Source organism: Urtica dioica, chromosome 7 (genome assembly GCF_054948205.1).
Source record: "Urtica dioica subsp. dioica isolate 48M chromosome 7, U.dioica_male_clone48M_v1_H2, whole genome shotgun sequence".
NCBI classification, from domain to species: domain Eukaryota; kingdom Viridiplantae; phylum Streptophyta; class Magnoliopsida; order Rosales; family Urticaceae; genus Urtica; species Urtica dioica.
In genome coordinates, this window is record NC_142762.1 from 26,456,686 (window position 1) to 26,578,235 (window position 121,550).

Sequence of the window (121,550 nt, forward strand, 5' to 3'; positions counted from 1 at the left end):
CTGATTCCTCTGCTCTATTTTGGAATTGAGATGGAGATGCTTCATGGAGATGCTGATCTGTGTGGATTTCTGATGGCATGGTGTCTTGATGAGGGTCATGTAAGAGGTTGATGGTGTCTACGAGGCTGAGAGGGTCATTTTGTGAGGTGATATGTGAGTCTTCATCAGATGAGGTGATTAAAGGATCTCTGATTCCCTCTGAATTGGCAAAGAAAGGTGTAGTCTCATGAAAAGTGACATCATATGATATGTATGTTTTCCGGTTTTGAGGTGAGCAGCATTTATATCCCTTTTGTGTAGAAGAATAGCCAATAAAGATACATTTTATAGATCTCGGATCCAGTTTACTGTGATCATATGTGTGTACAAAAACTGAGTAACCAAATACTTTAGGTGAGATAGTGGATATAAGCCTAGTAGTAGGAAAGGATTCCCTAAGAATTTCACAAGGGGTTTTGGATTTTAGGACTCGTGAGGGCATCCTATTGATGAGGTATGTGGCTGTTAAAATGGCTTCTCCCCAAAGGTATTTAGGTACTTGTGAGGTAAACATGAGTGACCTAGCAACTTCTAGTAGGTGCCTATTTTTTCTTTCAGCTATACCATTTTGTTGTGGTGTTTGAACACATGAACTGAGGTGAACAATACCCTGAGATTGGAAATAATGGTTTAACTGAGAGTTGAAATAATCTTTGGAATTATCTGAGTGTATTATTTGGATGTTTGATGCAAATTGGTTTCTTATCATTTTGTGGAATTGAATGAGAATAGAACTAGCCTCAGTTTTTTCTTTCATTAGGTAAACCCAGCTTACTCTAGTATGATCATCAATGATAGATAAAAACCATCTGGCACCATTTATGTTTTTCACCCTTAAGGGACCCCAAATATCACTATATATGATTGAGAAAGGCTTAGATGGGGAGTATGTCTTAGGGCTATAAGTACTACGAGTATGTTTTGATAATTGACACACATCACACTGAAATAAACTTGTATCTTTATTGCTGAATAAATCAGGGAACATTTTCTTGAGATAAATAAAGTTTGGGATAGGTGTTTCTATTGAGGAGGCAAAGGCATGAGATTGGCCGTATTTCGTCATCTGAGATCGAGTGATTCAACACTGCTCTTATATCATGTAGAATTTAGAGAGTGCTTTGAGAGAATTCTCGATAATTTTATTATGATACTCGAATCATAATATATACAAGAAGATAATTAAACAAATGAGAAAACTAATTAACATAACTAAAGCCTAGCTTAACACATGAGCTACCGGAACTAAACTTACCTAAAGACTAGGTAACGTAACTAACAAGCTAACCAATAGCTAACTAATGAACCCGAATAATTCTATATATATATATATACGCACAATATATATATATATATATATATATATATATATATATCATGCGTAGTGTGTGCACATATATATATATATATATATAAGAAAATATATACATTTGTATATTAGATGTTTATAATTAAACTTGTTGTCTTCATAAATTTGTAAGATTTGTTAACTAGTTTATGATTTTTAGTTTGTATTTTTAGTTTATTTCTTGTTGAATATGCAGCAATATGTAGCATTTGAGAACTATTTTATGATTTGCACTTGGAGACATAATTATTTTGGATATTTTTTAATTATATTTTGTTATGATATCAAATAGTATATTTGTGGGTAAGCGGTATATCAGTATAATACTATGTGAAATTTGTTGTAACTAGCCAAGTTTACTATTCTTATTGAGAGAATTGCCCAAGTTTCATTTTATTACGCAAATAGTCCCTGCCTTGCCTGTGTCTACGCTCGCGTGTGGAGCGCCACGCTCTCTGTTCGTCGGGGAGCGCCACTCTCGGAGACGATCGCGCGGTTCGACATGGTGACCTCTTGAGGTAGCGGGAGTTCCTTGGTACCTAAGAAAGAAATGTTTTGCTGATGGAGAGCCCGTACGTTGTTGTTCTCGGGATCCCCTCCTTCTAGCGCCAAAATGTTAATGCCCGAAAATGGATCAACACGAAAACTGGTCCGCGGTTCGGTCTTGGGCCGGACCCTATGACCGCGCGGTGGTCGAACGGAGAAGTTGCCCCAACACCTGCACCTCCGCCGTGCCGGAAAAGGATTTCCGACGACCCGTCACCTGAGAAAAGAGAAGAGAGTGAGCTAAAGGACCGCAGAGGGGTTTCCTCCGGCGGGCACTCCGACGCTCAACATTAGTCTAGATGTCGTGCTTTGAGTTCTAGAGAGAGAAGTTGAGGTTTTGTAAGTGTGAGCCAAAACTTACCTCCAAAAGGGAAAAATGGAGGTATTTATAGGATTTTGGATGTGAAAAGTTATGGAAACTTTACCGGAGGGATCCTCTGGTTTTGTGAGCTTTACCGGAGGGATCTTCCGGTTTTGTGAGCTTTACCGGAGGGATCCTCTGGTTTTGTGAGCTTGACCGGAGGGATCTTCCGGTTTTGTGAGTCTTACCAGAGGTGTCCTCCGGTTTTGTGAGTTTTACCAGAGGTGTCCTCCGGTTTTGTGGGTACTACTGGAGGGATTGGCCCTTGACAGGGCTGGGATTGCCTTCACAATTTTTGGGTTGGACTTCCTCCTGGAGGTCGAACCTGGCCTGGAGGTCGAGCTCGCCTGGAGGTCGAGCCTGTCTGGAAGTCGAGCTCGCCTTGAGGTCGAGCCTGCTTGGAGGTCGAGCTCGCCTGGAGGTCGATCCTACCTGGAGGTCGAGCTCGCATGGAGGTCGAGCCTGCCTGTACGTCGAGCTCGCCTGGAGGTCGAGCCTGCTTGGAGGTTGATCCTGGCTGGAGGTCTAGCTCGCCTGGAGGTCGATCCTGCCTGGAGGTCGAGCTCGCCTGGAGGTCGAGTCTGCCTGGAGGTCGAGCTCGCCTGGAGGTCGAGCCTGCCTGGAGGTCGAGCTCGTCTGGAGGTCGAGCCTGCTTGGAGGTCGATCCTGCCTGGAGGTCGAGCTCGCCTGGAGGTCGAGCCTGCCTGGAGGTCAAGCCCGCCTGGGGGTCGAGCTTGCCTGGAGGTCTAGCTCGCCTTGAGGTCGAGCCTGCTTGGAGGTCGAGCTCGCCTGGAGGTCGAGCCTGGCCTGGAGGTCGACCCTGGCTGGAGGTCGAGCCTGCGTGGAGGTCGAGCCTGCCTGGAGGTCGAGCTCGCCTGGGGGGTCGAGATCGCCTGGAGGTCGAGCTCGCCTGGAGGTCGAGCCTGGCCTGGAGGTCGACCCTGCATGGAGGTCGAGCTCACCTGGGGGGTCGAGCTCGCCTGGAGGTCGAGCCTGGCCTGGAGGTCGACCCTGCCTGGAGGTCGAGCTCGCCTGGGGGTCGAGCTCGCCTGGGGGTCGAGCCTGGCCTAGAGGTCGACCCCGGCTGGAGGTCGAGCTCGCCTGGAGGTCTAGCCTGCCTGGAGATCGAGCTCGCCTTGTCTTAATCCCGGACTCTACTCTTTGGGCCGGGGTTGCCGTGCATCCTGGCTTGAGTTGGGCCTTGATGTTTTTTGGATGGGGAAAAATCTCACATAACACATAGTTTCTTTACTTGTTATGGTATCAGAGCCAGTACTCGTCTTCTTCATGTGCGATTGATTCTGATTGACTCTTTAATGGCGTCATCAACACCACAAGCAACGCCAACAATCGATCCACAAGTTCAGACTCTGGCGAATCAGATGCAATCATATCAGAGCTACGTTGCACATGTGAATTCACCGAGTTTGAGCCTCGATCGTCATAACTTCCAGTCTTGGAGCTCACAAGTCATGTCAACGACAAGAGCTCATGACCTTGAAGGTTTCTTATTCGGATCAGCTCTGGTTGCGACTCAACTCCTCACCACCACCGGATCTAATGGCGTTACGTCTCGATTGCCAAATCCAGAGTATGTTCTTTGGCTCCGCCATGATCAATTTCTTCTTTCCTAGCTTTTCGCCTCAATCTTTGAAGGAACGCTTGGACACGTCAATCGTTGTCTCTGATTCGCCGATGTATGGTCGAATCTTGGCCAGATCTTCCAAACCATGTCGAAAGTACAACTTCTTCAACTACGTCTCATGCTACAAACGACGAAGAAAGGCAATTTGAGTATCAATGAATTCATTCTCATAATAAAAGGCATTGGAGATAGCCTTAGTTGTTATGGATTGGTGATCAAGGATGATGATCTAATTCTCTACATCCTTGGTGGCCTTGGATCCGAGTATGAATCAGTGGTGGTTAACCCATGAGCAAATCCGACGACCTAAGCCTACTGGAGGTTCAATTCGTACTTCAGTCTCATGAGATGCGCCTAGAAGCTCTCAATTCCACAAGCGCCGATGATAATTTCAGAGCTCTATTGGAAAATTTGTCGATGCGTGGTCGTGGAGGCAACAACTCTGGTGGAAGACGTGGTCGAGGACGCGGTGGTCGTGGCCGTGGAAACAACAACTCGCGTCATGTATGTCAATTATGTGGAAGAGTTGGCCATCTCGTGGTCGAATGCTTTCGCAGGTATGATCTCAATTTCCAAGGCATATCACCACAGCAACATCAAGCATCACCAACATCTCAACAACAACAGAGTCCTCAAGCCTATGCTACAACTCAAGATGAAGAGCATTCACAAGATTTGTACCTGGATAGCGGTGCAACTCATCATGTGACCTCAGGGCTAAGCAACATCACCAACAACTTAGACTACAAGGGCAAGAACAAGCTCATCATCGGTAATGGTAAATCTCTACCTATTCTACATATTGGCAAGTATGAATTAAAATCAATGAAGGCAATCTACTTCTGAAAAACATCTTGCACATACCTAACACTACCAAGAACCTCATTAGTATCTCCAAATTCACAAAAGATAATCATGTACTGATGGAGTTCTATCATGATCATTGCCTGTGAAATTCTGATTAGTCACAAGGACAAGATGTCACACACAATGTATTGACAATGTGTCCGACAACTTGCTTGCACACAGATAATGGATAAACAACAAACAGTGCGATAAAGAAAATACATACGATCACTACTACAAATTCATATTTCTGGTGCGGATAGGTATTAGGTGCGATATGTCGCATCTAAATGTCGCACCTAATCACATATTAGGTGCGACATGTCGCACCAGATAGTCCTCCAAGTGACTAAAAATTTCGCTGATGTTTAGTGGTATCCGGTGCGACTTTGTCGCACCGGATACCAATCTGTCGCACCAGATACTATTGGGTGCGACTTATGTCGCACCTAATACCTTTAGGTGCGACATCTGTCGCACCTAATGGGTTAAAAATTTGAAACGGTCAGAAAATAGTGGTATCCGGTGCGACTTTGTCGCACCGGATACCAATCTGTCGCACCAGATACTATTGGGTGCGACTTATGTCGCACCTAATACCTTTAGGTGCGACATCTGTCGCACCTAATGGGTTAAAAATTTGAAACGGTCAGAAAATCCCCCCCGAATATTTTTGGTTTTGTAATTTCATATTCGGTGCGACATTGTCGCACAGAATATGAGTATTAGGTGCGACACTGTCGCACCTAATAGTTTTAGGGTATTTTAAATACCCGAGCGTCTTCTTCTTCCTTGCCCAAACAGCCTCTCTCTCTCTCCGACGCTCGTTCAACCTCCGCCGTGACCTCCCCCGCTGCCCGTGAACCCTTCATCCTCCTCCTCCAAGGTACGTCTCTCTCTCTCTCTCTCTCTCTCTCTCTCTCTCCCCATCTCTCTTTCAATCACTCATCTCTCTCTCCATTTCTGACCAGCCCGCCGCCCCGCTGACCCACCGCCCCGCCACCAGCGCCGCTGCCCCACGTCAATCCCTGCCGCCTCGCCGCCCCGCTGCCCCACCGACCCTGCTGCCCTGCCCCACGTCCAGCCCCGCCGCCCGTGAATAGGTACGTCTTTCTCTCTCTCTCTCTCTCACCTTTATCGCCATCTCACTATGTCTCTTTGCAGGTTCGTCCCGCTCCCAACGACAAGCCCCGCTCGGCGCCCGTGAACAGCCCGCTCGTCGACACCGACCCCAATCAGCGAGGCCGTCCCCCACCGCCACTGCCCGTCCTCGGCCTAGCCCCGATCCGTCGCCGCTAAACCACCCCCGGCCCTGCCCCGACGTGATCAGTCTTAACCCCGACACCGTGTTACCTCGCCATTGAAGGTTAGTGACAATATTTATATAATATGGTTACCCAGTTCAGTGCAATACACCTACGTCTGGGGGCACTCTGCCAGTGAAAAGGATTTCACTATCTTGTAGTCAATAGTACATGCAAGGTTTATATAGATCACAATCACCAAATCAATAAAACCTAGAGACTATTACCACCAGTGAATACCTAGCCAGGGACTCCCCCTGAATTTGAGCTCCGTCTCAATTCCACCCTTCGAGCAACTGCCTGTGCTTGGATGACTTTCAGTCTTCAACCGTTCGTGAGCCTTCAATCACGAGATCACAAAACCCAACTCTCACAGACACTCAATCTTTGTGGAATAGTGTTTGAGAGAATACACCGCGATTAACAAAACACAAAGCCTCCCAGTCCGCCGGTCTTGCACGTCTAAGAGCTCTAAGTGTTTTTATCAAAAGCGTCGAGGCTGCTAAGGGGGAACGCATGGCTTTTATAGCAGCTGTACAGGCCTGGAAGTGTATCTAGGGTTTCCTTACCCAGCCTCATACGAATATCTCATAATAAAGTCACCAGCGAGGCAATATCTCATAATGAAGTCACCAGCGAGGCAATCTGTCAATACTGGAAACTTGCCTGAAATAAAGTCTGCACACGGGAAGAAGGATGTCTCACCCGAAGTAGAAGCATGACGACCGACATCTTTCCAAAACAACTTGCACTAAAAAATAAAGCCTACATATAACGTAACAACAGCCTGGTTAAGGACATGGCTTCAAAGAGGGTTCTTCGGGTGGCAGGGCTTAAAGATAGTCTTTACCAGCTTCATCTCTTCGTTCTTGCCTCACATCTTAAGCCCAAGTTCCAAGCCTTTGTTTCATCCTTAAGTGGTGCGTTGTTTTCTGATTATAGTGTTAAACCTGTTTTTATCAAGTCAGAGTGTTGTAGTCACGATTTTTTTTTTATTCTGATCAAGTTGTAGAGTGTTTGCTTGTACTGTTGGTGGATCAAGTGGGTATCAGACACGAACAATCGCTCTGATACCACTTGTTGGTGAATCGAGCGCGCATCGAACACGAACGATCGCTCCGATGCGATTCGTTCGAGATGATTCCACCATATAACCATATTAATGCAGAAAAATAATTAATTACGCTAATCATAAGCTAATTAAATTATGGTTATAATTAACAAAATCTAGTTATGTTTAATTAATTTAATTCACGAGAGCATATTTATCAAGCAACCGATTTGAACGAAAAACGAATACTTACAGTTTTTGGCTCACGAACTGAAAGCTTTCACAATCCGTCTTCGTCTTGAGTCGTCTTGATGAAGGACTCGAGGATGACACCTTAGTCTTCCGAAACGTAATCTCCGAGGCGAATAAGAAAGATGAGTGGGCACAATCTTTATCTCACTAGATCACGAAACTAGGTGTTTCAAGATCTCTCTCTTATTTTACTAAGAATGGAAACGAATTTCCGAGGGGATGGAGAGGTTGTTTTGCACGGCCAAGGTAGCCTAGAGTGCACGAAATTATTAGGTCAAAATCCTTAATTTTTGCATTCTCATGAACCCCTATTTATAGTAGTAAAAAGGAGATATTCATGGAATCTTCCAGAATATTTTATTTCCTTTTATTGTGTTCACACTAGAGGATTTAATCTAGGCCCTTGGATCTCAACAAGTGAATCCTACTTTTTCTCTCATCCATCAGATCAATATCTATGGGATAATATTCTCTATTTAAATAGAGAATATTTTATTTAGTGAGAAAATAAAGGAGAATATATTATTCTCCTAAATTTTCTCCTAAATACTTTCCTTTAAATAAGGAGAAAATATAGGACAATATCTTATATTTCTCTCTCTCCCTTATTTAAACAACTAAAGAGAAAAAATTGGTAAATACCAATTATGAAAATTTCGAACTTGATGGCACACGGCCAAGGGGATTTGCGCAAACCCTAGTGCCAAATAGCCAAATTCGAATTTTCCATGTGTGCAAGGCCCAATTGCTTAAAACCCAATTAATCATTTATTTACTTGGTCCAACAATAAACAAATAATTAATAATTGTTTATTTACTTGATCAAACAATAAATAAACAATTCTACCATAAATATTTATTTAATTCTGCGAATACCCGTTTTCCAGAATTAATGCTGTCAATCACAATTACAGCAAGTGAGATTAATAATGATAAACATTATTATACGAAAGTTCTTATCCGCCTTTATCAGAGCCGAATCGGGGACTATGGACCTAGTAATAGAAGCTTAACAAATCCGATGAAAAAGACGAAATAGTCCTTTCTCTTTTTCCATCGATTCGTTTAATCTTGGTCAAATACTCCACCTTGTAAGCCAAGACTGAACTCTCCTTTATACTAGAATTATATTTACTCATCATGACGAGTGTCCACTGATATATCGAGAGAAGTCAATTTTTCCGTTATACTTCTCTTGATACATATCAGCCTTAAGCATTGTTGCTTCCCCAGCGAAAGATTCTTTCGAACGTTACTTACTTCGAAAGTGCTAGCAATCTATCGGTTCTGGAATCAACCCTTAGGTGAGTGAACATTAACCTTCTTTCAGGAAGGCTGGATTCCGTATCTGTAAATCATTTCCCACTCGAATTATGCTCTGAGAAAACTCCCAAGACATAAGCTGTGATTAGCATGAATAGCCTTTTAGCGAATGAGTCAAAGAGCTCAGTACCATAACCAAGTGTCCATGATCACTTCAGGATTTAGATCAAGTCTTACTGTGACCATCATAGTGGCCTCGGTTAGTGTGTCGTAACGGTCCTTAAATGACACATCTACACCAAGACATGTCCAGGTCGTACACTTACCACAAGTGTAGAATGCTCCCACATAGTGATCAGCCTTCACTATGTGTTCCACATATATGACTTTAGATATAGCTTTCCAGGCGTATATCAGTCATCGACCTCGGTTTAGCTCACCGCCCGAACTCAGGTGCCCAGCACGTGACCCAGTTAGATACGGAGGCTATGGAAGATAGTTGTTATTGATTCTAATTGTTTAGAACTCAAACCACTAATCATATAATGCTAATAAAGTAATCTTATTATCAAATTTAGTAATCATTTATTCATTATCTTCAAGTGGGCAATTTTCCCAACAATCTCCCACTTTGACCAGAGAAGATAAGTTTCCTTCAGCCAATTTAATTCTTTGCCATCATTATAGACGGATTAGACTTTGACCCATGATTGAGATTCCCATCATATGGATTCCCACTTTTATCTATACTCTATCATTTATGTCGATCTGACATATGTCCCATTTTCTTATTATTCTAGTTCATGCATTTTTGCAAGTGATCTTTGACTTACCATTTAAGGTCAAGTCAAATTGTTCATAGTAAATAAATTTACTTTAGAACAAATTAACACTTCGCATACCTTTAGATTATACACCAGACTTTATATCTAAAGATAACAAGTCTCCCTATCAAGGTGTACATCCCTTTGGTGCCAAAACAGGTTGCACCATTGCATGGTTTGATCTCATCACCACTTACTATAGTGTGATTTATTGAACCTGTTTAAATAAGAACTTTATTGACCTATTTCCATTACTTGGTTATTTATAGTTTATCCTTTTTTTTCGTGTTCATATTCAATATATACACAGGACTTTAAGGATTTACTATATTTAAATAACTAAGTATCTCACTATTTCCAGAAATTACAGTGTTTACAACACATGTAGTTATTCTCGGAAATACGACATTGTCTAAGGTCTAATTATTAGTCCTTTTAAAGACAATGTTGATAGCCTAAACATTGAGCTCATACCTTATATCAATAAGTATGTTTGAGACATAATGGAACGAGCATGTCGTTTCTGAATTTAATTTTAGAAACAGTTAGCTCAGTCAATTTACTTGTGTCATAATGAGGTCTAGAACTAAAATAGTAATGACTTTATTCATGACACTTGTTTAGGAGCTATACTTATCGATCATTCTCAAAATATCGATTATAACAAACATCCATGTACAATCATGATTAGTTTGTTAGTACTTAGGATCTACCTTTCATATTTCAAAAGGTTTAGTAGTGTAACTACTTCGATCCATGTCTTTATGTTATTGGAACTTCATCCTCAAAGGACAGTTCATCTTCAATTTTGAAGATCCCTAATGAAGTGGTTTGTGGTATCAGAAAGAAGAGTATCATTGATGATAATGTCTCTCCTTAAGGGCTCAATCCCTTACCTTATAGCTTATAAAGTATAAACCATTTCATTAATCCTTTTATAGATCTCTCTTTTCCTTTAAGCTAATAGCTTAACAGGTAGATCTATTAAATATGGGCTAATAACTTTCAGACTAGTTAGTATGATCGAGAGTGATATCTCAAGATCATGTCTTTCCATTTAAGGAAAGTTTATTGTTGATGAGAGTGACAATGATCCATTCTAGGATTCTCCCACTAGGTTATTGATTTTAACAACAAGATAATTCAAAATATCATTCCTTTCAATTCATTGATTTATGTGGCAAGGTAATCATTGATTACTCTTCCACTTTAATTATTGAATAATAGCATATACATTCCGGTCAAGGATGCCATCTTCAATGATGGGTTTAATCCTATGAAGGATGTTTGCTATTTATTGAACAACAAGTGGCTAGATTTCATTAAAGAAAGCTCTCACTCTTTTATTGAACAATAGTGACTAGAATCCAATTAAAGATGCTCTCACTCAATAATATTTGTTATTTAGTGACTAGGTTCCATTTATGGATGCTCCCACTATGTCAATGAATAAGAGTAGCTAGGTTCCAGCTAAGGATGCTTCTACTCGATTATTGAATTATAGACTGGCTAGGTTCCAATTAAGGATGCTCCCACTCAATCAATAAATCTAGAGTGGCTAGGTTCCATTCAAGGATGCTCCCACTCAATCAATACGAATATTAGTGACTAAGTTCCAATTAAGGAAGCTCCCACTAATTTAATTCATCATCAACACTAACTTTTAGTTGTGTCTCCTTTATTACTTATTATTCGCACAAGTCATTGTCGAATAATGGTAATAATTATTTAGACGCATTCAAAGCTCTAAATAGTTCTTAAACAATAAAACATATTCAACATAAGAATTTAATGAAGCAATTAAAGCTAATTAAATTCTAACAGAGATAATAACTTAGAAAATATTTATATTTATTTATTGTGCTTCTATATAGCATATGAATGGAAAAACGTGACCTTCATATTCTATATCTTTTTCATAAGGACATAAGCATTCATGCATATTCAAATATCATAAAAGCAATCAAGGCATTCAATAGAAGGAAATATTTAAAGACAAAACCTTGTGTTCTTATATAATGTAATAAAACATAAAGAAAGAAAGATTCATCCTTTCTGGAATAGCCATAAAGGCTACAATCCAGAAAACCTCGGATTATTAAATGACACATCCCATGTTCAAAAATAAATCCAAAAATGAAAGTAATAAAACTAGCGGGAAATTAGATCTTCAAACGGAGCATGAGCTTCTCTATAATTCGGGCTTGAATCCGACATTGTTCAGCAAGCTCGTCTACACATGTGTGCTCCATCAGATCTGCTCTGCAACAAGAAAAGAAGTATGCTCATGAATAATTATCCTCAAAACATTTTTAGGATATCTTTAATCATGAATTTTAAGGTACCATACCAGCATTCTTCTTGTTTTTCTCAAGCTCCGCCAAGTACAAAGGACAATGCCTCTTCCAATGGCCTTCAGTGTTGCAGTGGTGATATTTACCAATGCTTTCTCGCTTCTTTTCTTTTCCTTTTCCACTTCTCTTGAAGTTCTTCCTTTCCTTCTTAGCGGGACCTTTCCCCTTTGAAGTATTCGGACGTGCCTTAGATGACTCATCACCAGAAGTCAACATCTTCTTGGTTTTAGGCGAAGAACTCTTGTCAGCATAGAGAGCTGACCCTTTGTTCTTCCCATGTCAAGTGATAGACTCGAAAGTCTGTAGTTCATTCAACAGCTGAGACAGTCCATACGTCAACTTGTTCATGATGTAGTTGGACGTAAACTATATGAAGTCACTCGAAAGGGAATTCAGGATTATTCCCACCTGAGTAACCTCATCCATCTGTGCCCCATGGAGTTCAGCTTCGGTGAAGTAGTTAGTCATCTTCATGACATGATCCCTCACCGGAGTTCCCGCAGTCATCCTAGTGCTAGTGCACTTACGGGTGAGCTCAATACGGGCTTGCTCGCTTTGCATCCCAAACATTTGTTGCAACGAGTCAAGGATCTCCACAGCGGTCTCCTTCCCTTCCATCTTAGTTCGCAACGCATCAGATATGCTTGCGAGCATGTAGGCCACCGCCTTGTTATTGGCAGTAGTCCACTTGTCATAGTCCTCCCTCAAGTTCTTGGAGGCACCATGAGCAGGAAGAGGAGGTCTGTCTTCAGTGAGGATAAAACGAATGCTTTCACTCACAAGCACAATGTTGAGATTCGACTTCCACTTAGGGAAGTTATCTCCAGTCAGGACGTCTTTCGACAACAGGGCCATAATAGGGTTCGACATGATTACTAAAAACATAAAAAGCACATTTATTGGCAATATGAAAAGAAACAACTATCAATATAATTTAGGAAATAAAAACTATAATGCAAACATGCACGGGATAAAATACTAAACAAAAGAACCCAGTTTTTATATTCCAAGGTAATTCGACTAATAGCCACAGTCCGTTTCACTCTGGTGACGTAACGGAGTGCACCTAGTGAAAATGAGAACCATTTCAGATTAGTGAGCAATCATAGTACATGCACCTTCATAACTATGCTCACTAACTACCAATTTTATAGGAATCTTTGGCCACATGAGCAACCACCGGTTGGTTCATGCATGAGTCAACCCAACATTTCAGTAACTAGTACACGCAGAGATCAACCCTCCCACCTATCGTCAGAGACACAACCTTGGTATTGGAATCAGAAAAGCCCTTCCGAATGGAACTTACCACCATGTTTAGAAAACCGCCGGTCACGAGGGGATCTTTCATCCTCACGGTGTTGTGTCAATGTTGGAGACCTACGACTCAATATACTTTCAGTATTTTAATTTTCCTAGCATTAACTTTAATCTAGGTGATCCACTCGAGTTAACTAAGTCATATTAAAAACTCGAGTGTTTCTAAGCTACCCTTAAAAACAGATGTTTCGATATAGCTTAGTGATTAGGAATTCGTGACATCTAGTCTTGATTATCCTAAAAGTATTCCATCACGGAAAAGCTCCCAGTTGAGAAGGTGAGACACTAGGTCTTCTTAAGTACCTCTCAGCTTAGCCTCTTATCGGCTTGGTGACAGAGCTCTCCGATCCGTTCAACTCATTCATTAATTAACTATCCTAATCCAATTAGACAATTTTAATGAATGAAAACCCATGACAACCATTAACATACGATACATGATCTAAGTTATAGTATACAAGCATGGCATAGTAATTAAATAAACAAGCAAGAGCATGCAAGAATGGTTTGATTCGGATTGATCGTTTCCTATTTGATTCTATAAAGTAAATCAAGATTAGCCCAATCACATTGGCCCATAGATTCAATTGGGCCCATTCTTATGTCCCTTAGAAAAATAAATCAATATCAAATTATTTAATTTTTCTAATTTTTATCGAAAAAATTAATTAAGTAAGGGCCCATTCCAATGTCTCATTTAAAATAAATCGATATCATAATCATTTATTTTGTAATTTTTTAAATAAAAATCATTAGGGCTCAGCCCATATAATTAATTAAATAAAACATTAAAAAACTTAATTTTTTTTTTCGGTAAATTTTTTTTTTAATGAGTGGGCCCATTAGGGTTTCCGGGCTGAGGCCCGGACGAATCCTCTAATCTTGACCTAGGTCAAGATTAGACTTGAGGCTGCACCGGACCGCCGCCGCCACGAGGGCGCGGCCCGGCACTAAGAGGACGGCCGAGACTTGTCACAAAATTTTGTGACAAGTTTTCTTGTGGCGTAGTCGTGGAGGCTTTCTTCGTCCGTCATGCTTCTTCGTTGTGTGTCCGTCTCTCGCCGATCGTCGTGATCAAGAACGTCGCACCATCGGATTACAACAATAATAATAACAATTACATAAAACCTATACCCTTTGAATTTCGGGTTTACAAAAAATCTAGAAAAGCGAGAATCAAATATTCTACGATCAAACCACGAATCACAATCCACATATCATATATTGAATTGCATCAAATTCACATCCACATATAATTTCATTCAAACCATATTTAAATTAATTACAAGAACGAATCGATTAATTAATCATAACATCTAGCTCTGATACCACTTGTTGGTGGATCAAGTGGGTATCAGACACGGACAATCGCTCTGATACCACTTGTTGGTGAATCGAGCGCGCATCGGACACGAACGATCGCTCCGATGCGACTCGTTCGAGATGATTCCACCATATAACCATATTAATGCGGAAAAATAATTAATTACGCTGATCATAAGCTAATTAAATTATGGTTATAATTAACAAGATCTAGTTATGTTTAATTAATTTAATTCACGAGAGCATATTTATCAAGCAACCGATTTGAACGAAAAACGAATACTTACAGTTTTTGGCTCACGAACTGAAAGATTTCACAATCCGTCTTCGTCTTGAGTCGTCTTGATGAAGGACTCGAGGATGACACCTTAGTCTTCCGAAACGTAATCTCCGAGGCGAATAAGAAAGATGAGTGGGCACAATCTTTATCTCACTAGATCACGAAACTAGGTGTTTCAAGATCTCTCTCTTATTTTACTAAGAATGGAAACGAATTTCCAAGGGGAGGGAGAGGTTGTTTTGCACGGCCAAGGTAGCCTAGAGTGCACGAAATTATTAGGTCAAAATCCTTAATTTTTGCATTCTCATGAACCCCTATTTATAGTAGTAAAAAGGAGATATTCATGTAATCTTCCAGAATATTTTATTTCATTTTATTGTGTTCACACTAGAGGATTTAATCTAGGCCCTTGGATCTCAACAAGTGAATCCTACTTTTTCTCTCATCCATCAGATCAATATCTATGGGATAATATTCTCTATTTAAATAGAGAATATTTTATTTAGTGAGAAAATAAAGGAGAATATATTATTCTCCTAAATTTTCTCCTAAATACTTTCCTTTAAATAAGGAGAAAATATAGGACAATATCTTATATTTCTCTCTCTCCCTTATTTAAACAACTAAAGAGAAAAAATTGGTAAATACCAATTATGAAAATTTCGAACTTGATGGCACACGGCCAAGGGGATTTGCGCAAACCCTAGTGCCAAATAGCCAAATTCGAATTTTCCATGTGTGCAAGGCCCAATTGCTTAAAACCCAATTAATCATTTATTTACTTGGTCCAACAATAAACAAATAATTAATAATTGTTTATTTACTTGATCAAACAATAAATAAACAATTCTACCATAAATATTTATTTAATTCTGCGAATACCCGTTTTCCAGAATTAATGCTGTCAATCACAATTACAGCAAGTGAGATTAATATTGATAAACATTATTATACGAAAGTTCTTATCCGCCTTTATCAGAGCCGAATCGGGGACTATGGACCTAGTAATAGAAGCTTAACAAATCCGATGAAAAAGACGAAATAGTCCTTTCTCTTTTTCCATCGATTCGTTTAATCTTTGTCAAATACTCCACCTTGTAAGCCAAGACTGAACTCTCCTTTATACTAGAATTATATTTACTCATCGTGACGAGTGTCCACTGATATAGTCAGTTCGTGATCAAGATCCTGTTGTCAATGGTGCCCACAAGAAGAGTTGTAATCTTTATATCGTACATTTGATGTAATAAAGTCTCATGAAGACTCTTGCTTGTAATTGCTTATTCATTAATAAAAAGTTGAAACGTTCATTCATTCTTCCGTGTCTGTTTGAAGCTTTATGATAAAACATTAGTCTTTAGTCCATAAACAAACTAAACAACTTACGAAGAGACAAATGTAGATTTGCATGAACAAACTCTTTGTAGTTTGCTTAAACCGATATATTCGCAATCTAAGGGTCAAAAGACTATTGACCTCAGTATGATTGTTAGAAGAATCTATGATGTCTGGTTATGAGGCATTGAGAGTTGGAGACTTTATAGTTCTTCTAGGTATCTTCCGAATGTACTGAATTGACCAGTGCACTTCTAGAGACAATATAAGAACAAACCATTTAACCTGTTATGTCTTGAAGTCACTACGTATGAATTGCATCGTGCTTACCTTAATCCTGAAATGAGACATGTCATTTCACACCTTAGTATTCTCATTTGAGAAAGTCAAAGTTCGGACTCACTATGTGATTCCGAACAAGGCCTATTGGTGAAGTACTAAGTTGTGAGAATGTCATGAGTAACTATGTGAAGTTCTCATAGATATGGAATTCATGTACAGGATTGCTGAAATGCAATGTATATCACCTCATTCTTTGTTCCTTGGAGTGTGAATAAATGAACTGGCCAGTGTCCAAATTGAGTCCCACAAACCGAGGCCACTATGATGGTCACAGTGAGACTTGATCTACGCCTGGAAAACTATATCTAAAGTCATATATGTGGAACGCATGGGTGAAGGCTGATCACTATGTGGGAGCATTCTACACTTGTGGTAAGTGTACGACCCGGACAGGTCTTGGTGTAGATGTGTCGTTTAAGGACCGTTACGACACACTAACCGAGGCCACTATGATGGTCACAGTGAGACTTGATCTAAATCCTGAAGTGATCATGGACACTGGGTTACGTTACTGAGCTCTTTGACTCATTCGCTAAAAGGCTATTCATGCTAATCACAGCTTTTGTCTTGGGAGTTTTCTCAGAGCATAATTCGAGTGGGAAGTGATTTACAGATACGGAATCCAACCTTCCTGAAAGAAGGTTAATGTTCTCTCACCTAAGGGTTGATTCCAGAACCGATAGATTGCTCGCACTTTCGAAGTAAGTAACGTTCGAAAGAATCTTTCGCTGGGGAAGCAACAATGCTTAGGGCTGATATGTATCAAGAGAAGTATAACGGAAAAATTGACTTCTCTCGATACGGGTTCAACCTGGAGGATCTTGATCACGAACTGACTATATCAGTGGACACTCGTCACGATGAGTAAATATAATTCTAGTATAAAGGAGAGTTCAGTCTTGGCTTACAAGGTGGAGTATTTGACCAAGATTAGACGAATCGATGGACAAAAGAGAAAGGACTATTTCGTCTTTTTCATCGGATTTGTTAAGCTTCTATTACTAGGTCCATAGTCCCCGATTCGGCTCTGATAAAGGCGGATAAGAACTTTCGTATAATAATGTTTATCATTATTAATCTCACTTTCTGTAATTGTGATTGACAGCATTAATTCTGGAAAACGGGTATTCGCAGAATTAAATAAATATTTATGGTAGAATTGTTTATTTATTGTTTGATCAAGTAAATAAACAATTATTAATTATTTGTTTATTGTTGGACCAAGTAAATAAATGATTAATTGGGTTTTAAGCAATTGGGCCTTGCACACATGAAAAATCGAATTAGGGTTTCGGCATTAGAAGTTACGCAAATCCCTAGGCCGTGTGCCTCCAAATTCGATTTTCATAATATTGGTATTTACCAATATTTTCTCTTTAATTGTTTAAATAAAGGAGAGAGAATAATATAAGATATTTTCCTATATTTTCTCCTTATTTAAAGGAGAGTATTTAGGAGAATATTTGAGAGAATATTTAGGAGAAAATTTAGGAGAATAATATATTCTCTTTTATTATCTCTCTAAATAAATTATTCTCTATTTAAATATCCCATAGATATTGATCTGATGGATGAGAGAAAAAGTATGATTCACTTGTTGAGATCCAATGGCCTAGATTAAATCCTCTAGTGTGAACACAATAAAAGGAAATAAAATATTCTGGAAGATTCCATGAATATCTCCTTTTTACTACTATAAATAGGGGTTCATGAGAAGGCAAAAATAAAAGTTTTTGACCTAATAATTTCGTGCACTCTAGGCTACCTTAGCCGTGCAAAACAGCCTCTCCCTCCCCTCGGAAATTCGTTTCCATTCTTAGTAAAATAAGTGATAGATCTCGAGACACCTAGTTTCGTGATCTAGTGAGATAAAGACTGTGCCCACTCATCTTTCTTATTCGTCTCGGAGATTACGTTTCGGAAGACTAAGGTGTCATCACATCGAGTCCTTGAAGAAGGAGTTCTTTGTTGGATCGTGTGGAAGCTTGTACGTTCAAGACGAAGACGGATTGTGAAAGCTTTCAGTTCGTGAACCGAAAATCAATGTAAGTACTCGTTCACTCTTATTCGGTTACTTGACTTATATGCTCTCTCATAATATTAGTTAATGTAAATCTAGATCTTGTCATATAATCATTGAATTAATTAGCTCATGATTAGCGTAATCAATCAATTTTCCGCATTTATATGGTTATATGGGGGAATCATCCCCGACATTGTGAACTTTTGAGTCCAAGTGTTTAGCTCAAGCTTTGTTCATTTGGATCCATGAGGTCACTGTCACAAATCATATCGAGTAGGAATAGTTAAACTAGAAGCTAAGTCAAAACAAGAACGAGACAAGTTTTACGAAAATTGTTTAAAGGGTAAATTTGTCTTTTTGGACATAGCATGAAATGAATGTCAATAAATTTTTTGACATGGTCATATGATGGCCTAGATCACATGGCCATGATGTGTTCATTGGGCCTTGTGGATTAATTTCATTTCATAGAATTTTACTTGAAAATTCTCAATGGGCTTTTCTTATGTTGTCATGAACAAGTAAAGAAAAATCTAGAAAGGCTTTCTAGAAGCCCTTTGGCCATCCAACCCAAGAGAATGGGAGACTAATTTCGTGCAGCCCCATAGAGAAAAAGAGAGTTTATTTTGTGCATTGATGTATGAAGATATTTGCCAAAAGAAAAAGAGGAAACAAATTTCCTTTAGAAGGAAAGTGCATTTTCGGCCAACTAAGAGAGAAAGCAAATGAGGAAACAAATCCAAAGGCTTCTAGAAGCTCATTTGGACGTGCAAGAGGTATGAGAAAACTACCTTTTGAAGGTAATTCTCTTCCTATAAATATCCCACCTCATTCCTCTCATTTCATTCATTCCACATAAGTTAGAGATTGAGAGTCTCTCTCTCTAGAACTTGTGGCCGACTCCTCTCTCTCTCTCTCTAGTCAATTTCGTTTTATTGTTTTTGGCACCTAGGTCCTCACTTGACCTAGTGTTTAGCTCTGCGACTTCAAGACTCGTTCTTAAGTCGTAGTGTTTAAAAGTGCCCACTCATTGATTCCTTTTATTTCGAGTGATTTAGTGATAGAAACTTTCGTGGTTGCTCGAGTCGCCGAGGAAAGAAAGAGAGACGTGCTGCGAGGGAGACGAGCGTTGCAACTTTCCAAAAGCTTCTCAAAGTTCAAGATTCAAGAAAGGTTAGTAAACTTCTTAGCTCATAATAGTTTTTATTTATATGTACTTGCTCTTTGTCTAGGTTAGTAAAAAACTGTTTTTACTTGAAAAGAAATTTTTTAAAATTCCGCCGCTTTGCAAAGCGTTAAACTTTTTCTTAAACCCTAGATCAATTCCAACAGATCCTCCAGGTTCAACCCATGTCAAGAGAAGTCAATTTTTCTGTTATACTTCTCTTGATACATATCAGCCCTAAGCATTGTTGCTTCCCCAACGAAAGATTCTTTCGAACGTTACTTACTTCGAAAGTGCTAGCAATCTATCGGTTTTGGAATCAACCCTTAGGTGAGTGAACATTAACCTTCTTTCAGGAAGGCTGGATTCCGTATCTGTAAATCATTTTCCACTCGAATTATGCTCTGAGAAAACTCCCAAGACATAAGCTGTGATTAGCATGAATAGCCTTTTAGCGAATGAGTCAAAGAGCTCAGTAACATAACCCAGTGTCCATGATCACTTCAGGATTTAGATCAAGTCTCACTGTGACCATCATAGTGGCCTCGGTTAGTGTTTCGTAACGGTCCTTAAACGACACATCTACACCAAGACCTGTCCAGGTCGTACACTTACCACAAGTGTAGAATGCTCCCACATAGTGATTAGCCTTCACTATGTGTTCCACATATATGACTTTAGATATAGCTTTCCAGGCGTATATCAGTCATCGCCCTCGTTTTAGCTCACCGCCCGAACTCAGGTGCCCAGCACGTGACCCAGTTAGATACGCATGCTATGGAAGATAGTTGTTATTGATTCTAATTGTTTAGAACTCAACCCACTAATCATATAATGCTAATAAAGTAATCTTATTATCGAATTTAGTAATCATTTATTCATTATCTTCAAGTGGGCAATATTCCCAACATGTACCACACAGTCAAATAAGTCACATACTACAAATGTGAATGTAAGGCATAAATGCCTTTGCAATCTTCTAAAGATGTGCTTAGTCATGTATTAAAGTCGGTTGGAAGTCAAATGTCTATAACAAAACTAAACTTTTGTAATGACTGTAACATTAGCAAAAGCCACCAATTCAATTTCAGTTATGTTCAAACACATACAAGAGCATCTTTTGATTTAATTCATTCTTATTTGTGGGACCCTACACCTGATAATTATGTTGATGTCTTTAGATATTACATTCATTTTGTAGATGATTTCACTCGCTTTAATTGGATTTTCCCATTAAAAATCAAATATGAAACTGTTGCTTGCTTTACACGTTTCAACACATGGGGAAAGAAAATTCAATACTAATACAAAAATTTAGCAATATAAGACACATAAACATAAGTGTTTGCGTTTTAACCAACGTTTTGTAAATTTTTTGTAAATAGCCAAAAACTGTTGGAAATATTTCGTAAATAACCATATTTACTATAAACTTACTCTGTAATTTTTTTTATTTTTATAGCGTAAATAGATTTATGTGGCTATTTACAAAAAATTAACGAAACGTTGGCTATTTCAAAATTCTAACATTTCATATGGTTAGATAGCCACTGGACCCTAAATAACCTTACAAACTGATTGGGGTAGTGATTATAGACCTCTTGCACCAATACTCCAACAACTTGGCATTGTTTTGCAACATCCTTGTCCATACACACACCAGCAATATGGTAGCGCTAAGAGAAAACATTTACACATCACAGAAATAGGTCTTACACTCTTATCACAAGCCAAACTCTCATACAAGTTTTTGTGGGATTCTTTTGTTACCTCTGTGTACACTATAAACAAACTCACATCAGCTACACTCAGTTACAAATATCCTTTTGAAATGTTGTTCAACAGAAAATCATATTATCATTTTTTCAAAGTTTTGGATCTGCTTGTTTTCTTTATCTTAGACTTTACAATCAACATATGTTCAGGTTCAGGTCCTCTATGTGTATGTTCTTGGTTACGGCCCAATACACAAAGGGTATAGATGCTTACATGAAACAGGTGTTGGAATAGATCTAGGATTAAGAGAAAAGATTTATCGCTTATAGCAAGCGGCGGAGTATAAAAAATTTCTTTAAAAACTCGCAAAACGTTTTTACAACCTAGACAAAGTGCATGAACATATAATTTAAAATTTTAAAACTACATTTAGTTTTTACTCGGTACCAACCTTGAATGGAGCTTGAACATTGAGAAGCCTTAGGAAGGTTGAGACGCTCGTCTCCCCACGCAGCTCGCCTCTCGCACTAGTCTTCTTTGAACCTATGAGTAATCACGAAAGTTTCTACCACTAGAGTCTTTGAGTATGGTTAGGATGTAGTAAGTGGGCACTTTTAACCACTATGACTCAAGAACAAGTCTTTGAGCCAAAGAACTAAAACAAAACACTAGGTCTAATGAGAACCTAGGTGCCAAAAAAAGAACAAGAAGAGATAGAGAGAGAGAGGGTGGGCGGCCAACTTAGAGAGAGAAGCTCTCAATCTCTAAAATTGTGTGCTGTGAATTGTGAATGAGGTGAGGTATTTATAGGAGGAGGTTTACCTTCAAAAGATAGTTTCCTCTTTTCTATAGAATATCACATATTCATGAGCAAATCTTATTTCCTCTTTTCTACCCTCATGGATGTCCAATCTTGTCTTCATGACACCTTGGATTTGTTTCCTCATTTGTTTTCTCCCTCCCTTGGTCGTGTGACCTATTTCCTTCTAGATGAAATTTGTTTCCTCTTTTTCTTTTGGCAAGTATCTTCATACATCAATGCACAAAATAATTCCTCTTTTTCCCTTGGGTTGGACGGTTTAGGTCTTCTAGAAGGAGCTTTTAGATGTTTCTTTATTTGTTCATGACAACATAAGAAAAACCCATTAAGAATTTTCAAATAAAATTCCATGAAATGAAATTCAATCCTCAAGGCCCAATTACATTGAAATGGCCGTGTGGTTTAAAGTCCTTATCATCATATGACAATGTCAAAAAAACTTATTTATTGACATTCATACCATCCCTTGTCCAAAAGGACAAAATTACCCTTTAGACAATTTTCGTAAAACTTGTCTAGTTCTTGTTTTGACTTAGCTTCTAGTTTAACTAATCCTACTCTAATGACCTGTGGTAGTGACCTCATGGATCCAAATGAACAAAGCTTGAGCTAGCATACTTGGACTCAAAAGTTCACAAACCTTTTCCAAGTTCTAGCTTAATGTCAGCTGACTCTACTAAAGAGTTGACACTGAAATCTCTCGGTTCAAATGAATATATTTTCTACTCAAGAATTCTACTTAATTTTAATGAGTAGATCCATGAAATATTATCTATGTTTACCCTTCATGAATATCATCAACTAGATGGGATTTACAAAATTACCATTTTACCCTTCTAGTTGTTATTTCCTCAACTCTTTTGTCGCTTGTGAATAAGTTAGAAACAATGTATTGACGATGAGCTAACAAGTCACATTGATTCATCCAAAAGAGTCATAACTAAATTTGGACACTGGTCAGTTCATTTATTCACATTGCAAGGAACAAAGCATGAGGTGACATACATTGCATTTCAATAATCTTGTACATGAATTCCATATATATGAAATCTTCACAAAGTTACTCATGACATCTTCACAACTTAGTACTTCACCAATAGGTACTGTTCAGAATCACATAGTGAATCCGAACTCGGACTTTCTCAAATGAGAATACGTAAGCTATGAAATGACATGTCTCATTTCAAGATTGAGGTAAGCATGATGCAATTCATACGTAGTGACTTCGAGACATAAGAGGTTAAATGGTTTTTTCTTGTTTTGTCTCTAGAAGTGCACTGGTCAATTCTGTACCGTCGGAAGATACCTAGAAGAACTAAAGAGTCTAAAACTCTCAATGTCCTATAACCAGACATCATAGATTCTCCTAACAATCGTACTGAGATCAATAGTCCTTTGATCTGTAGATTGCGAATACATTGTTTTAAGCAAACCATGAAGAGTTTGTTCATCCAAATCTACATTTGTCTCTTCATATGTTGTTAGGTTTGTTTAAGGACTAAAGACTATAGATTATCACAAAGTTTCAAACAGACAAGGAAGAATGAATGAACGTTTCAACTTTTATTAATAATTCAGCAGTTACTAGCAAGAGTCTTCGTGAGACTTTATTACATCAAATGTACATAAATAAAGACTACTACTCTTCTTGTAGGCACCATTGACAACAAACTCCCACTTGACTCAAAGAAGAAGTGAGTAGTCGTTCATGCCTAATCCCTCCCGATGCTGGTCGAAGACCTTGATGGATAAGACCTTGGTGAATGGCTCTGCCAGATTGTCCACCGTTGAGATCTTTTTCACCACCACGTCTCCGCGCTGCACGATCTCTCGAATCAAATGGTATTTCCTCTCAATATGCTTAGAGCGCTTATGGCTTCGAGGTTCCTTTGAGTTAGCGACAACCCCACTATTATCACAATAAAGGGTCATGGGCTCGTCGACGTTTGGAACGACTTCCCAATAATTAAGAAATTTTCTAAGCCACACAGCCTCTTTGGATGTTTCACAAGCAGCCATATATTCTGCTTCCATTGTGGAGTCAGCAATGCAAGATTGCTTGATACTCCTCCAAACCACACCATTAAGGATGAACACAGATCCTGAAGTGGATTTCCTAGAATCCTTATCCGCTTGGAAATCAGAGTCGGTATATCCCGTCATAGTCAGGTTAGTACCTGAATATGTAAGCATCAAGTTTCTAGTTCTCCGAAGATACTTAAGAACATGCTTACCAGCAATTTAGTGCTCGGGTCCAGGGTTAGATTGAAAATGGCTAACTACGCCAACTGCAAGGCAGATATCTGGCCTAGTGCAAAACATAGCATACATGAGACTTCCTACGGCAAAGACGTAAGGATTTTTTTTTATGTCCTCAATCTCTTGTGCAGTCTTGGGAAACTGGTCCTTAGAGATTGAGACTCCATGCCTAAAGGGTGTTTGTGTTGTCAATGGTGCCCACAAGAAGAGTAGTAGTGTCTATTTATGTACATTTGATGTCATATAGTCTTACGAAGACTCTTGCTTGTAATTGCTTATTCATTAATAAAGTTGAAACGTTCATTCATTCTTTCTTTGTTTGAAGCTTTATGATAAAACCTTAGTCTTTTAGTCCATAAACAAACTAAACAACTTACGAAGAGACAAATGTAGATTTGCATGAACAAACTCTTCGTAGTTTGCTTAAAACGATATATTCGCAATCTTAGGGTCAAAGGACTATTGACCTTAGTATGATTGTTAGAAGAATCTATGATGTCTGGTTATGAGGCATTGAGAGTTGGGGACTCTATAGTTCTTCTAGGTATCTTCCGAAGGTACTGAATTGACCAGTGCACTTCTAGAGACAATATAAGAACAAACCATTTAACCTCTTATGTCTCGAAGTCACTATGTATGAATTGCATCATGCTTACCTTAATCCTGAAATGAGACATGCCATTTCACACCTTAGTATTCTCATTTGAGAAAGTCAAAGTTCGGACTCACTATGTGATTTTGAACAAGGCCTATTGGTGAAGTACTAAGTTGTGAGTATGTCATGAGTAACTTTGTGAAGTTCTCATAGATATGGAATTCATGTACAAGATTGCTGAAATGCAATGTATGTCACCTCATGCTTTGTTCCTTGGAGTGTGAATAAATGAACTGGCCAGTGTCCAAATTGAGTCCTGACTCTTTTGGATGAAACAATGTGACTTGTTAGCTCCTCGTCAATACATTCATTGTTTCTAACTTATTCACAAGCGACAAAGGAGTTGAGGAAATAACAGCTAGAAGGGTAAAATGGTAATTTAGTAAATCCCGACTAGCTGATGACATTCATGAAGGGTAAACATAGATAATATTCAGTGGATCCGCTCATCATAATTAGGTCGAATTCTTGAGTAGAAAATAAATTCATTTGAACCGAGAGATTTTCAGTGTCAGCTCTTTAGTGGAGTCAGTTGGCATTAAGCTAAACTTGGAAAAGGTTTGTGAACTTTTGAGTCCAAGTGTTTAGCTCAAGCTTTGTTCATTTGGGTCCATGAGGTCACTGTCACGAATCACATCGATAGGAATAGTTAAACTGGAAGCTAAGTCAAAACAAGAACGAAAATAGTTAAAAGGGTATTTTTGTCTTTTGAGACAAAGGATGAAATGAATGTCAATAAATTTTTTGACAAGGTCATTTGATGACAAATGAAACCTAAAACACTCAGCCATTAATAGTTTATTGGGCCTTGAGGATTAATTTCATTTCATAGAATTTTACTTGAAAATTCTTAATGGGCTTTTCTTATGTTGTCATGAACAAATGAAGAAACATCTAGAAGCTCCTTCTAGAAGCTCAAATTTCGTCCAACCCAAGGAAAATAAGGCTGAATTTCGTTCATGCCATAGTGGGAAAGAGAGTTTATTTTGTGCATTGATGTATGAAGATACTTGCCAAAAGAAAAAGAGGAAACAAATTTCCTTAAGAAGGAAAGTGCATTTTCGGCCAACTAAGAGGAAATCAAATGAGGAAACAAATCCTAAGCCTTCATGAGGCATGTTGGACGTGCAAGGCAATAGGAAAAGAGGAAACTACCTTTTGAAGGTAATCCTCCTCCTATAAATAGGAGCCTCATTCCTCACATTTCATTCATCCAAGTTTAAGAGATTTGAGACACTCTCTCTCTAGAACTTTGGCCGAAAATCCTCTCTCTCTCTCTAGTTTATTTTCGATTTTTCTTGTCTTGGCACCTAGGTCCTCACTCGACCTAGTGTTTAGCTCTGCGACTTCGAGACTCGTTCTTAAGTCGTAGTGTTTAAAAGTGCCCACTCACTGATTCCTTCTTTTCGAGTGATTTAGTGATAGAAACTTTCGTCGTTGCTCGAGGTGTCGAGGAAAGAAAGAGAGACATGCTGCGAGGGGAGACGAGCGTTGCAAACTTTCCAAAAGCTTCTTCAAAGTTCAAGCTTCAAGAAAGGTTAGTAAACTCTTAGCTCATATTGGTTGTTAATTACATGTACTTGCTTCTTTGTCTAGGTTAGTAAAAACTGTTTTTACTTGAAAATAAATTTTTTAAAATTCCGCCGCTTCCCGAAGCGTTTAATCTATTTCTTAAACCCTAGATCAATTCCAACAAATGGTATCAAAGCTATGGTCAAAGATATGCATGTACATGTATTTAAAATTATGAGCTTGAAAATCGTTTTCGAAAGTTTACTAATTTTGTGACAAGTTAGAATTGTTATCTTAGATTTTTTTTTAATTTATTGCTCATGTCTTTAAATTAAAAACCATGTTGTTTTTCTATGATTTTGGGATTTTTTAAAACACATTAGAATCAGTTCTAAAAGTTTTTAATTTTTTATATTGAAAAACGTGTTTTAAAGGTTTGAGATTTTTCGAGTAAAATTTTGTGACTAGTTTTGTTATCTTGCTAGTTTCTTATTTTTACTTGAATCGTTTTATGCGTGTTGTTATTTCTTTTATGTCTTGTTATTACCTTGCTAATAAAACACAAATAAAAGCTTTAACAACCTTCATAAAACGTTCCGTTACACTCGATTCTTTTTCGCACCTAAAAAGGACCAAGCTTTAATTATTTCTTTTTCTTCGAGCTGGAGTAAACCCGCATTAAAAGTGGCATAACTCTCTGCTCAGAAATCGAAATTTAATGATTCTTGAATCAAATTATGTCTGTCCTCTGTCCAATGCCACCGGTTTCGGCTCAAAAGGACATCGGAGCCGCCAGATATGGCGATTTTACTCCGAGGTACGCGGCTGTCTGAAACTCCAGTTTTTTTAGAAATCCGGATTTTCAAACCCCACTACCATGAGTTATAGAACTCTAATGAGAAAATTTTCTTGAGCAAAAATGTTTTTCATATGATTATAAACATGATGTGTAAGATTAAAATGTTTTGATTTTTGAAAGTTTAATTGAAATTGAATTTTTACAAAAGTAGTTTGAATTTTGAAAAACCGTTTTCACTTTCAAACTTGAAAATATTTTGTCATCCAAATCAAATAAATTTTCAAAATGTTTTCAAAACTATATCTATATCACATATGTTCAAAATCTATATGCTCTTGAAAATTTCAGTGGGAGGTCTCCTTGTAGACAAGCCGAAAAATAAAAAGATGTGTAATCTCAAACTTTCAAGTGTTCGAGTGAGTTGAAGTTCACACGTCCCTCACGCACTTTCCCGAAATAGAAAATAGGAAAAGATCGAGTATGTACCTTGTGCCTTTATGCACTAATACTGCTCTGAACATGTCGATCTAGGATTCTCTTCTAGTTGTCCGCTCTGTCGCTCTCTAACTAGGAAATTTGTTTCCGAACTTATAAGAGTCGATGAACCAACTCCAAAGACTAAGTGGGAGGGTTATATTCGTTGTTTGTAACCCACGATCCCCAACACTAATGAAAAGTGCAAGTGTCGCCGGACTAAGAGTCACCCTCGTGGCCCTCTCTTAAATGAGAGTACTCAAGGGCGCTTTGCTCTGATCATTGCTCAATGAGCTACGTCCGAGAGTGAGACGATGATGGCAAGGCCTCCCCTCGGTGGATTGTTTTTCAAAGTCGATCTCTTGGACTAAGTGGTTGGTTACACACTTAAACTCAATCCCTAGTAATCCTCCCTCGAGGCCCTGCGAAAGGATGTGAGTGATCAAACCAATTTACAAGGTGGCTAGTCAATGTTGATGTATTGACATCTTGGCTAAGCATTAATGATGTGTCATTTACTTATAAATGGAGATTTTTTGCGGCCTTCCCTCGAAGGAGTAAATTATCGTTTGGTTTATAACACCTTTGGATTTTATAAAGTCTTAAACAAACTTAAATCCTAAACCAAAGACTAATCATAAACTTGTTTCAACTTTTCTAGGCAATATGTCTCACAACTCTCTCTCTTTCATTCTTTCCTCGAACAAACTCGAAAACGAAAACAACATAGACTCGAAACGTAACCTCGACATAATACCTACTGTTAACAAGCACAAATGGGTACTCACCACCCCATGTCCTCCTCTGACGAATAATGATTCAACTCAAGAGGACAATGACGCCTTAGCGGCCTGGCTTCGATCCGATGAGATTGTGAGGTGCTATATCTTGGCATCTATGAACAATATGCTGAAAGAGCAACATCATGACTTCGAGAATACCACTGACATACTCTACAATCTCCTTGAGATGTTTGGAGGGCAAAGGCGTCAAACAAGGCTACAAGCAGTCCGACAGTTTATGAACTGTCATATGCAGGCTAGGACTCCTATTGGAGACTTTATGATATTGAACATTAGTCATCTGAGTAAAATGGAAATCCTAGGATCTGAGATTGATGGGAAGAATGTCATAGATGTGATCTTAGAAACTCTCCTCGCATCTCTTGATACCTTCAAGATAAACTACTCCATTAACAAACTAGAGTACACTGTTACCAAGCTTATGGAGGAACTTCACACTGCTGTAGGTTTCACTAAGAGAAAGAGGAATCAAGGAGAGGCACATGCTACTGAGCAAAAAGCCTCCGCCTCTGGAACTGTGAAGAGACCTTACAAGGCCGATAAAAGGAACTGTCCTGCCAATCTCAAAGCAAAGGAACATAGTATTGTACTAGTTACCGAAGCATGCTTAGTAGCTGATAATGTATCAACGTGGATTCTTGACTCCGCTGCTACTAACCATATTTGTTGTTCCTTGAATGGTTTCAAGAAAACCAAAAGCTTAGAGGAAGGCGAGTTCTGTTTCAAATGGGGTAATGGGAGCCTGGTGTCTGCAAAGGCTGTGGGATCCGTGACGCTGTCTTTTGAAGACCGCACTTTAAACTTGAATAATGTTTATTTTGTTCCTACCTTTGGGAAGAACTTAATATCCGTTGCTCGTCTTCGTGAGCAAGATTATTGTTTAAAGTTCATTAAGAATGGAATTCGTATTTCGTTTCCTGATAATTCTTTTGTCACTGATGCATGTATGAAGAATGCTCTTTTCTACATCTATCCCACTCAACCTTCTCTTTTAGACACCGAAATAGATAATGATCTAATTAGGGAGCCAAAGAGGATCAAACTTTCTGAATCCTCCGATCTAACAAAATCAACACACCTATGGCACTTAAGACTTGGTCATATCAGTCTAGAAAGGATTAAGAGACTTGTGAGGGATGGTCCACTCCAAACCTCTGCAATAGGTTCACTACCTACTTGTGAATCCTGCATAGAAGGAAAAATGACTAAGCGACCTTTCTCTGATAAAGGTCAAAGAGCCACTGAGTTGCTGGAACTAATACATTCTGATGTATGTGGTCCGCTCAGCCAACAGGCACGTGGAGGATACGAATACTTCGTTACCTTCACTGATGATTACTCACGATATGGGTTTGTCTATTTGCTCAAACACAAATCCGAGACCTTTAACGTATTTAAGGTCTTTAGGGCTTTAGTGGAAAAGCAAACTGGCAAAGTGATCAAAACCCTTCGATCTGATCGAGGTGGTGAGTATATGTCTGGAGAGTTCGATGACTTTCTTAAAGAAGAAGGTATCGCTTCTCAGCTTACCGCACCTGGCACACCTCAACAAAACGGAGTGTCAGAGAGAAGAAACCGAACTCTTATGGAGATGGTTAGATCAATGATGAGTTACTCATCACTCCCGCTTTCCTTTTGGGGATATGCCCTTGAAACAGCCGCCTATATTCTGAACCAAGTTCCGTCCAAAACGGTTCCTGGTACTCCTTATGAACGATGGACTGGCCGTAAAGTGAATCTTGGCCGCATCCGAATTTGGGGTTGCCCTGCACACGTGCTGAGGCAAAAGACTAGCAAGTTGGCTAGTAGGTCAGAATTGTGCCTGTTTGTGGGATATCCAAAGGAAACCAAAGGTTTTACTTTCTATAGTCCCGAGGACGATAAGACTTTCGTTAGCACGAATGCTCGTTTCCTTGAGGAGGACTTTGTGAAGGATGCAAAACCTAGAAGCAAAATTGTGCTTGAAGAAAAGTTGGGTGAGGAAGCTTCTACCTCATCTGTAAGAACTGTTCTTACCCCAACTGAAACACAACCTAACTCATCAGAATCTCGTCAAGTAGTACTTCGACGTAGTGGGAGGGCTGTTCAACAGCCTGACAGGTACATGTCTTATGGAGACTCTCTTGTAGCCGTCTCCGACATGGATGACCCTGTTTCCTATAGCCAAGCGATGGCTTGTTCTGAATCAAACCTTTGGCTTGACGCCATGAAAGTTGAAATGCACTCGATGTATGTCAACAAAGTCTGGAAACTTGTAGACCTTCCTGAAGGGATTAAACCCGTAGGGTGTAAGTGGATATACAAGAAGAAAAAGGGTCCTGATGGGAACGTTGAGACGTTCAAAGCACGACTTGTGGCGAAGGGTTATACCCAACAAGAAGGGATTGACTATGAAGAAACCTTCTCGCCAGTCGCGATGCTTAAATCCATCCGCATACTCCTATCCATATCTGCAGCTCTCGACTATGAGATCCGACAAATGGATGTCAAGACAACCTTTCTGAATGGCAATCTTGACGAGCGCATTTACATGGCTCAACCAGACGGTTTCGTGGATAAAGGTCAAGAGACCAAGGTTTGTGATTTGCTTAAATCCATTTATGGACTAAAGCAAGCATCTAAGTCATGGAATATTAGATTCGATGAAACTGTAAAGAGCTTCGGCTTTGAACAGTCAATAGATGAGCCTTGTGTTTACAAGTTAATACGCGAAGGCAAAGTTGTGTTTCTGGTACTATATGTCGATGATATACTGCTCATTGGTAATGACGTGGGTAAGTTATCTGAGGTTAAGGTCTGGCTGGCAAAGCAATTCGATATGAAGGATCTAGGAGAAGCCGATTACATTCTGGGGATCCAAATCTTTCGAGATAGGAAAAACCGGACCCTGTCGCTCTCTCAAGCATCTTATATTGATAAGGTGATGGATCGCTTCTCGATGCAAGACTGCAAGAGGGGTCAAACACCCTTTAGGCATGGAGTTTCACTCTCTAAGGACCAGTCTCCCAAGACTGCACAAGAGATTGAAGACATGAGGAAGATTCCTTACGCCTCTGCCGTAGGAAGCCTCATATATGCTATGCTTTGCACTAGACCTGACATCTGTTTCGCCGTTGGCGTAGTTAGTCGTTTCCAATCCAACCCTGGACCTGAGCACTGGATTGCTGTTAAGCATGTTCTTAAGTATCTTCGAAGAACTAGGAACTTGATGCTTACATACTCAGGTACTGACCTGACTATGACGGGATATACCGACTCCGATTTTCAAGCGGATAAGGATTCCAGGAAATCCACTTCAGGATCTGTGTTCATCCTTAATGGTGGAGCTGTTGTGTGGAGAAGTATTAAGGAATCTTGCATTGCTGACTCCACAATGGAAGCAGAATATGTGGCTGCTTGTGAAGCATCCAAAGAGGCTGTATGGCTTAGAAAATTCCTTAAGTATTTGGAAGTTGTTCCAAACGTCGACGAGCCCATGACCCTTTATTGTGATAATAGTGGGGCTGTCGCTAACTCAAAGGAACCTCGAAGCCATAAGCACTCTAAGCATATTGAGAGGAAATACCATTTGATTCGAGAGATCGCGCAGCGCGGAGACGTGGAGGTGAAGTAGATCTCTGGCAGATCTATTCACCAAGGCCCTAGCGAACATGGTCTTCGACCAACTTCGAGAGGGATTAGGCATGTAGGACTACTCACATCTTCTTTGAGTCAAGTGGGAGTTTGTTGTCAATGGTGCCCACAAGAAGAGTAGTAGTGTCTATTTATGTACATTTGATGTCATATAGTCTTACGAAGACTCTTGCTTGTAATTGCTTATTCATTAATAAAGTTGAAACGTTCATTCATTCTTTCTTTGTTTGAAGCTTTATGATAAAACCTTAGTCTTTTAGTCCATAAAAAAACTAAACAACTTACGAAGAGACAAATGTAGATTTGCATGAACAAACTCTTCGTAGTTTGCTTAAAACGATATATTCGCAATCTTAGGGTCAAAGGACTATTGACCTTAGTATGATTGTTAGAAGAATCTATGATGTCTGGTTATGAGGCATTGAGAGTTGGGGACTCTATAGTTCTTCTAGGTATCTTCCGAAGGTACTGAATTGACCAGTGCACTTCTAGAGACAATATAAGAACAAACCATTTAACCTCTTATGTCTCGAAGTCACTATGTATGAATTGCATCATGCTTACCTTAATCCTGAAATGAGACATGCCATTTCCTTAAGAAGGAAAGTGCATTTTCGGCCAACTAAGAGGAAATCAAATGAGGAAACAAATCCTAAGCCTTCATGAGGCATGTTGGACGTGCAAGGCAATAGGAAAAGAGGAAACTACCTTTTGAAGGTAATCCTCCTCCTATAAATAGGAGCATCATTCCTCACATTTCATTCATCCAAGTTTAAGAGATTTGAGAGACTCTCTCTCTAGAACTTTGGCCGAAAATCCTCTCTCTCTCTCTCTAGTTTATTTTCGATTTTTCTTGTCTTGGCACCTAGGTCCTCACTCGACCTAGTGTTTAGCTCTGCGACTTCGAGACTCGTTCTTAAGTCGTAGTGTTTAAAAGTGCCCACTCACTGATTCCTTCTTTTCGAGTGATTTAGTGATAGAAACTTTCGTGGTTGCTTGAGGTGTCGAGGAAAGAAAGAGAGACATGCTGCGAGGGGAGACGAGCGTTGCAAACTTTCCAAAAGCTTCTTCAAAGTTCAAGCTTCAAGAAAGGTTAGTAAACTCTTAGCTCATATTGGTTTTTAATTACATGTACTTGCTTCTTTGTCTAGGTTAGTAAAAACTGTTTTTACTTGAAAAGAAATTTTTTAAAATTCCGCCGCTTCCCGAAGCGTTTAATCTATTTCTTAAACCCTAGATCAATTCCAACAGTTTGGCCCTTCTTGGAGTCTTGCATCGATAAGCGATTCATCACCTTATCAATATAAGATGCTTGAGAGAGCGACAAAGTCTGGTTCTTCCAATCTCGAAAGATTCGGATCCCCAGAATGTACGCGGCTTCTCCTAGATCCTTCGTGTCGAATTGTTTTGCTAGCCAGATCTTAACCTCAAATAACTTACCCACATCATTACCTATGAGTAATATATCATCGACATATAGTACTAGAAACACAACTTTGCCTTTGTGTATTAACTTGTAAACACATGGCTCATCTATTGACTGCTCAAAGCCGAAGCTCTTTACAGTCTCATCGAATCTAATATTCCCTGACCTAGATGCTTGCTTTAATCCATAAATGGAGTTAAGCAACTCACAAACCTTGGTCTCTTGACCTTCTTCCACAAAACCGTCTGGTTGAGCCATATAAATGCGCTCGTCAAGATTTCCATTCAGGAAGGCAGTCTTAACATCCATTTGCCAGATCTCATAGTCGAGAGCTGCAGCTATGGATATAAGTATGCGGATGGATTTAAACATTGCAACTACCGAGAAGGTATCCTCATAGTCAATACCTTCATTTTGGGTATAACCCTTAGCGACTGGTCGTGATTTGAACGTCTCGACGTTTCCATCCGGACCCCTTTTCTTCTTGTATATCCACTTACACCGTACGAGTTTAATCCCTTCGGGAAGGTCTACAAGTTTTCAGACTTTGTTGACATACATCGAGAGCATTTCAAATTTCATGGCGTCAAGTACAGTTGTATTCAATGAATAATTTTTTCCGTACAATCATATGTTTTCATCAAAGCCAAATGAGACTATCTCTCTATCACATGGTCGCAGCCGAATGAATTCTATGCTTGTACCACAGGTTCCAACAACACACTTACCTGTCACAACTCAGTCAGTGTCACACACCACCAACTCAGACATGGTCTCACACTCCAGTCAATTCACAACAGTCCCTCCACCACACTTTATACCTGAAACACAAAGCCAAAATAACAACCATACAAATAAGTCTCAAATAAAAACACATGCACCTCAACTTCTTACCCTTTTCCCCACACACCAATCACTCACCATGTAGCATATCATCTCAAAATACCAGTAACTCACTGACCAGAACACTCGCTCCATGGTTACTAGATCCACAGCAGGAGCAACAAAGCCTAAGATTTTTAATATTCAATCTCCATTATCTGATGTAGTAGAGGAACTATCTACTATCTCTGATGCATTATCTAACCCTGGTTAGATGAAAGCCATGGAAGCGGCGTTCAATGCCTTGCAGGAAAACAAGACTTGGTCCTTAGTACCTGCAGCTCAAGCAAAGTTAATTGTCAGCACAAAGTGGATATTCAAGACACAATAAAACGCAAATGGAAGCTTGAATAAGCTCAAGGAAAGACTAGTGGCGCGAGGTTTTTGAACAAACAACAGGGATTGACTTCTTTGAGACTTTTAGTCCAATCATCAAGCCAACTACGCTCAAAGTCATCTTCACTTTAGCTGTGACGTTCAACTGGGATATCAAGCAAGTCGACATCAATAATGCGTTTCTGAATGGAGTATTACATGAAGAAGTCTATGTGTCACAACCCGAGGGCTATGTTGATCCCATTCAACCTCAACATGTGTGCAGATTGCACAAGGCATTGTATGGATTGAAACATGCTTCATGAACCTGGTAGGATCAACTCAACTCTGCCTTGCTCAATTGGGGTTTTCACAATTCCACAAGTGAAAACTCTATTTTCATCCATAAGCAATAAGAAAAATGCATTTTTCTTCTTGATTATGATGATATCCTTGTTACTGTTAATGACCATAAGCTCATCTCCAAAGCCGTCTCTAATCTTGACAATACGTTCACTTTGAAGAGTCCAGGTTCCATTACCTTCTTCCTAGGCTTTGAATCAACTAGAGATGCAAATGGAATGAACTTGACTAAGAAAACGTACTTGATAAACTTATTGATCATGATAAAGATGGCAGACGCAAATTCAAGTCCAACACCCATGTGTCCCAGTCACAAGTTGAAGAAGGAAGATAGCGCACTATTTGAACAAGTTTCTCTCTAAAGAAGTACCATTGGGTGCTGCCAATACTTGACGATGACGCGTCTCGATATTGCTTTTATGTAAATAAGCTAAGCTAATATTTGCAAGCTCCTACAATCAAGTGTTGTGCAGCATGTAAACAACTTCTTCGATATCTAGTGGGAACTCCAAACAATGGTCTTCGCTTCACTATAGCTTCACCTCTACGCCTCACTGCGTATGCAGATATTGACAGGCGATCCACGATTGGGTTGTATGTGTTCTTAGGTAACACGTTCATCACTTGGGCGTCAAAGAAACAAGAAGTCATTGCACGAAGTTCAATGAAGTCCGAATACATGGCCTTTGCCTCAATTTCTGCAGAGCTTGTGTGGCTTCAAGCTCTGTTTGTTGAACTTGGAGTAAAAATTGATCCAAATCCCTTAGTGATCTGGTGTGACAACATGGGAACAGCTTCTCTTGCATCAAACACAATCTTTCATGCTCGAAAAAGACATATTAAAGTCGATGCACATTTTATGCGCGAAAAAGTGGCTAACAATGAGGTTGAAGTCATATACGTACCAACACATGAGCAGGCCACATACATGTTCACAATGCCCATGGCTATCCCTCAGTCCGCGTTTCTAAGATCCAAACTTAACTTGCTAGCACCAATGTAGTTTGAGGGGGTGCATATATTAGACACTCACCGTTATATTAGAATTAGTTAGAGTGTTAGATATGGACGGCTGTGATGTAGCCAATCCTAATTTATTTAAAGTTAGTTATAATCAGTTGAATCATTTGGTCAATCAATCAAACAGTTTACGATCACATCCTTTCTCTCAATTTCTCTATATCACGCATAGTCGCTCTGACACCACTCGTCGGTGAAGCACGTAGGATATCAGACACGAACAATCGCTCTGATACCTCTTGTTGGAGAAACACGAACGGTATCGGACACGAACAATCGCTCCAATACCACTTGTTGTAATTATATGCTCAACTTGATAACCATATAAGTTGCGGAATAAATTAATTACACTAACAAGAGCTAATTAAATGTATGGTTATCTAAAAAGATCTAAATTTACTTTATTAATTAAATAATGAAAGTATTCAAACATGTCAAGCAACCAATAAGAACAAAGAACAAGGTTCATAGAGTACTTACGAATTAGGCTCATGAACAGAAACTTCAAGCTTTCTCAATGCGTCTTCGAACACCTTGATTTCATTCTTCAAGCTTTTAGATCCTCGTCTTCGAACGCCTTGATCTTCTTCTTCAAGCTTTCATATCCTCGTACTCCTCTTGACAACACCGTAGTCTTCTGAAACGTAATCTCTAGACTAATAAAGAAAGACAGCGTGAGACCACACTCTTTAATCTCACACGATCAAGAAACAATGTTGTTTCAAGATCTCACTCTTATTTTCTAAGAATGGAATAGAGAAATTTCAAGGGGTAGAGAGAGAGAGAGAGAGAGAGAGAGAGAGAGAGAGAGAGAATCGACCACACTCTTGTGTTGGATGAATTTTTTTGGACTTCCAAAAGTTTTTTTTTTCTTATCATGAACCCCTATTTATAGTAGTGGAAAAGATATATTATTGGTAGTTTCCAAAATATATTATTTCCTTTTATTGTGTTCACACTAGTGAATCAAAGCTCAACCATTGGATCTCATCTCATGAATCCTACTTTCTCTCTTAACCATCAGATCAATATCTATGAGATTTTATTTTATGTTTAAATAGAGAATATTTAATTATGAGAGAATAAAGGAAATATTTTGTTTCCTTTCAAATATTATTCTTTCTTAATATTCATGAGAGATAATAAATGATAATATCTTATTTCCTTTTAAATATTATTCTCCCTTAATATTCATGAGAGAGAATAAATGACAATATCTTATTTCCTTTTAAATATTATTCTCTCATAATATTCATGAGAGAGAATAAAAGACAATATCTTATTTCCTTTTAAATATTTTTTCTCTCTCCTTTATTTAAACAACTAAAGAGAAAATATTAGTAAGTACCCACATAATAGTGGACGAATTTTATGGCTCTCGGCCAAAGGATTTGCGCGACTCCTTGTTGCCAAATCCTAAAATTTGACTTCCAAGGCCTAATTGCTTAAATCCCAATTAATTATATATTTACTTGGTCCAACAATAAAAAAAAATAAGTAATTGATTAATTATTTACTTGATCAAACAATAAATAAATAATTCTACTATAAATAATTATTTAATTATGCAAATACCCATATTTCAGAATTGATGCTGTCAATCACAATTACAGCTAGTGAGATTATAATAATGAAAACAAATTATTATTAGAGGTTCTTATTCGTCTTATCGAAGCCGAATCGGGGACTATAGACCTAGTAATAGAAGCTTAACAAATCCGATGAAAAGACGAAAAAGTCATTTCTCTTTTCCACATCGATTTGTCTAATCTTGGTCAGACTCCATCTAGGTACGCTAAGACTGAACTCTCCCTTATACTAGAATTATATTTACTCATTTTGGCGACTGTCCACTAATCTAGTCAGTACGTGATCAAGATCCTCCAGGTTCAACCCGTATCGAGAAAGGTCAATTAATCTGTTATACCTTTCTTGATACACACACACACACACATATATATATATATATATATATATATATGTGTGTGTGTGTGTGTATACACCTTAAGCGCTGTTACTTCCAAGCGAAAGATTCTTCCGAACGTACATACTTCAGAAGTGCCGGCAATCTATCGGTTCTGGAATCAAACCTTAGGTGAGTGAACATTGACCTTCTTTCAGGAAGGCTGGATTCCGTATCTTTCAATCACTTCCCACTCGAATCATGCTCCAAAACTCCCAAGACATAAGCTGTGATTAGGATGACAGTAGCCTTTTAGCGAATGAGTCAATGAGCGCGGTAACATGATCCAGTGTCCATGATCACTTCAGGATTTAGATCAAGTCTCACTATGACCATCATAGCGACCCCGGTTAGTGTGTCGTAATGGTACTTAAACGACACATCTACAAACAAAGTCTGTCCGGGTCGTGCACTTACCACAAGTGCAGAATGCTCGCACGCCGTGATCAACCTTCACTAGTGTTCCGCATATATGACTTTAGATACAGCTATCCAGGCATGCATCAGTCATCGATCATGTTTTAGCTCACCACCCGAACTCAGGTGCCCAAGACTTAACTTAGTTTAATACGAAGACTACAGATGATAGTTGCTATTGATTCTGATATTTAGAGCTCAACCCACTAATCATATGATACTAATATATTAAACCATTATTCTATTTAGTAATCATTTATAATATATTCATTATCTCTCGTGGGCAAAAATTCCTAACAACGAGACGTCGCAAAAGATATGAAAACTTAAAATCGAGTATCGTAATTGCCTCATGTTGTCACTGAAATTTGAACAATGATCTAAGACCCAAGGCGGAGGACCCTCGACAACACATTAGGACTTTGAAATCGAGTAATTTGTGCTTAGAAAAAGTTACCTTGAACCCTCCCGGGTTGAAAAGGTTAAGGAAGCTGTCAAATTTATGTATGGGGGTGCACAAAGAGGCATAGCGCACGCGTGGGCGAGTGATCATGTGCGCATGAACCAGGTTTCTTGCGCACCGCACAAGAGGGTAGACGCGGCTCGAGCACGCCCCTTGGTTTGTGAGGTGCGCACATGAAGATTTGACAAGTGCACAAAGGGCATTTCATAGCGCCATATCCTTCGCATGGAGCGCATTGGCGTCCACTTGGCGCATGCTGCTGCTGAGTGTGCATGCATTTTCTCACTCGGTGGTTATTTCTTTTGACCTTATCGCCTTTGTGGGTCCGATTTTGTTTTTTTACGGCTCGGCTCATTAGCCTTTTGACGTGGAGTTCATCCAGGTTGCTAGGAGTTTAATACTTTCGGTTTCGAAAAACAACAGACAACATTAGCCCCCAAGTTCGTCGATGAAGAATTCTGAACAGTGAACTTCAGAATCTTCTCGGTTGTTTGAGGGTTATCGGCTTTCTCGAGTCTTTGTTCATTAGCGATCATGTCATAGTGTGCCATATAGTGTTGGACGACCTTGTTGCTGTTGGAATTGATCTAGGGTTAAGAAAAAGTTTAACGCTTCGAACAAGCGGCGGAATTTAAAAAAAATTCTTTAAAACGAGTAAAATGATTTTACTAACCTAGAAAAATAGCAAGTACATGTAAATAAAAACTATTATGAGCATTAAAGAATTTACTAACCTTTGAGAAGCTTGAACGTTGATGAGTCTTCGGAAGGTTGAAAACGTTCATCTCCCCTCGCAGCATGTCTCTCTTCTTTCCTCGGAAACTTGAGCAACCACGACAGTTTCTATCACTAAAATCACTCGAGAGAAAAGGAATTAGTGAGTGGGCACTTTTAAAGACGACGACTTGAGAACAAGTCTCAAAGTCGAAGAGCTAAAAATACTAGGTCAAATGAGGACCTAGGTGCCAAAACAAAACGAAAGAAAACTTAGAGAGAGAGATAGGGAATGGGCGGCCAAGCTAGAGAGAGAAGCTCTCAATCTCTAAAACTTGGGATGAATGATATGTGAAGAATGTGGGCTCTATTTATAGGAGAGGTTTCACCTTCAATAAGGTAGTTTCCTCTTCTATAGAATATCTCATATTCATGAGCAAATATTCCCTCCTTCTCCACATGAGTCATACGGCCAAATAAGGCTTCTAGAAGCCTTGGATTTGTTTCCTCTTTTGCTTCCCCCTTAGCCTTGGCCGAAATCCCACCTTCATCATAGAGGAAATTTGTTTCCACTTTTTCTTTGGCAAGTATCTTGATACATTTATGCACAAAGTAATCTCCCTTTTTCTCCTTTGGGTTGGGCGGCCAAGAAGGCCTTCTAGAAGGTGTTTCTAGATTTTCTTCACTTGTTCATGACAACATAAGAAAAGCCCATTAAGAATTTTCAAGTAAAATTCTATGAAATGAAATTAATCCACAAGGCCCAATGAACTTGTCATGGCCGAGCATCAATATGTCATCATATGACATTGTCAAAAAATTTATTGACATTCATTTCATCTTATGTCTAAAAAGACAAAAATACCATTTTGACAATTTTTGTAAAACTTGTCTCGTTCTTGTTTTGACTTAGCTTCTAGTTTAACTATTCCTACTCGATATGATTTGTGGCAGTGATCTCATGGATCCAAATGAACAAAGCTTGAGCTAAATACTTGGATTTAAAAGTGCACAAACCTTTTCCAAGTTTAGCTTAATGTCAACTGACTCCACTAAAGAGTTGACACTGAAAATCTCTCGGTTCAAATGAATTTATTTTCTACTCAAGAATTCAACCTAATTGTAATGAGTGAATCCACTGAATATTATCTATGTTTACCCTTCATGAATATCATCAGCTAGTCGAGATTTACAAAATTACCATTTTACCCTTCTAGCTGTTATTTCCTCAACTCATTTGTCGCTTGTGAATAAGTTAGAAACAATGTATTGACGAGAAGCTAACAAGTCACATTGTTTCATCCAAAAGAGTCAAGACTCAATTTGGACACTGGTCAGTTCATTTATTCGCATTCCAAGGAACAAAGCATGAGGTGATATATATTTCATTTAAGCAATCTTGTACATGAATTCCATATCTATGAGAACTTCACAATGTTACTCATGACATCTTCACAACTTAGTACTTCACCAATAGGTCCTGTTCAGAATCGCATAGTGAGTCCGAACTTTGACTTTCTCAAATGAAAATACGTAAGCTGTGAAATGGCATGTCTCATTTCAGGATTAAGGTAAGCATGATGCAATTCATACGTAGTGACTTCGAGACATAAGAGGTTAAATGGTTTGTTCTTATCTTGTCACTAGAAGTGCACTGGTCAATTCAGTACATTCGGAAAGATACCTAGAAGAACTATAGAGTCTCCAACTCTCAATGCCCCATAACCAGACATCATAGATTCTCCTAACAATCGTACTGAGGTCAATAGTCCTTTGACCCTTAGATTGCGAATATATCGTTTTAAGCAAACTACGAAGAGTTTGTTCATGCAAATCTACATTTGTCTCTTCGTAAGTTGTTAAGTTTGTTTATGGACTAAAGACTAAGGTCTTATCATAAAGCTTCAAACAGACAAGGAAGAATGAATGAACGTTTCAACTTTTATTAATAAATAAGCAATTGAAAGCAAGAGTCTTTGAGAGACTATATTACATCAAATATACATAAATAGACACTACTACTCTTCTTGTGGGAACCATTGACAACAGTTGCGCCTTGTAGAGTAATTGTTCTTTTCTTTGTCTTGTAAGGTCTTAATGCAGCTTTTGTTGCTTTGGTCATGCTTTCATCCCGATTGGTAGTAGCTTATCATGGTGAACACGTCTTATCATCATGGTTTGACAAGTCTTCCGTACTTGATGGGCATCGGCTGTTGCTCCTTTAGCAATTGTGTCATTGTTTGGAAACTTTGTTGTATTTGCAAGTTAGGCTTTATGAGTTGTAGTTAGCGAAAATGTGTGCATATGGTCGTTGCCTTTTGCACAAACACGTAATGCAGCTTTGACCTTTATTCCCAAGCAATTGTTGCATTGGCAAACACGTCATGTTAATAGGTCCTGATTCATGAGTTGTGCTCAACTATTAAGTGGACTCACAATATTCACCTCTGGCGTAGAACCATGCGTGGTTTGAATCCTTATTCCCAACTGATCATCTTTCTGTTTGGAAAGCATGTCACAATTTTGGGCTGGGACAAGTTGGCCTCACTTGGCGATCACGGAGTCTGTGGATGTAGCCTTTTTGCATCGAACCATTTTGCAGCTCGAGTCCTTATTCCTAAGTGAGCATGTTGCCTTGGCAAATGTGTCGTGTTTTTGGATTGTGAAGTATGTTCTTGATCGATCATGTCGCATTTTGAGTGTGTCTCGTTTGTCAATACTTTCGGGCGCGCTAGGAATTTTTTAGTACATCGTGTATGACGTCTTTGGTGCGCCATGAATGACGTCTGTGAGTGTGTCGTTAATGGCATCATTGAGTGTAGCGTGAATGGCTTTTTGGTGCGCCGTGTATGGCCTCTTTGGTGTATCCAGGGATGGCTTTGGTGTGTCGAGAGGGACGGATTAGGTGCGTCGCAAGGAACGGCTTTGAGTGTGTCATGTGGGCATCTTAGGTGCGTTGTGAGGAATGGCTTTGAGTGCACCGCATGGTCGTGTTTGGTACACCGTGTTTGGCATCTTTTGTACGTCGTGAACGATGACTTAGTTGGGTCTAAAGGGACAAATTTGTGTGCTCTATGCAGGAGTCTTTGGTGCGTCGTGTTTGGCGTCTTTGGTGCATCATGAGAAATTTAGGTGCAAAGAATGACTTTGAGTATGCCCGCCTGGGTGTCTATGGTGCGTCGTGCATGGCGTGTTTGGTCAGCCGTAAGAGACAGCTTAGGTGCGTCACGAGGAATAGCTTTGAGTACGTTGCGTAGGCGTCTTTTGTGCACTGTGTATGACGTCTCATTTTGTTAGGGTGTGTCTTTTGAATTGCTTGTCGACTATTTCCTCGTTGTTGCGTACCATCTCACTAGCTTGCCGAGCATGATGATTCAAATTTTTAAACTCAAATAGAATTTAAGTGAAAGTTCCTAGACTTTATTGAATTTTGAAATGAAGATGCAAGAATTTGGTTCGCATGCCTTATTGAAATATTAGAGGAAATCGGTAAAAATGGGGGCGTGACTCTGGATCAGAAGTTGTGGTGATGTTGCAGGTGATTCGTATTCTTGCAACTTCACATCAGTCTATGCAAAATTACTTTTGACTCACCGTGTTGTTGATGCCTCACGGGATATTGCCTCCTATTTAGAGACTCGCGCTTATCATTTATCTGGAAGCTTTGTCTTTGAATCCTTGGTCGTAACATACTCTTTCATATGCTTGATCGCCGATCATGGTTCTAATCCTTTCTCGGTTGGTAATGTCACCATGATATGGTAAGTGGGCGTGATATCCTTGAGTCTGTTCAGCGCGGGTCGACCAATTATGGCGTTGTAGGCCGATGGTTGGTCTAATACGAGGAATAAGACCATGTGATAATCTCGATGCCTCCGGAGGTCCCGAAGGTGACGGGCATGCTTATGATGCCTTCAGTCATCACACACTCTCTCCCTCTCTCTAGCAGTCCCGAGGAGTGGCGTTTGGTAGCTCCCTGAGTTTCATCCGGTCTAGAGTGGTCTTGAATAGTATATAAGCTAAGCTGCCTTTGCCGATGATGATTCTCTTCACCAAGTTGTTGGCGACTTAGACCTTAATGATAATCGCGTCGATATGATAGTGAACAATTCGCATCACCTCTTCATTAGTGAAGTACATTGTCTTGTAAGGTATGAACAAAGGTTCCTTGTAAGTGAGGTTGATATGCTCGTCAACGCCCTCTTGTGAGGTGGCCAAGTACTTCTTTGAATGTCAGACTAAGTCACCTAATTTGGCCGCCGAGGCTGGTGTTTTTGACATTGAGCTGAGTATTTGCAGGGTCATCGATCACGGTCATTGTTTTGCTTTCTTGGTTGGACTATGGCCGACTCGATGAGGGATCTAGAGTTTCAATCATGCGCAAGACGATCTCCTTGAGTTCTCCGTAATGGATCAGAGCCTTGATTTGCTTTTTGAGTTGGAATCATTCAGAGGTGAGATGATTGTAATCTTGATGGAACTCACAGTATTTGCTCTTGTCACAAGTTGCAAAATCTTTTTGAGGGTTACGGGGTTGTGAAATTGTCACGAGCCAAGGCCAAGATATGATCCGGCAACGCATTCAATGGAGTGAACATGAAATATTTTATGAAACTACCCACAAGTTGCGACCTTTGATTTATGTGTGGCTGGCCGTTGGCCTGGACACTTTTGTTTATCTTCTTGCGAGAATCAGTGTATTCGTCCTCGTGTTTGTTTTGACGACAAGAATTTTGGTTGTCGCCTTTGCTCTTGTCGAGGTAATCTTCAAATCTTATATAGCTCTTGGCTCGTGCCATGAGTGATGTAGATTTTCCTTAACGTAGAAAAATCCATACAATGCAAGAGTAACTGTCGTCAAGTAGTAATGTACATGAGCATGGATATCGATCCCACGAGGACTTTGGAAATGTTTCGATGTAAACGCTTTAGCTTTTTATTTTTGACTTATAAGAATGTAAGGATGAGAGTTTTTGATGATTTTTAAATTGCAACTACTTGAAATGCAAGTAATAAGTAAATTGACTAAACTTTGAAACTTATAAAGAAAGCAAGGGCATGATTTCATTAACTCGATCATTGATTCATTTGGTTACAAGAACAAGTATAAGAATGGGTTACAGTGAGAAAACTTAGTCTAAACCTCCGTAAAACATCCACTAATCTCTCTCGAGACTTTAGAGATCTAATTATTTGCCGAGCTTACATCTCTCGGCTTGGGTTCTATTAAAACAAATAACTGCAATACACTCGGGATTTCAACCAATTACACTCACCCCCTAGTATTTCTATGGCTCAAGGTAGATTGGTGATGGGACGGGTAGAGCTCGCTCATTTATTACCTCTCGGTCTCTAAACAGGAATAGGGATTCACTAATAAGGTAGCTAATTTAATTAGAGATAAGGCACACCCACATCACAAAGAATCCTACTCTTTAACCTAACATGAAACTCAACTCTATCTTAAGGTGATGAACCAACCAAATTCAACTTGCTAATTACATCATGTCCCTCTAAAGATTTAGCTACTAACAATGTTAAACAAACAACGCATAAGAGCAATAAGCAAAAACAAGAGAACAAGATAGTAAGGACACATGGAATTCAATAACCAAAATCAAATCGAACTATATTCAATAACCAAATCTCAATATTAAAATAAATACAAAAACTAAATCAAGTCCAACATCCAACAATAAAGTAGTCTTCAATGGCAATATTCAACTCAAAGAAAACTAGAATCAACATAAATCAAGACAAGAAAGTAAAGCAAAGGAGAAAGGAAACGAGTAATAAATGGCGTGTTGCCGATGTGGATGAAGGAGATGAACTTCCTTCTTCTTATTCTCCTCATCTTCAAAAACTCAAGTTTTCTCTCTAAAATATGGGACTTAGATCTAAACTATAGAGTATTGTATAATGTATCAAATTAGACCTAGTTAAAAAACTGCTTCAGTGTGCTGACGAGTCGCGTTCGGATGGTCCACGCGTCGCGTCAACTTTAACGTAAATTACACGTGAGACTCTATGTAGCTTGGCGTCATGCGCATGACGCATTCCTGAGTGTACGAGGCATGTCCCCTTTCTCTTCTTGGACGCGTTGCGCTGGCTGGTCAACATGACGCGTTGACTTTAGGATTGACTTTTCTCCATCTTTGACTCTTGATTTTTGACGACCGTAACTTGCTCAATTTAGCTTCGATTTAACTCATTTATGCACCACAACCTTTAATCTCTTATAACTGAAAATATACTAAAAACTACCAAATAACATTATTAAAATCCCCTAAGAACAAGCTTCGATTCTTGTTTAAAAGGTAAAGATAAGTGTGAATGAATCTCACTTATCAATGAGCTAGCGATGCTTGTCGGGACACGACCGATGAGAGACTTCAAGAAGTCGCTAGTGCAAAACCCTTCGATAATTGCGGATATCGTGTCTTCCTCATCGAGCCGGTCGATCACAAGTACTCGCCAATCTCTTGCCTGATAGACCATAACTACATCTTGATTTTCTTTTGGACCTTAGATGTAGCGAAGTGGACTAGGAACTTGTCCTTCCGGTCTTTGCTCTTAAACCCATGAACGATAAGAAGTCTAGTCTGGCGAGTGTGAGGTAGAAAACTTGGAACATAGCTCCAAGGGTCATTCCTTCCATTGACATCCAGGTCTCGTAATGTAAGATACGGTAGGTGGGGTCAGCCCTGTCATCGTAGGGTATAAGGTTAGGGAGTTTGAAATTTTCCGTACATGTCAAGACTAGGATTTGGGTAGTGAAAGGTGAGATAGTATCCTCAATAACCCTATAGGCTTCATAGCCGCCCATGCCTTATTCTAATATGTCACATTTCTATATTCGGATTATGTATCATCGTGACAAAATTGGGGCCGGTGGTCAGAGTAACCCCTTGCTTAGAAGGAGTCACTTGTGCCCTTTCATTCGACCCTTGATCCGTACGGCGATTCCCATGTATGGGAGCCGTATGAGGTGCGTTATGTTGGGAGCTAAAAGGGCTCTTTAAAATCTTCGCAATGCTGCATTGGGCGTTAGGTAATACTCAGGTCCCGGTTCACAACACGGAGACGTAAGCTTTGTCTCAGGCGCTTTGTCCTTCGTGCCCCTTGGTTATCCGCGACACCTTCCTTTTGACAAAGATGATAAGGGGCGGAGCGTTGGGAATTTCCTTCTTGGGAAACAACAGGTGCGTTTTTTTGGCTTGGATAATGTATTTGATGGTCCGGCCTCCTCTATAACAAGGAGTCCCCCGTCTTCAGCAAGAGAAGTTTTGGTGTCCTTGGAATCCTTGAGACCCTCGTAATCGGGATCATCGCCATGATCCTCATTGTTGGGGTTCAGAGGTTCCCTGTTAGGGAGCCCTTCTATTTGCAAAGGTTGTTCTGCGGCCAGGCCGCCATGAAGCCTTGTGTTCACCTTTCTCAACCACCCGATATTCTCCTCTATCTCGTTCATACATGGTGTCCCGTGTATTCAGAGTTGGAGATGGTGAGTGAGTCGAGCTCTCCTCAGGGAGTGACTCTTCGTAACCATGAGCTCTAGAGCTTAATAAGTATTTAGAGCTATCCGCTGCGTTATTGGGGTTATTTCAGCCCTTAGAATGTCCGGGTCGTTGATTGCTCATATTTTCTCAAATTTGAGAAAATCTTATTTTTCAGAAAAAGAAATAAGAAGATTATACAGCAATGATTGTAGGCTTTAAGTCAGTAAATCTCATCCTTCTATCGCCAAAATATTATCGCTGAAATTTAAACAATAATTTAAGGCTTTGGGATGTTCAATCCATGGTCGAACCAAGTGGTCGCGCCCGAGACGGGTATGCAAAACTCAAAAGTCACGATTGTTACTCTTCTAGCTCAAAGACGCTTTTCGTTCGTAGCGGAGACCTCATAGTAAGAAGAAGAAGAAGAAGAAGAAGAAGAAGAAGAAGAAGAAGAAGAAGAAGAAGAAGAAGAAGAAAATAACTAAAAGAGCGTAGAGGTATTGCCTCTGACGTGCTCTTCGATGCCCAATATTAGTCTGATTGGTTTAGTCAAGGTGGCATCAAGATTATTTGAGAATATTTTTTTTTATTGATTCAGAGGAAACCGTATGCAGAGGGTCATCGGCAACGTTTCATGAATTTAGGAATTGAATAATTTGTGTTTAGAAAAAAGCTATCTTGAACCTTTTCTGGGGGATGGGTATTTATAGGTTAAGGAAGCTACTGAAACCATCAATTTCGCGTGTGGGCGTGCACGGAGAGGCCTCGCATGTGCACAAACCTGGTCGCTTGCACGCCACGCATAGGGTAGGCGCGGCGCGCGCGGGAGGATTTCACAAGCACACGTCAAGGTCATTGCATAACGCACCAGCGCGGCATGCCACGTCCTCTACACAGCGCAGCACGCTCTACCGTAGCGCGTGCTATTATTTCTCGTGTGTGACTTGTTTCTTTAGACCTTCTCGCCTTTGCAGGCACAAATTGGGGTTTTTTAGGGCTTGACTCATTGGGCTTTTGACGTAGAATTCGTCGTAGGTCGTGAGGAATTAATACTTATGCTTTTTCGTAAACAACTGACAACACCTCCTTTTATGAAATTTTTTTACGAAAACGTTTTCAACGACAATTAACTTGAAATGGTTTGGAGTATATAAAAATATAAAAAAAAAATTTCTTCCTCGTCAATTCTCATCTTATTTTCTTGAAAACAACAATATAGAGAATATGGAATATAAAAGAGAAAATCTTCAATCTTCGGTGTTGGGTTTTGATAGGTGCGTTTTGTATGCGTTAAACTTTTATTTTTCGGCTTAGATCTCATGCGTTCTCGAGTGACTTTTAGTATGTTTTGTGTGTTTTGAGAGATTTTCAGGTCTATAGAGACAATTTGAGGTTTAGGATGTGTCCGGATTAATATGTGAGGTAACGGCGCAGTCGAGATAGCAAACTTAGCTTTCTATGAGAAGTTACAAGCTTTTCAACATGGGAAATCCGCGGGCGTGCCACACAGGGCTTGGCGTGCCGCGCGAAAGGATAAAATATCGACAGAAGAGTAGGTGTGTCTTGAGCAATCCAATGCGCATGAGGAGCTCGCCGCGCGAAACCCATTGCGCCGCGCAAGGTTAATTCTAGCTCAACAAAAGTTGTGTGTTCTAAGTCGTTCGTTCATATCTAATGGTCCAAAATAGTCTGAAAACATGCCTAAACATGTTATATACGAATTAGAACTCTCGTAATCATAATCTAAGTTTTTATTTTAGTATTAAAGAGCATGTTTGGCTTATTGGGAGAGAAGATGCAAATGGAGAAGAAGATCATTGTTCATCGCCGTTCACCACCGCGATTCAGAGTTTGTCCTTCTATCTTCATTCCTTGAAATTCCAGTTTATCTTTATTAGTTTTAATTTGATTTTTATGGTTTGATTTTATTTATTTTGTGTTTCTGTTACTCTCATCGCCAATAACTAATCTCCAAGAGGGTGATAGTTTAGCGTCTTGAATATGGTTATGGATTTATTTATTGAATAAAGTAATTTTATATTCATCTTCTCTATCACTTGATTTAATTTCTTTCTTAATGCTTATGTGAGATTCGCGAACTTATACATGTTTTCTAGGATTTTTAGTTGCTCGATAGAGAATAAATAATCATGCTATAAAGATTATTTCACCATAGTACAATCTTAAGACCAGAGATAACTAGGCTGCTACGGAGTCGTGTATACACTACCGATTATAATGCTTGTCGTATTTTTAACGTTTGAGATCGAGAGATAAAAACCCGGTATTGACATAGGTTGTTAGATGCTCGTGAGAGATTTAACAATAATATTATGTTTGTGTGATTAGTGAAGAGAGAGAACCAAAAGATCGTGCGTAGTTCTAGGAATCCCGTTCACCCATCGTTTATTTTTTGTTTTATTTATTTATGTACTTTTATTTAATAATCTCCTCCGTTTGCTTTTGAGTTCAATTGGTGGCTAGTTGGTTTAATTATTCGGTTAAATTAGTTCTCTTGGGATCGACTTATTCTAACGAATTTACTACTTGAGCGACTATGTGCAATTGCATACGAAATTATCGCAACATACTTTTTTTTCACAAGTAGATGTCAAGTGATGGATTTGTTTTAAGAGTCATAAGTTCTTCTTCGAAGCAACTTAAAGAAATATCTAAGTAAATCAATTTATCAAAACATTCATTCTTTCTTTGAAGTCCATTATTATTAAGTCTTTTTCTTGAAACAATTAACAACACAAGAAGAGTCAAATTAAGATTTGTATAACAAACTCTTCTAATAGCTTTTTGAAATGAAATCTTCACAATCTTAGGATCAAATGGGCATTTGATCTAGGTATCGATTGTTGGGAGAACCTATGATGTCTTGTTATGAGACATAGAGAATTTGGGACTCTATAGTTCTTCATAGATACCTTAGAAAGATATTGAATATGACCGGTGTTTTTCTACGAATATATATATTAAAGTCATTTATCTCATAAACTGTTAGAATCACTATGTATGAATTCACATGCTTATCTTGAAATGGGACATAGTCACTTATGACTAGTCATGTTCCTTTGATGAGTCAATGATCAGTGTCCTTCTACAAGAACCTCTGATTAGGCAATTAGAGAAAAGTAATGTATGTCACCTGGTGCTTTGTTCTTAAGAATGTGGATAAATTAACTAGGTCGGGTACTCAATTGAGATTACTCATTGAATCAACTTCATATCACTAAGAATGCTCGTGTTTATTAATAAATAACAAAGGAGTTTATGGAAACAATAACCAGCAGGGTAACATTGTTATTTTAATAATTCTCATCTAGTTAACAATATTCATGAAAGGTAAACATGTAAGCTATTCAGTGTATCTGAATGTATTAAGGTGTAGTGTATAAAGTAAAAAAAAAGTAAAACATACGAGACAAGAGATTTTCAGTGTACATTAATTAGAGAAAGTTTGGGAACTTTTGTCCAATGGTTCAATCTTATGCTTTGCTCATGTGGCTCCATAAATCTCTACAACATACTATTGGAAGTATATTAGTTAAATTAACTATTGGAATATGATTCAATAGTTGAATCGAGCTCCTTTTGAGAAATATACTTGTAAATGTCACTTGGAGTGAAAACTAATTTTCCACTTGAGTTTGCAATATTGTCAAGATTTGATTTTGATGTTTAACAAATGATGTTAAACATATAAATACCATAGTTATAAATTTGATTTATATCTATGGAATTAAGAGATTTCTAAGGGTAAAATAATCCTTAATTTTTCACAGGTTATTTTCTTATTATTTCTAGGCTAATTAAAGGAGATTAATGTGATTGAAAAATGTGATTGTTTGTTGAACTAATGATATGAATAATTTTGGCCGTCCCTCTGTAGGGTCTGTAGGGTTGCATATTATATCTATGGAGTAATTTTTAAAAATAGAATAAATGGGTCATAGTAAATTTTTAGATTAATATGAAGTATATTATATCTATCAAGTATATTATACCAATTTTGCTCAAATATAAATATTAGTGTATTGTATATAATCAGAAATTTGGCTAAAGTGAAGCAAAACCTTTTTATATGTAATATAAGTGGAGAAAGATCTTGGCTTTAAAGTATTTCAAATTAGTGATGTAACCTTTGAAGAAAATGACGTGGATTTCTTCTATTTCTTTTAGTTAAAGCTAGTACACTAAAAGAGATGCGCAAAATAGGCCAATTGCGACTGAGATCAGACAATCTACTACTAGACTAGTGTTTGCCTATTTAGTCAAACTGTATCCGAGCTTATATAAGAGGAGGGAAAGAGAAAAACAATCAATTTTTAGACGAAAAAAAAACCTGCGTTATTTTTCTTGGAAAGGTTTCTAGAAAACTAAATAATGAAACACCCAGATTCTAATAATTTTTGCTTTCATTCCAACCCTTTTATCGGATTTCAATTATATTCGTCAGTTGGTATCCCAAAGCAAATTTGATTCAATATCCATGGTAATTTGACACGGTACAAATTTTGATTTTACAAACATATAGTCTCTCCTAGTACAACTTGGTCTGCAAATTGGTTGGTCTGACCAAATGCAAACTGAAACCTAAAGCAGCATTCATGAGTAAACACGCCAAGGCTAAGGATTTCAAACTCAAAGTCAAGTAGCCACTTATTGTAATATATTAAAGACTTGCTTGCTTATACATTCGGTCTAGCACCGCTACCCTCTCGCTCCTATCATGAAGGAGGAAACAGATAAAACCATCTTATTGTGTGAGCAACTTCGAATCACAGGCCACGATTTTGACCCGACCAACATTTTCCTGGGTTTCCTCGTTCTTGAACGTAGCATCCTGTAATATGAAAGTCCAAACGTTGTCGCAGAATCGGTAAGTGTGCAGATGCCCCTGACAAAGAAAACATAGTCAGATTCAGAACATCACATATAATATATAAAAGCAGTCCACTCCACTTGGTATTGAAAAAAAACGTAGTTGATGCATAAAATATGATAAAAGAAACTCAAAACTTAAAATTAGAAAAACTAAGTCAGTACGAAATTTTGAAGCAAATCCAATTGAAACCCCATGTTGTAATGAAAAGTGGAAGTAGACCAGGGCCGATGATAAGACATCATCTAGATCAAAGGAGGAAAAAAAAAAAAAAAAAAAAAAAAACTAGTAGTAGCCTTGCCTCATTACATATCAGGGAAAATTCATTATGCCAACAAAACATGTCATACTATCAAGCAGCCTCTACTAATCCATAACTCATGCTTACAAATTCGTTTTGGAAAGTTAATGGAGTAAAAAAAAAAGGCAGTGATGATATTAAAAATAGTGTGAAACACCCATATTGATGGCAAGGCATTTCTAGATTTACATCTAACTGTTCCAGTATGCAACTTTTGATCTCATAATTTTGATTTTTAAATGTGAAACAACATTTTATAGAAGCAGACATATGGGTTTACATGACTGATTCCTAATTCCAACCATTTGTTAAGAGCAATGAAAGAAATTTAAACATACTTTCTAAGGAAGTATAATACCGGTAACTCATTACTTAATGAGCTATAATGAAATATATAAGGTAATTCCACAGGATCAGTCCTCAGCAATGAAACTAAAAAGAAAGAAATATACCTTAAACCACATAATTTGAGTTCCATTTAAGTTTGCACCTTTCGTAATCCACCAGAATTAGTGAAAACATTTTTTTAAGTAACAGAAAACACTTTATTTTTTTCACAATCTAATGATCGAATTAACAGTCACATTATCCCATATGTTCGGCAACACAATATATTACACCACAGATCCACTGATCGCACATCAACTATAGACATTGAACTATTTTTTTCTTCTGTAGACTTCTTATTCACTTCAATTAACCAATTAATGATAATAGACTTAGTTTCGCAAATACCATACAGCGGACACCAACATTCTTACAAATAAAACAATTCACAGAGGCTACAAGATCAGAAAAAGAAAGGAAAAAAAAAAGGAACGGATTATTACCTTAATTGTGACCTTGCTTTTGACTTGGGTTTCCAGAGCTTCAGTCATAGACTACATAAAGAATCTTAAACAGAACCCATTAGCAAAAAAAAAAAAAAAACACAAGAATTTGAAGTATCAAACTTTAAGAGAAAGAAAATCGGGAAATGCAATGCGGAAAAAACAACCAGCACCTTATCGAACTGAACCAGGACCTGAATCGCGAGCTCGGGACTGAGCGTTCCACTAGAAACCATATCGTCCAAAGTCTCTGTCAGACACATTCCGATCGTCGATCTCCGGTATAGCTCGAAAGTCGCCATTACAAATCCTGATCTGCCAGATAAATGAATCAGAAAGCGTCAATCTTGACCAAAATAAAAAGCGACAAAACTCGACTGTACATCAGCGAACCCGAGGTAAAATTGGACGGAAAATCAAATCGAACAACTCAGAAGAGAGAGGTGAAATTACGAATGGATAGAGTGGTAAGAGTATGTTCGTTCGCGGCAAGCTCTTGATTTTTGTTGGTTTTTGGTCTAACGTTTGCTTGTGTTTGGTTGGAGCAGAGAAATTTGGGGATATATATACCCTAGCGTTTGTAGCTCTGGGTATATATAGTCGCATAACCAACTTGCCTTAAATGGACCATTTCACTGGATAGCAGAGCCCATTGGCCCGGCCCAAGAAAATTGAAGTAGCAAGAAATTCTACAAATATCTTATTTGGCCAATGGTAACACTTAGAATACCTTCCTTAAAAGGATTTTTCCTTTGTTCTAAATAATTTTTTTCCTGGTAAACCACCTGTAAAAGTCCCAACTAAAGATTCCTCTCAAACGTAGTAATTGCCATAATCATGAGAGAAAGGTAATCATTTCACATGACTAGTTGAAGACTAACGTGCTTCGCCACTTGCCAGAATATAACTTAAATTCTGAGCTATAAATAATTCACACTAAAAGAGATTAGTTCAATGTCATAATATGGATTCTCGAATAAGATCACAGGAACAATGACCAACGAAAAGCTACAGTATTCCAAAAATTTGATGAAATCAGCCCGACGACAATTGTTACAATTGACGTGAAAAATCATTTCAAAACAATTTCGACAAATATGATCGTGTTTAATTTAGAGCTGGGCCTCATCATTTTTTAACGAGATTAAATTTGATCCGAAATTAAGAACAAACGAAAAAAAAATGAAATAAAGCGAAAGCAAATAAACGAAAGGTGGTGAAGATTATTTTGATTAATTTATTTTTAATTTTTATTAAGGAAATAAAATGGTATTTACGTGAATTTATTTATTTTATCTATCACGTGACATAATATGCATATTTAACTAACAGATGAAACTTAAGATAAACGGAAAGATTAAAAATATTATAAAAACTGATATTGAGGAAGAAAATGATCGATTTTATAGTAAAAAGAGTGTAGTCTCGTAGAACATTTGAAGCAGTATCTGTGTGGGATAATTTTGGTGCTTATCATATGGAACATGGTATGGGATCAACGGTCCAGTTTTTAGGTTATATAATTTTGGTACTTATCATATGCTTGACACTCTTACTCCATGTTCTTCATTTTTCTTTTTTCTAATAAAACCATGTTCTTCATTTTTATATGGGTGTGTTTTGACACAATATCTGTTAGGCTATTTATTTGTATATTTGACATAATATCTAGTATGGATTTGGATACAATTTTACCTTATTTGGTAATAACGATAATAAACTTAAGGACCGGCTAAAGAACTAGCCAAAATGACACCCCTAGTTTAAAATTATAGCTCAACTATTAACATATTTAGGAAAATAGCCAATTTATCATGACAACATTTCAATATTCCAATTATACCCTTAGGTTAATATTATTAACTATCATAGTAAATAATATCATCCATAACAAAAAAAATTAGTAAATCTAATTAACAATAACAAAAACTACAGTAAATCTTATTTGTCGTAACAAGAATAACAGTAAATCGTATTTACCATAACAAGAACAATAGTAAATCTTATTTACCGTAACAAGAAAACAATAAATATTATTTACCGTAATAAGAACAATAGTAAATCTTATTTATCGTAATAAGAACAAAAGTAAATTTTATTTACCGTAACATTTTGTAGTTAATCTAACAGTAAATACGATTTACTAATTATTTCATATTAACAGTAAATCGTATTAATCATTGAGTAAATCATTCGTTTCTATGGTAAATATAACAATAAATACGATTTAACAAAAAACTACGGTAAATCTAACAATAACAATAACAAAAACTACGGTAAATCTTATTTATCATAACAGTAAATCTTATTTACCGTAACAAGAACAATAGTAAATCTTATTTACCGTAATAAGAAAACAATAAATCATATTTACCGTAAAAAGAACAACAATAAATCTTACTTACTATAGTAAGAACAAAAGTAAATCTTATTTACCGTAACAAAAACAATAGTAAATTGTAACAAGAAAATAATAAATCTTAACAAGAACAATAGTAAATCTTATTTACCGTAACATGAACAATAGTAAATCTTATTTACCATAACAAGAACAACAGTAAATTTTATTTACCATAACAAACAGTAAATATTTTTACGAATCTGATCGATCGTCTATGTTCATAGACTATTTTCATAGTTTCACTCAAGCAATAATTGAAACTGCAGAGCAATTAAATCCAGAGAAACAATGCACGAATATGTACTCTATATTAACACAGCATATTCTTACTCCTATATATTGTCATCAAATAAGGTACATAAGTTAATTCCACGCTCATATACTTAATGCGAAGAACAAAAAAAAATTACATATCAGATCGACTACGCAAGAGACGATCAGATCGGTGGCGAGACTATCAGCGATGGCGAGAGACGATCAGGTCGGAGACGGTGGCAAGACTATCAGCGGTGGCGTCGGCGATGGTGGATTCCGGCTACGAGGTGGAGTGCACGGCGGCGTACGGCTCCGCGAGGAGGAGAGCCTTCAGATCGGCGATGGAGAAAATCGGATACGAGGGCGGGCTCACCGCCGACGAAATTCAGAAGACGCCATGGTACTCCGTGGCGCGCTAGATCGAGGTCTGGATCTGCTCCGCAAGGGCTTGCTCCGGCGAGATCTTCCCGGCGGAGAGGAGGCTCGGGGAGGCGATCCTCCAGGGGAAAAGCTCGGTCGAGGCCGTGGTGCGGTGGTCCACGGCGAGGCTGATCGAGTGTGGGCGACGCTCGAGCCATCACGTGGGTAATTCTCGGGCTGGAAAATTGTTCCCGTGACAGCAACTCACATTTGAAGAATGTTGTCAAAGAGAGGGAACTGGAACAAAAGCTTTGTTGTGCTTAGATGTGGCCACTCGATGGAGTTCTACTTACCTTATGTTGGATACGGCAATAAAGTTCCAAAAGACATTTGATCGTATGGTTGGCGAAGGAAAATATGATAACTATTTTTTTGAAGTTGAGCAACGATCGCCTAGTTTTGAAGATTGGGATCAAGCAAAAGAATACACCGAGTTTTCGAAGGCTTTTTATACGACCACTAAGAAGTTTAGCGGATCCTCATATGCAACATCAAATCTCTTCCTTCCGGAAATATTTGACATATCTCAAAAGTTGGACAAGATGAAAAATCAAGGAGGGAATCTGATGCATGTTATGATGGCTACTAAAATGAAGGAAAAGTTTGATAAGTATTGGGGAGATGCCGAGAAAATTAGTGACGTTTTGTTTATCGCTCATGTTCTTGATCCAAGGTTCAAGCTCAAGCTACTTCGACACTTCTATGGAAGATCCGGAAAGTCAAGTGATTACATTGAAGGTGTGTGCCACAAAGTTGAAAAAATGCTTAAAGATTTATTTATCTTGTACGACAAAGAAAACATTCAATCTTCAAATGCTAAGGAAAAGACACAAAGTGTTCGAATTGATGTCGAGGAACAAGAATCGGACCTTTTTGCAGAGTATAGAGACCCCGACGACTCATCGAGTGAGCATGAAGTTGATAAATACTTGAATGAACGATGTGAAGCATACACTCGACAATTCGATATTCTAAGTTGGTGGAGATTGAATGGTCATAATTACCCGATTTTGTCAAAGATAACACGAGACCTATTAGCCGTCCAAGTTTCTACCGTGTCTTCCGAATCAGCCTTTTCGGGTGGTGGGAGGCTCCTTGACTCATTTCGGAGCTCTTTGATTCCAAGGATGGTTGAGGCATTAATGTGTTTCACGTGATTGGTTGCTAGCAAATCGTCATTCACCCATTATGGATGAGGAGTGCCGAGAAGAGATGAGCAATTTAATGCATTCTCAATCAATCTTGGTTGGTAAAAGTCTAATTTTAATTTTTATTTTTATACTTATTTTATCAATTTGAATACTTAAATATATGTCTAATAATTTTAAAAAATGGAACATGGAGAACGACTACCTTTCACAATTTCCGAAATCGATGAAAATGAAGAACATTCGGATTGATTGTGCTCACTCGAAGTGTACGTTTATTAGTTTTATTTTATTTTATTATGTGTTGATGAACTATGACTATGTGTTTGATTTTGGACTTTGGAAGTCAATATGGACATTTGAAGAATATGGACAGTGTGTGTGATACATTGTGAACCTGAATTGTGAACGTGAATTGTCAACATTTTGGACACTGTGAATGTCAACATTTTGGTATTAGTTTGACAAACATGGATAGTGTAGTGCTCGATTATATTGTATGAACTATTAGTATGGATACTGTGTTGTTGTTTAGTTGTTTTATAAATTTGGTATACTGTTGGTTTTTTTTCCGTTATATTTTTTTTAGTATACAGGTTTGTACTAATTAAGAATGGTTTATAACGGTTTAAAGCGGTCCGGTCTTAAACGGTTTTATACGGTCTAAAACGGTCAGGTTTTCAAACGGTTCAGAACGGTTCACGCTGGTCCGGTCTAAAACGGTTTAAAATCGGACCGGACCGTTTTACTCGGTTTGGTCCGGTCCGGTTTTTCTTCTAATACGGTCCGGTCCGGTTTTTTTTAAAAAAACCGTTTTAGTCCTGTCCGGTTTGATTTTTTGGTCGGTTTTGAACCGGACCGGACCGTGCACAGGCCTATCAAAACCTACCAAAAAAATTTATACGATTTTAAGAATGGTAAGTTAACCCCTCAACGACTTGTCATTATTAATTTTTCTTTTAGAAGGTTATCTTTAGAACGATTTTACAGATTAAAAAAATTAATTAGCAAACTTGTCGTGACTTATTTTGATTAGAACTTCCAAAATCTGGAGAGTACAAAAATTGTAACCGTAAGAGAGTCTTGAGATAGCGTTTCCAAATACTTTCATCTCAAAAACAGTTTTTGAGTTTTTGGGTGGAAAAAATTGAAAACAAAAAGTGAAAGTTATGTTTGGTTTAAGTTTTTGGAAAAAAATTTCAACAAATTTTGAAGTTGTTTTGTAAAAGAGTAAAAAAAACTGAAAACAAATAAAAAGTGTTTTGGAAAAAAATTTCTTCTCTTCTTTCCTCCTTCTCCTCATATTCTCTTTTCATTTTTTCAAAAACAAAAATGAAAACTGTACCAAACACTTTTTTCAGTTTTTTCAATTTTTATCAAAAACAAAAATGAAAACTGTACCAAACAGCTTTTTGAAAACAAATGCAAAATAATTTTTCAGTACAACTACAAAAATTAGAAAATAGAAAACAAAAACTTTTTGAGTTACCTACTAAACACAACCTCGTTTCTTTTGTTTTTCTCCATATTCTTCACTGCTCACCTAATTTTTCATTTATTTTATTTTTATTATCAATAATAAAAGAGGTTGTTAGACCAGCAATGCATTGATTCAATCAATCAACCTCTTCACTATGCCTTTATAAATTTTCGTAAGAAAGGCATCACTTTGAGAAAAGAAATAAAAAAACAAACAATCAATCATTCAAAAGACACCCATCGTTCAAATTACTCCAGGTAGCATCGAAATTTCATTCTTTTAGTTTTGCTTTTCGTGTAATCGGCTTTTCCCAGATCTTTGGTTGACATTCTCTGAAATTCGATTTGCCCTAAAATTGTATTTTTGCGTAGGTTCTTTCGTATCGATCGAGGTCATGTCTGTCGCATCGGAAGAAGCTAAAAGCCTTTGCAGTCACTGGTAAGGATTCGTATACATAGTCGATGTCGTGAGCTTTTTAGGTTTTATGATCGCGTTGTTGTAATTGTGTTAGTCAGCATCTGAAAGCACTCACCTTTGCTTGCAAGCTAGCCATAGTCGATGTTAATTTATAATGTATTAGGTCGATCTTTGACGATCGTCTTAGTTTAAACCATCTGAATATTAGGTATTTAATGGCTTTAACTTATTCTCAATTCGTTCTGCGTTTGGTGTCCAAGTCTATTTCTACTGAATCCGTGTTTAGTATCTAGTTTGTGGAATGGTAATTTGGTGTTAAATACATGTGATTTTTGCTATCCTGTTCTTGTGTAAGTATCGACTTGGAAGTATTGATGTATCACAACTGTGTAGCATGATTCATTAAAGCCAACTTAATGAGTTGAAAGTGGGTTCAATTTTTTGCTTCTGGTGTATGGGTTGGCAATAGCATAATTACTGGCTTTGATTCAGACGCTTTATCGTTAGATAAGCCTCCAGACGTGTTCCATTCCCTACAGTTGATATAGTGCTGGAAATGGTGGAAATAGTGTTGTATCTTATGTGACTTTTAATTTCTTGCTGTGACATACTTTTTTGTTGTCAAGAAAATCCAAAGTGACTGTTCATGAACCGTTGTCTAATTACGAATTATTTTTGGTATTTGCAGTGATAGAGCTATCCCCTCTGCAAATATTGATCTGCATTTTGCTCATTGTTCACGCAACCTAGAAAAATGTAAAGTCTGTGGTGACATGGTTCCTAAAAAGCACGCCGAGGAACACTACTTAAGTACTCATGCCCCAGTAAGTGTATTTTTTAGCATTGAGGCTTGTGTTCTACCTAATTACACTAAAGAAAGAGAATTGGAAATCACAGATTGGGATTGATTGTCAAGTTTATGTATTTAGTTTATCTGGATAATTCTTAATTTACATTCCTTAATTATTTTCCCTCTCTTTTTAAATCCCCAATTTCATGGAGTTAGCTAGGTCAAACTCTTTGCCTCTTATAGGCGTGTATTTTTTTGCGACATTATTACTCTTGAATAAGAAAAGTTTTTAATCTACCTTCCGTGTTCTTAATTAACAACATCTATTATAAAGATTACTTCAAGTTGGTTATGTCTGCATATATACGCAGTCAACTACAATCTCTTAACTTTTCCTTTATGATTATATCCAGCCCTGCATTTTATTTAATCGAGTCTGTTTATGAGTTTTTCTAGATACCTACATAGTTTGGATGCTGGTTAAGTAGTGTAAGCATAAGCGAATTATATGTGATGTTTTCTCTTTTTGCTAGCATAGATCTTGACACGAAGTTAGGTTGAAGAATTTTGTATGGCCTGCCAAATATATATTGATTATGTAGTGCTTTTTTTTTTCTTTCCCTTTTATTAGAAATTTTTCTGACATATGGAAATGCAGGTTTCATGTTCGCTATGCAGTGAGACAATGGAACGTGAAATACTAGCTGTTCATAAAGGTGAAAATTGCCCCCAGAGGATCGCAACATGCGAGTTCTGCGAGTTTCCTCTGCCAGCAATCGATCTAGCTGAGCATCAGGTAGCAAAACTTGGTTTCTCCGATGTGCCAAATCGTTTTTAAATTTACTGATCCGTCTTGTGCTCTGTATTCAGGAAGTATGTGGGAACCGAACTGAACTCTGTCCTCTCTGCAACAAATACATAAGACTCCGTGAAAGATACAATCATGAAATCAGATGCACTGGTGTCACAGATAATACAGTGGGATCTTCGAGGTACATTTCTCATGGTTCATATACTAATATCTTCTCCTTGAAGAGCTTGTTACTTTTTATAAATAAATTACCACGCTTTCTTTCTGAACGGGATTTTCTTTGTATATGAAGGGATGTGAGGGCAGCTGAAAATGAGCAAGGTGCTCCAAGACGGCAGCCGGCGCCGCAGGAGTTTTCACGGAAACGCCTTATTTTCACAATCGCAATCACGGGCATTGCTGTTTTCTTAGGATCCTTTTACTTCCAGAGAAAAACAGAGAATAGGCAAGTGCATTGAGATGCCAAAAGAATAATTGTCCTTTTCTTTGTGTGCTTGCAATTTCTAGTATCATAAACTATGCAAAGACAGAAGATCATTCACTGTAAGTAAAAGCTCAACTAAGCTGATAATACATACTAAGATAATTTGCCACAAGTGTTTGATTCACAATCGCAGCCATTTTTTTTTAGTTTTTTCCTGTGATTCTGAGTAATGAAAGTCTGGTGTTAAAAGATTACCATAAAAAATGAAAATTGTGGTAAAATTGCCCCCAGAGGATCGCAACATATTTGGAACTCGTACACGCTTTACTTTAGTTATTTTTGTTGAAGAAAAATGTTTGCGTCATCATAAAATTGTTGTTTTGAATTTGGGATGGATTTTCAGTGAAGTGAAGGAAAACGAGAAGGCAGCATAAGACTGGTGATAATTAGTTAGTATCAATCGACTTTTATATTTTGGTTTTGCTTTGTAATTTATCTTCATATTATTATCGTGACAGAAACAAAAATCTAAGTTTCTGGCTCCAAAGTATGTTGATTCGTCATCTCGTGAGGAATTGCCAAAACATTTGACCCTTCATCCATTCCAATATAAAAGATCGGTTAATGAAATACTAGATAGTTGGTGATGTGAAAAAATGGAATAAATATAACACTTACATATTTTTTTCATAAATTATTTTAGTATAATATCACATTTTTTCATAAATTATTTTAGTATAATATGATTGTAAGTTTGTATAAATTCCATTAGGGATGTGCTTTCACATTCTTTTGCACAAGGGTATGCATCGAGGTGTGGTGGCGATGAACTGTGGATTTTGAGGAGGGAACAAGGTCCAAGTCTACCGGTCTGTTAGGATGCATCACCAACATACATTATTGCACTTCCACTTGACACCTATCACAATGATAAACGGCTCGTCTCGACGTGATCTTCTCTTGAATTCTCAAAACTTCTGTCGCTCCACCCCCGCAGGGGCATAAAACTCATCGCTATCCTGGTTGTGCTATTAGAGGCTCTGGGGAAGTACTCGACCCGAAAAGCCATGAGGATAGTTCCATTATCCACGAGAACCACTCTGGTGATTATCTTTATATCATTTTTGCGAACAAGAGACTAGAATCACTCTAATTCAATATTAACTTTTGGAGTTACTTAATGATTATCTTCATGGATATATAAAGAACTCATACACGCTTTACTTTAGTTATTTTTATTGAAGAAAAAAATTATTTGCATCATCATAAAAATGTTGTTTTGAATTTGGGATGGATTTTCAGAGAAGTGAAGGAAAAAAGAGAAGGCACATAAGACCAGTGATAACTAGTTAGTGTCACATTTATATTTTGGTTTTGCTTTGTAATTTATCTTCATATTATTATCGTGCGAGATAAACAAAATATAAGTCTCTGGTTCAAAAACATATTGATTCATCCTTCCATCAGGAATTGCCAAAACATTTGACCCTTCATCCATTCTAATATAAAGAACCGGTCAATGAAGTACTAGATAGTTAATATAAAGAACCGGTCAACGAAAAAAATGGAATTAATGTATGCTTCATATTTTTTTCATAAATTATTTTAGTATAATATGATTGTAAGTTTGAATAAATTCATATTAGGGATGTGATTTCACATTCTTTTGCGTAAGGTATGCAATGAGGTTAAGGTATGCAATGAGGTGTGGTAACGATGGACCGTGGATTTTGAGGAATGTATAGTGGGAACGAACCCAACCTGAAAAGCCATGAGGATAGTTCTATTATCCACGAGAACCACTCTCTGGTGATTATTTTTATCATCATTTTTCGAACAAAAGACTACCTTGAATCACTTTAATTCAATATTAACTTTTGGAGTTACTTAATGATTATCTTCATAGACATATTTGGAACTCATACGAGCTTTACTTTAGTTATTTTTATTGAAGAAAAAAAATATGAGAATTATACACAGATATGAGTAAATAAGTTGGTTATTCCACATTAATACTTTTTTTTTTCTTCAAATTAGACAGCTTTATGAGTGTTTAGTTACAATCAAGTAACAAAAAGTGTCAATTTTGCCACTATTAGTTACATGTTTGTAACTAAACACTCTTAGACCTCTCTAATTTGAAAAAAAAAAAAAGCAGTAATGTGGAATCAGCCACTTATATATTCTTACTGGTGTCCAAACTCTTGCGTCATCATATAATTGTTGCTTTGAATTTGGGATGGATTTTCAACAAAGTGAAGGAAAAAGAGAAGGCAGCATAGGACCAAGACCGGTGATAATTATTAGTTAGTATCGATCGACTTTTATATTTTGGTTTTGCTTTGTAATTTATCTTCATCTTTAATGATATCAAGTAGAACAAACACATGCCGTAAGAATGTCCCAAGCAATATGAGCTTTTGAAATGTGTAATGTAATATTATATATACTTTATTCGAAACTGTGACCGTGGTAATTTTTTTTTCAAACAGCGATGACGACATGTAGATTATCAATAGAACAAATAGAGACATCCGGTGCGACGATTGTCGCACCGAATGTCCCAAAAATTGCACCTAATAGTTTATTAGGTGCGACTTTAGGTGTGACAATGTCGCACCTAAACGTTCGTCGCTAAATGTATTCGGTGCAAGGAAAGAGTGAGAGAGTGAGACTTACAGTGACGGGCGAGGTCGAAGACGGGCTGGACTCGCTTCGGGCGGCTGCAAGCGGGGCTGGGCCGAGGGGGACTGGGCCGAGCGTGGCATTGGCGAGGGGGCAAGGACGTCGGGGAGGGCTGGGCGGCGGCCCTGGTCGGAGAGATAGAGTGAGATTGAGAGAGAGGGTGAGAGAGAGATGGTTCACGGCGTGGTTCATGGCCTACCAGAATTGGCCGAGGAGGGCTCGTCGGAGGAGGACGGCGTGGTTCACGGCGGAGGGCTGGGCAGGGGGCTGGAGCTCGCCGAAGAAGGTTCGTCGGAGGAGGACGGCATGGTTCACGGTGTCGGGCGGCTTCGGACGGGGCTGGGCCGAGGTCGAGCTCGCTGGAGAGGGAGTTGTCGAGAGAGACGGAGTTGCAGACAGATAGAGAGGGAGTTGCAGAGCTTAGAGAGAGAGTTGGAGAAATCGGGCGAGGAAGAAGAGGGTTCGGGTATTTATAATACCCTAAGATTATTCTGTGCGACATGTCGCACCGAATATGAAATTACACAGAGAATAAATTTTGGGAGGATTATTCAGACCGTTTTAAATTTTGAAACCTTTAGGTGCAACAGTTGTCGCAATGAAATGTATTAGATACGACTTTTGTCGCACCTAAAGGTATTAGGTGCGACCGAATAATATCAGGTGCGACAGTGTCGCACCGAATACCACCTAACTTCAGCGAAATATTTAGTTATCTGGATGGGTATCTGGTGCGACATGTCGCACCTAATATGTGCTTAGTTGCGACAATTAGGTGCGACATGTCGGACCTAATATCATTTTAGATCAGAAAATTGAATTTGTAGTAGTGAATTATAAGATATTCTCTACTATATTAGTCATTAGATTAATTTTATTGGGTTTATTATTACTAGAGTTTTATCCAAGTAATCTAACAATCTCAAAGTTCAAACAAACTAACTTTTTTTTTACATTGTTTATATGCCACTCTCATGAAACTTATTTTTCAAATATCATATATATTTTTTATTATATACATAAATGTCTTTTCTTCATCAAATTATAATTTTAAATATTTTGACTTTCACAAGTAATGCGTACACCTTTGTAAAAAAAAAAAAAAAAAAAATTGGCACGGCATCAAAACTAATATCTATAAAAAAAAAATAACATACATATAGATAAAATAAGCAAATTTTTAATGCAATTAGCCAATTATCTAAAAAATTTCCAAGATCTAATCAAAGTTTTATTTAATTAAGAAAATAACTCACTAGATTGAAGTTAATTAAATTAATTGAACGATTAATTTAATTAACTTCAGTTTGGTCCACTATTTCTTTAAAAAAAAAAATTATGTTATTTTTTAAAAAGATCGTGGACTATTAAGCTACTAATCCCCCCAAAATAAAAGTATCACTCAATCGCGAGTTTTCTTTACTGCCGCCTTGCCACGGATCAGTTAAAAATAGTAATCATGTCCTAAAATATTTTAAAATTTAGGAAATAAAAGAACGTGCATGTAATATATATGAATATATATATGTCATGAATGAATACAGGTATATTTTATATAATATATAGAGTTATACAGAATATATATCAATCGATCCTTTTGGTTTATACTTTAATTTGATTTTATCATGAATCATGAATCTACTTGCTAATCATTTAATAGTTCTATTTATTTTACATATAACAAAACCATACCATTTAGAGCGTATAGAGAAAATTCGATAAATTCTATATGGCTTCTCTTCATTTTTTTTTTAGTATTCTACCCGTATGTAATGTATGTTTATATAATATATATATATATATATATATATATATTAATCTTATTTATTTATTTATATAAATAACACTGAGTGATTTATATTTATTTAATGGAATAAAAAAAATGACACCTTTTAACTTTTTTTATTATTTAAAATTATACCATACATAAATACGAAAAAAATTATTTCAAATAATACTGTTCGGAATTTTGATAATATATGTGTGATTGTTTTAATTTTTTTTGTTCAAATTTCAGGCTGAGTTTTTGGTCAAATATTTTTTCTGAAATAAATCATAAACATAGAAGCAAATTGGGTATTTTTTTTTTCTTTTTCTTTTTGGTCTTGGAATTTCATCATAAGGAAATTGATAATTTTAGTTTCTTTTTACAAAAATTTAGCGATATAAGTCACGTACACATAAGTGTTTGTGTTTTAGCCAACGTTTTGTAAATTTATTGTAAATAGCAAAAAACTATTGTAAATATTTTGTAAATAGTCGTATTTACTAGAAATTTACTCTACGGTTTTTATTATTTTGATAGCGTAAATAGATTTACGTGGCTATTTACAAAAAATTAATGAAACGTTGGTTATTTCAAAATTTCTAACGTTTCATATGGCTAAATAGCCACTGGCCCCTTCTTTTTACTAAAGTGTTGACTAAGAAGTTATATGGGGCTATTAAAATGTTCTCAAAGTTCATAAGAAACAAAACTTTGAGCATGATATTTCTTGATTTGATCACTAACCAAATACGATCCTGCATTTATATTTTAGATTTGATCACAAAACTTTGATTATGGTATTTCTATGGCAATGAATATTGACACTAGAGTTAGAGTTTTTAGGGTTGGAGCTTCGCTTGAGCATTACTTGTTGTTTAAGGAATTGCTTATTTTGTTTGAGCATTACTTGTTGTCAAGTAATTGCTGAGTTAAGCTGTTAGCGTGTGTTTATTTAAGTTTTATTGTTTTTCCTTTATGTTCTCATTCCTTTGTTTAAGTGAGGATAGTTTAGTCTTTTGTTATTGTTCGGTATTTGGTTAAATATTGTTTCATTATGCGTGTTTTTTTAATCAATCAATTCAAATTCTTTTTTTTTCCCCCAAATTTCATCTTCTTCGCTGAATCTCTTATGAAGCTGATACGTAAAATGGTATCAGAGCGAATTTCGCTTCTCGTCTGATCTTAGCTTCTTTATGGCGAATCTTTCTCACCTCAATTTCATCCTTGATTCCTCGCCGATTCTCTACCAATGGCGAGCCCTGGAATTTCGACGAGAGGTGAATAAGCACAACGATTGCTCAACGAAGATCAGTTGCAAACGAAACCCTAGATCCATTCTATCTTCACCACTCCGACTCCACTGGTATGATTTTTGTCACTCAACCCATGAACGGTGAAGATTGCTCTTGAAATCAAGAACAAGATGGATTTCGTTGACGGATCTATCGAAAAACCTACTGGAGAAGATGTGAATCGTCTTGCATCTTGGAAAAGGAACAATAATATTATGATGGCACGGATTCTCAATTCATGTACAAAAGAGATTGCCTCTAGCATCAACTATACTCAAACTGCAAGGGAGATTTGGAGGAGAGATTTGCTCAAAGTAATGCGCCGAGGATTTTTCAGATCAGGCGTGACATCATGAATCTTGTTCCAAGATCAATCATCGGTTGACATCTACTACACCAAGGTGAAGACACTCTGGGAGGAGTTGCATAATTTTCAACCTCCATGATCTTGCACATGTAGAGGATCGAAGAATCTGATCTACTTCATACAGAGTAAATATGCGATGAAGTTTCTCATGGGACTCAACGGCAGCTACACCACAGCCTGTGGTCAAGTCCTCTTGATGGATCCACCGCCTTCAATCAACAAGGTTTCCGCCATGGTGACACAAGAATAGAACAATGATCCCTCAGTTCAAAGACAATTGCAGGCTAAGATTCTTCAGGTTCACTTGCGATGGCGGTCAGAGATGATCAAAGAAAAAGCAACAAGAAGGATCGTCATGTTTACACTCATTGCAAGATCGCTGGTCACACAGTGGAAAATTGCTACAAATTGCACGGATATCCACCTGGGTACAAGACAAGGTTCACCGACAAAGCAAACACTGTTGAAGGATCAATCACTCACTTTGATGGCAATCAAGATTCGAGCTGCTTCAACCAGGCCAACATCTCTTCTGATCAGATACATCATCTGATTAATATGCTCTCCAACCAAATCACTTCTTCCACATCTTCCAAGAAAATCAAACGAGGTCAACATGACCACGTTCAACACAGGTTCTTTACTGTTATAATAACAATATTTTATTTGGATTTTAGACTCAGGTGCTACCAAACATATATGTGCATATAAATACATTTTTCGAAGTTTTAAATCTTTTCAAAATTCCAGTGTCACCTTGCCAATTCATATGGTAATACAAGTCCATAGTTATGGTGATATCAATCTTGGCAATGATTTTGTTCTCAAAGTTGTCCTCTTGGTTCTTGGTTTCAAGTTCGACTTCATTTATGTGCATTATTTGACTTTAAATCCTTTTATTATTATCTCTTTCTCAAATAATGGTTTTCAAATACAGGACACCAAAGCTTTGAAGACGATTGGCAAGGGTGATAAAACGCAAGATTTGTACGTACTAACTGAAGAACCAAGACATACTGCCAACAATCTCACAACTTATGTTTGGCACAAAAGATTGGACCACCTCTCGTTCAGGAGATTAGAATCTCTGAAAAAGAAGTTAGTTTATCATTCTTGTAGCAAAAAATGCCTTGTCAATCTGTCCTTTAGCTAAACAACATAGGTTGCCTTTTGTTTCAAATAATCATGTTTCTCCAAATGTCTTCTACCTTGTTCATTGCGACATTTGGGGACCATATTCTGTCATTTCTCATTCTAACTATAGGTTTTTCTTAACCATTGTGGATGCCCTAGTCGTTTCTTTTGGATTTACCTTATGAGAAACAAGTCAAATGTTCATTCTATCTTGCCTTGGTTTTGTGCTTTTGTCTCAAATCAATTCTCTACCTCTATAAAACAATTTAGATCTAAAAATGCAAAAGAACTCGTGTTTGCTGATTTCTTCTCAAAACATGGGATAGTGCACCAATATTCATGTGTTGAAACTGCACAAGAAAATTAAGTTATCGAGAGGAAACATCAACACCTTCTAAATGTTGCACGATCACTTTATTTTCAGTCACTGATTCCTATTGCTTATTGGACTGAGTGTGTTTTAACTATAGTATATCTTATAAATCGAACTCATAGTCCTCTTCTTTATCATAAGTGTCCTTATGAGATTCTGTTTGGAAAGGATGTTGACTATAATTTCCTACGTGTCTTTGGCTGCTTGGCTTTTGCCTCAACCTCAAAGACACATAGGACAAAGTTTCTACCAGTGCTCGCAAGTGCGCCTTTGTTGGTTATCCTCTAGGTGTAAAAATGATATAAGCTTTTAGAATTGGTCACGATAGAGATTTTTATCTATCGTGATGCTGTTTTTCATGAACAATTTTTCCCTTTTCGTGATATCAGTTGAAATCTAAAAACCTTCAGATCCTTTTTCTGAAATCGTATTGCCACGCACTAATGTTGTTCCTGCAGATCAATTTGAAGAGATTATTCTTGAGCCATAGACGTCCAAGGAGAGAGTCCTTGATGTGGAGATCACAAACTTCACCATAGCAACCCATTATTGACAATTTATTGAGTCACACGACAAACTTACCAAAGGAGACCACAAGGCGTTCAACTCGACCACGAATGCCTCCTACTCGACTAAAGAATTATCGTTGCAAACTCCTAAATGCATCTACATGTATACATTTTCCATCTCCTCATCTTCTATCTCATGTTCTATCTTATGATAACTTGTCTAGCAACTCTCAGACTTATGTTCTTTCTGTGACTGATCATTATGATTCTCAATTATATCGTCAAGCTTTCAAACACCCAAATTGGGTTAAAGCAATGAATGAGGAACTGTTAGCCATGGATGAGAACAAAACTTGGTCTACACTTCTCTTGCCACCAGACAAGAAATCTATTGGTTGTAGATGGATATACACCGATAAATTTCTATCTGATGGTACTCTTGCTAGACACAAGGCATGATTAGTTGCCAAAGGCTATAATCAGAAAGAAGGTGTAGACTTCATTGACACCTTTTCTCCGGTTGCAAAACTTGTTACTGCTAAAACTCTTCTAGCTTTAGCAGAATTCACAATCCTGGTCACTCATAAAACTTGATATAAATAATATTTTTCTGAATGGTGAGCTCTTTGAGGAGGTTTATATGGATTTACTTCCAGGCTATTTGATTCAAAAGGAGCGACCAAATGATGGTGTCAAGCGTGTGTGTAAACTGCACAAATCTATTTGTGGCCTTAAACAGACATCTAGAGAGTAGAACTTTACTTTTACTAATGCTATTGTTTATGTAGGATTTATAAAATCAAAATGTGACTATTCCATGTTCACACGTGGCAGTGACACTTCTTTTATTGATGTTCTTCTTTATGTTGATAACATAATCGTGGCTAGTCTTAACAATTCTTTAATTTATAGTGTCAAAATTTTTTTGCAATCTCAATTCAAACTGAAAGACTTAGTCCTTTAAAATATTTTCTTGATATTGAGATTGCTCGTTCTACAAAGGGTATTGTTCTTAATCAGAGGCAATACACTTTACATCTTCTTGGGGATTATGGTTTCTTGGATTCAAAACCTGTTTTTACTATGAATCCAAGAAATAATCTAAATTCTATTGATGGTGTCCTTTTGTCTAATCCTACACATTATAGAAGCCTTATTGGACGATTGCTCTACTTGACAATATCTCGTCCGGATATTACTTATTCAGTAAATTCATTAAGCCAATTGTTACAGGCTCCGTGTGACTTACATTTACAGGCAGTTCACCATCTACTACATTAAAGGGACTCCAGGATTGGGACTGTTCTATTCAACATCTTCTTCCACACAACTTCGAGGATTCTCATATGCATATTAAGCTACGTGCAGCGACACAAGGAGATCTGTGACAAGCTATCGTGTATACTTAGGGGATGCACTTATCTCGTGGAAGTCAAAGAGGTAGACTGCAGTTTCCAGATCTTCAGCAGAGTCAGAGTATCGAGCTCTTGCTACTACCACAAGCGAACTCCTTTGGCTCAAACAACTTCTGCAAGATCTGAAGGTTGTATCAACAAGTCCGACTGTGTTGTTTTGTGACAACTAAGCATTTTCTCACATTGCCTCAAATCCCTCATTCCATTAATGGACTAAACATATAGAGATTGATCTCTATTTTGTCCGAGAGCATCTGCAGCGCGGTGATTTGAAGTTGCTCCCAGAGTTAGAGTTAGAGTTAGAGTTAGAGTTTTTAGGGTTAGTGCTTTGCTTGAGCATTATTTGTTGTTTAAGTAATTGCTGAGTTAAGTTGTTAGCATGTGTTTATTTAAGTTTTATTGTTTTACCTTTATGTCCTCATTTCCTTTGTTAAAGTGAGGATAGTTTAGTCTTTTGTTATTGTCCGGTATTTGGTTAAATATTGTTTCATGGTATGTGTTTTTTGAATCAATCAATTGAAATTCTTTTTCCCCAAATTTCATCTTCTTCGTTAAATCTCTTATGAAGCTGAGACGTAATAATGAAAAGTTGCTAGTTGAATTTTCTTGACCCAATTATATATTTTTTTATTTGTTTATGGATGTTGCAGAATGTTTCTTCTGGCTCTTATTTGTGTCTGGAACATACAAGGTGTTGTAGGCTGAACTGGTTGAATTTTTTTGTTTTTGATTTCATTACCGGTTGTAAAAAAGAAAGAGCATATTTTTAAATTGCAATAGAAAAATTGAGCAAATGAAACCATAGTTTGCAATGTATTTTCGAGTTTGTTTCCTTTTTGCAATGTGATTAGGATAGGCTAGCACCGGGTGATTTGTTGGCAAAGTACAAACTAGAAAGCTTTTGCAATGTGATTGGTTATATTGAGATAACTGTTTCAGCTAGAAGGATGAATTTTACCTCTTTATTGAGGTTCTCTTCTCGTGTGGGGACGAGAGTTCAAGTTTTAAGACTATTCATTCTAATTTTTGCATGATGTAAATAATGAAATGTTTTTCTTTTATATGGCTTTTTCTTTTAGTTTTTTATGTAAACAAAAAATTCTTAAATTTTGGGACAAACATGTCACGAAATTGGAGAGTTTCGTGACAAATGTGTTAGAAATATGTCACGAAATGTCTCACGAAATTCTTCAATTTCGTGACAGATATCACTAAGGATATTACAGTCTTTTTATATTCATTAAGTAAATTTTCATTTTTAGTAAGTGGCAACCAAATATTAATATTGGTGTTAATATCTCTTTCAATTTTATTCAACATTTTCTTTATTGTTTATAATTTCTTTAAAATTTTGCTTTGGTGTTTATAGTTCGTCTTAAATAAGAAATACGTGTAGCAAATATAATGACAAAAAACATTCAAGAAATTAATCCGACAGCTTGAGCTGGGCGGCAAGCTACATAGCCCGATAGCTTTATCCAATTTAGTAAAAATAATAACTGATTGGCAGCCTAGCGGAAGCTATTGGAAGTTCGGTTCCGATGCATTAATTTAGCCTAACGGAAGTACCGCTTCCGAGGCTAACGGTATTGGAGCGAACTCTTCCAATAGCTTTTTGAAAATGGAAGAAGGCCATCGAAAGGCATGTCTTCCGCTAATTTACGTTAATTATTTCTTATTAAAATAATTTTGAACCGTTGATAATTAAACATCTAAGGATTGATATTATTTTCATTTTTTTATTATATAATCGGAAGCCTATTGAAAGAACGAAATTCCAATAAGCTTAACGTAAATCCCGTTTCTGTTAAGCTCGGAATTCTGCTTATTGGAAGCTAACGAAATTTTTTATTCCAATAAGCAACCGGAAGGTGCCTTAACAGAAGCAGAAATTCCAATAGCTTCCAATGCCCAGTGTAGAATTATACTCGTTGATTTATGTGTAATTCCAGTAATTAATTCTTGTATTACTCACGTGTAAGATAAGGATTATAGTCTGGTAGTTTAGATCCTAAGAATAAGCTATATTTAGGGAATCAGTTTATTTGTTATTCTGTTCCTAGTTTAGTGGAATAAAACTGCTGTATATATACTGATAACGTTGAATGAGAATAATCAATCATCAGAGGAACAATTATCTCTGAATAACTGTTTCTTTATGGTATCAGAGCAATAAAAGAAACACAAACCGATCATGACAAAATTCGGCAATTCCCATGCCCTCACGTCAGCCTCAGAAACACAAACTTCCTCAAATCACTCTGAACAAATCTCCCATCCCGTAACCAGTCACAAACTCAATGGCCAAAATTATCTTCAATGGTCACAATCAGTTATGATGTTCATATGTGGGAAGAGCAAAGACGAATACATCACCGGCGAAGCAAAGCGTCCAAAGAGCGATGATCTGAAGTACAAAGTGTGGAAGGCTGAGAATAACATGGTTATGTCATGGCTTGTAAATTCCATGACCCCGGAGATCGGAGAGAATTTCTTGCTATATTCCACAGCAGCTGAAATCAGGGACGCAGCACGAGTTACCTTCTCTAACTCTGAGAATACATCAGAGTTGTTCGAGATTGAAAATGCTCTCCATGACACACGACAAGGTGAATCCACTGTAACCCAGTATTTCAGTACACTCACACAATTGTGGCAGAAAATCGACCTCTACGATCAACACCGGTGGAACTGCCCAGAAGACTCGATCTTGTACAACAAGATTGTAGAGACAAAAAAGGTGTTCAAGCTGCTGTCAGCCTCAACAAAGAACTAGATGAAGTCCGAGGAAGGATATTAAGCACAAAGCCAATTCCATCCCTCCGAGAAGCCTTCTCAAACGTCAGGCATGAAGAAAGCAGAAGAAGATTGATGAATGGCAGCTCGTCCTCAACCTCTACACCAAATTCACTTGATGCTTCAGCACTAGTCTCATATGAAGATTCAGCTTTCGTTGCAAAGGCCACACACGACCACAAATCAAGGAAAACACGACCCTACTGTGATCATTGCAAGCGCCCAGGTCACACCAGAGAAACGTGTTGGATAATTCATGGGAAGCCGCAAGATTGGAAGCCATTAAAGAATAAAGAATCAAGTTCACATGCCAAAGCTGCCACCTCAGCTCCGTTCAGCGCAGAACAGATGGAAGTGCTTCAATCACTGATCAAAAAGGCACAACAGAGCAGTGACACAAGCCCATCAGGTCTCACGGCACAAAGAGGTATCACAATTCAAGCATTACAAGCTTTACAAGCCTTTCATGCAAAAACAGATCTCAGGTCTGTGTGGATAATGGATTCGGGTGCTTTGAACCACATGTCAAGTAACCAGAACCTATTCACCAATTATGCCCCTTGCAGCAAGAGCCTCTTTGTCACAATTGCCAATGGCTCTGAAGCTCCAGTGGTTGGTATAGGAAATGTCGTGATATCAAAGTTCCTAACACTAAAATCAGTGTTTTATGTACCATCACTGCATTGCAACCTAATTTAAGTTCGCAAACTCAATAAAGATTCACAGTGCCTAACTATCTTTGATGATGTTTCATGTTGTGTTCAGGAAAAGAGCTCGGGGATGATGATTGGCAGTGGTGAGATGTGCGGGGGACTCTACCTCATAAACCGGACCCTCAAACCTACAAGCTAGCCACAACAACAATCCTTCACAAGCCTCATTTCTCCCAACAGGACAAAGAAATAATGATGCAACACTTCCGATTAGGTCATCCTAATTTTTTGTATCTCAAACGTTTGTTTCCTAAGCTTTTTTCTATTAAAGATGCAAGTTCATTCCAATGTGATGTGTGTCAATTCTCTAAGCAAACCCGCAGCTCATATTTACCAAGATCATATAACCCTACTCATCCTTTTTCCATAATACACAGTGATATATGGGGTCCTTCTAGGGTTAAAAATGTTAACGGAGCTCGGTGGTTTCTATCAATCATTGATGACCACACTAGAATTAGCTGGGTGTACTTGATGAAAGAAAAATCAGAAGCTAGTGAACTTATGATCCAATTCCACAAAATGATCAAAACCCAATTCAAAACTGATATTCAAATTGTTCACACAGATAATGCAAAGGATTACTTCAATTATAACCTTATTCAATACTTTCAAAACCATGGCATAATCCACACAAGCGCCTGTGTTCAAACACCTCAACAGAACGACATAGCCGAAAGAAAAAACCGCCACCTTCTTGAAGTAGCTAGGTCACTCATGTTCACATCTCAAGTTCCTAAACAGTTTTGGGGGGAAGCAGTACTTACCGCAACATACCTCATCAATAGAATGCCGTCTAGGGTTCTAAAATTCAAAACTCCATGTGAAGTATTGCTTGAATCATTTCCTACCACCAGGCTCATCTCTACCATATCACCCAAAGTGTTTGGCTGCTCTGTGTTTGTCCATACGTATGATCGTAGTAAACTTGATCCCCGGTCAATTAAATGCGTATTTGTTGGCTATTCTTCAACCCAAAAAGGTTACAAATGTTACTCTCCCACTCATCGTCGGTTCTATACCTCTTTCGACGTAACCTTCCATGAAACAGACCCATATTACTCCAATTCCGAGTTTCAGGGGGAGACACAACATCATGAACCTCAAAATTGGATGAATATCATAGCCGAGCCTGAATACCCTAGTCCACCAAACACCACTCCTCCCACCGACCAAACACAAGAAACGCCAAGTCCAATACACCACAACGACAACCCCACGCATTCTCACAGTCATGAGGCATCTCCAGCTCCTACTACTGACACTACTGAAAAAGGTACCGCATCTAACACTGAGCTAAATTTACCTATTGCATTGAGGAAACCATCAAGGGCATGTGGACCGTATCAAATACAAGACTTTATCTATTATGGAAACTTGTCCACGAGCTACAAAGCTTTTGTCTCCAAAATAGATCAAGTCAAGGTCCCAAGCTCGGTCCATGAAGCATTTCAGACACCTCAATGGAAGACAGCCACACTTGATGAGATTAAAGCACTTGAGAAGAACAAGACATGGAGCATCACTGAACTACCACCAGGAAAACGAGCAGTAGGTTGTCGATGGTTATTCACGGTCAAGTACAAACTAGATGGTTCAGTGGAGAGGTTGAAAGCGAGGTTGGTTGCCAAGGGATATACACAAGCTTATGGGATAGACTATCACTATCAAGAAACGTTTGCACCGGTAGCTAAATTAAATACTATCAGAGTATTGATGTCTCTCGCGGAAAACTGTGAATGGCCTCTATTCCAACTCGATGTCACGAATGCATTCCTCAACGGAGAGCTAGAGGAAGAGGTGTATATGGAATTACCACCCGGATTTGATGAAGGACAATCCAACAACAAAGTGTGCAGACTTCACAAGTCATTATACGGCCTCAAACAGTCTCCGAGAGCATGGTTTGGCAGATTTACACAAGTCCTCAAAAGGTGTAAATATGAGCAAAGTCATGCCGATCACACCATGTTTATCAATCAGTTAGCCAGTGGAAAACTCACGATCTTGAGCGTATATGTTGACAACATAGTCATCACCGGAGACGACTCAGACGAGATCATCAGGTTGAAGAAGGTGTTAGCATCAGAATTTGAAGTTAAAGACCTAGGAAAATTGAAATATTTTCTAGGAATGGAAGTTGCTCGCTCGAAAGATGGAATCACTGTTTCACAGCGAAAATACACTCTCAACTTGCTCACAGAGACCGGAATGTTGGGATGCAAACCAGCCGAGGTTCCAATGGATCCAGGTCTCAAACTTACTGAAAGAAAAACTGAGAAAGCTGCTAATAAGAGTCAATATCAGCGACTGGTGGGAAAGCTGATTTACCTCTCCCATACCCGACCAGACATAAGTTTCTCGGTGAGCATGGTAAGTCGGTTTATGAGCAATCCATCAGAACTTCACATGGAAGCAGTCATGAGAATCCTTCGTTATCTGAAAGCTTCACCAGGAACCGGTCTCTTATTCAAGAAAGCGAATACTAGAGGGGTTGAAGTATATACAGACATTGATTGGGGCGGCTCAGCTACTGATCGTCGATCTACCTCGGGAATGTGTACATTTGTTTGGGGAAACTTAGTGACATGGCGAAGTAAGAAGCAATCGGTGGTATCACGAAGTAGTGCAGAATCCGAACTTAGATCATTGGCTCATGGAATCTGCGAAGGAATTTGGCTCAAGAGACTACTTGAAGATCTGAAAGTCGATGTTAACGGTCCCATAAAGATGTTGTGCGATAATCAGGCGTCATTAAGCATGTCAAAAGATCCAGTTCAACCGATAGGACGAAGCACATCCAAATCGATCGACACTTCATCAGCGAGAAGATTGAAGCCAAGGTCATCTCCATGAATTATGTACCCTCACGAGAGCAAGCAGCAGATATCCTTACTAAGCCTCTTCCACGACCAAACTTCAACGAGAATTGCAGCAAGCTTAATTTGTTCAACATATACCATTAAGCTTGAGGGGGAGTGTAGAATTATACTCGTTGATTTATGTGTAATTCCAGTAATTAATTCTTGTATTACTCACGTGTAAGATAAGGATTATAGTCTGGTAGTTTAGATCCTAAGAACAAGCTATATTTAGGGAATCAGTTTATTTGTTATTCTGTTCCTAGTTTAGTGGAATAAAACTGCTGTATATATACTGATAACGTTGAATGAGAATAATCAATCATCAGAGGAACAATTATCTCTGAATATCTGCTTCTTTACCAGGGTGTAATATATTCTCTTCGTTTACTCAAAGAATCAAGCGGAGCATGATCAGAATGAATAATCGGTCTCTATTTAAGTAGATAAAGATTTCAAAGCAAAAACACCGAAACTCTAATCGTTGAAGAAAGGTAAGGGAAAAAAAAAAAAAAAACAACAACAACAACAACTAATTATGTTGTATACCGCAGGAAAAACACAAGGGATGCATATACGAGTGGGGAAGAACGTTACACCGCATCAACAAAATTGATCCAAGATTTTTCCGTCAATAATTCACAAGGGAAGCATTAAAAAAAAAAAAATGTAGCAGTAAACTACATCCTAACAGCAACTTGATCGGCGGAACTCTTCTTGACAACTCCTTTAGCACACAGCTCGCTCAAGAGCTCTAAAGCCTCGTTGGCGAAGCCCTCGTAGGCCAAGCCTTCGATGAGGATCGTGTAGGAAGCCTCGGTGGGTTTACATCCCTTGGAGACCATGTACGCGAGGAAGTCTATGGCGCGAACGGTCTGCTTCGTCTTGCAGAGCCCCAGCATGATGGAGTTAAAGATGTTGGTGTTGGGCTTCACGCCGAGCCCTTCGACCTCGCGCAGGAACTTTATAGCTTCCTCGACCTTCCCGTCTCTGCAGAGCCCCCCGACGAGCGAGGAGTACGTGATGACGTCGGGCTTGAGGCCTTTCGTCTGCATCTCGTCGAGGAGCGCGAGGGCGCGCTCCATCTTCCCGGCTTTGGAGAGGCCGTCGATGACGGTGTTGTAGGTGATGAGCACGGGGGAGCAGCCTTTGCTGCTCAGCTGGTTGAGAATCTGGACGGCCGAGTCAACCTTCCCGTCTTTACACAGAGCGGTGAGCAGAGTGTTGTAGGTGACGATGTCGGGGTAGCATCCCCGGGAGACCATGACGTCGAGGTACTCGATGACGCGCTCCATCTTCTTCTCCTTGCAGAAGCCGTGGAGGAGGGGGTTGTAGCTGAGGGAGTTGGGCGTGCACCCGTGCCTCGGCATCTTCTCGAGGATGTCGATGGCTCGCCCCAGCAGGCCCCTACGGCACAAAAAGTTGATCAGTATGTTGAAGGTGACGACGCTCGGGGAGCAGCCCTTCCGGAGCATCTCGGAGAGGAGCTTCTCGGCGTCCATCCACCTCCCCGTGCTGCACATGCTGCGCAGGATGATGTTGTGCGTGATGACGTTGGGGTGGCAGCCGTGGGCCGACATCCCGTTCAGAAACGAGATCGCCTCGTCCAGCCTCCCTTCTTTGCAGATCCCGTTGATGAGCACGTTGTAGGTCACCACGTCGGGCTTGCAGCCTTTGCTCCGCATCTCGTCGACGAGCTTCATGGCTTGCCCGACGCCGCTCTCCTTGCAAGTCGCCTCGATGAGGATGGTGTACGTGATCACGTCCGGGTAGCAGCCCCGCCTCAGCTGCCGGTCGAGGACCTCCATCGCCTCCCGCAGCTTCCCCTTGTTGCACAGAGAGCGCAGGATCGTGTTGTAAGTCACCACGTCCGGTTTCACGCTCATCCGCTCCAGGACCTCCAGAGCGCTCTCGATCTCTCCGCACCGGCAGTACCCGCTGATGAGGATGTTGTAGGTTATCACGTCCGGGGCGGCGCCGGAGTCTTCCAGAATGTTCATCACCCGCGTCGCCTTCTTCGTCTTCCCGATCCTGCAAAAACCTCGGATCAGGCTCGTGCAGGCTATCACGTCCGGGATGTCCCCGCCAGAAGCCATGCTTTCCAGCACACGGAACGCTTCTTCCAGCTCCCCGCTCCTTACCAGCCGGCGCAGCTCACCCACGCCCGCGAGCTCGTCGGCAAATTGCTCGGAGTTTCCGGCCGTCGCCGCGCCGTTCAGATGCTCGATTGGGTCCCTCTCGAAGCTCTGGAATCTGTCATTGGAACCGAATGTTTCGACCCTCGAAGCCGCGAGGACCGGTTTTCGACTGCGTTTCTGGACCAGAAGACGGGCTCCGAGACCGGCCGAGAGCCCAGATGAACGCGCTTTGGAGTTGACCCTTTCACTGAGAGTAGACGCAAAGCTGGCACCGATGCTCTTCCTTGTGGTCTCAAAGCAAGTCATTTTGTGAAATGAGCGAAACCCATCCGGGGTTTGGCTCATGGGAACAACTGAATCCATGGTGTATCTCTTACAAGTCCGCAAATACCATGTAGCCCCAATACCAAATGAAAAACCAGACAATACAAGAAAGATGTGCGCAATGAGAAAGAGGATAACGTTGGTGGAACCTGAACTGATTTTTTTGTTGCGGCGAAAAGTAGGAGGAAATACGACGGTGTGAAAGAGGTTGGATATTTGCCGGCAAATTATGATTATCCCATCTCTCTCTCTGGCCTTTGGTTGAAAGCTTTGGCGGTCGAATAGTTCGCTCTTCGCTGCCGAGGACAAAATTATGGGCCAAATTTTATATAATCGGGCCGGGTGAGCCCTACTAGTATTTACTTGCAAGAAATAACCGTAGCAAGTACGCGTTGTAAGAGGCAATATGATGTGCACGATCCAGTCGATCAAAAACATTAAAGGAAAATAACACATTTATACCCTGTGTTTTAGTGAAATGTCGAGTTTAACCCTCGGTTTTCAAAAATGTCGAGTTCATACCCTCTGTTTAACTAAAATGACGAAATTATACCCCATGTTTAACTAAAATGACGAAATTATACCCTGAAATAGACAAGAGTGTCACGAATATTCTTTTTATTGACTTTTCATTGACGTTGACTATAATATGTATATATAAACATCAATTATCTTTATTCATTCGCGCCATATATGTAATTTATTTAAAAACTAAAAAATAAACAACAGTCTCTTAATCGTGAAGAACACAGAAAGAGACAAATGGGTAAACATCGATAGTTGATAGTCATCAAAATCGCATATTCGAACAGAGAATCCAGAATTTAGAGTTACAATTCGAACACGGAATGAAGTCATTTCTTAGGAGGTATGAGTTTTATTATTTAATTTCAATTTAAGGCTATTTTTATTTCAAAATTGAGAATTTGGAAGTTAGGGCACTGATTTAGATTTGATTTGGTTTTTCTTACATAAGAGTTAATATCAATGAAAGGGAGATTTGTGACGCTGTTATTCATTTCAGGGTATAATTTCGTCATTTTAGTTAAACAGAGGGTATGAACTCGACATTTTTGAAAACCGAGGGTTAAACTCGACATTTCACTAAAACACAGGGTATAAATGTGATATTTTCCCAACATTAAATCTGATTGGTCTAAACGATTTTAAGAGAATTAAATCAGATTGATCAAATGAGAAAACAAAAATCAGAACGGTTCGATCCGGACTGTTTTAAACTATTTTAAATCGTTTATACCGTTTTAAACTGTTAGACCGTGTTAGATTGAAAATGAGTGATTTTGAGAAAATTTATTTTAGTTTATCTTTAAAGAAAATTTATGGTAAAAATCATAACAATTTTATCCCTATAAATGGTGTGCTTTGGGATGTGAAATTTCATTATATATGATAGTAGGTGCTATTTCATTTTAGCCAAAAATACTAAAAAAAAAACTCATATAAAGAGGCCCGCAACTAAATTTTTGAGCTCCAACTTCACCATAATTTCTCTTTATCCTCAAACAAAATTTAGCTCAAGAATATCAATAAAAGTCATGTTTTCAGCTAATAACATCTTATTGAAATTTTAGCTACTTTTTTGTTAATTCAATTTCTTCAACAAACTTCAGGCTTCTTAGGAGATTATGTGAAGTTAATGGGTAAGTTTGTTTTTTTAATGACATTTTCCTAGCCTGTTAATGGCTCGAATTGATTGAAAAAGCTAAATTTTAAGTAAATTTTATGAATTTTTCATTTAAAAAAAAAAAAGATGACTTGGAATTTTTCTCATTATGAAAAACAAAGAAAGCTGAAAAACAAAGTTAACCGAAGGGGATAACATGTTCATTAGGGGTGACAATTTGGGGCCATACACGAGACACGACACGGTTACGACACGGTGTAAATGAGTTTGGGTCGACCTTAAATGGATCTGGGTTCATCCGTGTCGAACACAATTAACACGATTAAATAATGAGTGAACACGACACGAACACGACAACCCATTGGGACCCAATTAGACACGAATATTAAATGAGTTGTTAATGGGTAAACACGATCAAGACCCATAATGACCAAATGGATTGTGTTTGAACTTCTCTTTTGTATTAAAAATATTATGTTGGTGGCTTAGTTGATTATATGGAGTATTTTTATTAATTACTAATTCTAACTAATTTGTTATTTAATTTGATTTAGAGAATTTCAACATTTTGAAGTAAACATGTCTAAGGGCCTAAACCGATTCGCATGTTCAAATGAGTTTAGTGGTCTAAATGGGTATGTGAGTTCGTGGGTTACATGGTCCATTAAGACACGATTAATAAATGAGTCTTATTGGGTTGGGTTTTGGTTTGGCAAAAAAATAGTGGGTCGTGTTTGAGTTTTACTCTTAAACACGATTAATAAATGGGTCGTGTTTGGATCTGTAAAAAAATACATGAAAACGAATAAGACACGACACGTAACCCGAATTGTCACCCCTAATGTTGGACCTCACGGCCCTATGTTTAAATAACTTTGGAGCTAAAAGATAGTGAAATGTTCAAGTTGGATTACTCATGTAAAATCTAGAAGTACATAATGCACATGGAATTATTAAATAAGTTGCACACTTAACTAGATAAGTTTTTGTTCGAATTTGAAAATGGGTTTTCTTAAAAATTAGTGGCGTACAATGACCCGCTTACGATAGGTATGATGTTTGTGTAAATTTTATTTGTTATGTGACTTGTTATGAGAACAACGTAATCATTACTAGCCAAGTAAAAAAAATGTGGTTCATGGTCCACTTGCGACCATTGTTCCAAACCTTTGTGAATCGTAGGCGATGAAAGAAGCGAATATGTCGTAAATTCTGGTATTAATGACTTTTGATAAGACTCTGGCCACGCCTTGCAGACTTATGGAGCAGAATTTTATGTGTCCTATTGAGTAATTCTGTGTTCCTATTATTAATATTAATTCTGAACTAGAGATATGAATATTTAGGACTAGTTTTTAAAATTAATTGGTTTGTGTTTTCAAACACGTGGGTACAAAATTCATAAGGGAAAACACAATTGATCAGATTGTGATCGGGTCATAGAATATCATCTTAGGTTCCTAGTTTATTGAGTCAATTAGACTGGTAGAAGATGCAACTGAGAGACTTTTGTTCTAAAGTTAAATTAGACTTGAAATGATGAAGAAAACTCAAGTCTTTCTTCACCAGGTCCAAATGATACTTAATTGTCAAATACAAAAAATACTTGAGCTCTTGAACCAGATTTCTTTCTATGTTTATGAAAATCTATAATCCGTGACCAAACAATAACGAAATTTTAAAATTTGTGATCAATCGATAAAAAAATTTATATATTCGTGACCAATTGATCACAAAATTCAAATATTCGTGACTGATCGGTCACAAAATTTTTAGAATTCGTGATCAGTTAATCACAAAATTTTGAAAATTCGTGACTTAGTCATGAAATCTTGAATTTTATAATCGATTTTATTAAGGGTATATTCACACCTAATTTACAAATAGATCCGTAAAGTTTTATTTTTTGGTTGATTTTAGTAAAATGTTGTTGAAATGGTAATATTAATGTAAATTTTCCTATTTGAAGTCGATGACAAATAACTCCAAATCCGTGTCAATGTTATTAGTGAAGCTGAAACTCCTCTTTTGCACACGAAAAGAGAGTGCGCGTGTTTATTATCAAATTTAAGGCACAATTTAAAAATCCATCGGAGAGGACCTAAGAAATACTATTTTTCAATAGATTACGGAACGGTAGATATAGTAATACCTGTTTCCAAATCGTAAAAATTAAATCTTTCACTTCCTGCCCTATGCTCTCTCTTGAAATCAATCCATCATATGAATAACACTCCCAAGACAACTGATAAAAATATCTATATTAAAACAGGCAAGAGAAACAGGGAAACGAGAGACTGAGCAAACCAAGTCCCGATAGCTTATTCAACTAACAAAACCCGGCATAACTTTTACATGATTTGTGAAAAGCACAACAAGATCGATTGGAGAATAATCAAACAACATGAACAAGGATTTACAAAACCTATAATATATAGCTTTTTTCTTTTCTTTTCAAGAACCTAGATGTAACCCTGTTTTTTTTCATTTCTGTTTATGTATAATTAGGGAAAGTTGAAGAAAGGCCAAGTCCCTCAAATATGGTGTAAACATAATCCTTCAGGGTCAATCCCGTATCAACACATTAAATTTGGTCAAACAGCTCCGATGTTACAAGTAACAAGATCAGCGCTTCTTACTCTTTGTTCTAGTCACCCTTGGCTTGCATAATTCATTAGGCGGCTTCCATATGATGTCCTCAAGGTTGCAACAAAAATTCTTGTAAAACTGCAATCATAGAGCTCCTACGTCAGAGAGAGAGAGAGAGAGAGAGAGAGAGAGAGAGAGAGAGAGAGATCTACATTAGAAAACTGACCTTGAGGTACTCACTGGCATCTCCAGCTGCTTTCAGAATGTCGACCATAAAAAATGTTGGAGCGACTTCAAATATCTTCATGCAAAAACAAAAATGTTTTTAAAAAAAGAAAAAGAAAAAACAGAGATAGAGAGAACGAATTATAAAAATGGATTCCTGTAAATGTAAACACGGTCAAGGACGAGAAGCTTACTTCTAGTATAACTGAGAAATGAGAACCTTTACTCGAGGCAAGACCTTCCACTCTCATCTGAAATTCAATCACTTTGGGTTTATATACAATTTATGATACATCGCTAGGAAAGTTTATGGCCAGCCATGAAATGGATTCATGAAAATGAAAAGTTCATGACAAAGTCGGAAGTTAAGATCCTCAGGAAAATGTCTCTACACAGTTATCCTTGGGCATTACAAGTAGGACTCGACTAATAGGGCCACAAAGAATCACCTTATAATTGCACTTATGAGTCTTAAAACCCATTGATTGGGCAACAACTTCCATGGTGGATATGACAACCTTTGCTGGTTTTTGTGAAACAAATCGTGTCTGATATCTCGTAGAGTCCTGGGAGAGAGGATGTCAGATAACGAAATGTCTTGAGAACCAAACAAACACAATGTAAGAATGGGACAATTTCATTAAACGACCAGGCTGTAAAGATACAAGGAAGACACTGAGGATTAAACCATTCAATTTGTACCTCGCTACGATCAAACAGTGTTGCAAGGTTTAACCCTTGAGATAATATTATCAAGTCAAATGCATTAAGAATCAGCGGACTTATGTTCTCATTGTTACAGCGGTCATCAGCCCTCTGCTCCTACATACGCCAGATAAGATTTATTTACACACACCAATTAGGCTACAGATTTTAATATAATCATTGTAGAACACGTAAATTAAATCACGGAAAGAGAAGCAAGCAGAGAGAACATTAGAGCTTGGATTGAATAAATAAATAAATAAAAACATTCACAGGTTGCAAATTTCTGGAAGTAAATGACAAAGATTAACGTTATTAGATGAAGTCAGTTGGATTTGAACCTTACCAACTCGGGATCATCGAAAGCAGCATTCATGTCGTCGAGATTTACATCTTCGTATTCAAAAAGTTTGGCGGGAGCATAATTCTTCTTGAACCACTCATCGTCTCTAATCTGTTGAATGGTAATACGCTGTATGCATCGAGATGTATCAATTAGAGTTTAGAACCAAAACTGAAGTAGCTAAAAAAATGCTTAAAGCAATTTTTGTTACTCTATATACTTACAGTTTGAGTATTTGGATCTAAGATTCTATGAATCAGGGATTTTGCTCCAACAGGAAACCAAGACGGGCAGGAAAAATCGGCTCTCTCTATCTGCAGACACCCGTGTCAAAAATTTATCATGCATCACGAAATTAGAATACAGGACATTAACATGTAAAATGAATTTCTATAATGACCTGGAAGATCACGGTACCTATTGTATCTTAACAATCATGATAAAGATGTGCTTGACAATAGCCAAGACATCAAAATATCAAATGCACACAGAGTGCACTGGGCATGAGGGAATATGCCAAACCTAGTGCGAGCAAGAACGTCCACGAAGCTAGACAAGCCACAGTTACAAGGCGCTGGACCAATGCGTTACTACGTCCGCGAAAGAAAACTTTAGCATACATTGATTAACATCATCTAACTATTTGCTAACACGTTAGTCTCCTTCAGATAATTAGCTGTTCCTTTTGCCCAAAATGGACCAAACTACCGTGGGACTTCAGTTTTAGCAGCGGCGTGCCATTTTTTTTAGGCTTTTTTTATGGGGTCAAATGGATCCAGACGAGTTCGTCTAGGCTTGTTAAATCCCATCTGAAATTACAAAAATAAAATAACTCCCGTTTCTGCCCTTTTAAGCATTGTATTCTTACAATAGCCTCGGGAATAGAGACAGCATCAAAGTTGATGTTGACCTTTACGAGCTCCAGAGCGGAATCTGGGCCTTTAGAGTCTCGCTTGGTCGAGGAAGCAAAGGTTTCATCCATGGAACCCGTCCCCGGTGGATGCGCTTCTATTCCCTCGAGTCAGCATCTTGTCCTTTATATTCCATGCTTGCTCTGTGCAACCTAATCATTGCAAAGCATGTTGTAAGGTAAAACAACCTCCTAGTCCTCAGGGCACTATTGCCTGAAATATGCTCAGCTAAAGAACTCTTCGTTGTTCCTTGTCAAGGTTTCTGGATCGCTCTCTTCAGAAGTAACTATGTTCCGGGATATTGATGCTTTTTTTCTCAGACGAATCAAAGTTGCTCCATTTCACAATTCGCACAATAATGAACTTTTATTTTTCTTTCGGACATTTTACTGACATTTGGAGTGGGCTGAGTAACATCCACCCGAACTTTGATGGCTGACTGTTCCAACTTCAACAATTCCTCTAAGGTGTCACAGAGTACAGCCCAGCCTTCCTATGCATGAGCATGCCAAATAATCTCCTCGTGTTCCCTTCCTCTAAACAAATTATTTTACCATCTTGCTTAAGCAAGATAAGATAAAAAATAAAAAATAAAGTTTATCAAGTAATGGAAAACCACCAACAAACTGGCGATGGTTATTCTTGAACATAATTAAGGTATGGGATTGGTTTTTTCTAAAGCTGAATTATTATCCAGAGACACAATTGAGAACAGAAGATCTTTTCTTATGCCTCGGACCTGACGGCGGAAGCGTTAAGTGGGTGGCTGTAGCTAGAGTTGCATACGGAATATTTGGAGAAAGAGGAAAGGTAGAATTTTCGAAGAGGAGTCGGCCATCAATCCCTTGGAGCTGGTGGAGCAGATTAATTTAAACGGATTTCAAGGATTATTCAATGGAAGATATTATTCAAGATCGGTCCTGCGTTCTGTAATCCTGTAATATTTTTTCATGTGTCTTCATTCGAGATTGAATAAAAGATGTTTGTTTCTCTTAAAAAAAAATTCACGCTCCTATATTTTAACACTGACAGTGAACAAGAAAGAGAAAAGAGAACAAGAGGAGAGAGAAGAGGCCATTTTCTCTTTTCTTTACTTCACATTCCAAGACACCCTATTCATAACAACCAGATATTTGGCAAGGACATGATGACAGGAAAATACACATTGCCAACATTTCTTAAAACAAAAAAAAAAATGGAAAACCACCTTCCTTTCTCTTTTAAGTGCACAAAGGACGTTCGGAAAGCGTGATAATTACAGTAAAGTAGTGTTAACGAGTTATTACCTTACTGTAAAGTGTGGGAAGATCAAGTTCGTCGAAAGGAAGTCGTCCCGACAATAGAACATAAAGTATAACACCACAGGACCAAACATCTGCCACCGCACCATCATAACCCTTGTGAGTGAGTACCTATAGTCCAAAAGAAAGATATGAGTACAACAAATGAACCCACATGTGTACCATATATTACTTAATAGTCAAATAACGTATAGAAGAGGTCATTTTACGTACCTCAGGGGCTACATAGTTGGGAGTACCACATGTTGTCCGAAGTAAACTAACTCCCTGTAGACAGAAAATCATCAAGTGGAAACGTAATTCTTTTCATTTCTAAGATGTTTCCAAAAATTGACACAAGGATTCAGCGGGAAAAATTAACTTACTTGTTCAGGCCATGCACTCAACCCAAAATCTGAAATCTTTAAATTTCCTTGAGAATCAAGCAACAGATTTTCAGGCTGCAGTGAAAGAAAAAACAGCTGACTTTATAAGATTTGCGCAGGACCATATATACAATATTGATATGCGAGTGAAGTATCATCACCTTCAGATCTCTGTGGTAAACCCCTTTGCTGTGACAAAAGTCCACCCCGTCCATAAGTTGTTGGAAATATCTTCTTGACTCAGCTTCACTAAGACGCCCATGATGAACCTTCATATTCGATGCTCTCATCGTTAAGTTTAACGAACCACTTTCTTCTTAAGTATAGGAAATTCATTTACAATCAAGAAATCTTACTATTTTGTCAAAAAGCTCACCGCCCGTGATGAACTCTAATATTATATATATCTTAGTGCGGCTCGCCAAAACCTTAAAAAGAATCAACATTGCCATCAGCACCACCAGGTTTTCAAGGAACATAGGTCTACGATGCCAGCTAAATTTCTAGCAATATTCATAACAATTCCCATACCTCATACAGACGCACAACATGAGGATGTCTCACAAGTTTCATCACAGATATCTCCCTCTTTATCTACATGACACGAATTGACCATTATGAAAAGAAAATAAAAATAAAACCATAAACTCTGGTATGGTCATCTTATTATAAAATATTAGACTCATGCGGTTACATGGTAAAGTAAGTCACTCAATATTCATCTACCGAACTAAGAACCATTTCACCCCTTCCCTTGTCAAACTCTTGCAATTGAAAGCACACCATTCTAACAACAAGCTGTTGCACCACAACAAAGTGTACAGAGGTTTACAAAAGTAGTGCTTTCAATTGCTTCTGTACCTTTCTCCAACAGAAAAAAACAGTGCTAATTTTGACTTAAACACAAACGAATGTTGTAAAATCTAAACATGAAGTACTTAGGCAGCTTTCCACCTTAAGAATATAAGTCTTTCTCAAGGCAGTGAATCGGAAGCATTTTCGAGGACTCTTGGGAGAGGATAAACCGTTGTATACATTCGGCTGTCAGTTTTAATCTCGGATTTCGCTTCTTTTTCTTTCACCGACTCCTATTGAGATTGGTTTATACTTTGCTTTGGCTTTACCCAAGCTTTCTTTTTTCACTCCTTTTTTTTATTCATTTCAGTTTCTTCTTTTAAAAAAAATATTAAGTATATCAACTATTTTTTCGAGCACAAATAGAAACATATGCAGCCCCTAAATGTGTTATAAATGTATGGCAAATTGACCACCATTGATAAGATCTAACTACATAAAGCATAGCACCATGGTTACATCAAATAAAATAAAATAAAAAATAACATAGATATCATCATAGCTCACAACTATTGGGTATAATAAGAACTCCAATTCTCAAATTGAACAAAACTACCAGAAAACAACCTGGTCGACCATCTTGTGCTTGATAATGGTGCTTCGATCCAGAACTTTCATTGCAACACTTTCCCCGGTCTCTGTGTTTTGAGCGAACTTGACTTTCGCGAAAGTTCCTTCGCCGATCGTCCTTCCAATCTCATACTTACCCACTTTTCTCACCACCATCTCTCTTTCAATCTCTCTATCTCTCCCTTTCACCTAAAATTCGCCATCTTTCAAAGAAGAAGAAAGAAAAGAAAGCTTCATATATTTATTCTAGTTGGCATTTTAAATATTTATGGAACAGACGAATCAGATTAAGTAAAGCATCGAAAGTACAGCTACCAACCAAACAGAGACGCAAAAAGAAAATTAAAATTATAATAGTATATACATATATTCCATATGCGTTGCTTGCAAATTACAACGTCATTAAATAAAGATAGAGCTGGAAAGAGAAATTTTATTTTCTAAACTTAAAAATTAATCAAATATCTTGACTGAAACCTCGTATATCCAAAATATCTCAAATTAGACTTTTGTCGTTTTTTTCGGACAAAAATACTTTCTTCACAATTTTCTCAAAAAAAAAAAATCACACTTCTTTATCTCTTCAACTCTTTCGATTTTAACACTTTTTATGATCTCCGAACATTTTCGACGATCTCCGATGATTTTCGACAAACATGCGCAAAATTTATTTAAAAACATCAATCTTTCAATTTAACTATATCATAAAAGAAAATGATGAATTTCATCGTTAATCATCTTATCGCTATATATCGCAAAATATATTATGGCAAAAAAATGAAAAAGAGTAATAGCGACGACAAAAAAATGTCATTTCTCTATTTTTCATATTTATAAAAGAGTCGTTGTTATTCTTATCCAATTTTTTTGCGATAATTTGCGACGATTAGTGATGATTAGCGATATTTTGCAATGGTTACCGACAATTTGTGATGGTTACCCATGAAATTCATTATTTTCTTCAATGGTATACTTAAAATGATTTTTTTTTAAATGAGTCTTACGCGTGTTGTAATGTCTAAACATTTATAAACGCTCGACTTGTGAATTTGAATAAAAAGGACGAGTTTTAATTCAAATTCATGTTGCATATGAGACGTCCTTAAATTTTAAATATCTTGGAAAATAATAATATTTAAGGTCGATGAAATTTCGGAATGAGAATATTCGAGTAATTCAATATTATTATTCGGAACGTACTCGGAGATTTAAAAATCTCAAGAGTAAAAATAAATTCCGAGATCCCTTAAATATATTCAAAATAACGGGAAATAATAATAATTTTCTCGGTTATTTTTCAAGATTATTTTTAATTAATTAAGGACGAGATTGTGAGATTTTAGTTTTAAAAGGACTTATGTGCAACATTCTGAAGGACGAGATTGAAAGAAAAAGAGAGAAATGGGTCGTTTTAGGAGAGGCGTGTCAAAGTTTGAGTGGACCGCTTGTACCGCGTGGCACAATGTGAGAGTGCCACGTAGCCTTTTTAATCCACTCTCCCCCTCTTTTTTTCGGCCACCTCATTCTTTCCCTCTCTCTTTCTTTTCTCTGTTTTCTTCTTCTTTTCTTTTCTTCTTCTCTTCTTCTTCCCGTGTCTCTCGCGCAAGAACCAGACAAAAGGAAAAAAAAATCTTAGCTTAAATCTTCACTCTCGCCGACCATCATCACCAACGCCACCTCGTCTCTCACTTATCCTTCATTCCTCTTCTTCGCGCGTCACCCAGCACCGAGCCACGTCGCCGCGCGCCTTGACCGAGCAGAGCAACTCCGCCGCGAGCTCGCCGTGACCACCGCCGAGGAAGAAACGCCGGAAAAGAAGGGTAGCACGCCGAGGAGTCCAGATTCACAAGGAATTTGGGTAAGCACTCAAACCCGAAATGGATTTTAGGGTTCTTGATTTCCCATTTGGGGGTTTTGATTCCGGGTTGAATGGGATGAAATCGCTTGGTTTTAATTGATCTTTGGACTTGATTGGTGATGAGTATAACTCGAATTTGAGGTTGGAATTCAGATTTCTTTGGTTTGGCTTGGTTTTGGCCGAAAATTGGGTTCTAGGGTTCATGGATCTTTTTGTTGGGGTTTTGTGATTTCTAGAGGTTGTTTAGTGATATCAAGACGTTTATGAACCTGTTAATTGATTGGGTTTTGATCATTTTGGCTGTTGGAATTTTTGTGAGTTTTGGTCTGGTTATGTGTTTTGGCCGTGTGGTTGTTTTGAGGATTTGGAATTGTTTGGTTGTTGTGGCTCGTTGTGGTCGTGGGTTTCTTTTAGCCGTGAGTTTTCTGGCTGTTTTGATTTGTTTGTGGTATGATATTTCTGAGCCTCGGGAGTTTTTGTGACGTTTTCATGTTAGGACGTTTCCGGTTAGTTGGATTTGTGTTGAGTCGATTGAATTGGTTATGGGTTCATGTTTTGAATCGTGATATCGGGATATCAAGATTTTGTCATGTTTTGGGAATCGTGAATTGACTCGTTATCGGATTCCAGGTTTGAATTACAGATCTTGACGGACGGACGGGATTCAGACGAGTCAAGAGCGACAAGACCGGTTCCTGAAGATATCAAGTTAAGAGAGTTATCGAAATAAAGCTCGATTAACTCGTGAGTCGTTTATCGCTTAATAGCGTTAGACTCGAGTTGTAATTTTTGGATTTGAGATTGTATTCAGGGGTTATTAATAATTTATTTAAGAATGTTCGAGAATTTAAATTCTGGTTATTTAATTCAGAATTCTCGGTTTGTATGATTTTTCGGATTATTCATTTAATTTATTCAAGAGTCGTTAAATAATTATTTGGATTTTATTTCGTACTCGCTCTTTGGTACGAACTCGCACGAGTCTTGAATAAGTTTAAATTCCGAAAAAAAAAACCGAGAAATAAGTGAATTAAATTCTCGAACCCCTGAACCGACTCGCAGTGAATCTCGATAGCGAACCTTAAGCTCGTCAGCTTCTCCCGAATCATTGACTAATGAGATTTCAACTTCAGGTTTTAGTTTCTCGACGCTTCAGGATGTGTAGAGTCTCGGGAAGCATGAAAAGCAAGGAAACTCCGGATGGTAGTTCTTTCGACGTTTCGACAAGAGCCAAGTGCCTCGAAGAACGTGCGAAGCAAGACATCTACGGGAATCGTCGAGCTTTCTGTCGAACAATTCCAGGTAAGTGTGGAGACATAAGTCAACTACTTACCAAGGGAATAACCATGTTTGTTTGTGCATTTATTTGCTAGTAAACAAGAGTAGGTGAAAGCCCTAAAATGAATAAACTTGAAATTTAAGGCTTCGGCCACTCTTGCTTGAAAACTTAATTCGGGTACGCCCGTTAGGTTCAAACGCTAACTTGAACCAGCCACGTTTGCTATGAGTATAGTTAGACCTCTCTTCTAATTCTAGGAAGTAGGTTAGAATCGAGAGGACGGAAGAGCAATAGACTCTCGAATTCAATCGGGAGTAGAGGGTTCGGAAGTCACATTTCGAACTTTCAGCTTAAAACACTTAACGAGCTTCAAAGAGAAACAATAAGTTCTTTCGGGGTTTATCCCGTTAAGCTCTTCCGTATATAAGTATAACGTGTACGCCGCTAGCCGCAGAGTACCCAAACTTCAATTAAACTCGTGTCGGTGGTACCCACAAGTCAACGACTTGTGTTTGTGGCAGACCTAGGTGGTCTGTATGGCGCTGAGTACTCAAAACTGGGGAGAACACAACGGTAACGGGCAGTCGCCACGAGCGAACCCGATGGTAATGGGCAGTCGCCAAGAGTGAACCCATTCAGCAATGAGCAGTCGCCTCGAGTGAACTCATTGTCGTGCCAATGGGGCACACATGCGCCGACGTCAGATGAAGATGGTACCACTAGTGGATCCCAGACAATCTTAAAACACCCAAGCCGCCGTAAGACTGCTGCTCGAGGTCTGAGGCTGGCTTATTGTCGTTGTGGAGATCGTAGCAGAAGAGGATGTACGATCTTGCAGAACGACAAGTGAATAGATAGAGTGTGATATCACGCGTCAGTCATGCTCTAATGTTATGTTCTAGCGATATCTAGCAATTATTCTGCATTCTTGTGTATTTGTTTGCACGTCACATGGCATTAGTCGTTTTACTTTATAGATAGACTCCCACTTACTGAGTCAATCGACTCATAGTTTTATGACCCTTGGTAATGTAGATAAGGGAAAAGCTGGTAAGCGGGAAACGAGATTGAAGACCGAGACCGAGCGCGTATTGCCTTGACCTATGGGCTATGGGGTTTCTTAATCGGGGGTTAGTGTCTTCTGTTAAAACGTTCCGGAACATATTTGTATAGGAGTCGCTATAAGACTCTAAGTTATAAAAGCGAAAAATTTCCCCGAATTTTCGCAAACTATTTTATTATGTTTAATTTATGTGTTTATATTATGAGTTATGTACAGATTTGAGTTGATCAGTCGCGGTTCGTGGGCGAGCTATCGCTTGCGGGTCGTGACACGTGTTCTTTGAAAATCATCAAAAATCATCTTCAAAAGTGTTAGATTTGAGAGAGTTGGAGAGATAAAGAAGTGTAAATTTTTTTAGAAAGTTGCGTAGAAGGGTATGTTTCTACGAAAAGGTGATAAAAGTTTAATTTGATATATTTTGGATATACGATATTCAATCAAGATACTTGGTTATTTTCTTAGGTCTAAAAATGAAATTTCTTATGTGAAACTCTAATTTCACGGACTAAATGTGCCGGGCTAGCATAGTCCGCCAATAACATTCAAATACAACTAAGTTTGACATATTGATCGAGCCGAGTTCAACGTTCCATGTTTAGCCCTTTTAGTTAGCTTGAAGATTGAGCTAAAGTCGTCAAATGTGCATCGGGTTATGATGAAGACTAATTCTTTTTAAATGCCACTTCTTCAACCACCTTGTTTATCTCAGATCGAGTAGAAACATGTGTTCTAACAATTCTTCCACTACGTATCATATACAAAACATATAGCTCAAATAAAACTCCGTAGATTATAAAAGGATCTTTAGATCTTCAAAAGCACATCTCCTTTCTATTATATTTACACGATTCATATATTCATCTTCTCTCTGTATTAAGCTCACAAACTCGACTCATTACTCGCCTTATTTCGATAATAATAATAGCAGCATTATTTCCCTTTATTTCATCATTCATATCTTGTTTTATTTTATTATAATCATATTATGAATAACAATTATAATTTATGAATTCGTGATATGAATTGAGTGAAAACGACTATTAAAACTAGAATTTTAGACCCAAGAACAAAATAAAGTAAGTTTTCATTTATGAAATTTCAAGATGGTTTGTGAATTCTCAAGTCAACAATTTAGCAAGTTTGTGGGAAAATTATATCAACTTCTCCCAAGTTGAATGTTAAATTAGAGCAAAATTCTTAAATTACATATGGTGCCATTGCATCGGTGGATCGAGCTCGAAGTTGTCTTCTTAGTTGAAGGCTATGTTGGACACATTCTCAGTGAAGACCATTCAACAAAAGAAATCAAAACAGACTATCACAACTCAACTAAAATGGGCTACAATCTAATGTGAGCTCAAATCTCGCCTTAACTCGAGTAATGTCGAGAGAATTTCAAAAAATATAGAGGATGTGTGTGTGCGCACGCGCGCGCAAGAGAGAGAGAGAGAGAGAGAGAGAGAGAGAGAGAGAGAGAGAGAGAGAGAGAGAGAGAGAGAGAGAGAGAGATTACCGTGTGAATTTCCAACTTCCACTTAAATAATTTACTTGAAGAATCATTAATATTGCTCAATATTAAAAAAAAAAAAAAACTAACTAACTAACTAACACAAGGAAACTAAAGAGTTGCGCATATATTGATAAGTATTTTCTCATATATTAAGTCTAATTTGAATTAATGATTGATTTATATTATTAATCAAAGAGTGAGCATATCACCAATTATTCAAAATTTTAAATTAGACCAATTTATCGAGTTAGTTTGGAACTTGACTGTGAGCTCGCCCAAAACTAGAAGCCTTGTGATCATTCTAAAAAAATTGATGAATATTTGGGGAAGAGTGACTCCTATTCGATCTAGATAGTTTACTATTAGCTCAAAACCAAGAATTCCAGGGCCACATTTGTTAGAGAATACTTTGCAAACGCAATAGAACTTCTTCCACTGTCCACATTGTACCGTCACACTTCATCTATCGGAAGTCATAACTCTATGGTGGTCGGAATCTTGTGCGTAATGTGGGTTTGTATCAAATCGCCGTTTTTCAAGTTTAATGGTGGCAAATGGGCTAGAAAATCTATTGGGTGTGATTGACCACCAATATTTTGGGCCTTTTTAGGTTTTGGGGTTAAGCTTCTTCTTTGAGACGATTCAATGATTCAAACCCAAACGATGAAGACTAATTTGAATGCCCAAATAAAACCGAGAAGATCAAATGATGAAGAAGAATAAGAGAGAGAGATTTAAAAATTATTAAGTGAATCATTGAAATTTTTCTTGAATGATTTACTCGAAGAATTCAAATTGGCGTATGCAGATGTCTAATAATATTATCTGCTTTAATGCACCTCAAAATCTTAGAAATCCAAATTGATACATGAAAGTCGATGATACTTTATTTATTACTGTGTCTGATTCCAATTAATGATCGAGTTATGCAATGTGATAATTAAACATCGAGCACAATACAATTGAGTCAAATTTTGAAAATAAACCAAGTTATTGAGTTTGTTCGAATCTCGAGGATGAGCTCGACTGTGTAAATAATTGGCTCAAATCTCGAGGAGCACGGGTATTTCTCGATAGCAAAATCATGACTTAATCATAAATATACCATTAACTTGTGGGCTATTAAGCTCAAAACTCTCTCGATGCAAAGCAATCCTACACAGTCTCAATGATCATTGTTCATTAACAATTTCATACTTAAATGAAGTAAGAGAATTGACCGAAACCTCATATTGTTATTCTGAAAGAGCCTTACAATCACATATACACTAACAAAAAAAAAGTTTTAAATTAGTGATACAAAACTTCTAAGAAATACATGAAAGTTATTCAAATTCTAGAAGCACCACATAAAGTGAGTTTGAGAACACTACGATATAATGGTCGGTGAGACGAATGAAAGCCAAAATCGCCACAAAAGAGTCAACCATGTTGTGGTCCCGTCAAACTCCGCGGCGACGACGGGGATCCATTGAGCTTTGTGGCGGTGTCAATCATTTTCTGGTGATGAAGAATGAAAGAAGAATACGACAGGGATAGAAAAAAGAAATGAAGGGACATATTCGTATTTGCACATTGAATTGGGTATTTAGGCAACAAACTTAAATTGGGCTTAATACGACGGGTTATTCCAAAAAACGTCCATTTCCCTTACAAGTTTATTCTAAAACGACGGGTCGTATGCTTCATCGAAGTTACTAAAGTTGCCTGAAACGGTCTCAGAGAGTTTCTTCCCCAACACTCTCAATTCCTTCACCGTTAAATGAACAATGAAAACTATACGAAACAAGATTTCCTCGATCGTCAAGAAATCTCTCGAGTAAATTCATTTCTAAGCAACTATCTATTTTTCATGTTTCCATTTCATTCGTTTTCACTAGGCAATCATGTCTCTTTCCATCACTTGATCAAATTATTATTGCGTTGTCCATTGTGGCTGTAAATGATTGAAACCTCCAGGAAAAAACCAATTTTTTTCTTTCCATTTCTATAACTGTTTCCAATTCTTACGCTACAAATTTTTTTTTTTTTATAGTTTATCATAATGTTCTTGGGTCCTCACTGAACGATTTTCCGGTGTCTCTGCTTTCTCAGGAGTTTAGAACCTGATCCGGGTATGATGTCAGGTCCTGGGGTGAAACTTCATGTTCAAGGCCAGTATGTAAGTGCAGAAATTGGAACAGCTTTTCATTGATAATCTTATCATAATATATCAATATTACTCAACTTGCTCTTCGAGTCCTTAGAATATGAAATGAAACAGGTTGTGATGGACAATGGCATACTTCAAGTCACATTATCGGTACCGGCTGGGATCGTTACTAATATACGTTATGGTGGAATAGGCAATCTTCTTGAATTCCGTAACAAGGAATCTAACAGAGGGTATATTGTTAAAATCATATTCAAATTATTGTCAATCTTGAGTATTCAAATCTAACAGAGAATATGTTGTTGAAATCATAATTTGGCTCGTCGTTGGATTCCTTCGCACTGGAATACAACGTATAACATTTGGTTTTTTTTTTTTTTTTTTTTTTGCTAATAAGAAATTATTAGCCATATTTGTGTGAATATTGGATTACAGTATTTTGTTGAGCACAATAATACCATTTTTTTAAACAAGTAATTATTAATTGTAAAAACATAAAGCCTATATGAATAATTTAGATTCAGTTTTGCATAGTTTTGTTTAATGTTTTTGCTTAGGTAGTTACAATAATCATAAATCTGAATTTTTGTTTATGAATATATAGTAGCTTACAAATCAAGTTGGTTCCTACATAATCACATTATTGATTATATTTTTAACATGACTGCATACTAAACAAAATAAGCATTAGGAGTATCAGCAATTTGATTAACATTCCGGCATACCAAAGACGCTCTTAAGTAAATCTGATGAAAAGGAATTGTAATACCGAAACACACTGTAACAAAGATTCTTATCCATGCTGTTTGATCAACTGTCTTTCTATTGTATATGAATAGGTACTGGGATATTGTTTGGAGTACTCCGGGAAGTAAGGGATTATTTTATGTGTAAGCACTTCAGTCTTGTTTTCTTTTGTTGATAACTTAATTCATCTCTTTAAAAATCATTTATGATCCTCCTTTGAAGAGAGCATCACTTTCTGCAACTCTTTTCCAGTTCTCGTTCTTTCATGCTCAGTTGAAGCATCCTCGATCATTCGCAATACTTTTGCAGGATCCAAGGCACCGAGTTTAGGGTAATCATGGATACCGAAGATCAGGTTGAGCTCTCGTTTAGAAGAAAATGGGACCCGTCCCTTCAGGGGCAGTATGTTCCCTTAAATATCGACAAGAGGTAATTGCTTGGTTACAAAAAAAAAAAACGCACACACATCTATTCGCTAAGCTTATTTGGGTTATAGTAAATAAAAACTTGCAATATGCTTGTGTTTGTGTGTTTCTATCCAGGTTTGTAATGCTCCGTGGTTCATCGGGATTTTACTCATATGGCATCTACGAGCGCTTAAAGGACTGGCCTGACTTGGACATTAGTGAAACAAGGATCGCTTTCAAGCTGGATAAAGAAAAGTAACGGCGTATCATTGTTAATTTCGCAAGTACCTTTTTTCATTTAAACTGATAGTTTTTATGAGCTGTGTGTGTACAGGTTTCGATACATGGCAATGGCAGACAATAGACAGAGATACCTACCCCAGCCCGAAGACAGGTTGCCAGGTCGTTGCCAAAGCTTAGGATACCCAGAAGCTGTCTTACTTGTGAATCCCAGGATTTCCGAGCATCAAGGAGAGGTACTTCTTCTACGCTTCACTCCTTTCTTTCTCTACAAGGAAACAGACCACTCTTATGCATTGGAAAATTAGCTAGTTAAGTAAATGTTAATTTCGAACATCTTGACTGTTTTCCTATTCATGTAGTGTTTGGATGCAAAGTAGTTTTAGGATTTAAAGAGAGTTAATATGTATACCTTGTTCAGCGAGAAATCACTGTTCGGAAGTGAGGTTAGGTAAGTCTTGGAAATACTGGTAGGGTAAAGAATAGCATTATGAGCTCAGTGTAAGCTATTTTCTTTTTCTTCTTTTTTAATCTGGTATAGGGCTGATCCTATCGAATTCTCAGCAGCTACTTGTATTTGCTTGTTATATCCTTCATCAGTAATAAAATTTCAGTCTAAACATTTGGAGTTTAAATTGGTTTACTTAGTTGGTTGTTTAACTCTTTTTATTTTTTAGGTGGACGACAAGTACCAATACTCGTGTGAGAACAAAGACAATCGCGTCCATGGCTGGATAAGTACAAACCCACCTGTAGGATTCTGGCAGATCACTCCCAGCGACGAGTTTCGATCCGGTGGACCCCACAAACAAAATCTAACGTCGCACGTGGGCCCCACTACCCTCGCCGTATGTCTCTGACCGATAGATAGTTTTGCTCACTCTGCAATTCGCAGTGCCTTTTTACTTCAGTTTTATCATTCTGGCTCTTTAATTGTGTCACTAGATGTTTCTTAGCGGTCACTATGCTGGACAAGATTTGAATCCCAAATTCAGAGGCGGCGAGCCGTGGAAGAAGGTCTTCGGTCCTGTATTTATCTATCTTAATTCAGCACCCGTGGGACAAGACCCGTTTTGGCTGTGGGAGGATGCTAAAATACAGGTGGCCGGGTTATACATAGTTTTAACGGTTTTTTTTTTTCTCGAGATTCTAACAACAATAGAAGGGATTCATATATTTTGATGTTCAGATGATGAGAGAAGTTCAAAGCTGGCCATATAGTTTCCCAGCGTCAGAAGATTTCCAGAAGTCCCACCAGCGTGGCAATGTCAATGGTCGACTTCTTCTTTTGGACAGGTAAGCAATGCAGGGAAATGTTAGGTTCGATAATTATTGCTAGTTGAGGGGTTAATTTATTATAAGAAGTTATATTAGACTATAATTAGGAGAGAATTACTTGAGAATGTTCTCGAATTATTTTAGTATTCAATTTTTGTGAAAGAATTGTGGAGAGCCCACCCAGAGCTTTGATTAAACACCATCCAAATTCATATCAGGAACTTTTGGGCCGCACTTATCTTGTCCTCCTTCCACTCTGTTCTAGTCCCGTAATCATTAAAGAAATACTTTAAACGCTTGCTATGTGATTTTAACACATCTAATGCTTGTACTGCAAGTTTAGTAACGTTCCGACTCTTGTAAAAGGTATATGAGTGAAGACTTGATGTCAGCCAGATGTGCATATGTTGGTTTAGCACCACCGGGAGAAGCAGGATCATGGGAAAGAGAGTGCAAGGTGATTTTTGGTTAAAATCTTGGCTGATCCTTACAAATCCTAGTGACTGTTTTATTTATTCCAAAATGTAGGTTAGCTAACACTGTGACTGTAAATCAGCCTGTATAGCTGTAGATTAGTCTGTCAATCTGGTAGCAATAATCGTAATTAATTCATAACGAAGCTTTACATTGCGTTCTTTCCTTGTAGGACTACCAATTTTGGACCACAACAAATGAGGACGGCTATTTTTCCATTAAAAATATATGTACGGGCGACTATAATCTTTATGCCTGGGTGCCTGGATTCATCGGAGATTATAAATACGAGGCTCCCATTACTATAAGCTCGGGTATGATTATTTTAGCCTCTACAGAAGTACGAAAACTGATTTTCTATTTGAGGTATTGTTTTCTCCAGTAGGATAATATTAAATGAACTTTTTTGTGTAGGTTCTACTATTGAAGCAGGCGATCTTATCTACGAGCCTTTAAGAGATGGACCAACATTGTGGGAAATAGGCATCCCTGATCGTTCCGCTGCGGAGTTCTATGTCCCTGACCCTGATCCGAAGCACATAAATAAACTGTTTATCAATCATCCTGACAGGTTGGCCCTTATTATAATGATTAAGAGCACCCTTGTATCTTCTTTGCCCTTACAAATACAGAATCGGAATTCAATTCAAATAAATATAAAAACTCCCCTTCATCTTATTTGGCAGGTTTAGGCAATATGGTCTTTGGAATAGGTACACGGAATTGTATCCACATGAAGATCTGGTTTACACTGTTGGTGTCAGTGACTACACCCGAGACTGGTTCTTTGCTCAGATTCCCAGGTGCACAGTTTTTCGTTTTTATTCAAATCATGGATAACAGATACATCATTGATACTCAACACCAGGTCCTATTTTGTCAGGAAAAAAGAAGACGGGGGATACGAAGGAACAACGTGGAAAATCCGTTTCAAACTCGATAATGTGATCCGAAACGGTACATACAAGCTCCGTGTGGCTATTGCGTCCGCGACTCTAGCCGAGCTTCAGGTTCGTCAACCAGACCTTGTATCGATTGGGTGCCTCACATAGATTTGCTGTAACTCATTCCTTATATTTCCTCGAAGGTTCGGGTTAATGATCCTAATGCGAGGCGACCCATTTTCACCACGGGGTTAATAGGGAGGGATAACTCAGTTGCGAGGCATGGGATCCGTGGGATCTATCGGCTGCATAGCGTGAATATACCGGGAGATAAGTTCGTCGAAGGAGACAATACTCTCTTTTTCACTCAACCCAGGTGCACAAGCCCATTCCAAGGAATCATGTACGATTACATTCGGTTAGAAGGTCCCTCTACATATTGACCCAATTTGTTGCTTCTTTTTCGTGAAATATTCTGGGGCAATATATATCTACATGAAAACATTCTTGTCTCATGATCATATGGTTGCTGGAAATTATTGTGCATATGATGTGAAATATGTTCCTACCTCGAATTAGGGACGAGTTATTGTTACATAACTTTACTTGGGCAATAAAATTATATATTACCACAAAGTCCGGATTGATGATCAAATATTGTTGACCGAAGTTTGATTTTGATGGGGATTGAAAATGAATTTTTCACTTTAGCTGATATTACTGTCAGACTAAGATTGTTTTCACATGGCCAACTTGCTGCCATAACAAATTGTTCAATTTTCCCTAAAATTACGACCCTTGTTAAACGCTATAGATTTTTTAATTAAGTTATTAGATGATAGTTAATTAGTAATAATTTTCTACTAATTAATTGCATATTCTGTTTAGATTTTTTGGTTTTTAATTTCATTTTTATTTGTTACATTAAAGCCCTTTTTGACTTACTTGTCCGCAGCTAAAGTCCCGGTTGAAACTGATTTAGCTGCAATATTATGGGTATTTGTCTTGCCAAATGTCGTAGCTGAAGCTATTATTTGTTGTAGTGGATGTCAAATGTATGGTTATTCAAAGGGAGTTGAAATGTTAAATAGTTTTTGTAAGAAAATCTTATTGTTCTATGTTTTTCTTTTATTTTAGTATTAATAATTTATTAGATCGTGGGCCGGACTTGCCATATTTCTTTGTTTTTGTCAGACGGTCTAGTCGAGGGGACGATCCAGTCTAAGAGGGCGTCGTCGCCGGGAGGTCCTATCAAAGGACGACCTTGTCTAGAGGGAGCACCGTTGCTGGGCGGTCCAATAGATATGAATAGTGATTATGTCCAAGGAATGACCCCGTCGAAGGGGGGAGTGATGTCGACAGGCGGTCCTATCGAAGGGACGACCCCGTCAAAAGGGGGGTGACGTCGCCGAGCGGTCTTGTTGAAAGGGCGATCCCATCGAAGGGGGCCGACGTCATCGGGCAGACTCGTCGGGGGGGGGGGGGGGGGGGGGGGGAGGGAGACGCTGTCGCCGAACGGTGATGTTGCAGTGACGACCCCGCCGAGGGGAAGCACCATTGTTGGGCGGTCCTGTCGAATGACTAATCGTATTGAGGTGGGGGTGCCGTTGCCGGTCGGTCCTGTTGAAGGGACGTCTCCGTCGAGTGGGGGCGCCTTCGCCGAGCGGTCCTTTCGAAAGGGCGACCCTAAGGGCGATTCCCATCGAGGGGGGCGACCTATCGAAGTGACGACTCCGTCGGGGGGAGGTGCTGCCGCCGGGCGGTCCTGTTGCAGGGACGACCCCGCTGAGGGCAAGCGTTGTCGCCGGGCGGTCCCGTTGAAGGGATGATTCCATTGAGCGGGGCCGACGTCATCGATCGATCATGTTGAAGGGATGATCCCATCTGGGGAAGGGCGGTTTTGTTAGTGAAAAGTCACGACGAAGGTAGGTCATGTCATCCCCCTTGCTCCGACTTTTTTTTTTCGGATATGGGCGCTTAAGATGTCTGAACTCTTATTGGGTTGAGCTCAATGATCATCTTTTCCCAGTTTTTGGGTTGGGCCTTCACTTTCACTTTTTCGGGTAAGGGAAAATCCTTCACAATAATAGTTACAATCACGATATTGCATGATGAAGCGAGAATCTCTAGTGAGAATATACGGTTGGCAAAAACGAGCCCGAAAAACAGAAAATTTTTGGTGTTGCGAGAATAGCTACGAGATGAGAGACCATGCCAACCTTTGGCAGCAAGAGTGTGCATGTACGTCCGAGGGTCCGCGTGCTTAAGTTTATTCGAATTTGGGCTACAAAAGAGCATACAAACACTTGGTATTTCGAGCTACGGTGGCTGTTGGAACGTGGATTATGGATTCTGGAGAATTTAAGAACGTGGTTAGCAGTAGCACGATATAATTTCAATTTTTTTCTTAGGTCTAAACAGACATATTTGAAAACACAAAAATTAAGAAAATAGACTTTGACGTATGCCATTGTCTCCTCGTACAGTTTCACTCTAAAGACCTGTATGCTTTTTCACTGGCGAAGGGACGTCTTTCATACCATGTGATTGTATTGGAATCTTTCTTTCGCGTGGATGAGTTAAACAAAGGGAATAAAGTTTAATTAAAGCAAAACCAATAATTAACTCGAACAAAACTTTTTTCAACAATATATAAAATATTATTTTGTGCTCTGAAGTTACGCGCTCAAAAGAAAATATTGTTTGCACCGTGGTAGTTTCAAAACATCTTCGTCCTTTGGGCAATAGTTTATTGTGGGAAACATGACGTACCAGATGATGAAATTTTGCATAGCTGACACGTGGCAGAGGTGCATTGTGCAGCCAACTTTTATTTTGCAATTTTCCCTTTGTTTTTATTTCACCATCAAGGAACTTTAGTTAGCGGATCAATAAAGCCAAAGATTTATTCATTTTTTATCTGGCCTAGGACATGAAAATGCTAAGGATTTGATACTAGGTTACGTGGTCCATTGTCCTACGCTCACCCAGATTGTGAGTCATTTTACTTTTACATGCTTGTTTGTTGTACCTCACTCTTTTCAAGTTTCAAGAGTTTGACTACTCATTAACTGCACGTCTCCCATATGTTTTTGTTCAATGATCACGAGATATAGAGTACGTGGCATTACTTTCTTATCATTAGAAAATTTCCAATCCTTCACCGGGTTCTGTGTCGACTATTTTATTTAAATCTATTAAATAAATAATCGTCTTTATAATTTGACTATACTAAATAGTTAACTTTTCATAAATCTTAAATAAATAATCACTTTCATATATTTAGAGACGTAAATTTTAGGTAAATAGTCACTTTCATTTATTAGGTCACGTCATCTTTGTTGAGCCGATTTCTCGTCCCAACAATCTATACCAGATTTATTTGAATTGTCTCGTATATTTATTTATATGAATTAAGGGTCCCAGAATCCGATTATGAAGATTAAATCGAAATCCGACAGAAATTAATGAATAACGCGAATTTGAATATAGAAAGAACGAAAGGAGATTCCCTTTATTCATTATTGAATGTAAACCTTACAAGAATAGAAAATTTGAGCGAGAATGAGCAGGAAATAGAATAATAAACTTCAGAAATTATATGGCAATTTTTCGAAAATATTCAGTAGTCCTAAAATAAAGATGGAACGAGCTTTTATAACTAGCTCGTCAACTCTCCTGCCTCTTCAGATCGATACACGTGTACGTGCAGAGCCGGTCTTCGATCCTTCAATCTCGCATATATCCTCATCTTTAGGCTATTTGACCGTTTCTTAGGAGACCACCCGTTTGGATTAATTGGCGGGACCGTCTAAGAGCATTTATGGGCCCAGGTCGAATTAGGATTTGATCTTTGATGAAATATTCCTTGCTTTTTGTCTTGGGCCGATCTCGCCTTTGCCTGAGATTTTTAGGCCGAACTTGCCTTGGGCTTAGTTGGTCCAACTCGCCTAGTGTAAGGGGGCGATATCCACTCCCACAATCAGTCCCCGACGATGATGGGGCCGACAGCCGGGACGTCCGCCGGACGGCCCGACCAAGGGCCGCCGCGCCCCGCCAGACACAAAGTAGGGACCTTCGGGAGCATTTAACGGCCCAGAGGAACTCCCGAGGCGAGGACCTCTGCCAAAGACTTAACTCTCAGAGGGACGCGTTACCCACCGCCACTCTAGGTCGGCCTCAAGCTAACGTCGGGGACCAAGCGTCCAACGAACGCCGACAAGTGACTCCGGTGGCTCCGGTCGTCAGCCCAGCTAACGGGCTTGACATGGTGACGATGATTCAGAGCCTTCAGAATCAGATCATCGAAATAAGGGAGTCAGGCTGCCAAAGGCCCTATGGTGGCATAGAGGAATCCTACTCACCCTTCTCCGCTCAAATCCTGGCGCAGCCATACGTCGGGAACTTCAAGCTACCGTCCATTCCTCCGTACGATGGGTGGACGGACCCAAACTTTCACATCCAGCACTATGAGACGTGGATGTCCATGCAAGGGCAATCTGATGCCACCTTGTGCCAAGCATTCAGCCTGACTCTCACCCGATCGGGGTTCGAGTGGTTCCGAAGTCTGAGACCGGGAAGCATCCAGTCCTTTCGAGCCCTGCGAGAGGCGTTCCTCGCTCGGTTTGCCACTCTAGTGGCACAAAAGAAGTCGAAGACGTACCTCTTGACCATCCGTCAAGAGAGAGACGAGACATTGAGGTTGTATCTTTCTCGCTTCACCGAGGAGTCCCACAAAGTGGAGGGATTCGACGATAAAGACGCCATCACGGCAATCACTGAGGGAGCTCGCACGAGCGACTTCCTCAAGTCCATAGTCGGAAAGGTTCCAAGGGACATGGTGGAGCTCATGTCAAGAGCCTGCACTTACATGGGGATCGAGGACTACCTCGACGGCCGAGACGGCCAAGAGACTGGTGGACGAGGCAGTCGTCGTCGTGAAGACCAAGGCGAAGATCGCCCCGACCCTCGAAAGAGGAGAAACAACGGAGGTCAAACCCCTAACGGTCGCTCCCTTCCCGGGCCGAGGCCTTTGCATGTCGACAGCTTTCGAAAGTTCCCGGAATTCACCCATTTCAACACCACGCAATAGTAGATCTTGGCTTTGCACCGCGACAAGCTAGGAAGATCCGCTCCTCTGACAAAGGATCCCACGAAGCGGGATCAGAGCAAGTTCTGTGAGTACCACCAGGATCACGGGCATCTGACATCCGAATGCTACCAACTCAAGCGTCAGATTGAGGCCCTCATCCAGGATGGGAAATTGAAAGAGTACGTCCTCTGTACAATCGAGACTATCGCGGGAGGCGGAGAACACCCGCGGTATGAGAAGAAGGGTCAAGCAACGGTCACTGTCACCGACCGCACGGCGAATGATGATCCAGAAAGCTCGCGAATGCACATCGTGGGCTCGATCATGAGAGGTCCCGAGCTCGGGGACTCCAGCACGCAAAGGAAGAAGTACATGAGGGATGTCTCACAAGGGAAGATTGCTCACCAAATCAACCACACCTACGAGGCTTCTCCCCCGTCCCCCTTCGAGACTATGTTCTTCACCAATCAGGAAACGGTGCGTGTCCTGCACCCGCACAACGACGCAATTATCGTCTCGACATCGGTTGCCAACAACCTCGTCCGGAGAATTCTGATAGACAACGGCAGCTCGGCCGACATTATCTTCAAATCAGCTTTGGACAAAATGAAGGTGGCCGGGCTAAGGCCGACCCCGATCTTGACCCAACTCTTCGGCTTCTCCGGGGAGAGGGTGATGACGGAAGGTACCATCGACCTTCCGATTACTTTCGGGACACCAGGGGGGATCGAGGTCACTCACATCGTGTCGTTCCTGGTGGTGGATCAGCCGTCTGCCTACATCTCCCCACTTTGAACAGGTTGAAGGCCATAACCTCCACTTATCACCTGATGATGAAATTCTCGACCGCAAAGGGAATCGCCGTAATGATGGGAGACCAATCGATGGCTATGATGTGCTACATAGGAGGGGTGGATGGAAAAGGGAAAAGGAGAGATGATTAGCACCATCTACCGACCCGAGGATAAGAATGGTGAAGTCAGGACTGTGGCATCAAGCTCAAGTATTTAGGTGGGCTCACGATCACGCTCGAGTCGACAACAAATAAAGCTCGCCGCCAATTTTCTTCAACATTTCCGTTATTTTCAAATTTTTTCAAGACAATTTAAGTTTATTCGAGACCGATGGGCCGTGAGATGTAATTTCATTTACTTTTACGAAATACGAGACTTTGAATTACATTCCACCTTTTGTGTTTCATTTCACACTTGTCACAATTTCTAGGCTCCTCTACGAGTACCCATGAAACTCGGGGGACTAACAGGGATACATCATCCACAACCCGTTCATGCGACGCTCTCTCACGCGACGCAAAAAAGGAGTCTACTAGAATCGCGAGTCATTCGCGCGCCGACAGGTGTTACATCCGCGCACCAGATGCGAGTCCCAAGGCAACAATCAAAACTCAAAACGCGACATGCGTACTGACAGGTACCACGCTCGCTGGGAACTACGCCTACTCCAAGCCCATCCTGACGCACAACACACACGCCAACAGGTAGCGTACATACCATGAAAGAGGCCCGCTCGCCGCCCATCTCGTGCGCCAATAGGCAACGAGTCACGTATGGGTTTCAAAGGCTTGCGCCCGCTGGACGAAACTGGTCTAGCCAGCGTCAACGGAAAACCTGGCCACGCAATGTGACATCGAGGCCCCTCGAGGCCTAAGCCGTGTAAATCGATTACGCCATCGTCGGTAAATCGAGAAAATAAGACACGCATCAACAAAATCGTGCAAATTGATTACGCTAGACATAGCAAATCGAGAAAATAAGACGCGTAATAAACCTGAAAAGGTTAAATATAGACAACCAATGTCAACAAAGAATCCAATAAGAGACGAATTGTAGCCGATGCCCACAACATCAAGAAAAGCAAGCGCTAAATAGTTCGTCGATTAGGCAGCTTCGACGCAAGGGCTGACCACTGGAGGAACGTCATCCAATGAAGGAAACATGTCGACAAAGAAACTGAGGGCAAACCCGCGAGACGCGTTCTCCTTCTTCGCCGCGTCACGAACTCGGACCGCGACCGTCAGCCGAGCCTCCTCCAATGCGACGTCCCAATCTCCCTCCGAGTTCTCCTTCGCTCGCGCGACGTTGTTCTTTTCAGTGATGACATACATCTCCGCCGATAGCAAGTCGCGCCCTCTCTCCGCTTGGGCGCGTGAATGATCTGCAGCTCCTCGGCCGACCCACGAGCATCGCCTTCTCCCAAGATGCTTGCTCAACCACCCCCAACACAATCTCAGCCTCCAACTCCGCGCTCAAGCGAGTCGCCTCCTCACGAGCTCGCTTTAACTCTTACTCGAGAGCCTCGACCTGATGCATGGGTCGAACCCTCACTATTGCAACAGCGTGCTCGACCGCGGCGTCTCCATGTCGGTCTGCACGTTGCGTATCCAACGCAGCAAGTCATGGAAAATCTAATCGCTCCGCTCCTAGTGTGCGAGCATCTGCAACGATAGGCGACGTGAGTACGACTAGGATAAACACGATAGTCTCAAACGATAAATCATCAACCTCAAAAACAAAAACAGAAGTATAGCATAATCTCGAGTTAGGCCGGAGGTACCAAAGAGAAACAACCCGAATCCCCAAGTCGACTTACTACTCTTCGTGTCGACTTTGCGTGTAACTCCTCGAGTTGAGTTCGCTCCTCGAGTCGAGTCTCGATCCACGAGTCGACTGAATAGTCCTCGTGTCGACTTTTCGCGTAACTCCTCGAGTTGAGTTCGCTCCTCGAGTCGAGTCCCGATCCATGAGTCGACTGACTAGTCCTCGTGTCGACTTTGCGCGTAACTCCTCGAGTTGAGTTCGCTCCTCGAGTCGAGTCCCGATCCACGAGTCGACTGACTAGTCCTCATGTCGACTTTGCGCGTAACTCCTCGAGTTGATTTCGCTCCTCGAGTCAAGTCCCGATCCACGAGCCGACTGACTAGTCCTCGTGTCGACTTTACGCGTAACTCATCGAGTTGAGTTCGCTCCTCGAGTCGAGTCCCGACCCACGAGTCGACTGACTAGTCCTCGTGTCGACTTTGCGCATAACTCCTCGAGTTGAGTTCACTCCTCGAGTCGAGTTTTGAATCAACGAGTTGACTGATAAGTCCTCGTGTCGACTCTATGCAAGGTTCCTTGAGTCAATATTCAACTCCTCGAATCAAACCGCAAATCCACGAGTTGACTGATAAGTCCTCGTGTCAAATACATGAAAGATTCCTCGAGTCGATGTTCAACTCCTCGAGTCGAGTCTCTAGCCCCGTGTTGACTGATAAGTCCTCGTGTTGACTCCCTGAAGGATTCCTCGGGTCGACGTTCAACTCCTCGTATCAAGTCTCTAGTCCGTGAGTTGCCGATAAGTCTCCGTGTCAACTCCCTAAAAGATTCCTCGAGTCGAGTCTAAAGCCCGTCAGTTGATACTCAAAGTCCTCATGTCGAAGATGCGTGGCTCCTCGAGTTGGGTTTACTCTTCAAGTCGAGTCACCGGCCCACGAGCCGACTTACGAGTCCCATGTCAAGTCTATATGTACTCCTATGAGCATCTAAAATCCATCCCTAACGACGTGCTGAAATCACCCCTAATGGCACCCCGAAATTTGCTCCGCGATAGTCTCACGGGATGCAGGATGGTTCAATTGAGTCCCCAAACGTGACACGCACACTAAGGCGCCACGCTCACAAGGGCACAAGACTCAACCTAGAGGACTCAACCCGAAAACGTGATCAGCGCACTGAGGTGCCACACTCGCCGGGGGATCAAGTTCGCAAGTGACCCCACCTATCACATGACAAGCGCACCCAAGGGTGCCCTGCTCATGAGGTGGCCGATCGCTCTCGCCGCACGATACAGCGAGTTGTAAGCCAGGATGCCATCAACGACGCCGGGTTCAAGGCGTGCATCCAAAGGGGGAATAACCGGTTATGCCGGCCTCCACGAGAAACCAAAGACGGCCCTAACGGTGCACTAGAGATGCCCACAAGGCACCCCTACGACGCCATAGAAGCGAACAAGAAAGTCCCTCGCAGCAACATGCTTACCTTGAGTTTCATCCCGACCTACGCTCGACAAGAAACTCGGGGGGGCTAATGTTACCGTTGCATCACGGACCGGCACCGCTACCGGCCCCGTTGGCCAACAGGGAGTCTCGCCCGACCAATGGCCAGCCCAGCCTTCGCCCGACCATTGGCCGGCCCAACACCTTCACCCGGCCATTGACCGGTCGAGCTTCACTCGGCCAATGACGGCCCAACACTCTCCCCCGGCCAATGGCCGGCCCAGCCTTCGCCCGGCCATTGGCCGACCCAACACCTTCACCCGGCCATTGGCCAGCCGAGCTTCACTCAGCCAATGGCCGGCCTAACACCCTCGCTCGGCCATTGGCCGGCCCAACATCTTCACTCGGCCATTGGCCGGCCGAGCTTCACTCGGCCATTGGTCGGTCCAGCACTCTCGCCCGGCCAATGGCCGGCCCAGCCTTTGCTCGGCCATTGACCGGCCCAACCTCTTCGCCCGGCCAATGGCCGGCCCAGCCTTCGCTCAGCCATTGGTCGGCCCAACCTCTTCGCCTGGCCAATGGCCGGCCCAACCTCTATGCCTGACCAATGGACGGCCAAGCCTTCGCTCGGCCGTTGGCCGGCCCAACCTCTTCGCCTGGCTAATGGCCGGCCCAACCTCTTCGCCCGGCCATTGGCCGCTCCATCACCTTCGCTCGGCCATTGGTCGGCTGAGCGTCACCCGGCCAATGGCCGTCCCACCTTCCCTCGGCCAAGGAGTCTTCAAAACACTCATTGGTCGCCTATAAATACGAGGCTCGACCCCTTGAATCAGGTAATCCGAAATTGAGTACTGAAACACTGCTGAACTCATTCTTCACTCGTTTCTCTCAAGCTTCGGCCCTCTAAACACTAAACCTTCTATACCCCACCTCAATCCTCCTAATGTTGAGCGTCGGAGAAGTAAACAGAGGCACCCCCTCTGTTTTCCTTTTGTAGTTCACGTGTTCTTTATTTTGTTTTAGGTGTTTTGACGAATGCTACCAACATCCAAGCTAAGGGACGACTTGGGATACCAAGTCCGACACGCTCGAGTCAAAGCGAGACCACTCGGTCCGGCCTTGGGTCTAACCGCTTGAGGCTCCTAAATAGTTGTCCAAAAACGAGCGACAACAATGCCGACTGTCGATTTCGTCCCGATGGCCTCAAATAATGAAAATTACGGTGGCCGATGGGAACTGCACGGAAAAATTGCGGAAACTTGCTTAAAAAATGCTGACACAAATTGTGGTGCCGATGAAAATTTCGATAAAACATGGAAATGCCGACGGAAATAATGTTGCATAATTCTGAATATAAGAAATAAAATTCATAGTTCAGACACGTAAGAAAAGTAGTTTCAAACACACATATAATAAGTTAAATCCAAATTCAGGTATTCAACACACGTAATAAGTTCACACATGACAAAAAAAAACATAAACAAAATGTCCAACAAATAGATAAAATTTCATAACACATATTAAGTTCAAGAAAAAACAAAAACGATTCAATAGTAGGTTGAGTAGTAGTGGGGTTGATAGAAACCCCGGTTCGTACTTGGAGATCACAGTAGTCGGCCCATGTCATGTGATCCTCATAGTTGGTTCGGTAGTTTACGAAATGAGCGTTGTAGTTATATCTCCAACAACACTGCAGAGGAAGGGATACTCAGGTAATGCTCCATGAAGCGTCTCGACCGTATATCCAATAATTTTAGGTGAACCATCTCCTACGTTGTCCATGGGGGTGGGGACGGGAATAGGTACATGCACAGGCACTTGATAAGGACATGGGTAAGGATACGCATACGAACCTTCACCATATGAGTGAGACGACATTTAGTCAAACAACATTGAGCCAAATTGAGTCGTTATGGAGTCGACATCATAATCAGTAGAGGTCATGGACATGGTGGAACTCATTCCCATTTGTCTACCACCTCTGTATTACTCAGTCTCAAAATCAAAGAATTGGTCGGACCAGATAGACATATCAAATTGCATGAAGATCAATCGAATACATAAAACATATTAATGAACATACCTTCCAACTGGATAGCGCGTTCCGTGGTCCTCATCTTGCGTAGCTTGGTATCATGATTCCATAGTCCATGGATCATAAGGAAGACCACCACCACTGTCACCACCATGACCACCACCACCACCACTGCCACTAGCAACGTCAACACCACCACCACCATTAGCACCACCAGTATCACCACCATCACCACCATCAACATCATCGTCGGATGAAGTTACACCCACCTCTTCACTCAATACTCGTTCGACATTGATACATTCTGATCGAGCTTTGCAGCAACTTGTGGCTCAGGCCGTTGTGATTCATCATCAAGGTGGGCAGGTCGAATCCATTCAAGAAGAATATCATCGTCCACATCTTCTCCCATGGCTTGCATGGAACTTTCTATGATGTCTAACGGATCTCGCCTCTCATTATTTTCGTACTGTCTTTCCGGTCATGGAGTTGTAACTTCATATTGTAGGTACAAAAGACGAGTTGTTCCAACCATTTGTAAGCAAGAAGGTTTCGCTGTTTGGTGTGGACTAGGCAAAAGTGCTCCAATTTCGTTTGCATGCCGATGGTGATGATGTTTGCAAAAGGATTCGCATGGCCAACCTCCTTAACGTCGGTTTCTTGATCCCGAACATGTTCCACCATTCGGCTACAAATGAGTTTTATAATCAAACTTTGATAATAAATTAGTCCGTAACACATAAACTACATGACTTCGATAATTATACCAGCGGCCATCTTCTCTCGGTAATTTCCCTTGCATCCTTCACGACCCATGAGATAGTTTCTCTCTTACCAACGTCTTCCAACATCAAGTCCATGCAATGAGCGGCACACGGTGTCCAATAAAAATTAAATTTGTCCATCAACTTCTTACCGGCCTTTTTATACGCCGATCCGTTATTCGTCACAACTTTGATGATCTTGTGTTGCCCGATCTCTTTCACCACCTCCGACAATATCTTGTAAATGTATTGCCAATTCTTTATCTTGTCCGACGCGTCGATAAACTTCGAGAAAACAGTCTTTCCAGCGGCGTAGACCATGACATCGGTAATGCTCAATCTAGTTGGTCGGGTCCAACCGTCAGACATGATAGTACACCCATACTCTTGCCATATTGGTATTTGACTATCAACGTAAGCCTGTGCATCCGCCACATACGTGTTGTGAATCTCGTATGGGGAAGGTAAAGGGACACCACGACCTATAAACAAACAAATTTTACATAATCCAATAATCAGAAACTCGTTAATCAATTCATCAGTATTCACCTAATAATTTTACAAGTTCCCTTACCTATTTTCGACGCTTCGTGCATCATATTCTGAAAAATGGTGGGACTTCACTTTGTTCGCTGGCACACTCTCGTGAATGAAGAAACGACTCATAATTTTACCCAAACGCTTCTTTAGTGATGTCTTTACCTCCGGATTAAGGGTTGCTTGACGTGCACTATCTTATCGATAAATAGATGGTGCAGCCATTGACGTCCCCCTTCCGAAATCATGATGCGATTGTGAACCTCCACTTGGACCGGATCTCCAATTTGACGCATCAGCTTCTTCACGACTTCTCTTCATTGCCTTGTATAGGTCACGCTCCATCTCAGCATCGAAGTCTCCTTCTTCATCAACTGGACCAAGAGTCGTATGGATCTCTCTCCGAATTGTCCCTCCATGGTTTGTTTATTTTTCTTCTTCCTTTCTGCCTCTTGTACCAACAAGATCATCTCTTTTCTAACTTCTGGCGGACACTTCTCACACCGCTTTACATTCTTTTTTGGGTCGTTTCCACTCAAATGAAGTTTCATATGAGTCACGCCCCCTCCTCTTGTCGTCACTCCACGGTATTTGCATGTAATATGGTTATGACTCCCCGCCACCTCCATACAATGCTTTCGTACGCCTTCATCCGCCATGTTATTTACCTACAAGAATTATAACCACAAATTAGTAAATACCAATTAACAATTCTATGAATTTCATGAAAACAAACCAACTATTAGTAAGTAAATATCAATTAACAATTTCTTCTTATGAATTTCACATAAATCTAGTTCTACATCAATTTTTTGGAATGGGTTTTAAAAAATCTCAACTTTCAATTCTATGACATACATTCAAATTCATGAAAACAAACATCAATCAACAACAAATTTAAGTTGAATATTTGGAACACTAATACATTGATAATCAACATATAAACACCAAATATTTTCGGAACCTAATAAAAAAAATTGAAAAAAATATATGACGACCGCACAACATAAATATACATGTTTCATTCACAAACATTTTACAAAATAAATTCACAACAATACAAAAATTGGTATTTTTACACGGCTGACACAGTTTGACGGGCAAACAGCAGTCACGTCTCCAGAATTACGGCCAAATTACGAAAATAATGTTGATTAATTTCTTGAAGGATCTGTCGACATTACCTCGGCTTGGTGGGAATCGCGATGGAGTTTCACCGGCCTTCGTCTGCATGAATGAGAGAAAAAATTAGGCTTCGTTCGACCGAAATGACCTCGACTTGCCCCGACAATTTTGGTCTTTATACGCTAAATCAAACGGAATCTTTGGACATTTCGACAACGACAAAAAATGACATCTCTAGGGAATGTCGACGACAAAAATACGCGACACGACAAATGGTCATTTTTGTGCCCGCAATGTTCAAAACTCGTAATTTCGACGTCATTTCGACGTCGTTCCCAGAAATTTAATTCCTTGAATTAGATTGCGATAATGAGTATTGTGACTATTCAAACTTTATAATAGAGTATCCCATTACATCATCTTTTGTGACCCCCGCTCAAAAGATTCCATTATTTTCCTAGGTACAAGGTTATAATTTTTTAGTTTATTTTTTCTAGTGTTTAAAATTTATTTAACTTTTTTAATCTTTAGTAAAAATTAGGATAATTTACATTGTTGCCCCCTCAACTATATTACTCGTAATATTTCATCCCCTCAATCAGAAATCGTGCATCACAGACCCTGAAATCCTACATTGTAACAAATCTGGTTGAAGTCGTCTCTAATCTGGTATTTGTGACAAGGCTTGCGTGTTGACTACGACTTCGTCAGGAGATGGTTGGCGTGGATTCGTCGAGATCACATGACATCATTTGGGCCGAGATAGACTTCTCGCATTTATTGGGCTTCGCAACACCTAATAAATTATTTGGTCGAAGGGTGGTTTTTAACCCCCACAATCAGCCCCCATTATATATTTAATATCTGTTAGAATATTAAAAATACCTTAGGCGGGGATAAAATATTAATTTTGTTGAGGTTTTGGTGGGATTCAAAACTTTTTCCCAAATTTTGCGCGTATGTCATCTGTTGAAGGCGAAGAGGTGAAATCTTTATGATTTGACGTGTATGATACGTGTCCTTACTGCGCTTTGCCATGTCAGCGGGCACGACGTCTTTGAAGATTGATCGGTTCGAAATCCGGGCTTTGAGATATTTGATTTGATGTGTAATTATGAAAAAATTTCGGGGTATGGATAAAAATCCACTTAGTATAAATACGAGAACCCGAAAGTCTTTTTTTTCTTTCATTTAAATTCGGCAAGGTAAAGAAGTCTCAAGTAAGTTTTCTCTCATTTTTACTTTTTACTTTCTCTCTCTTTCGCATTTTTCTCTCTTCCAACTTTTGATTTTTTCCATAATCTTGCTTAAGTTTGACCATTTAGTCAGACCTCGCTTAGGTTTCTCCTAGCGAAATCCATAGTGCACCTTATATTCTGGTCTTTATCATGTCGAAGTCTAAGAAAATTGATCTAGCGGGGTCGCCGTCCAAGAGGAAAGATTTAGTGGGGAATGAAGATATCCTAATGCCTTCCTTAGTTAGATCTTCTGACTTGAAGTTTATTAGGAAAGTGTACGATATTCCCAAGGAAGTTCATCTTGTTCTTCCTCATCCGCTAATGCAAACTCGATCATATGAGGGTATTGTTATATGTACGAGATTTGGCTTGAAGAATGCGGCCTTATATTTTCTTTACATCCAATTCTCTTGAATTTCTTAGAAGCCTTAGAGCTCGCGATCACGCAGATGTGTCCAAACTTCGTTAGGATGATTCACGGGTTGATAGTCCTCGCGGAGGAAAATGCTATTTATCTCATTATGGGCGATCTACTTCACCTCACGGTGGTGAAGGCCAATGCCAAGGAGGATCTCCTAACTAAAGATGCGTACTAGGGGCGCATATATTTTTTCTTTAGGGTCAATAGCCACTCCTTGGGTGATCGCGTTGATCAGTACAGATCTGTGTGGTCCAGCTTGCCAAATATATATATATATATATATATATATATATATGTATATATATATATATATATATATATATATTGTTGTCCTTGGCCGAAATTTGATATCGATTTTGCATTCTGATCCTCTCTTTTTCTTTTATCTTTCAGAGCGGATCAAAGACAAGAATGTCGACTCCGTGTTCGAAGAAAAGCTCGAGCGACTTCGCGGGGGCAACGTTAATTGAACCCGCTGCGTTTCACTGAAGCGGGAGTGTGGCCTCAGCATCTCGTCAAGATATCTACGTGGACGTAGAAGGTGAGTTCGACTACTTTTGTACTTAGAATGATTGTATACTTTTTTTTAATTTTTTTTACCGCGCGATTACATTAGTTGTAGGAGATAATAGGAATGTTGAGGTGAGCGCGTGGGCGGAAAGACACCTCAAGGCCGAAACGGAGGCCAAGGCGGTAATAGCGAGAAATGTCGCGAACTCCCCCGAGATCGAAGTCATTGGGGAGCGCCTCAAGACGTCAATCCCGGTGATTCCTTTGGACTTTGGGGAGAAGGAGACTTTGGCTGCTGGCCAAGGAGGAGAGGACCGGGGTGAGACCCCACAAAATGATTACTCCGCAACCGAGGGGGAATGCAATCAGGGCATCGCGGTTGCAGAGGTGCCGGGGAAAAGGAAGACACTATCAGGGAGGATCGATGCTCCGGTCGGCCCGGGCGACGAGGATGAGGAAATGGGGAAGTAGTAGTAGAAGAAGAAGAAGAAGAAGAAGAAGAAGAAGAAGAAGAAGAAGAAGAAGAAGAAGAAGAAGAAGAAGAAGAAGAACAAAGTGAAAAAGAAAAATGGGGAAAAAGGGAAATGGGTCGCGGCTGGAGGCGACCATGGGGACACGGCCGAGGTCGCAGAGGAGGGGGAGGCTCAGACTGCGAGCCCCATTGCCATGACCACGCGATCGGGGATGCTGATCACTATTGTCCAGGGCTGAACCACTTCGCAGGCTCGAAGTGACAATCGGCCCGACTCCGCGCCCGTCCCGCGTCCGCGGTCTAGCAAGAAGAACTAGATTTACCTCCAATTCACGTAGGACTGGATGCTGTGCGAGGACAACTGCGCATCGGCGGAGCTTATCCGACAAATTTCCGACCCTGAAGTGCCGATGCCCAAAGTCCCAAAGTCCCTGGACTTCTTTAGCCCGCGTGGTATCGGACCATGGCCAATCACATTACGAGCGTAAGCCTAATAAAATGGGTTTTTTGTAGTGTTTACTCATGCTAAGATTTTATGCTTTCTTCTACTTAGAAAAATTTCGTGTTTCTTTTCAGTTGGCCATAGATTTTAATTCCGGGGTCATGAAGCTGTAAAAGAGGGTCCGGGACGCGGAAGCGATGAGTGTCGACCTCGCTCATGTTCAGGAGGGGACCGAGGTTCTCCGCGCTCAACTGAGCAAGATGCAGGAGAAGCTTGATGAGCTCCAGATGGAGGAAGCGGCGAAGGACGCTATTGTCAAGAAGGCAAAGAAGATCGCTACTGACGCGTCCCTCGAGTTGAACATGGTGCAGTCCGACCTCGATCCATGAGGGACTTGGTGCATCGGCTCCATGCACGTATTCGGGAGGTTGAGGCTTCACATGAGGTCACGACCGCGGCTCACCACGACCTCAATGTCACCCGCAAGGGTCTGGAGGGCGAACTGGAAATAGCTCGTGGTGAGGTCGCCCAGTTGAAGAGGGAGAAGAACGCCGAGAACATCAACGCCTTTTGAAATTGTTGTTGCCTCTTAGATTTTTAATTTATAAAACTTTAACTCTGATGAATTTGGTAGAATATTATGAATTATGTTGAATTCCGATGAGTTTCAATGAATTCAGATTAACAAAATTTTATCAACAAAATAGAAAAAAGATATTAATATTTGTAAATATTCTTTAATAATTGCAAATAAGCATCACACTTTAGGGGTATAAATGGAATGCTAAGGACGCTCAAACGATGTCACATATCATAATGATTATTTACTTAAAATTTACAAAAGGTTGACTAGTTAGCGAATCTCCACATTTTGATGGCTTAGTTACTCAATTAATTGTATATTTTAAATGAAAATATTTAAGTACAAGTATTATAAGATTATTTTTACTTTTATTGTAATAGTTATTCGGAAATGTGAAAATTACATTTAGAAGCGTATTTTTGTCTTTTTTTTTATTTTTTATTTTTTATTTTTTTACAAAAAAGATGAATGAACATTTTACATTACAAAACACGGATTTTAAACGTGATCGGTCGTTTTTTCCTTGCTTCGTTTATTTTCCAGTTGGTATTAAATTTTGTTCCGACCATGGATTCTGTTATAGCGCTGATTGTCGATGTCCAATAAACGTCACGCATACAATGACTGTGTTTGACTTAGCTTATTAAACCTGATTTTAGGTTTTTCTAAAAGTCTAACCTTTTTAAAGTGTTAGGTAAAATAGCTTTTAATAAAAGTTGAAAAGTGCTTTCGCAAAATATAGAAGAGAATGAAAAACAAGATATTCGTAGCTTTTGGAAAAAACAGCTTTTTTCAAAAGAAGAATATAAAAGCATTTTTTTAAAAGCAAAGCTATGCCAAACAGTGCTTATACGGTTAACATTTACTATATATATATAATTTAATCAATAAGATATATATATATATATATATATATATAAATAAATCTCTATCATATAAAGTTTATTTAATCACATACTGGTTATTGTATACAGTATACTGATTATGTGATATTGTATATAATATATGGTCAAGCGGCTAAATGGCCAAATAGAACTTAAGCTTTTGCAAAATAGCCATAGTTTGCCAATTAAGAGAAAAATAGCCAAAGTTTCTAAAAAGCCCAATTATACCCTAGGTACAATAACGATTATGAACCCTAATTAATTAATGAACGCAGATAATGAGAGAAGGAGAGCCAATCTAAATAATGGTGTTCATAGTCCGGGGACGGGTGCGGCGGAGCCAAGGGTTGAACAAAGAAATCCAGTCGACGACGGCCATGGAAGGCGGCGTCTACATCGGCGACGAGCTGCTGACGTGGTGCCTCCGCCGCCCCTTTGCGGATCGGCTGCCGGCGTCGTCGGCCACGTTCGGGTGCTCGGAGGCCACGAAGGCGTTCTCCATCGACGCCCACGAGCTGCACCACGTGGTCCACCATTTCCGGCCCGCCTTCGCCGCTCCGCGCCTTCGCCGCACCGCCCGCTAATTCCTCCAACTGGAGCGCCTAATTCTTCTGAACCGATTCTGAACCCTAATTCTCCCCGATTTTATAACCTAGGATTAAATTTAATGAATGGTAGATTAACCCGAGCGATTTCGTGATTGTGCGAGAGGCATGGAACAACAATGCCAAAATCAACACGCACACATGACTCGATGGGAATAAAGGAATCCTGTCAAATCTGAGTGACCACGAGATCGAGCTACCAATGAGTTTAGTATGTTTGATAAATGAAGAAACATGTAATAAGAATGAATAGAGTAATATTTGGGTTATTTTGGTATTATTATGGAACCTTTAGTATGTTTTGGTATTATTATGAAACCTATAGTATGTTTCTGGAAATATTTAGACAATGATTTGGTATGTTTAAGTATGTGTTTTGGTATGTTAATATCAGTTTGGATATGTTGATATGCGTTTGGATTAATTTCATTGAAGGTTGGATTAGTCTGTTGGTATGTTGGAAGATTAATCTAGGCTGGATTAAAATTAATCATACCTTAAACTCATGAAAATATGAACAAAATTAATCCTGCCAATCTATTCCAAATATTCTGAATTAAACTACACAGGATTAAAATTAGTGAAGGCATGATTAAATTTAATCACAACGAACTATAAAAACAGAATGTAAGCTTTATGAAGGCGAGATTGAAATTAATCGAGGCAGGATTAAATTTAATGAAAACCTGGAAATCCAATTCATGAACGCAGAATACAAAACACCGTAACATGCACAAATTCGGATAATCAAAAACCCCAATCCAGTCCATCCATGGCTTCCACTTTCACTCTCCTCCTCTCCGCCCCTAACATCATCATCTCCTTTCCCATCACCGCCTCAGTCGCCGGAGGCCTCGCTGCTCCCAATCTCTCTCCGCCGCTTCAGATCGAACTCTCAGTCTCCGGAGCTCCGTTTCTCTCGGCTCTGAGCCGCGCAGATTCCTTCATCGTCTCCGCTCTCCTTCGTTCGAGCTGTGCGCCGGGAGCTCCGTCGAAAGCTACGACAGCTCGTCGCCGCCGACCGTCGTCGGTGAGAACTCGGCAGCGTTTGAATTTTGAATAAGAAGAGTGAAGAAGGAAATGGACGAAATTTTAGAACTGAAGCTTATATACCAAACAACAATGGGTATCATGGTATTTGTACTCTCAATTGGCTATTTTGCTTTACCTAATGAAACTATGACTATTTTGCAAAAGCCATAGTTTGAATTGGCTAGTTCATGCCATTTTTTCTATAATATATTGATAATGTGATTATTATATACTGTTAACGTCAGATAGGAGGTCGAAGTTGCGGAGGTGGCGGCGGAGATAATATATAATATATTGATAATGTGCTTATTATATATTGTTAGGGTCATAGAGGAGTGTCGGAGTCACAACGAAGGCGTAGACAGCCTCCCACGGGCGTTCGAGCTCCGACAAGCTAGATGGCATAGAGCTTGACGCGATTTCGCATCTCGTAGATCTGGTTTGTATACAATATACTGATACCACATGTCGAATCCGCGGGGACTTTGGAATCGATTGACGATGATGGAAAGGAGTGT

The 121,550-nt window shown here is 39.2% G+C and overlaps 7 protein-coding genes across 11 annotated transcripts; 4 read left to right on the forward strand and 3 right to left on the reverse strand.

The window, feature by feature from the left end:
• Positions 1–51,823: 51,823 nt before the first annotated feature.
• Positions 51,824–53,958, reverse strand: LOC149390574 (transcription initiation factor IIA gamma chain / TFIIA-gamma (TFIIA-S)). Of its 3 annotated transcripts, none has more exons than XM_089618632.1 (4): positions 53,830–53,958; positions 53,550–53,691; positions 53,377–53,427; positions 51,824–52,260 (listed from the first exon to the last, which is right to left on the reverse strand). In XM_089618632.1, exons 2-4 carry the CDS (start codon positions 53,676–53,678, stop codon positions 52,120–52,122), a joined length of 321 nt encoding a protein of 106 aa, XP_089474758.1. In that variant the 5' UTR covers positions 53,679–53,691; positions 53,830–53,958; the 3' UTR covers positions 51,824–52,119. The 3 variants fall into 3 exon arrangements, with proteins under 3 accessions (XP_089474758.1, XP_089474759.1, XP_089474760.1); XM_089618633.1 differs by having other exon boundaries at positions 53,550–53,686; positions 53,830–53,948; XM_089618634.1 differs by lacking the exon at positions 53,830–53,958 and adding an exon at positions 53,760–53,783 and having other exon boundaries at positions 53,550–53,686.
• A 5,233-nt stretch (positions 53,959–59,191) lies between these two features.
• On the forward strand, positions 59,192–61,694 carry LOC149390575 (TRAF-type zinc finger-like protein). The gene is made up of 6 exons (XM_089620294.1): positions 59,192–59,337; positions 59,452–59,518; positions 60,186–60,321; positions 60,946–61,083; positions 61,158–61,279; positions 61,391–61,694. The coding sequence occupies exons 2-6, from the start codon at positions 59,475–59,477 to the stop codon at positions 61,554–61,556; spliced, it is 606 nt and encodes a 201-aa protein (XP_089476420.1). The 5' UTR covers positions 59,192–59,337; positions 59,452–59,474; the 3' UTR covers positions 61,557–61,694.
• Positions 61,695–73,400: 11,706 nt separating this feature from the next.
• On the forward strand, positions 73,401–77,430 carry LOC149390576 (uncharacterized). Its single transcript, XM_089619810.1, has 4 exons — positions 73,401–73,674; positions 73,725–74,473; positions 74,627–74,657; positions 75,557–77,430. Exons 1-4 carry the CDS (start codon positions 73,401–73,403, stop codon positions 77,428–77,430), a joined length of 2,928 nt encoding a protein of 975 aa, XP_089475936.1.
• A 586-nt stretch (positions 77,431–78,016) lies between these two features.
• Positions 78,017–80,246, reverse strand: LOC149390577 (Pentatricopeptide repeat (PPR-like) superfamily protein). The gene has a single exon (XM_089620807.1). The coding sequence runs from the start codon at positions 79,934–79,936 to the stop codon at positions 78,116–78,118; it is 1,821 nt and encodes a 606-aa protein (XP_089476933.1). The 5' UTR covers positions 79,937–80,246; the 3' UTR covers positions 78,017–78,115.
• A 3,576-nt stretch (positions 80,247–83,822) lies between these two features.
• Positions 83,823–89,758, reverse strand: CIPK8 (CBL-interacting protein kinase 8). Of its 3 annotated transcripts, none has more exons than XM_089621028.1 (14): positions 89,404–89,758; positions 88,513–88,575; positions 88,338–88,409; positions 88,143–88,250; positions 87,982–88,056; positions 87,830–87,883; positions 87,602–87,727; positions 85,629–85,718; positions 85,408–85,533; positions 85,059–85,172; positions 84,806–84,922; positions 84,551–84,607; positions 84,358–84,432; positions 83,823–84,269 (listed from the first exon to the last, which is right to left on the reverse strand). In XM_089621028.1, exons 1-14 carry the CDS (start codon positions 89,560–89,562, stop codon positions 84,168–84,170), a joined length of 1,338 nt encoding a protein of 445 aa, XP_089477154.1. In that variant the 5' UTR covers positions 89,563–89,758; the 3' UTR covers positions 83,823–84,167. The 3 variants fall into 3 exon arrangements, with proteins under 3 accessions (XP_089477154.1, XP_089477153.1, XP_089477155.1); XM_089621027.1 differs by having other exon boundaries at positions 85,059–85,178; positions 89,404–89,757; XM_089621029.1 differs by lacking the exon at positions 85,059–85,172.
• Positions 89,759–96,845: 7,087 nt separating this feature from the next.
• Positions 96,846–102,118, forward strand: LOC149390579 (uncharacterized). The gene is made up of 16 exons (XM_089619497.1): positions 96,846–96,935; positions 97,211–97,277; positions 97,380–97,501; positions 98,108–98,158; positions 98,325–98,444; positions 98,558–98,677; positions 98,757–98,898; positions 99,340–99,510; positions 99,608–99,763; positions 99,852–99,958; positions 100,307–100,397; positions 100,587–100,728; positions 100,829–100,985; positions 101,101–101,217; positions 101,298–101,424; positions 101,502–102,118. The coding sequence occupies exons 1-16, from the start codon at positions 96,886–96,888 to the stop codon at positions 101,739–101,741; spliced, it is 1,980 nt and encodes a 659-aa protein (XP_089475623.1). The 5' UTR covers positions 96,846–96,885; the 3' UTR covers positions 101,742–102,118.
• A 3,447-nt stretch (positions 102,119–105,565) lies between these two features.
• Positions 105,566–107,334, forward strand: LOC149390580 (uncharacterized). The gene is made up of 3 exons (XM_089619811.1): positions 105,566–106,069; positions 106,529–107,075; positions 107,159–107,334. Exons 1-3 carry the CDS (start codon positions 105,566–105,568, stop codon positions 107,332–107,334), a joined length of 1,227 nt encoding a protein of 408 aa, XP_089475937.1.
• Positions 107,335–121,550: the final 14,216 nt, after the last annotated feature.

Coding starts and splice junctions, on each gene's coding strand:
- LOC149390580 (XM_089619811.1), top strand. CDS start 105,566: ATGGTGACGATGATTCAGAGCCTTCAGAATCAGATCATCGAAATAAGG. Junction 106,070..106,528: donor ACGATAAAGACGCCATCACG/GCAATCACTGAG, acceptor TACCAACTCAAG/CGTCAGATTGAGGCCCTCAT. Junction 107,076..107,158: donor GGAGAGGGTGATGACGGAAG/GTACCATCGACC, acceptor GTGGTGGATCAG/CCGTCTGCCTACATCTCCCC.
- CIPK8 (XM_089621027.1), bottom strand. CDS start 89,562: ATGGTGGTGAGAAAAGTGGGTAAGTATGAGATTGGAAGGACGATCGGC. Junction 88,251..88,337: donor GTGAGCTTTTTGACAAAATA/GTAAGATTTCTT, acceptor TCGAATATGAAG/GTTCATCATGGGCGTCTTAG. Junction 84,433..84,550: donor ATTTCTCAGTTATACTAGAA/GTAAGCTTCTCG, acceptor TTTTGCATGAAG/ATATTTGAAGTCGCTCCAAC.
- LOC149390577 (XM_089620807.1), bottom strand. CDS start 79,936: ATGGATTCAGTTGTTCCCATGAGCCAAACCCCGGATGGGTTTCGCTCA.
- LOC149390575 (XM_089620294.1), top strand. CDS start 59,475: ATGTCTGTCGCATCGGAAGAAGCTAAAAGCCTTTGCAGTCACTG. Junction 59,519..60,185: donor AAAAGCCTTTGCAGTCACTG/GTAAGGATTCGT, acceptor TGGTATTTGCAG/TGATAGAGCTATCCCCTCTG. Junction 61,084..61,157: donor TCGATCTAGCTGAGCATCAG/GTAGCAAAACTT, acceptor CTCTGTATTCAG/GAAGTATGTGGGAACCGAAC.
- LOC149390576 (XM_089619810.1), top strand. CDS start 73,401: ATGATGTTCATATGTGGGAAGAGCAAAGACGAATACATCACCGGCGAA. Junction 73,675..73,724: donor TCTCCATGACACACGACAAG/GTGAATCCACTG, acceptor CAATTGTGGCAG/AAAATCGACCTCTACGATCA. Junction 74,474..74,626: donor ATGGCTCTGAAGCTCCAGTG/GTTGGTATAGGA, acceptor TGTTGTGTTCAG/GAAAAGAGCTCGGGGATGAT.
- LOC149390579 (XM_089619497.1), top strand. CDS start 96,886: ATGAAAACTATACGAAACAAGATTTCCTCGATCGTCAAGAAATCTCTC. Junction 97,278..97,379: donor TTCATGTTCAAGGCCAGTAT/GTAAGTGCAGAA, acceptor GAAATGAAACAG/GTTGTGATGGACAATGGCAT. Junction 101,218..101,297: donor TTCTTTGCTCAGATTCCCAG/GTGCACAGTTTT, acceptor CTATTTTGTCAG/GAAAAAAGAAGACGGGGGAT.
- LOC149390574 (XM_089618632.1), bottom strand. CDS start 53,678: ATGGCGACTTTCGAGCTATACCGGAGATCGACGATCGGAATGTGTCTG. Junction 53,428..53,549: donor TCCTGGTTCAGTTCGATAAG/GTGCTGGTTGTT, acceptor TTCTTTATGTAG/TCTATGACTGAAGCTCTGGA. Junction 52,261..53,376: donor AAAGCAAGGTCACAATTAAG/GTAATAATCCGT, acceptor TTTCTTTGTCAG/GGGCATCTGCACACTTACCG.